Genomic DNA, 144,179 nt, shown 5'->3' with positions numbered 1-144,179 from the left:
AGTTTCAGCTCTTTGTTTATCTGTCCAGCTGCAACTAGTTCACTCTCACCGCTCTCATTGCATCTTTTTCAGCAAAAAGCTCTAAAAAAACTGACATGCATTGGTATGGCACTGACATTAGCAGCTGAAGAGACAGATATATCCCTCAAGGTACCAAAACCAAAATCAGAGCTAAAAGAGAGTAATATTGATCTTAAATTCATCAGGTGGCCAGAAAAAACAACTCCGATGAATGATAAGAGATGAACTCTGGGATCCTGATTCCCAAACTACAACTGTATCGAGGACTGGAGGGAACATACAGGGGCTCTGAATGGATTTGTCCTCCTGATTTCCTTCATACATACCTACTGTGGTTCCATCTACGCCCTCCCGAGGATCCCTGCTGGCTCTCAGACCACAGCTTGGGAAAGCCTGCCTCAGGCCAGTGGTCCTGCCTGACATCAGTGCAGCATGTTCGCCTCGCAGGCTAAACACTTCCATTGCTGACCGATGGACTGTGACCACCCAACACCCCCTCCACTTCCACCTCCCATACATACACTGTTACCAGGTGCTGAGCCCCCCACTGTCCCCTTGGCCCCGTCACCCCTCCTCTCCCCTCCGCCCCTTCAACCCTGTCCTTCAGACAGCATTGTCTGGACGAACAATGGAGTCATTGTTACCTCAAGGTGGTGTATTGTGAGGGGGTTTTCACAAGGGGCTGCAGAGGTGACCCTGACAGTGTAACTCAGCACCCATCTCACCTCCCCTTACACACACGCACGCACACACACACACACACACACACACACACACACACACACACACACACACACACACACACACACACACAGACTCACATGTGGTCTATGGTTCCCAAACTTTGCCGCCCTATTAGGGCTTCAGGTCACAGGGGACATCCAAGGTGGGGAGCAGCGTGCTTGTCTTGTACCCCAGTGTGTGTGTGTGTGTGTGTGTGTGTGTGTGTGGGGGGAGGGGGGGGGGGGGGGGGGGGGGGGGGAATATCTACTTCTACTTTTGCAGAAACATTTAAATATACATTCTGCAAGTTTTGGCTCTCTATCCAAACTACATCTTCTCACCACCAAAAATGTTGCTTTAAAAAATTGCTCACTGGAAGGAATATTCCAGAAACTATTACATGTAGTCTCAAGCAACCTTGTGCCTTCTTCTGACAACACTTGAAACCAAAAGCTCAGACCATATTGACTATATAGAATCACCAATTTCGCTGAAAGCATCCGTCGCTTTTAAGCCAAGGTAACCCCTCCCCGTGTTTCCCCTCATCCCGTGTCTTGCGCTCTCATTGGCTGTAGCTCCTCGACAGACACCCCGACATGTTCAGATATTTAGCATGCTAGATTGTATGTGTCTGCAATGCACCGGCAAGCCTCTGGGCTCACATCTTTCAACAGTGTACACATGTGGGAGCGCGGATCCAGCATAGATTTGCCTCTGATCTGGATCGGAAAGTGGGACATGTAGTGCTAAAGTCATGTAGTGTGAACTAGGCATTAACGGTGGAGCTCCACTCACCGGTGAAGCCTATTAAAAGAACCAGAAAGCCACTGAAACAATCCTAATTATTGAATAACTACTGACCGGCAACTGACCGCAAGTACTACTGAACTGAAGAATGAGTGCTGAACATTGAGCCATGTGAACAGTGATGCATTCATTTATAGTTTGTACATAGTGAAGTGCATTTGAATGGTGATGCCACTGCATAGATTTATAGTCATCTGTGACTAGAAATCTTTATACTGAACTGAGTGAAGTGATTTGAATTAGTCAAGGGCTTTGTGATTTCCACCTTTAGAACATTTCAGAAATTAGAGGAACAAAATGACTCATACAGGGACTTTGTGAAAAAGTCCCTCTAAAGAATTAGAGAGTTTCAAAAGCCAAGTGTTGATATGCTTCTTCTTCATAGGGAGACTTCAGGTAGTTCAGACCAAAATATGGACAGTAAAGTAGCACTGCACATAGAAGGTTGCTGTAAAGGTTGCTGTGAATGGCTACTGCAATGTCTTTACAACACTTTTATTACTCACTGAGGGTGGTGATTTCAATTTAACCAACTAGGAAAATGTTCACTTCTCACAGTCATTAGTGTCTTTCTGTCCACCAGCACCTTAAACGCAACATCTGAATGCAACATATGAATTCCACTTGACAAAAAGGCCATTTGGGATGTGTAGAAAATCATTTACTCAAATCAAGAGCCCACTTACTTTTGTTTTTTTTGTGCTGAATCTGTGTGTGAAGAGTTTTCAGTGGGAACTGCATACCAAAGAGCCAAGTGCCCTTGTTCCTGCTCATGTTTCTAGCATAAAATATTCTAGTTATCCCTGAGCTGCCGAGACTCTGTTCCACCATGGATTCTATCAGTAGTATAACCTTGAGTAAAAATCTGGATAATCAAGGAGCTCTCATAAACATGGTAGGAGCATTGCAAAGCAAAGCTCTCCAGGGGGATCTTCATGCACTCACATGCCAGCTAGGATATTTAATCACCCCAAGGTGTTGGTCTGCCCCTGGGTCTTCTCTCAGCTGAACGTGTGCAGAATAAATGCATAAATCCTGATCAATAGACCAAACTCCTTAAACCTGCCCATTTTAAAGACGGTGTAAGAGTAGCATCGCCCACATTAGGAAGGCCATGGCGCCTTCATGCAGCCAGGTGTGAGAGAGAAGTTTCCAGCTAAGCAATGGGACCGGGACATGGCTCAGCCCAGTCGCCACAGATTTTTTTTGCCATTGTACGTTTCTGCAAACCACAGATATGTTGAATGTGGACGTTTTTTTGCATTCCGTTGGAGCATGTGACATTATGCAGTGTCACGTAAGAAAGTCTGCTAATGCCATTTGTTATTTTTTTGTTTTTCACCTGAATCCAACCAATGATTCCTCAACATAAACTACTTGTCATTGTGCGTTTCTGCAAGCTTGAAACTAGACTGATATGAAACATATTTCAGAAATATGTTGTGTATTTATTTTTGTTTCAGAAATGTCCAAAAATTCAATGTTTCAAATCTACTATTCTACTATCTACTACTAAGTATTTCTCTTTCATAGTAACTATTTCTGACTAAATAAACAAGCCTCAGAGTTAAAAAACTAATTATTAGCATTACCAGTTTAACCTAAAACACTGAGCTGATCTTGTTATACTCTAATTGATGCATGAAAGGATGTATCACTTCCTTTTTCTAACGTAGCCTCCCCCCATCAAACCAGTGAGCAAAGCAAAGATAGAAAAAAACGCAAATACAGAAATCTGTCATGTAAAATAATTAGAATAGTAAGAATCTGATTGATTTCAGATACACTCAAAAGTAGCAGTTTCCTTTTAAGTTACTTTATCCACATTTTTAGGTTGATATCATTACCCCCCACTACATCCTCGGCCATAAAATCTCTTGACAGAGAAGTTGTATTTCATGAGAGTTATTCAGTCTTAATCCAACGTTTCCCCTCTGTCTGTGTCTCGGTCTGTAATGTCAGGGTGTAGATGGATGACCCATCGGTCCATCTCCTCTCACTGAATACCAGACTATCATCTTACATACACACAACTCATTGTCAGTCTGCCTCCATCTTCCTGTCTGATAGAGTATGAAGCTGGAAACAGACTCGCCTTTGTCAAGTTATATCTTGCTGGTTTGTGGGGTGGTGGGGTGGTGGGGTGCTTAAACTTACTTCCTTTGCCCAGACTCTGGAAAAACAAATGTTCATCACTCGCCAGTGATGCCGCACTATGTGCTGGCATTTGGCTTGAGAAAATGTTATTATGCTGCGTTCAGCTGTGTGGTTCCATGATTATTATTGTTTCAAGATGTATAAACCTGAGAAAACAAATGAACTGAAAAATCTGACACTAAATCAGAAATTCAATTAACCTGTGAGAAAGAGTCAAGGCCATGAGAGGGAAGGGATTCTTTTAAAAAAGACCCTTTTTAAAGTCCGTAGTAATGTCATGAATAAGAGAAAAATAATGGTTTGTTCTCCATGAGAAATTCCTTTCTCTTAAAATCGACTCTCTACTTCCTGTTATGGATGGTTGATATCTCTGACTTACTTTTGACCTCTTTACCAAATCATTCCAGGAACAGTTTCCAAATACCATTGCTGATGTTTATAGTTTGGAAAGTTTGCTGTCTACACCAAAAGGGAAAATAGAGATTCAATGTATTTACACTCAGTAATTACATCTTTATATAGTCATTTGCATATTTGGCAGCTGAGTCTGCCATTCCCACACTGGATTTAAGTTGTCCTCACATATCAGCCTCATTGTTTACTTTATAATTTCTTTATACTGTAGCAGAGCTGTGCTGTGAAATGGCTACGACCTTTTAAAGCACGGTGCACGTAAAGTTTTAAGATCACCACAAAAGCAATGTAATAAGAAGTTTAGGCAACAAAATCACTTAGGTTTAGGAAAAACATCATGGTTGGGCTTAACTACCTAAACATACTCATGTGGATGCGTTTAATTTGTGTGTCCACCATTCTGACGCATCATTTTAATTTTACATTTACATTACATGTCCACTACCACATAATGTGCTGTTAATAACAGGTCGTGGCCATTTCACATATTTCTGAGAGACAGAACATGGGGTGGCTTTTACTGTGAAGAAGCCACAGAAATACATTGTATTTGTCACTGCGGGATCAAGCTAACCGCCATTTAAAAAAATGTATTTCTAAATGCATTTGGCTGTGTGGGAGCAAGGCATGTATAGTCTATCCATACACTGTGATTTCTATAAGTGCACCCCATGACATCCTTTGAATGACAGCCCCCTCATTTGCATAATGAAGAAGAAGAAATGCATAAAGAAATGTGTAAACAAAATAACACAGAAATAAATAAGAAACTAAAAAGAGGGTGGAAATGCAAAGGAAAAAAAATACAGACACAAATAAATGCATACATTTCAAAGTTTAAAAAATAAATGAAAGGGAAAATTTAATTGGAAAGTAAATAAACAGGGAAGCTAAAGAAGAAGCAATTTAAAAACAGAAATATCAATTCATGTCGCATTTTACCATCCATTAATAATTTTTTATTTCATTCTTGGTACATTAAATGACATATTAATTCATATTTTTATATTTTATTTTTGCAGGTTCCATCCTCCATACTGTTCTTTGTACACTGTGGAAATGTTAAAGTTGGACACCAGTGACTGATGTTGTCTTACTTTAAGCCCACTTGTATTCAGAACACCCCCTCCCTTTTACTCTACTGTATGTCTATGTTCTTTCATGTATTGTAACATGCTTTGCTGGAAAACCAATTGCCTTCCGGGGACAAAACAGAGCTGAAGGTTGAAGATCTGTCGTCTTTCTGGATTCATGTTTGTTAGATGCTGATGTGGCCACATAAAGTGCAGCGGAAAACCCAAATACTGTATCGATGAGGTCAGAGAGATTGGTCACCAATCAGCGACATGCAAATAGTGAACGAGAGGAGAGTGATGATCACTGATGTCAACAGGCATGTGACCTCACCACCGGGGTCAGCGAGGTCAGGCTGGGTGTAAGGGGTGACGTGGGAGGAGACGAGGTCAACGGCTAATTAGAGCACTAAAACAGTGAGCAGGTCAGAGGGTCAGATGACATCACTGGGACACATCCGTGGATTGTAAAGAGACGGCTATTGAAGTGAGCTCCACTACAGTCCCTCTGACCTCTGACCCTTGACAAAACAGGTGATTAGTTAGTGTAGATCATGAATGTCTCACTACATCATGCTGTTGGTTTTTGATCTGCATCTGTGCTGCAGAGCCTCACTGCTGTGATGATTTTACTATTATTATATACGCTTAAAACCTTATTATTGTCCACTTTTATTCTTCATTAGAATTGCCTCTTAAGTGTAGACATGTATTATATATGTACATGCATTTTCTCTTTACATTTCTTTTTTTGTAGTCTCTTTCATGTGAAGCACTTTAAAATGATCTTAAGTTCTTTAAAAGAAGTTCTCATGTGGAGTTTGAAGTTCGAATCACTTAAACTTTATTGTTTTTCATTCTTTTATCATTCAAATGCTGTCAGAGTTTGTTTGCAGAGACACGTTACTACAGCTACAGCTGCTTTGAAAAACGTCCCTTTGCAAAGGGCGTTTGGCAAAGCAGCGCAGCGGGGATGCAACCAGGCGATCACATGTGGTCACTTTGACCTGAGGAAGACCCTCTGACCATCTGTCATGTCCACATTAAATAAATGCAGTTTGAGTTTTTTGTGTGTGCGTAATTTGGTCTTTACTTTTTTCAGATGCACACGGCTTGCATTCCATTTGAATATGTATATTTCTACAAAAAGCAGGTGTAGTAGTACTTTTTAAAGATGATATACTGTTCAGCACGGTTCCCTGATGTACTAAAATCAGACCAGTGTTCACAGCCGCAGCCCGCTGCACTTTGCGCTGTCAATTCTTTTGTAACTATTATCTGCTTCTAGCACAATTTATATTAACCTTCACATGTTGTGTCTAAAAACGCATGTAAAACGCCAGCCTTTCCGCTTTCATCCTCTCCTGCTGTGGCTTCAGTGCTGTTTTGAAGCTGTGGTAGCACAACTGAGTGCCAGCAGACATGGGAACAGCTACCTTTGCATAGCCAGACGACCATCTGACCATCTGCCTCTTAACTGATCATGAATGCATAAAATAGTAGACAAATAAAGTAGCTTGATGGTCTGATGCGAGATCAGCCGTGGACATCACGCATTCACGCACACGATCGGAAACTAAATCTCCTGGTGGAGATAATAAAAATAGTGTTGTAAGGTCAGTTTTTACATAGGTTTTACTCTGTCCTTTCTTTGACGCTTTCCGTCTTCCTCGCTGTCTCCAGATGATGACCTCATGGCTGTAAGAGTCTCACTATTAAACAGCCTCTCACCTCTTTTACAAGACCAGCCAGCCCTCAGCCGGGTTCACATGTTCCCAATCAGACTAAAAATAGAATTATACTCTCCACAACCCTTTTAACTCCTCTGTTCTGCTCCAAATATATTTCCGTTTCCTCCAGTCTGTATGGGAAAACACAAAGATGTGTTCAGTAACTTAACTTAAAAATAACTGGCCATCCAGCAGCAGATGTCAAGTATTTTAAAACAAAATGAACCTAGACAAAGAATAATTGGTCTGTATTTATATAAAGTTCAGCTTTAAGATAAAAGAATATATCACCTTTGTCACATAGTTTTATTACCAGCAGACAATATGATGACTTTGAGGCTGATTGTAGAGTTCATGACAAGATCCAGTCTGACTTTGAGGATAACTGATGATAAACAAGTTTCCATTTAAAAGATTGCTTTGAAAGACCTTTTTGCATTCTTATTTATGCATGAATCTATGGTGTTTAGTCTGCTCCAGACGCTATTTCACAGCGAAAGTGCTGTTATTATTAAAATGTTTAACTTTCCTTCAACCTGCCTCATTAACATAGGCTTCATCTAGAGCAGGGGTGTCAAACTCATTTTCACCCGGGGCCACATCAGCATCATGGTTGCCGTCAAAGGGCCGGTTGTAACTGTAAGACTGTATAAATCACTGGTGTCAAACTCAAGGCGGCCCGCGACGTCATTTTATGTGGCCCGCGAATCCACCAGCAAAAAAATAAATAAATTACAAAGTCGGAGCACACCTGCTCACATACCTTTAGCATACACTGCTTCAAAAATGCACCCATTTACCCATAGATTTCATCTGTTGTGAAGCCACGTTTAAAGTAGTCTTCAATGTATTCACAATCCATAAGTAAAATGTAGGGTAACCTACGAAGAGCTGCTTCTATGACTGTTGTGTTTATGTATCTTATAATTTCGACTTTATATCTCATCATTTTGACCATGGGGATATTTTTATTATCAAATCTAACTTTTGATATGTATATATATATATATATATTTATTTTTTTTTGCTGGCGGATACGCAGGCCACATAAAATGACACCTGTGATCTAGAGACTTCCTACAACTTTTAGATGGACAAAACTCCCCAAAAAGCTTCTAATCTGACAACATAGTAAAGGAGCAACTCTCTCAAAACCCACCTGTCTTGCAGAGGAAGCTGAGTCTCATAACTGCCTAGTTGTTGTTTTTTTCCCATGAGACACTAAGGTTTTGGTGCTCTCGGCTATGAAGTGAAAATGTCACAAGGCTGTCACACTATCAAAGAAAATAAATGGTCCACTGTAATCCTAGTTGCGGTGATAAAATGTCAATGTACTGCGGAGCGCTGTGCCTGGGTGCAGCTGCTGAGCTCCTGACAGCTCTGTCAGCAGAGGTGGAGATCACACCGGCCAGCAGCAGTCATTTTCATCCGTGCTTTGGGATCTGAATAGCTGAACTTGCAAACCCTCTGCAGCAGAGGAAGTGTTTTTTTTGTTGGTGGTGTTGGGAGAGCACAGGTTAGACCACACACACTTTTACAGCCAATGTCATGATTACGTCACGGTGTTAGCTGGAGGCAACACAAAGGAAAGACTGGAGGCAAAGATGAATCATCTCAGAGTAGTAGGCTAAAGTTAAGTTAAGTTTGTAAGAGAAAATGGTGCTAATAGTTTTGCTTAGCCTTCTACTAACCTCCACAGCCATCAAGGTTTCTGCTCCGTAGCAGACTAAACTATTGTAGAGATGAAGAGAAATGTTGCAGATAGACTAAACTATTAGAGAGATGAAGAGATAGCCCTGCTGTTGGTCTTATTTTCTGTAACAAGTGTTGCATGAAAGCATGTTGGAATTATCAAGATAACTAGAGGACGGCTGGCTTCTTAGCTTGCTTTCTAATTCTACCATCCTTAGAAGTGTGTGGAAAAAAGCATTAAGTTGTTAGCTATAGCTAATTCCACCATGCTTTCATGCTACGCTGGCGGCAGAAAATGAGCCCAACAGCCCTCTGGTGGTCTGTGTGTAAAGGTCCCTCTCCTTATTCCTTGCGGCTAGGAGACTACTTTACAGGAAGAAAGCAGTCAACAGTCATATTCTTTTCTAGCTAATAATGTCATTTTTAGCCTAACCTGGCAACACTGTTGAGTATCTATTAGGCTGCTTGGCCGGGCGGGTCAACCACCAGAGTCCGCCCGGCCAAGCAGCCTAATAGATACTCAACAGTGTTGCCAGGTTAGGCTAAAAATATCATTATTAGCTAGAAAAGAATATGACTATTGAAAAAAGAAGAAACATTCGTTCAATCTGGGAACATTTCTTTTGCGGAAAAAAAAATGTACGCCCCAGATCCAGTTATTTTCAGCATGCAATGTCGACCAATCAGTGGACAACAGCGGAAATCAGAAGAGTATGTCCTTCGGCACACAGACAAAGACTGTAGGCCACACTTTTTCATTAATCATCGCACGTTTCTATAATAATGTATGATTTATGTGAGAGTTACAACTGAAATGTATTCCCAGACAACGGCGGTGCCCTTAATGGACCACACGCCACTGATTATTTACATTTTGGACAGCATTGTTCAAATGGCGTATTTTGTCTTCCCTATTGAAATGATGCAATGAAGCCCACCATATATTTGGCAGAGCTGTAAACCAACTCATATGTTGCACAGCTCTAATAGTGTAACTATACTAAGGAAGTGTTTGCTGCCCCCAGTAGCCGACATTTGTGTCTTTTCTAAAAGAACTAATCTTGTCGGAAAAGACAAAAAAGCAGCACTTGGCCGTCCCTCACCACCACCCCTGAGGTGCGCTTTAGCACAGCTCTTAACCCCCCACCCTCACTTCTCCAGTGAAATTGCTCAGCTTCAGGTGGGATTATGTAACTCAGTCAACGTGAACAATGGAACTATCCCCTGGATAAATAAAGGATTGAAAAAAGTAACCACAGGTTATTCATTTAAATAGATGACAAATGTGTTTTTGCGCAATATACTGTCAAAGCCAAAGTTTTGTTGGAAGGCACAAGTGACACCAGCTTTTGTCTTCTGTCCAGTACATGCATGCACCGTTTCCTGTAAATCAAAGAAAAAACATTGATCACCTCTGCTGAAATGTAATGACTTATAATTACAGATTTCTACAGGTTTGCTACTAAATATGTAAAGTGCAGCCGTGTGATATTGCGTGTAATTTCTGTATTGAAGTGTACATGTTTGAAGATGCCTTGAATTTATATACCTCTTAACAGAGTGAATAGTTTGTGATTTATTTGCTGGTTGTTGTTTTTTTATGTCAGGGTGATGTTTACACATGTGTTCCTATCTTACGTGTTTTATTATGATGTCGGGTCTTGATGTAGAAATTTCTCTTTTTCAAAGACAATATTCTAATAATTACGTAACCTTTAACCTTCAATGTGTTTTAAAGGTAGATTGCTCCTAAAATGTTCACATTCACAAATAGAAATTGTCTGTTATGATGGTAGAAACCACAGGAATTCTTTGGTAACAGTGGATTTTAGCTCCAAGGACCAACTACGCTTCTCTCTCCCGATCAAACACACACATACACACACACATACAACAAAGAGAGCTGCAATGATTGGTATTGCAGTAAATGCTATTTGAGCAGTGGGGCTGTTTGACATAGCCGCTATGTGTAGGCTGTGGCCTTCGTACAATAGCCTCGCCCCCCTGGGGAATGTGGATCCCATCTTTAGTTCGGAGCTCATTAAGCCGATTATTCCCATAATCTCTCTGATGGCAGGCAGAATAAAAGAAACGCACACTAATAATTGCCTGCTTACATTTTGGTCTGTTTGACGCTGTTGACTGAAAGATACACTCTGTTCTCTGCTTGTGTGTGTTTGTGTATGTGTGTGCTTATATCTTTACCTTGAACAGATAAACTCTGTGTATGGATGAGGCGATTAGGACAAAACACATGTGGCAATGAGGAATATAATGAAAAGAATCCAACATGATGGAGCTTTATGTAAATCTTTCATCACATTATTGGTTTCACTTGTAGCTCTTTTCTGTACATCTCATTTTCTTTCTTTTTTCCCCTTTTCAATAAATCAATCCACCTCCCCTCACAACACACACACACACACACACACACACACACACACACACACACACACACACACACACACACACACACACTCCTTTGTCTGTCCCTTGTCAATGGGTTTGTGACATGACTGACAGCTCTGACACCACCAATCAGCTGCAGCTCAGCAAGGTCACCCACTGTTGCTTGGCTCTGATTGGCTGCTGTGCTTCTACCTGTCGTCCCTGTCTGCTTTGATCACTGCATGTTAGTGGCCATCTGTGTGTGTGTGGGTGTGTTTGTGTATGAGTGTTTTGGACAAGTGTGTTTGTGTGTGCGTGTGTGCGTATAGGTAGATATACTTTTGAATGTTCCTAGCTCTTCCCTAGGTAGGTTCCCTGGTGTGTGACCGTGTGTATGTGTGTGTGTGTGTGTGTGTGTGTGTGTGTGTGTGAGTGTGTGTGTCTGCATGGGTGCTGGTGTGTTTTCAAGTGGGAAATATAATGGGGTTAAGTTGGGATGGGAAGGTGGGCGGTGTAAATTTAAACTGAGACAGGTTGTTACCGAAGGTAATTAAATCACAGCAAAGTCAATTAAAAGTGTGTTTGTGTGTGTGTGTGTGTGTGTGTGTGTGTGTGTCTGAGAGGCAGAATAGATTTGGTGAGGCTAAGCGGTTGAACAGGGCGGAATCATTTTTAGCTTTACACTGTTTACACGACCGCCGACTGATGCCTCCAAATGAAAATGTCAATTAATATTTCAGCAAATGTAATTACTTATTGCCTCATCCAGCAATGTTGTGCTGTAGCTTAATGGAGGCCTAACACGTCAGCACATAGACAATTAAATGGGTGTGTTGCAACATGGTTTTCCAAAAAACAATCCCCGTGTTGGACCACAGTCACTGCAGAGTGCACAGTCCTCAAGTCAGAACCTCCAGTCTTGTTCAATGCCTGCAACAGGATTTTTTTTACCATCAGACAGTTTGACTTATGTTACTAATGACAGCAAGTCATAACAGTGCAACAGTGAGCCAGCATGCATAACACATCATCATCATCATTTATTTGATTGTTTACACCGGTGCTTCTGATTGGGAATAGCATTATGCGTCTGTCGAGGATTTCTCGGGGGAATCGATCGTTGAGTCCGTAGTTCATGACTTTCAGTTTAGATCAGGTGCTCGGCGCAGAGTCAACAGAAGTCTTCTGTACCACTTGTTCCATTTCTTTTCAGCAAAGTTTTTTTGCAGATCCTCCAGCTGGGCCTTCCTTGCTCCTTCCTTGCTCTCCGACTCCTGCTCTTTGTCCTGCAGCATCTGCTTGAGCTCCTCCGCGGCCTGAAAGAGGGACGACTTTTCCTCCTCCCACTCTTTCTGCTGGTTGAGCTGAGCCACACAGGAGGCTCTAGTCTCCTCCAGCGGTGAGGCTTTCTGCTGCTCCCACTGGAGACGGTCAGGTGCAAGTTTGTTGTTCTCCTTTTCCAGTTCTTCCAGGTGGGTCGACCTGGCTTTCTTACACAGTTCACGTTCAGTTTTCAGCTTCTTCCTGGTCTCCATCAGAGCAGTCTGGAGCTCGTAATTCTTCATCTTCTGCTGTTCAAGTTGAGTCTCACAGGAGGTTCTGCAGGATTTCATATTCGATATTTGAGGCGTCAATTATTCAACAACTTTATTCTTCCCAAAAGAAATTGTTGTGCTCCAGATGTTCTTATACATAGAAAAAATATTCTATACATAATATAAATAAAATGGAATAAAAAAAGTAAAATGTATGTATTTCAGTCTAAGGTCTTTAGTTCGGCTGTGTTTTACATTACATTACATTACAGTCATTTAGCAGATGCTTTTATCCAAAGCGACTCACAAAAAGTGTATTCAACATAGGTCATTCAACTACTAGTCACCAGAAGTCATAAGTGCATCTCCTTTTTTAAGCATCTAAGAGCATAAACCAGAGCATAAACCAGCGCAAAAAGTACAGTGCAAAAACAAATCAATACAATTGCAATAAGTGCAACAAACTAATACAATACAAGCGCTAAGTGGAAGGCTCAGAGTAGCACTTCCTGAAGAGGTGGGTTTTCAGCCTGTGCCGAAAGATGGGCAGCGACTCTGCTGTCCTGACGTCAGTGGGAAGTTCATTCCACTACTGTGGAACCAGGACAGAAAAAAGCATTGACCGGGTCGATCGGCCGCAGGGACCTCTGAGTGACGGGGCAACCAATCGCCCCGAGGCAGCAGAGCAAAGTGGTTGGGCGGGGGTGTAGGGCTTGACCATGGCCTGGAGATAGGAAGGAGCTGTTCCTTTCACTGCCCTGTAGGCTAGCACCAGAGTCTTAAACTGGATGCGAGCTCTTACAGGTAGCCAGTGTAGAGAACGGAGAAAGGAAGTTGTGTGGGAGAACTTGGGGTGATTGAACACCATGCGAGCTGCGGCTTTCTGGACAAGCTCCAGAGGTTTGATGGCCGACGCCGGGGCTCCGGCGAGTAGAGAGTTGCAGTAGTCCAGGCGGGAGATGACAAGAGCCTGGATGAGCACCTGCGCCGTCTCATCAGTGAGGAAGGGGCAAATCCTCCTGATGTTGTAGAGCAGGAATCTGCAGGAGCGTGTAACCGATGCAATGTTTGCTGAGAATGGGTCACACCCAGATTCCTCGCAGTCCGAGTTGGCATCACCACGGTATCGTCAATGGTGATGGACAGGTCTCGGTGCCGGGCAACCCTTCCCCGGGAGGAACAGTAGCTCGGTTTTGTCCAGGTTGAGCTTCAGGTGGTGTGTCGCCATCCACTTCGAGATGTCAGCCAAGCACACAGCGATGTGTGCCTCCACTTGAGTGTCACCAGGGGGGAATGACATGACCAGCTGGGTGTCATCGGCATAACAATGGTAGGAGAAGTCATGCGAGCGAATAAGAGAACCCAGAGATGTTGTGTAGAGCGAGAAGAGAAGGGGGCCCAGAACTGAACCTTGTGGAACCCCCGTAGTCAGCATGCGTGGTTCCGACACAGCCCCCCTCCATGTCACTTGGTAGGATCAACCTGTCAGGTAGGATGCAAACAGGGAGAGTGCAGAGCCTGAGACGCCCATCTCCTCGAGGCAGGAGAGGAGGATCTGGTGGTTCACCGTGTCAAACGCTGCAGATAGGTCCAGGAGAATCTGGACCGAGGAGAGAGGGTTCACTCTTGCGGCGTGAAGCGACTCTGTCACCGCAAGGAGGGCCGTCTCTGTCGAGTGACCCACTTTGAACCCAGACTGGTGGGGGTCCAAGAGGCTGTTCTGGTGGAGATAGGAAGACAGTTGGTTGAAGACAGCACGTTCAAGTGTTTTGGATAGAAAGGGTAGAAGAGAAACCGGTCTGAAGTTCTTGACATCAGAGGGGTCAAGTGATGGTTTCTTCAGAAGAGGGGTGACTCTGGCAGTCTTGAAAGCTGTGGTAAAGTATCCTAAAACAAGAGATGTGTTGATGAGGTGGGTGAGTAAAGGAAGGAGTTCAGTCGCAATTGACTGAAGAAAAGGGTAGGGGATCGTGTCAAGGGAGCACGTGGTGGGTTGGTTAGATGTAACAAGGTGGAGGACCTCGTTAGGGGAGCCAGATAGGGTAAGATGGGGTGTGGAGAGGGGAGGGAGAGCTGAGGGGGAAGAGCTGGAGAGGGTGGACAGGGAGAGGGGGGCTGAGAGAAGGAGGATCTGATATCGTTTGCGAAGTTGGCGAAATCATCAGGGAAAAGGGAGGAATTAGGAGGAGGGGGTGGGGGTTGGAGGAGTGAAGTGAAAGTTTCGAAGAGTTTTTTAGGATTGGAAGCAGAGGTTAGGATTTTAGAGTGGAAGAAAGCAGCTTTAGCAGTAGATAGAGAGGAGGAAAAAGTAGAGAGAAGAGATTGGAAGTTAAGAAGGTCTTCCGGGAGTTTGCCTTTTCTCCACTTACGCTCAGCCTCTCTTAGGCTCCGTCTATCAGTACGCACTGAGTCCGACAGCCATGGGGCAGGTGGAGTTGGCCGTGCAGGCCTGGAGGTGAAGGGACAGAGTTTGTCCAGAGAAGAGGAAAGGGTGCAGAGGAGAAGATCAGTAGCAGTATCAGGGGATAAGAGAGAGAAGGATTCAGGGTCAGGGAGAGCAGAGGTAACAGAAGAGGAAAGATCAGCGGGGGAAAGGGAGCAGAAGTGACTATGGGTAGAAACCATGTGGGTAGGTGGAGGAAGTGATGGGGGAGAGGAGAGCGGGAGGGAGTAGGACATGAAGTAGTGGTCAGAGAGCTGGAGGGGAGTGACGGAGAGGTTAGCAGAAGAACAGTGTCTAGTGAAGATAAGATCCAGCTGGTTGTCGACCTTGTGGGTTGGAGGAGAAGAGGAGTGGTAAAGGTCAAAGGAGGAGAGGAAGGAAAGAAGAGGTTCTAATTTATCAGTGTGGATGTTGAAGTCGCCGAGCATAATTAATCAACATTTTAATAGTTTGTTAATTATTAAAGTACATTTTTGTGAAGTTCAAGTATGAATACCACAATGTAGAAATGCTCTATTACAAGTAAAAGTCCTGCGTTTAAAATCTTACATACATGCTAGTGTAGAAGTAAGTATTCTTAAAGTATCAAAACTACTCGTTAATACTGAAGCATCATTTCACTGCTGCAGGTGAGGCTACTTTTTGAACTATCGACTCCTCTGGTTGTACAGAAGTCTATGAGAAAATGATTCTCACTTGATTTATTCCCTCAGTAAACATTGTAAACATGAGTTTATGGTCTCAATCTCTAGTTTCAAGCCTTCTTCAACACAGCATGATGTTCATTTAGTAAATTATGGTCCATTTAGAGTCAAATAGACCATAAAACAGAGTGTGCTTTAGGGCGGGGCTACCTTGTGATTGACAGAACCTTTAAAGTCATGGATCTATTAGTATTTCAGAATTAATAGAAGTCACTGACACAAGAGCAGAACTACTTCATTATTAATGACGAGTTTTAGCAAGTTCTGACAAATTGTGGGTTACATTCTAGTGAAAAAGCACAGAGGGGAGGCAAATGGTACTTCTGCCTCAATGAAGGGGGCGTGCCAGATCCCACGGGTCGGGTTCATGCTTGTTCTGTCGTTGCTCTTCTTCTACACTTCTCTTCTTCTTCTTAAATTTTGCTTTGACCGCAAAAAATGGAAGATTCTATATCTAAGCTTAAAAAATTCTCAAAAAAAAGGGAAATATGACCATATCAACAGCAATTCAACATCGGAAAAGTAAAGTAACCTTTTATGTGTTTGTTGTTCTCTTTATACATCCGTGGTTGTTACACAGATTATCGCGGGATCTCGCTATTTTCGTGGGTGGTGCCAAATATGTACTTTACCTATGTGTGTGTAAAGAATGCTGATATGAAATATGAAAAACAACCAGTAGTCAATATGCAAGCTGCCAATTGAATGGTGATTTAAGCTACTCTATTGGGTCGATATATTTGTAAATCTGACTCAGTGCCTCACCAGCCACGATCCTCACCGCATGTCACTGGGACACACTTACCTTTAAAATTATTTGTCAATTATTACCCATTATTCTATTCTTGTTACTCTTATTTCATACATTATACGTCAATATTATTGTCATCAAAACACCAGTTACCTTACTCCCTAGGGAAGTCTTAACTCCTGCCCAATGTAATAATGTGATTTTACATGATATATAGCTAACCATACATAGCATTATTAAGTGTTAGGAATTCATTAAATTATACTTTTGCAAATGTTCAGAGAGGAGTGATCTGTGCTGTACAACAGCATGCCAGAGAAGATAAAAAAGAAGCCTTTTCTTCCATAATTTTACCTGTCGCACATTCTAAGTTTCCTTTTCTGAGCAGATACACCCACCGCCTGTCTTGCATTACCCATCAGGCCTTGCAGGGCTGCCCACAGCCAGCGATGAACCCCCCGATGGACGACACTAATCACGTCTGGAAGCTGCAGAATCACCTGCCAGATTCTCTCTGTGCCCGACTACTGCCTTGACCTCTGTGACCCGGCTGGCTGGCCTTTGACCCCTCGCCACATGATAAGTGTCTCTGACCTCTGACCTGTTTGGATAATTAAAGAGGCGTGACCTCGGGGAGATTTCATTGGAGATCTGTCGTTGATGATTAGTGAGTTAGTATGAGGTAAGAGGGCACGGATGAAGGCATCGCCTATTTTTAGGAATGTTGATATGTTTCACAGTGCGAATGTGTGTTTTTAGCATTATGTGTTTCCTCATTTATTTCAGTCAGCCTCAGTCACTGGACAGTGGATGATTATTGTGAATCTCTACAGCCTTTTGTTACTTTAGTTTGTTTTTTTCATTTAAATTCTTCTTTTGCTGTACTCTACACTCCGGTGTTGTATATACGATTTTCATATTTATATGTGGTGTGAAACATGATCTGGATGTGTATTTTTTTTAGATCCAGAATGCATTGGAGAAATTAAATGGCACATCATCTATCATCTAATCCGGCTTGGGAACACCTCTGGATCCCTCAGGAGGAGCTGGAAAACGTTGCAGGGGAGAGGGACGTCTGTCACTGGCCTGCTTATTCTGCTGCCACTGGCACCCATGGGTTGGATTTTTGAGGCTAATAACGATATCGATTGAAGAATTGCAACTCAATATATGAACTGAGCAGAACATTTTACAATGGAAAAATAAACTTGTCAGTGCTCTTTGGTTGACAAACCGTTTCTAAATTATCATAGTGTCTGCAAATATTTACTATATATAAATATTTTGCATCAGCCAACATATGATGCTGAAACAAAAATTGGCTGATTAAAACAGCCATGTCCATAAAGTTGAGCTCAAAACATTTTCTTTCACTAAAATAAATCAGAAGATTGTGCACTGCTGGCAAATGTTAGAGCTCTTTGAGTGCTCTTTGTGCAATTAGACCTGTCCCACTGTCATGTAAACGGGGAGCCACAGGGATGCCTTCTGTCCCATTGCTCTTTTACCTCTTTACCAATAATTACAGATTGACATCAAACTACGATGGACGACTCCACAACTGTATGACTGATCTCGAAAGACAATACAGACGCCTGCAGGCTGGCGGTAGAGAAGTCAGTCAAGTGGGAAAATGACCTGAACTGACAACTGAAATGATCATCAACTTCAGAACAAAACAATCAATAAAAGCACCGATCCACATCAACAGACAACCAATTACAATAACAGACTGCTTCAAGTTCCCTGGCAATAAACTGAAATGGGACAGCAATGCCAAACATCTCAAAAAGCCCAGAGACTTTATTTCTTGAGGCAACCGGAGCTTTTCCCCAAAGCTGTGCAGTTGATAAATACACAAAAGTTGGTCAGTTGTATGTGATGTTGTGTCCTGTGTTTTGTTCTTTTAGCACGTATATTTGCACTGATGTTGTATGTGGTGACCCAGTGAGATTAATTCCACCAGCCTAGCCGTGTGGTTAGAAACTTGACTTGACTTAAAGGCAGCACTGGCAACGCTCACATTGCCGTGCTCATATGAACGTGGCCGATGGAACAGCTGAACAAAGGAGGCTGCAGCGAACAGAGCGCGGAGGGCTCATCAGAACAGACGAACAGCAGCGAGTCTCTCTGGCAGAGTGAATTGGCATTCCACACTTCCTCTACTGCACTTGGTTACTGTTGCTAAGGCTGGAAAACTTTATCCGGCACTAACAGAGGGACGCCAGTGTTCACGAGGTTTTTCCATCACGGCTTCAGTAGATTTGGAGTGTCTGGAGTCCCATCACTCAGTACAACAAAGGTTTTCAGCCCTAAAAATGCTCGTATTCTGGTCCCTTTATAGTCTGTAAGTGATCGTCTTTGTAGCACTTAAATTAAAAGGCAAAAAAACCCCAAAACGTGTCACTTACCTTGAGTGGTATCTATCAATGTAGATAGATTGGCGGTTATTGGTACAGGTTTTGAGATGTTGCTTTCAAAGGTTTCTGCCCCCATTTAAATACAATGGATGTCCCAATAAAAGCTGTTGACCGCATGTTCTGTGGCTTTTCCACAACCTAAACTATGTGCATGGCAAATGTCACAAGACGGAAGTGAGAAAATATGTGTTTTGTGGTTTGGGTGAGCAACCCTAACTCCTACAAAATTATGTGCCCATAGAACTAAACTGCATTTTAAATTACGTTTTGAGGGAGGCAATCGGCCAGGTTATGGCCGCACATGGTATCGTTGTGAATTGAAACAAAACTATGTTTAGGCAACACAAGTAGCACTAAGTGCTTCAGTACTTCAGATACTTCAGTATAGCACTTACATTCACCAAACTTTCCAGTTTCATACTTATCTATATTTTAAAGGTTTGTACAAAGGGGTTTGTTCATATATCATTCATAGCCTGATTTACAGAACAATTTATCCCTAAAAGCAATGCTGAAAATGGCTAAAAACATTATAATGGCTGTTGACAGTGTGTTGGGATTAATGGAGTGATAAAGAGAGATATCCAAAATTCCCTTTGTAAAAACATTTGACTCTAATACCTATTCACCTGTAGTGTCTCCCCTTCTGTCCACCGCTGGTCTGAACACAGCTTTACTGTACTCTTGTTTGTTTTCCATCCCTTGTAAAGTTGAGAATCACAAGTTTCTTACTCTGGACCTACAGACTTCCCCTCCTCAGGTAGTTGGAGGAGACAGATGATGGGGAGATGTGGTCGGGTGGTGGGGGGGATCGAAATGGGTGATGGTGACCGCGTGTCACCAGGTTCCCCTCAGTGAGCTGTAATTCACCTGACATTTTCACATGCACTTAATTGCCATTCATTCTATAATAGAGCACATTGTGCTCATAATGGCAGGAAATGTCAAGTCAGCTTTTAAAGGGGAGGATCCCTGCAAATTGCTTTCCTTTTAGATGAAAATATACACCTCCGGCCACAGACGAGGCTCGGAACGGCGCGATGGCACTGTTGACATGTGTGATTTTCTACCTGATTCATCACACCAGAGGTTGTGCTACTGTAGCTTTATTCATGGCATTTAACTTGACCCCCCCCGTCGGCTCAAAACACATAATTTACCACGCGCTCTTATTTAAAGGTGAGGGCTGCTGACACATCGAGTTAGATCGACTGAATTTTTTATTATTTTTCATGATGTTATTTTGTGTTTCGTGCTCCCGCTGTGCTTTGTGTCACCTTTGAGGTATTTTCCAAACTTTTTTGACACTTTGATTAACATGAGCGATGATGCTGAAGAAGGGAAAGGACAAAGAAATTATGATAATGAGCACTTGGAGAACTTGGGCTCAAGTACTGTATAAGATGTAATTAAAGACTGTCACTTTATGAATGTGTTTTGAGCGACTCTCGTCTGTGATAAAAGGTTCAACTTGTTAAAGTTTACTGTCTTTTTTATTCATCTGCAAAGAACTGCAGCACATTTAATTTTCACAGCCCACAGCCTCAGTATAAATGCTTTTCTTTCATCTTAAGATTCTCTTGCCAACGCCTTATTTCTTCTCTTCTCCATCCATCTTCACAAAAATAAAGAATACAATATGCCTGTGAGTAAATCGACCATTTACGGCTGTTGATGCAATCTCTTGTATTCATCAAAAATCCCTCACAAACAGCCGGAAAGTGTTCAAAGTCATTTTAAGATAACCGTGACAGTTGAGAAGCCACAAAAAGCGTGAAACACAAAAGGCATCATGAGGAAGGTGAGAGGAGGAAGGGGGAGAAGAGGAAGAAAAGAAGAGTGGGGGGGGTGATGAAGGAGGAGGAGGAGGAGGAGGAGGGAGAATAAATGACATTCGACTCTGAGGTCCACCTTGGCCACCTGATTGTTCCGAAATGAGAGCAATGCCCGACCCAAGAACGAAAAGAAAGAGAGAGAAAAATCAATACAGCGCAATTAAACACAAAGCATGGCTCTGTGGAGCTGAGGGGGATTTGTTATTTATTAAATTCACTCCACCTTCTTCGCCCCCAAACCCCATAACTCCTCAGTCTTTAATGCATGAGCTGCCCCTCTCGCTCCTGTCCTCTCTTCAGGTAGTCTGACCTTTGCGGTTCGGACAGGACTGAAACGATTGCGAGAGAAGACCGGGGGAAGTGAGGAGTGTGCTCGCGTATTGATCCGAGCCCCGTCAGCTTTGCAGCAGAAGACGAGTTGCTTTGGTTTTGGAGAGGAAGCGAGTCGCTCTGGAATATTTTGTACACCGCTGTGGCCACGCTGCAGGGCATAAAGGCCGTTTCTGATTTTTCTTTTCTCAGATCAGAGCTGCATTTTAAAACACTGTCACAAACATCTGCAGTGTTCTTTCACAGAGGTTCAGTCGTCATAATACCACAGCACAGTGGCCTTCTGCAGTAAATAACTGATACATTTGATGTGGTTGTGATATTTTCCAACTTTGCAGTTAACAAGGACAGCTTAAATACTTAAAGACACCAAATTTGAGCTAAACAAAAAGAAGGCCAAGAAGAAGTGAGGTGTTGGGGGGGGTTTCCTTTAGTCCCTGATCCGACAGAGCGGAGAAAGGCGAGGAGCAGAAAGCAACGCAAACACAGAAGCAGCGCCAAAATGCTTCACTCTCATTTAACACAATTACAGAAAGCTGCCCCAGGCTGCTAATACACGCCCTGTCGGATCAGGGCCTTAAAGGTCACCATTTCGCCAAGTCCATATCTTAAAAAGTCTTTCGAGAATTCATTATTTCAATTTTATTTTGCAAGTTTTCTAAAAAGAAAACGTAAAGAATATTTCTATTTGATGTGATTAGGGAGGCATACAAACACGTGTCTTGTGTCATACATATAAATACAAAGAACACCTATACACTTCATACTGTAGCAACAGACACAGAACAACACTGACATTCATTTAGCATTGGTCTCCTGAGGGAAATATCTGGCTCTTTAGCTGCTAAATGCTCTACTATGTTCATCAGCTAGCTGCTTACTTTGTCTGTCCGCAATTTGGTGCTGGTCAAGAACAATACAGCTGGTTTATCAGAGCTGAACTAGAACAGAAAATGAGCCAATATTAAAACAATGTTGAGGTTAATTGTTGAGTTGAGTAATAGTTATTTGTGGAGCTGTCACTATGAGCAACACCTTTCTCACTACACATAGTTATTTGACCCATTGTCTATCTAAAAATACTGATTATTGAGGTTTAAAAGGTACTTGAGGGAAAATGTAAGAAAAAGGGACGCGGTCTAACCTCAACCACTGCCCTGACAGTGTCCTTCGTCTTTGAGGCCGGCTTCATCTTGTTAGAGGTGGATTCAGCCTTAAGAGCAGGTTAATCTGACAGAATAAACTGCTGATGCCACGGTGACCTCTCACTCAGTGATGATCAATGCAGACCGCACAGCTGCTCCATATGTATCAAACAGTCTGGGGCAGTAAACTGAAGTATGAATTCTGCAGAAAGCAGGCTGCTCGGCTGACGCAGAGCTTATATTCAGTGCCTCCGTCACTCGCGAAGAAATGACAAAAAAATACAAACAGCTACATCTGTTTCTCTACAAGCCTTTTCGCATCAAGCACTTGAACACCTTTGCTGAATCTTCGGGATAAGGGATAAAACGTTTGGACGAACCTCGATTTCAGCAGATTCTTTTGCATGTTTGACCAATATAATGCTTTGTTCCAACCGGTAAATATATAATATCGCCATCATTCTGCATAATAATGAGCCATGTGCTTCTGCTTGTTGCAGAATACAAACACTGTTTGTTGTTGGAGGGTGTGAATTTTAGAACAAAGGGCCTTCGGAACAATGGACGTTTGGTTTTTTGGGCTAACGGACTGTTGGACAAAAGGGGCTTTTTTTTCGGTGCGATGGGACATTTATCATATTACTTCTCAACACACAATGATGCATGACACACACTGCGACGATATCTGGCTTGAGATCGCCAAGCAGCTGGGATACGATGAAGGTGATAATGTAACTGATATGCACTTGCAATAGGGTTAGCCACAACAGCTAACGTTTGCCTTCAATTTGGGTTTTGATTAGTTCATGTATTGTGTAGTAACGTTAACACCTTTGATATTCTCTGGGTAGGTTTTGGTTGTGTGAAAATGAAAGACAGCAACGCGGACAATCCACACCGTAACCGGAGTGAATATTGTAATTCCTGCACCGCATTTTAGCGTCGCTAAACAATATGAAATCAGAAGTGGAAACATACATAACTTTTCCAAGGTTTGAAATACTTTTATGTCAGAAGTTCTTTTAACTCTTTTAAGTCTAAGCGTTCAATCAATCTAGAAAAAAAAAAAAGGAATTGCCTTCCAAGCACAAGGACAAAAGTTATTTTAGTCTTTTATTTCCTTTATTCTTTTCTGATGAATGTGTGTGATTGACGACCTTGTGGGAGCATCTCTATACATTAACGCGCACACACACACACCTGACCTCCACAAGCACCATCTCCAGAGCCTCTGCTTCCCTCCCTCCTCCTACCAAAACCCAAAGGAAATTAGAGGCCTTGTGTCGTTGTTTTCAATGGACCTTGTTTCTTTTCTTTTCTTCTTCCTTCCCTCCCTCTCTTTCTCTCTCCCTCCGTCCGCCTCTGTTGGTGAATTTGATCCAGGGCCTGGGATGCTGAAGCAGGGTGAGTAAATGAAATATTGATCCGCTGCTCCGTGGCCTTGCCTTCACCTTGTCCTGCGTGCTGAGTTACCGACTCTTCCGTTCTGCTTGTAATAGGAATTATTACAGGAGGCCGGGGCGAGTAATTACTTGGCATGGCGGAGAGGGCGCAGAGGAGGGGCTGCTGTGTATTTCCTCTAAAGAAGTTATTTACCGCACTTGCTACCTTCAACCCAGCGCTGCCCCCCTCGCTCCCCTCTGACCGCCCCTCCTGCCGCAGCCATGTCTTTCTTAACCTTAATTCAATTCTTTTAACCATCATTAATCATACGCAGCGTCAAGGGAAGTTTATCAAACGCTGGCTGAACTAAGAGGCCGCGAGGCAAACTGAAGCAACACAAGGACTGTGTGTGCAGAAACGTGTGTGTGTGTGTGTGTGTGTGTGTGTGTGTGTGTGTGTGTGTGTGTGTGTGTGTGTGTGTGTGTGTGTGTGTGTGTGTGTGAGTACCATATCCGTCTTTACTTGTTTAACGGTACCTGTGTTGCTTATCAGTTGCCCACCACACTCTAACGTTTTGGAGTGTGTAGTAGCAAATGACAAAATTAGGTACATTTGAGAAATACCAGACTGCATGCTAAAATCTCTCGGCCAACAACACTGTTCCTATCCTGTTTGAAAATGAAAGGTAAAGTTGACTCACTTTAATTTAGGTCTGTAACTTAAATAATTAAAAAGATCAGATTCAATGTGATCTGTGCTGTTCACACACACACACACAAAAAACCATCTGTGTCGTATATGCGCCAAAATAAACCTGATTTTTGCCTGCTGTCGGAACATGAAGACTTGGTGGACATGAGTGTGACTAGATAGGGAGCACACAAAGAGAGGAGCTGATTAGCGGGAATGAGGGACAGGTGTGCAGGCAGGTATTGATGAGGTGACTGAGGAACACTGGGTAGAGCTCAGATCAGCTCACATTATCGTCTCATGAAGTTAATATGAAAAGAATTGTACATCTAGCAGTCACAGAACAACATTATCATTAATTTGAAGTGTGTCTGGCTTTCTGATGAATAAGTCAAGTATTCATTCTGTTTTATTCTCCATCCTGATGAATTTGTCTAAATTGATTTAAAACATAATTGATATGCTGGCAGGCTGATACATATGTTTATTTTAATTTTCATTATTGTCATTTAAAATCGCGGTGAACTGCAGTGAAATGTACCATTTAAAATAAAGTTTAAATATAACAGTAAATTATACCACCTCAGTACATATCATTTCCTTAATAACCATATTTGAGTGATACCTGACAAAAACATTTGTCATTGTATGTTGTGTGTTATAGAAAAATATCATTGTAATTTAAATACCGAAAAAGTACTTAAGTAAATTTACATCCGTTACTTGAATAACATAATAAACATACTCATTTTTAGCCAAACCATGATGTTTTACTAAACGTTTTGTAGCGTTTTTGTTTTGTTTAAAACATGTTTAGAATGGAAACCATAAGGAGAAAATACGTATCCTTGAATCATAATTGAGAATGCAGTTTGTTTGTAAGGGAATAATTTCAGGGTTTGATGTAAAACCCAACCATTACAATCTGACACTTTCGATCATGCTGTTTCAACCAATATGTGTTTGTTAAGGCTGGATTAGTTCTCTGCAGAATCCTTCTTGATGCAAAGATTTGAGTTATTTTACGGAAGCAGGCAGTACACGAGTACTGGCAGGCAGGACACTGGGCTATAGTCCATGTAACTGTAGGTGAGCAGGTTTCTAGACCTTCAGCTACATCCGGCAGTCATGAGGATTTTATGGAGTTGAAAGCATGGACACCAACACAATTCTAGAATTGAAAATTCAAGCTTGTGTCCTATAGCTTTAAGCAATAAGGCTTTTTTTCAGCATTGGTAAATTGTCAAATTGAATGAATGTAAAGGTTTTGTTCTTAAGTTTAAGTTTTAGGTTCAGAAAAATCTTGTCTTAGGTTTAAAATAAACTTTCCTACCAGCTGCAAACTTCATAAGTCTGAAATTAACCTTATCTTCACAATATTTTGGATTGCCAAGGTTTTGTTTCTGTGTGAGGTAAGAGTCGGTGGGCAGGACACCTGCAGCAGTGACCTGCTGCTGTGTTGGAGTTTGATGTATTCCTGCGTCGCTCCACGAGGAAGTGGCCGTTTGTTTGGGTGATAGATCCACGGCGGTTGCGTCCTTGCCTTAGCGGTGGCCTGTCTGGTTCTGCCAAACTGGGTGATATCCCACTGCATCAGAGTCCCGCTGAAGGTCACCACTGATGGGGCAGAGGAACTAGCAGCGATCCATCCTGGGACGGGACACTGGTTTAACAAGGCTACAGGGCTGAGGAGTGGGGGAGGAGAAGAATAAGTAACCTAAAGCTTTATTTTCTGGATGCTGTTGAACCGTCAAAGGGCATCTTCGTAGTCTGAACACGTCGGTTTAATCAAAAACCTTGAGAACTTTTTCTCCAATGTGTCAGGAATTCCTTTCAGGCTCAAGAATTCCTTTTGATAAATATATTCTGCAAATACTATTCAGCCATTGTGATGGATTTCCGTTGGTTACAGTAAGTTTGACCAAGGAATGTACTGTAGAAAATAATGAAAAATATTTACAGAATGTCCTCCAACCTAGCAGCTTTTAAAGACATTAATGCTCTACAGAAAAGTCCCATGTCATTTCAGTTTATATTCATATTTTCTCTGTAAATGAATGTACTAAGAATTAATACAATAATTGGGTCTAAATTGTTTAAATATGGAATATTTGGTGTGAATAGTGTACCGTAAGTGAGCAAATAAAGGTATGCATAAAGGTAGTTGTGCAACGCAAATGAAGATGTGAAGTATTTAATGATCAGAAGGTATCGTTGAGGCAATCCGGTCATCAGACATTTTCTAAACAACATGATGGACACAGAAAAGAAAGAGAAGAAGCAATCAAATTCAGATCTTACAAAAAGATGATTAAATGCTGAATTGAAAAGTCATTCCGGTGTGATGGGGTCCAACATGGTGAAAGTAATGAAGAGCTTAAAGGAAGTTGCAGAAGTAGAGGAGCGAGTAAGGTAAAAACATTGGCTGTGTCGGAATTCATTTATTAGTATAGAGTGAGTTTTCCCATTTTGTAGTGATGCCCACATGTATAATGGGAATTATTTTACCCTATATAGTTGACTCAAGGTATCTTACGATGCATCATGAAAAGTAATGTGCAACCGATGGTAACAAACCGAGCAATAAATACCATCATGCATTGCGTTGAAGGGAAAATGGCAGATAGACGAGAGGAGAGAGAGCAACACGATTGAAGCAAATCCATGAGTTATACTATTTAACTATTGTCACGATCTTGGTTTTGATTTAGTTTGTTTCTTGTTTTATTTTTTAATTCCATGCCTCCTGCATCCTGTGGTAGTTTGACTTCCTGTCTTTGTGGTTTTCCCTCCTTTTATTCTGCGATCATCTGTGTTGTGTTAGTCTCGTCAGCCTGACTCTGTTCCCTTGTGTTTCTTCCACCAATCAGCTGTCAGCTTGCCCTCACGTCTGCCCACCTGTGTCTTGTTGTCTGATTAGTTTCTTGTGTATTTATAGTCCTGTCTTTTGTCTCCTCTTTGTTGGTTCGTCTGCTATATTCCTGTTAATGGCCCTTGTGCACATGGCCGTTTACCTCGTCCTGTTTTGTGTCGTTTTTGGACTCACCTGCTGAGTAAATTTAGTTTTGGACATTTGCTTATTAAAATCACTGCGCATCATCATCCTTCTGCTCCTCTTGTCAATCTGCATTTGGGTCCTCCTGGGACCGAGACAACTATATAATATATTTAATGTGAGCAGAACAGCATATCACAACACAAATGGCCAGGATTGACTTATTACCACCACATTCACAATGGCAGCACATACCGCTTTTCTTCTCTTTTTACTTTTCACAATAAAAGTATACACTGCACCACTGCATACCAGGGGCAACTTAAATTCATTCAGAGTGTTCTCGCTAGGAGGCAACTCAACAAAGCAACAATGATCTGGTGCATTTTAATTGTGCGGAATCAGTGACGTAATTAACGGCAAGGAGACATTTTTTTTTCTTCTTTTTGCCAATGAGCACACTATATAGTTCTCATTGTAGTCCTCTACATAGAACTCCATGGAATGTGAGTAGGGAGTTGCAAATGAGTGAATGATTTTGGACGCAGACTTGGTCTTCCTTGAAAAACAACGTTTGCAACAGCAGTAAGCGAAGGGAGCAAACGGGCAGAACAATGGCTGGACCACCATGACTAGAAGCACATTAGACGATCTGGTGCATGAATGTGACTAGAGGGTATAAGCACATGGAGAGAGGAGCTGATTAAGGGGAATGAGCGGCTGGTGTGCAGGCAGGTATTGATGAGGTGACTGCAGGAACAATGGGGAGAGCTCAGATCAGCTCAACAGGAGAGGAATCAAAGGGTCAAAGCAGACGGTTGTTGGAACTGAAGACACAATATTGTCATTGATTACTACGTCTACATGCACTAAATATTCAGTATTTGTACCTCCATTCCAATAAATACAATATTCCTACTAAGTTGTTTACATGAATATTACTCTAATGTTCCCGTTTACATGCAGCATGCAAACACCAATTAGCTCCGTTTCGGTTTCCATCTACTCCTGAGGATAATGTTGGGTCATTGAAACATTTTTCTGAGTAGATTTAAAATGTTATTGATATGCTGGCATGTTTTTTTTATTTTCAATTAATATAATTTATAATCAAATAAATTCAAGCTGTTACATTTTGAATCCAACAGAACATTCTCCAGCCTCAGTACATATCAACTCCTTATTAAGCATATTTGAGCGATACAAAAACATTTGTCATTATGTGTTGTAAAAATGTATCACTGTAATTTTAACACTTAAAGTAGTAGTTTTTATTATAATATCTATGTTTGATCGTAATATATTTATAAAGAAAAGACCACAACCTCTTAACAGTGCATTACGGTTCAAATTCTGTGCCGAAACGACGGAAATTAAGTCAATGAAAAGTCAATTATGATTCTTTTTCGTGGTGGATACACATATTTCCAGGACTTTTACCCCTAAACCTAACCAAGTAGTTTTGTTGCCAAAGAGCCTTTACACAATTTTTTTTTTTTTTTGCGATTAATCCGCACATCAATATCATTTTTAGAACTTAATAATTTTTGTTATACACACTCAAAAAAACGACAATCTTTATTCGGAACAACGTTAACTTCTCTGTTTCCCACTGCAAATAAAGGCGTCCACCAATCCTGCTGTGCGGAAGGGGTTGAGTTGCGTCAATATTTACAAAACAACGAACAACTCAGAAGCTCCGTAGTCTGAACCACGGCAAACTTTATTACTCCTTTTAACCTTGACAAAGGCAGTGCATAGCAGAGCCCCTCCTTACATTCTTATCTTTCACAATAAAAGCCATAGACATATAATATTTGCAGACTAGCATTGTGCATTTTAGTCATCCTTTGGTGTGTAAATGACTTAAACCTAGCGTGAAATGGTTTCTGTGGTGTCGGCGGGTACTTTTAACACATTTCTGCCACCACCACGTAATGCACTGTTAAGAAGTTGTGATCATTTCATGCATTTCTGAAAGATCATGTTAGTTTCAATACCCTTGGATTCTTTTCCTTTGTCACCTGTTTGAAGAAGCTTAAACAGTTGGAAGTGTCAAACTTTTTGAGTTAACAAGGAGACTGAATGCTCCCAGCCTGAACTTGGAATGAAGTACTTGGTCTTTGAATACATCTTGGTGTGAAAGTCTTGAACAAAGCTTCCATCCAGACCGCTGATGCCTCAGGATCCCGACGGAGCCTTTCCAGGCCGGCCCTCTCTAACAAGATCAGACCCAGCCCTCATAGATTCTATTACCCAACCACTATATTACATTACATCTCCATTTACGAACCTTAAGCAGCTTCGAGCACGGCTGGGGCTTCGACCTTGTCAAAGAGGAGAAACTCTGACCAGATTGAGTAAGAGAGTGAGTGGGAGAGGAGAGAGAAGAGACGGAATAAAAAAAAACCTCAGAGAGACAGGCTGAACTGTAGGAAGAGTGTTTGAGAAGATGGAGAGAGCTGGAGGATGGGAGGGGGAGGAGGAGGGGGAGAAAGGGGAAAATAGAAAATCGATAAGCCGGGGGAGCAGGAGGATGAAGATTGAAGGATGATGTGGATGGGATTTGGGGGGGCAGGGGAGGAGGTGGCGTTTGAGAGATTGCGGTGTAGCTTTGGGCGCTGACGGTGATGAGCATCGCTGAAAACGTATCGATGGAGGCGACGTGAGACGGTGGTGACCAAAGGTGACCAGCTCTACTTCGGAGACGTTTGGGGGGGTCTCAGCTTTCCGACTTTACCGGTGAGACGGACAGAGTCTTCTTCTGTTATTGAGACATGTCCATTTTCTCCCTCAAAAAACATGTCTCGGGAACTCCAGCGATTGTGACACTCCATATGCTTCATCGTCCACAAGAAAGAGGCGGACGATCACTTTGTCAATGATTTATTTTTTTCAAGGTGATAGTCTGCTACAAAAAAAAAAAAAAAAAACTTGATCTGCCAGTCCTCCTCACTCAGTCTAGTGTCCTTGGCTATTGTGGTGATGTCACTTCCCCCAACAGACCAGAAAAAAAGCCATTTGTTCATCGTGAAAAAGCTGTGATTGATTCATTTTATTTAACCGCTTGTTACTGTTGAGGGTTGGATGGGTTTTTCACTTTTTAATCGAGGCTGGCGTCAAGGCTCTAGATGCCAAAATATGATAATTCAACACGATAGATAGAGCCTGGAAATTGTGTACGAACATTCATGTGTCATTCAGGATGACTTATTTTCCCTTGAGATTTTTATCTCGCACCATCAGGTCAAAGTTTTTATTTAATTTGTTGCCTAATGATCAAACACCTGCAAAACTGATTACACTCCCATCAGCCTCGGCTATACATTGTGTTTAGTGCAAATCAGCTACTGTTAGCATACTAATACGCTAAACTATGTTGGTGAACATTGTAGACATTATACTTGCTAAATATCAGCATATTAGCATGATGAGTGTGATTATGTTACCATGCTGATTGATGTTAGCATTTAGCTCACCATGCAGCCTCACAGAGTCGCCAGTGTGACTTAGTCTTGTTTGTACTCTGAATGTTACACATTGAGTTATGTCAATACGATGATGAGTGAGTAATCTTTCCACTTGGCAAAATCTGTGGAAATAATTGCAGCTGAAATGCATGACTAATTGCAAATTAACAATCAATCAAATAAATGAATTATTATAATATTGCTGTTGTTGAACCTGGAGTCCATTTACTTCAATTCACCAAGGATTGTTTATGGACTCTCTGCTCACCGTAGAGGCAAGAAAGACAAAGTTTTCTTCAACAATTCAAGGTAACACGCGGTGAGTAATTGATAAACAAATGGTCATTTTGAGAGTGAAGTAATCCTTTAACGTGGCCTTGGATGACTTTGTTGGCAGTTAACCACTTCTTATCTTCAGAGCCTCCATGTGTTTGGAAATAAAGCCTCACCCTCCACACAGGAGACTGAACCTAAACTGTTTTATCCACTGAATCACTGAGCCACCACCTAAACAAGGACAATTTTATAATGCCAAATAATCCGCTCCATCTATTTTGCTTTAAAAAAAAAAGTCACATAGATCCCTTTGGATGAAGAACAGCGGGGGGACTTGTAAATGATTCTCCATTTGTCAGAATGAGCGATTGTAAATCGCAGGCATCCATCGGTGATGGTGATGCATATCCCCTCTCTCGGTCCGCACAGTGATTATAACTCTCATTTGGTTCTCATATTACATCACTGGAAAGCCTGCCAGTGCTCAGGGCGTGCATTACTTACAAACTAATGTACCCGCCCAGCCCAGATATAGTACACTTCATGCCCTAATGTTGCCTGCTGCTTCATAATACGGCCATTATTTGCCAGCATACTGATGTTTTCTCATCATGTTTGGTAACTGAGGAATGTGCAGGGAGATAAACAGTCACATGTGGAGACACACAAACTCTTATTTCCTCTCCTTCTGTCTGTCTCTTCATCTCCCTCCTCTCCTCGTCTCTCTCAGCTTCTCTATTTCAGAGAACGGACCTAATGAATATTTCCCTTTGAGTGGGAGAGTGTAAAACAAACACAAGCCTGGATCTCCTTTCCCTTTTTTGTAGTTCCTTGGAGGGAAAATGTAAGCTGCATAAAAAAGAAGTGAGACTGAAGATCACATGCAGTATTTTGGCATCTGCACTGCCTCCTCTCCTCTCACCAAATCCTCTCAAGTCCTGAGATCATCTCCAACAACATGGCCAACGCTGATGAGAGAGAGTGAAGCTGTTGAAAAGAGGATGTCTGCCACCCAAACCAAGCTGCTTGATAACTCTGCAGATAACTAAAAAAAATGAACATAGGCGCACGATTTAGGAAAAGTGAGAATGCAATCATGTCTCAGAAGAAAAGCCTTTGCATTTTTCATCAGATATTCACTTGCACTTTTAAAAATCTGACCTCATGTTGTGTCAGTTGGGTTTACACACAGACAGGTTTTGGCTTTTCAGTCAAACGTGAAGAGGGTCATTTGAGGGTCAATTAAGCACTCTATGCCACCATCTGTGCAAACGTCATCATCCAAAATAGCATCTGATAAACTGATTCACTTCGTCTCCCAGCGCAAAGTCCTTTACAATAAAGAAGAATTTAATGAAGATTGTGGCAGACGCTTGCTGATCTAGCTTGGAATTGAGGATAGTTGCAAAACAAAGGATGTATGAATAATGAGACAGTATAGTGATTGTGCTCTAGGCAGCTAAATGATAGCTTCTTGCGAATGTCATTCATTAATTACTCCGTTTGGGCTGAGCGCCATCCTTTGCATCCACTCGGATATCCGCTGGCAATAACAAAGAAATATAGCCCCTTGACCCAAAAGGGCTAAATAGACATCAGACCGATAAGCGATGTGTTTAGAGTCTTGAAAATCCACGACTGTCATCTAGAAATGAGAAGCCTGCTTTTTTTTACTACTGTGAGAAATCAAAGAATAAAGAATACTGCAGATTTTGAGAGATAAAACTGCCCCTAGCTTCAACACAGTGCAGGAACAGAAAGTTTGAGAAGCGTAGGATCAGTAAATAAGAGTGATCCTTCAATTAGCAAATCATCATCTTAAGTGTTGTAATTTTGGGAAGGCATATCTCCTCCTCATAGTCACCTCACTGTGAGCCTTGCAGCAACAACATAGTGCCAGAGAACTTCGGTTGAAAAGCTCAAAGATGAACTCTCAGTTCATGATAGCTTCTTCTAAATTGGAAATAAATGAAGAGGCATTTATATGACTAGTTTTCATGCAGTGAGTATTATATAAAAGGTCTACGTCTCTCTTTTCAAACGTAATTATTTTTCAAATGTCTTAAATGTGCTGACCTGTGCTTTTATTCCGAGTTTGATAATAGCTCCACGTAAACTCAGCTCTTGTCGCTCTCTGTTAGCTCCAACCGGCTCGCTGGTTCTCCAGGGTGGCTGTTCAATGCAGCAGGCCTCCCCGTGGCCACGCCTGGTGTATCGACTCTGATCAAAGGGGCTCCGGCGGGAAGATTACCCGGAGAGTCGGGGTTTCCGCTGGGCACAGATGGCACACAGCGAGGCTGGAGGCCCGGGGCAGGAGCTGGTGAGGAAAATCAGAGGGATGTGGGCACGGTGCTAGGGCCGTCTTGGGAGAAGAGCCCCCTGGCCGCTGACAGTCCATCCAAATGGAGGCAATCTTACAACCCCTCAAGGGAATGGCTTGCAAATGTACCAGCAGGAAAGAGGGGGGGGGGGGGGGGGGGGAGAGAAAGGATGATGTGGTGGAGGAGAGGCAGGCAATCTCGGTGTGTCCTTTGAAGCTTGTCTTATGGCTTTTTCTGTCAGGTCTCTCTCCAGGGACACTCGGGGAATCTGGTTCTGGAAGGCATCCGTACTCTAAAAATCCGAGGCTGAGTTCAAGCATCCAGCCTGGAAAGTGTCTGCATACATTGAGGAGCCCCCAACGTAACCTGTGACATTCAGACTACCATTAGATCAGAGACAGCGACATGTGAACAAGGCACGGCAACGTTGAGTACACATGATGCAGTATGTGGCTAAAGTAAAAAATCGTATTTCTGTAGTTTTGTTTATGGCAGGAAGGAGGAGCGAGTGCAACCCCAGCTCGAGGTTCAGGACAAAAAACAACATTCAAAGGAAACGGGGGAGGTTGTCTACACAAAAAAAAGATTGATTTAACCTTTCGACCTACAAGGGCTTCACCAGGCTTTTGTCCATGAAATGATAACATTTTGGTGGCGGAGAATTCACTAAACAGCTTTACACCAACAGCCATGAAAGCAATCAACACAAGCCTCTATACCCTGTTCTTTCAACTCAATTCTGACTTTTCCACTGCACTGAAAAAGTCCTCATATTTAAAAAATGAAATGCGTTGTTTGTAACTGTCTTCCAGAATGACACATGTAAGCGTTTTCTGATCTGACATCCCTGATAGCACAACAACATCATTTGTCAGTGGCTTCATAAACTTACAAATCACTGTTGCGAAACTAAATCTGTTTTCTGATCGGTCACTGGTATGGTGAAGGTTTGGTTAGGTTTTCGTACAAAAGCGACTGGGTTAGGTTGAAGGAAAGATCACAGTTTAGGTTAAAAAAAAAACTACTAATACAATAAACAAACTACGTACATTTACCCTGTAGCTTTAAGGTGATTGACAAGTTCTCGTCTGGGCAGTTTAACTTCTCCGCCCTCTCATGTTTGACGCTGCAGTGACTCATCTCATCTCAAGGTTCAAGTGGGCTAACTGGTTAGCATGTTCATTTCAGTGGATATCTCTGCAACACAATACATAGACATCTTTGATGATGTTAGTTCATTTTTTGATGGTTTGAACAAAAGTTCTCACTTTGCAGCCTCCGCATTTTGGACTGTTGTCGAGACAGAACAAGCAATTTGAAGGCACCACCCTGGGATTAATTGAAATGAAATGATTATCATTTGCAGCAGTTGGCTTAGATAATTACACTTTAAAAAGTTCATGTTACCTGCACTTTATAAGATAAAGTTGTGAAGTCGCCATCTCAAAGTCTTTGTAATGTATTAAGCAACATGTTATTAGAATCACATGAATTAAAGCTTTGGGGTTTTTTTTAAAACCAGTTTTCCTCTGAGAAGACCTGCATGTGTTTGTGCCTGAGCTCCAGTCTTTTCTGCAGAGGTCTCCGGTCAAAAGCCTATCTTTAGCCTGCTGCGTGATTGTGGCAGAGCTCTGTAGGCCTTGTTTAGTCCCCTAGTGCAGAACTAATGTGCTTCAGATCAATAGTGCTCAGAGGCAGGGCTGAGATGAAGTCTGCACAACAGCAAGAGAATCATGACCACAGCGCTCTCACCATGCCACCCCGTCTCTCTCTCTCACACCAACAGAGACAAATGCTTCAGACTTCCCTTGTTTAATCTGAGTTTAAAAAGGTATAGAATGCTTTAAAAAAAAGAAAAAAGAAAAGTGCACTGTTGTTGCAGAAAGAAAAAGAAAAACACTGGGAATATGTGGTCTTTCTATTTGCTGGTATGGTTTTCAGCGTGACATATTTTCTCTCAAACGTCCACATTGATTGTCTTTTCTTCTTTCAATTTCGAGGCAATTCATGTCTGGCATTCTTCAAGCTTGGTCAGGACTAAATAGCCTTATCTGAGCCAGCCTCGTGTACAGCGTGTCAGAGACGATTGTTTTCGGAGGACATCACAGGCAGATAGACAGATACTGCCGTATGCCGGCTCCTTGTCAATTCTCTGAGCGGCAGCATGTGCGTTCACTCTGTGTTATCAGGTGGGAGATTGATTTCTGTGTCCATCTTGTTTGCCCTTCCCTTTGTGTTTCAAAGCTCAATTTAGAGAGGCCTATGATGTATTGACGCACGCACCGTGAATTACCCTGCCGAAAGATGCACGCGCACAAAACGTCCTGCAGAAACTGATGGGTTCCGTCCTTCCATTTGCGACAGCGGGTTGTTGCCGTTCAGGGCACGTCCTCGTTGTGAGGCGGCGTGTGATGCCTCGCAGAGATGAGGCTCATGTTTGGCAGCCAAATGTCTGACTGCAGCAGCACTAACTAGATCAAGACGCACTAAAATAGGATGTCAATGGTGACTAATATGAAGAAACTATTTGCCTCGTGGCCAAGCTTCTTTTTTTTTGGGGGGGGGGTGGGGGCTCTATTCGCCTTGCAAGCGCATTTATCACTCAGCAACACAATAAGCGAACAAACACCATCACTCCCTACAGCAGAAACCCGCCATCCCCCTACACACACACACACACACACACACACAGACACACACACACACAGACACACACACACACAGACACACACACATTCTCCCTCCATAAACCTGGGCCTTTACTTCATTACCTCGACAGGCCGTTTGTAGGCCTGAATGCTGCACATCTAATTAAGAAACTTGCTTAATTAAAAAAGAGGCAATAAGCCTTTAATGGTGACGGAAAATAACGACCATGTCACTGAGGGACACAATAATGACCAAATGAAATACTTGTGCTCGTACTTAGACGATCCTCAACCGTCCACCTCGACTGCAGCCGGACCTGCAAAACCCTCAGCCGGCCGCCATTGTTGTTTGGTCAGGAGGACAAATTAGATAGTTATTGGCTGTAATAGATGTGGCAGTAAAAGCTACCATGGTCATATTAGCTCTGCTCTCTCACCCATCAAGAGCCGTGCAGAATGTCGGCCACTAAAGGCCTTGAGGAGAGGAGGCACGTCTCCAGAATATAGAGGAGCATCCAGCTAAATGCCAATGGGCCACAGTCATTTATCTCCCCATAATGTTTCAGGACTATAATTATGCTCATTCCGTCTCCGTGATGTACAGATCGGAGAGTTCCGCGGCATCAGATGGTTGTAATATTGCAAAGTGTTGAGTTTTTGATGCTAATTGTCAAACGTTTGACCTTAAAGTCCTGTGAAAAAGACTCACGTGTTTAACGATTGGAGATTACAGTTAGTTCAGACGTCAGTCTCAAAAATGTTTGATAGATTCACAACTGATATAAGGCTGCATGATATCACACTGTACATACTGTGTACTCTGCTGTTCTTTGCACCGATTTTTTTGGTACCTCCTCACTTCACGTTGCAAGGTTGGATCAACCTCATCACGGTCAAACCAGCGGTAGTTTTTCATAAGGGCTACTCTGCTGGTATCACGAAACAGCGATACTGTTATGCTCGATACGTAGTAAGACAATCTACAATACATCCAAGGATTCAAGGATCATCAACACAAGAAAAACAAGACAAAAATAAAACAGTAGTGCTTTCCTGTAGTGCTTTTAAAAGAATCTGCTATACATACACACACATATATGTGGTAATAAAAGAGGTGAACGAAGAGAAATCTTGATTTGTTTTGGCGGGTGTTTTTTGGGAATGTGGATCTTTCAGATCAATTTGAGGAATGCTTATGGTTTACAATGCATCACATTTTATGGTACGTGTGTCATGCAGGGTGGGGCTCGCACTGGTCTGGCTTTTGTCTAGGTCTAGACTAGGTCTTGGTTCAGGTGGTCCTGACAACTGGGTAGAAGGATGAATTAACATTCATTGGAAATACTCAAGTACAAATACCTCAAAATTGTAATGAAATACAGTACTTGAGCACTTACTTACTTTCCACCACTGTCAGTTACAGAAAGAAGGGAAATGTACAAATACAAAGTTCATCGCTCGTCTTTTTCACACATAGCCAGAGAGGTATTTGGTGTATTGTCCCTTTAAGGAGAGCCATCATAACTTGTGATAATGCCATAACTTTTGCTGTGTGCAACGTGGGATATAAATACCAGCAGCCTGGCTTGTGAATGCATGTAAATACCTTCATGAATGCTAATGGCACATTTACAATGTAAAGCAGCGCGTTCAAGAAGGTGAAGGAACGCGAACGTAATGCGTTTGCTACATAACAGATGGTTGCATCCGGCTGTAAATTTCCTCACACAAGGCCAGCAACTCTGCCATGATGTGACCCTGCCGGCGAGCAGAGTGAGGAGGATGAAGTCAAGGATGAGCGTGCTCCTCGCTCGGTTTAGGCCGAGCTGTGATTGGTGGGCTCCAGTTGAGCGCCATTGTTTGTTGCCGCAGTGAAGCGATAATCAACGTGTGTCTATCAGCGTGAGGGGGGAGCATTTCTGAGGCCCAGTGGGGGTGGAAAGAGTTGTAAAGAGCAGTGGTCAGGGATAGTGTTCAGTGTGAAATGGCAGCAAAGGTCACGAGCTTTCATGCATGGGAAACAAGTCACAGTGCCTTTTTTAACCCGGACCTTGAAGTTGATGATGAAAGTCGACACAGCTTCCCGCGTCATGATTGCAGACATGAAAGAAGAAAAGAATTCACCTCGTTATTTGCTGCGAAACAGAACACACTCTACAGTCACACAAGGCGCCGTTTCTTATTTCATCCGAAGCCGCAACCGCAGCACTGCCACTTTATCGTGTTTCACTGTTTCCGAATTGATTCAATGGACTACAATGAGATGAGACACTTTTATTCCCGCAGGACAGGACAAAAGCTCTCCAGAGTGGAATCACTGACTGGAGCTTCAACAGAAGAAAAAGGAAAAGAAGAAAATCCTCATGCGTCTGGGTTTCTTCCCCCTGCTCAAGTAAAAATGGCTTGTCATTATTAAATCACATCAGATTGTGTTTCTATCTGGAGTTCTGGAAGAGTTTATTGAGAATTTGAAGTAGAAGTTTCGACTCATTTAATGAATTTGCCTTCAGTTTCACTTGTTGGTGTCACAGCTGGAAAAGCACCCAAGTAACTTTCATGTGAAAGTCTTACTTAAAATCAAAAAATCTTAAAAATCCATGTAGGTCTGACCCAGTAAAATTTCCATAACACTTTCAACTCAGCACAAGTCTGAATTTATTCATGTGGAAGCTGCAGCATCTCGAGGTTGAATATGCACACAGATAGCTTAAGGGGACACACGGGTGAATAGGGTAAAAATATATATATAATAGATATCACCATGAAACTTTCCCAGATGATTTCTTACATAAAGACATTTTTTCGGTCTTAAAGTTTTCAGTTTTCAATTTTAATACGCCAATGAAGCATTATCTTATTAATTGCATACATTTCCAGAAGATACATCTGAACACTGGATAAAGCCAGGTATAAAAAAATATATATATATTTTTACAGAAGGAACTTTGGATATCTCTGTGTATCACTCCATAAATCAGAAAATACTATTAACCACTATTAAAATTCTTTGCCATTTTCACCATGTTTTCAGGAATAAAACATTGAATGATATATGAACAAACTGTTAACACCTTCATGATAGGAATGAAACTGGCAGTTTGGTGTATGTGAGTGCTAATGAAGTGAAGATTTCATCATGAAACTTCCCCAGTTAATAACTTACATTACGACATTTATTTGCAAATGAGGCATTATCTTATGCTAACATTAGGCCAGTAATTTTAAATGGCCCAAAATCTCAAAATTGACCCGTGCATGAGAAACCATGTTTTCGTCTGTAGTGTCTCCACTTAAACAGACGAAGGTCGACGAACGTCACATATTCGACGTCCGAAAAGAGCTTTGGTTCCGTTCACCGCTCATTCCTATTCCACACAGCAGCACCATGTGACCTGCCTCCTCCTGTCCCCCTTCATGATAAACAGAGAGTTTCACACGGTGCCCTCAGTGTTTGAGCGTCTGATGAACGTGCGCACGGTGTAGCGTTAATGGGTTTGTGAGTGCTGTTTTAATTTCCCATGTGGAGGCCGGGGGAGCCCGTCCTCCTGACCCTGGCATGTGTCGGATAGCCCTTCCAGAGCTCAGCAGAGAAAAACGGCCTTATTAGCCCAGTTCATTAAAATCATTAATAGTCATGAAATGAGAGGCACCAGAGTCCAAAAGGCTTAATGCTCCATCCATATTAATTAGAGGCCCACAAATCTGAAGTGAGGGAAAGCGGGGCTGCTGCGGCACACACAAACACGCACACGCATACACACGTTTAAGCAACCTGCCTACTGTGGCGTAACCTCTCCGCACCCCTCCCCCATCCCCCAAGACTGTCACCGCCACTACCCTCCTCTTACTCCCGATTAAATTCCGTTTTAATTAAAACTGATCACATTAAGAAACTGATGTGGTTAATTAACTGGACTCTGGTGGAAGTGGCTTCCTCTACATCTGACGGCTGCATTGTAAAACACTTCCCGTCGAGGGGAGCGGCGCTGCATGAAATACCGCCACCACCGGCACCCCCGCTGTCTTCCACGCTCGCTCCCCCTCCTCATACAGCTGCTTTAAATTCGTTGCAAAACTCAACCGTCTTAACAAGTCGGTGGGACTTCAAGACTCTTAATTCAAGGAAAAATATCCTAACCGGCTTACTCCACGCGCTTCAATTTCTCTTGTTCGCGTGTCTTTAAAACTCACTATGGCTCTTTAGTAACGTCTAGTGGCAGCTACAGGAAACATCATTGTTAAACGCCTGCTCTCCTGCACAAACCTCTATTTTTTTTCCACTAAATTCTATGTTTGTTCCTCGTTACACTGATATTCAAACTTACTTATCTCAAGCGAACAACTGACTTTAAAAATAAAATAGGTTGTTTATTCGCCAAACTTATAAAATCCCAAATGTGCGTCAGTGTTCCAGTGTTCAGTAAGATTTTAACAAATGTGAAACAAGTGAAAATCATTCAGTGAGTAGTTCAGAGAGCCTGGGAATGTGGAGCTTTCCCAGCAAATACACAGAGCCTGTATGTAGTGTATACGGGACCTGGCTACATGAAGTTTTTCCAGTAAATACCCAGAGTACAGCATGTTTTCTACCTGTTTAGAAAGTTTAAATTCTCTGGAACCCTTGCAATGATCTACAGTAGACCGTAATGATATATGACGGTGCTCGTAAAATACTGCTCATTGTTCCTTTAAATGAAACAGAACAAGACTAATCCCTACGTGATAATCAGAAAATTATTGATTGATATCTTAGATTCTTTATGGGACTCAATAATAGTGTAAATAGCTGCTAAAATGATTTTTTTTCCCCCAGTGTTGGCTTAAAACATTTCTGCCTCCTTTTATTGGTCTTTTATAGACGCTTTTCATTTTTCATGCTCCATCCTTCTCACCTTCGACACACCCCTCTCCTTCTCTCTATTCCTCTCCTCTCTCTCTCTCTCTCTCTCTCTCCTTCTTTTCTTCCCTGTCCTTCCTTCTCTTTGTTCATCTCCCCCACTAGCCCACCCCCCCGTCACTGCCTCCATGTCTTCCTCGTCGGCCTCCGACCACACGGCGCTCTTGCTGGCCGTTAGAAGTTATAGTTTGTGGCTGGTGAGCTGACAGCACTACAGCAGAGGGCGAGATAAGGCTGCGACCTCTCTGGCCGGAGAGGATGAGATGAATACATTTACTCCCTGTGTGATGGGAGGCCGGGTTGAGGGGGGGTCCCTAGGTGCCTGCCCCCCCAACTAAATCTGCTGTATCTGTAACAAGGGCTTCAGACAGTGAGGAAGGGAGAGGTGGATGGAAGGGGTAGGAAGATGTAGGAGGAAGGGAGGGGTTGGGGTGTGTGTGTGTGTGTGTGTGTGTGTGTGTGTGTGTGTGTGTGTGTGTGTGTGTGTGTGTGTGTGTGTGTGTGTGTGTGTGTGTCGTCTTGTCTTTTCCCCAAGGCCTGATATTGGATGATGTCCCAAAATCAAGGCCTCCTGCCACAAGTCCACGATTCATCACCCTGAACAGAGTGTGTGTGTGTGTGTGTGTGTGTGTGTGTGTGTGTGTGTGTGTGTGCGGCACAGTACAATGTATGTGTGTGCATGCCGATGTCTTGATGTCTTTTACAGTCTGTCTACACCTCGTTTTGCATTTCTCTGTTTTCAGCTCACACATTTTAGAGTCTTCATTATTTGTCATAAAAACTAGAAATGAACTAGAACACTTTAAAAAAAGAAAAAACACTTAAAGGAAAAAAATGTGATCTTCACTTTTGTAACTTGTCATGTTTTCATATAATTTCCTGGATGTGAAGACGAGAGTAAACAGGTGATTGACAGGTTGACTGCATTATTTTTCCCATTAATTACAAACTGCATATACTTTACATTTCTGCTGAGCGTTTTTAAATGCATACCAGATGTGTTTCACTGATGTCAGTTCATTTTATCGCCCACTTAAAGTAGTAAAGAGACTTAAAACTTGCTCGAGATACAGTCGATAAACCGTCACATCCACAGTGATCAGGGAGCATTTCTCCTTAAAGGTGCATTCAATGACACTCTGATGTCAAAGCATTAAAAGTCAGCTGCCAAACGGGTTGCACTTATGATCTATGTTTGTGGAACAACGAAACCAAGAAGACTAACTTTTTAATCCAATTCATCACATTTGAAATTGTGTTTAAACTCGCTTGTATTTTTATCTTTTTTATTTATATCCGTGCACATAAATGTCTCAATGCTGGTATGTGTAAACTTCTACATATGTCTGTGTGAAGCACAAACATGTTTCAGTGCTACATACATGAAATAAACCCAAACTTAAACAAACAAGAGGAAAAATAATAAGATGAAAGTGTTCACTCTTGCATTATGAAAGGTTAATTTTTTTAAACAGTTGCTGCTAACAGCGTCATTGTAAATCAATGATGGCTGCCTGCTTTGAAATTGTTCAGTATTTAAACATGCAGAGTGGCCAGTATGTTGCTTAAAGTGTTAACTTTAAAATTTCAGAAAAGAACTCTACAACTCGTGTTTGTGTTCACCAATTTTTCAAGCTATAAAGTTTTGGATTTTTAGGGTGTTTCTACCGTAGCCACCAGTTTCCCAAGCCATTGGTTTCCATTAATTTGAGAACCTTTCTTTTTTTTACTTTATGAACCATTAAAAAGATTAGGCGAACAGTTCGGCCAAATCTTTTCGTTCCAATTTTTCTTTTGATTCTTAAAACTTTTAGAGGCATGAAGAGGCCTGAAGTTGTTCACAAGAAACACGTACAATTCAAAGAAAAGTCTCTTCTGCTCTTCTTTAAATCATCGAAAACCCCTCAGGCTCATCTTGTGACCCTTTGGAGGGGTCCCTTCCTCCAGGTTAGGAACTTGCTTGAACATGAAGTTTACATTCAATTCTGTGGTAATGCCGTGTGCTGATTGATTTTGAAAAGATTTTTTTTTTATATCAGATAAAAATGAATTATAAATCACCGGATACTTGAAAACGAAATCCGAATTTCTTAAACACAGCAGTGTTTTGCCAAAACGTTAAGTTGCAAATGTGTTTTGCCGTACATGCACTAAAACATGCACAACCGCTGGTACAGGATTTTGTGTTTGTCTTTGTACGAGTGCGTGTGATTGTGTTTCTCCTTTGAATTGAGCGTGTGTCCACCAAGGGCATCGTTTATCCAGCAGCCCAGAGGCAAAAACAACCTGCTGCCAGTATTGATGGTTCGTCCTGCAGCACCTGTGTGGATTGGGTTCAGAGGTCACCAGTCACAGGCAATCAGGAGTAAATGGAGCCTGTGTAACACTAGACAAACGACTAAGAGCTTCAGAACAAAGCCAAGGCTGCCGCCCTGTGTGTGTTGCTGTATATGTGTGTATTACTGCAATACTCAGCCTCCCTTATTTAGCCCAGCCTTTAGCTGCTGTAACAGGATTAATTCTTGTTTATTTCCAAGCTTCCGACCTTCCTGATGATCCCTTTATCCCTAATTCTCCTCCTGACTGCAAACCTCACCAAAAAAGGCCCATCATCTTTTTTTTTATTTTTAACTAAATAAAACGACTGCCGGGTGAGCCACTCAGCAGACAAAACACATCTCCAATCCTTTTATCCCTTTAGTGAGGTTTAACACTCTCAGCTCCTACAGTCCGCCTCGTCCCCTGTTCATCCGCAGACTAATCCAACACTGTTGTATTGTCTTATTGACTCTCTGAGCCTGAACGCCAAGAATCATAACAAGTTGTGGGAAGCGTCACGAAGGCAAGCCGGCGAATTAAGGCATCTCGGAGCGGGACGAGTCAGGGAGGGGGCCTTTGCTCGGGGAGGAATACGCAAATCAAAGAGGTATTAAAACGCACCGATCCGTCGTGCCTTAACTCACTCTTACATCATCATAAAACATCATCCAATTTACCAGCACTGTCAGAGAGGAACCATAACACATTTGCATAATGCAGCGTCTTCACTATGTTAATTCACCCTCAACTCAGCCATAGACTGACTCTTTTTTTGTGTTTAGACTTATTCTACCTCTCTATAGTGTGTGCATGAGTGCATTACGCTGTAGCACGTTGATGACTGTGAAAGATTATGGAGGTAAATGAGGCTCTCCAAAGCCCTCCAAGCTCTCCATGCAGCGGTTCAGCGATACCGCGGGGTATCTCAGGAAGAGCAATAGAAACACATTACTGACGAAATCACATTGCCACTGAGGGGTGTAAGTTACCGGGGAAGTGGATGGAGCACACGGGGGGGGGAGAGAGTCGGTGGTGGAGGTGAGGCTCATTGCCTCTCTACAATTTTCTTTGACACATGTGATCTCTTTTTAATTTTGCGGCTGTGAGAAATATGGAAGGTGACTTGATTAAATTCTGCCTCGGCTGGATGCTGATGCAAAGCAGCGCACACTGACCGGCTGTGAACCCCGGTCTGGTGCATTTGTAAGTTCAAGTTTGTCAAAGGGAGAAAAGCTCCTTCAGACCCTCTGACACTGTTTTATGTCGTCAATCTGTGGCTTTCGGTGACGAGCAGGAGACTTGTAGCCATGCTAGCGTAATGGCTCCTGTCCATCACTTTGGTCCAGACTGAAATATCTCAACAGCTACTGCAGAGACATTTTGAACTGACGTTCATGTTCCCCAGAGGATGACTCTAACTGACTTTGGTGATCTCAAGACTTTTCATCTAGCAGTGGGACCAAGAGGTTGCACTTTTGTGGTTTTGAGTGAAATGTTTTAAACAACTATTGGATGGATTGTTATGAAATTTGATTGACCAATTCACTTTCCCTTCAGGATGAATTGTAATAACTTTAATGATTATCTAGCTTTCCCTCTAAAGGCCCTTACACTCTGAGGGGGGTTTTTGTGGCTATTAATTTGCATGTCAATTAATTTTTTTAACTCCATTATTTCACGGTCTCCTCGAAGACAGCAAACTATATTTCTCCTTATAACAATTTCAAAGACAGCACCAATCTTAGCCACTCATCTCGTTTTTACCTTTCACAATAAAAGCCCTAGACATATACACTGTGTAATTGTTTACCAGAGGGAACTCAAACTCACTTGGAGCATTTTGCTAAAAGGAAACTTAATAAAATAGCTACAACAATTTACCTTTGACAGACTGCCAGACACTGCTCTGTGTCAAATGTTTCCTCGTATTGATCCTCAATATGTGGAAAATCTATTAGGACATTTTGTTGAAAAAAATGCGAATGTTCAGTGTTATAGGTATGAATAGTTTTGATGCATTTTTGTGTCGTTTGTTCATCACACAGTGAGTAAAGGCATTAATGCCGTCAGGTCAAAATTTCACAAAATGAATGACATGCATTAGTTTGAAGCCACAGCTGTACATTGAGTTAATTTCCAATTAGCAAATGTTAGCATGTTAACACCCTAAACTATAATTATTAGCATGTTAGCGTTGTCATTGTGATTCAAGTTCATGTTAGCATACTGACGTTAGCATTTAGCTTCACATATGGAATGGTGACGAGGAAACGTTTCGATCTTTTATACACACAGGCAGGTTTCACTTCACAGCAAACCAACATTCCCAAGATTCTCAAAGCTTCTCAAAGTTCTTCATGTTCTCATTTGCATCTGTAGTTAAAAACTGTTGTGTGATGTGCCCTGACAGGTGAAAACCCGATGGTGTGACGTGAACGCGTCATGCATCTATCAAGCTTTGCGTATTTGAATCCAAGTTTAGAAAACTTGAAGGATCCAGCTCCATTCTTGAAGACAGATGTCCCTTCCGGTATCGGTCGGTAACATTGCATTACTGCTCCATGGGTCTTGTAGCCAAAGACATCAGTGAAAAACAGGAAGTGGAATTGCTCATCTTTCTGTTCATTGGTTACAAAATGAGCTTGTATCAAAGCAAATATATGGCCAGTACTCTGCAGTACAAACAACCACACATTTTAAATCATATTAAATCCAGCCCATCATGTTGGACGATTCCTCGGCTCTTGATTTACATCAAATGTCAATTTTTATTGTGAATACTGGAGATAGTGAGGCAGAAACTACTGTAAGGGTGCAGAGGTGAAGAGATTGAATATATAATATGTAATGTGAATGGTGTCACAAGTAGCGACAGACCCAGAGACAATTATGAATTAGCAGATCCCCATAGCTCTACGGACTTAAAATGTCTTTCAGGTCATTGTTTGGTTTTTAACCGCCCCAAAACGATTTTGGTTCAGTCTCACCATTCTCATCAGGCTGGTTCACAGCAGCATCAGGCAGCTGCTTTCAGTGACAAGGCTCTGATAAATTTACTGTACTGAGCATTAAACTGCCCACTGATGAACATAGTGGAGCCTTCACCAGCTTAAGAGCCAGATGTTTGTTGAATATTAGACTTACATTCATCAGGTGGACACAAACACAACTCAAAATGAATGTTTATGTATCTGCTGGATGTATAAATAACAAGTTCACCATATAAAGTTTATAAGGTGACCCTGTCATATATTTGGTATTGAAAACTTAAAGATTTGGGCCAGAATTTGAAATAAAGTTCTGTGGATCGGTAAAGGTTTGTCCACCTTATCTGGGTTTGCAGAGACTGACCCCTGGTGGGTCAAGGAGGCTGTTTAAATAAACCACACAGTTTTGGGATGTACAACAACAGAGTGATCTCAGATTTGACAAAAATTGGTCTGATCTCAGCAGGCCGATCACTTCAACCTCTAATCCCATGTGGTCACCACTGTTATTAAAACTTGTGTTAATGAAATGTCCTTTAAGCTGCAGTACCAATAACGTCTACAGAAACATGTGACTGCATAAAAAAGTCCCAGCTTTTCTCTAGAAACACATTATACATATTTTTCTAATATAAGGTATCTTTGCCAGTACTTGATCTATTTTATTCTATGTTCTGTGACAATGAGGAGTGTTATAACGCATAACAGCAGACCATGAGAACAAGTGGAGGTGCTTCATCAGGACGTTAATGTTGGTGATGTTAAAGTGTCCCCTTAAATGTCTCTGACGAGTGGTCTTCTTGTACCAGCTATTGATTGAATGATCTTTAACAGTGACGCTTCTGAACTGAAACGGTCTTCATGTTTCTTTAAGGATTGTAGTGCCATCTGCTGGAAAATAAGGTTCATTACAGAAGCTGCAGATGAAGTTACTTTAAAGAACCACAATCATAATACTAGTTAAATAATATTAACCTCAGTCAAACTTCAGTTCAACATGGAAGATTTGGAGTCACAATAAAAATTTAATTTAATTAATGTATTATGTGGAGATTTTATTATACCTCCTATCAGCCACTGTGGTTCAGGTAAACACAGTATAACTGTGTGAATCAAACACTGTGTATAGCAGTGTTTTAAAAGAAAACATACACAATCCTCGTGCAAAAACTTAAAATTGTTGGTAATTTTACTGTTAAAGCTCTAAAGCTGTGGCACTGAAGGCTGGAATGTGTCCAATATAAATTGTTTTATTTTACACTGTGTATTTTTTTTTCCACAGCGCTACAGCTGTCAAACCAAACCGTCTAACCGAATGGTCAAAGTGCAGTTAAGTGCAAACAGATGCTAATAAAATAAGTGTGCACACCTTATAAAACAGCAATAATTGTAATTGTCAGATGAAACGGATGAGGGAAATTTACTAAGGCATTGGTCAGGAACAAGCTCACATTATCGCCAACAGGATGGCAGTCCGAACTGTAAAAAACATTGGCGAGTGAGTGACAGGTAAGCAGGTGGATGAGGGAGGGACAGGTGTACAAGTCTGAGGGCATCTGGTGGATGGATGGGGTAATGCGATGTCTGCAGAGTTCATAGGAAATGCATGACCAGCCTGGGGGAAGTAAAGTCAGGGACCGAGGGTCTGATGATCCTCCTGATCTAGACTGCTGATTGAAAACATGCTTCCGCTTTGATTTCAGGTGCCACGTCAGATTTACAACCAGGCCTCTCTGCTTAGGAAATGACATGTCTCTTTTGTTGCCATCTATGTTGGCTCTAACGTTGTTATTCCATGCTACTACTGCTACTACTACCACTATGCCATTTCCTAAAGAAATCTAATGTAATTGAGTAAATGTTCTTCTGATGGCCTAACATTCAGTTCAGAGTATTGAAGACCATTGACTTGGCATTGTTGGATACTTGATTTGCAATTACCGTGGATAAGTGGAGAGCAGGGCCGCCTTTCAATCAGAGAGTCGGAGGTTCGATCCCCTCCTACCTCTACTAGTCTCATGTCAATGTGTCCTTGAGCAAGACACATAACCCCAAAATTGCTCCCGTAGCTGCGTCTACGGTGTGTAGATAGATACTCAATTGTAAGTCGCTTTGGATAAAAGCGTCTGCTAAATGACTGTAGTGTAATGTAATTAGAGGAGCCAAGATTATTATGGCATTTAATTCAAATGTAGTAACTAAACATGAAGTATTTGAACTCTCCAGTAAAATAAAAGTACCTTTCAAGATCATGCTTTTTTGACCAAATTCATGCCCTACCTATGTTATGTAACCTTATTAAAGTTATTACAAGGAATGTTAATTTTTTGTTGATTTTAGTGGTCCTTGTGGATGAAAGTGGTAGTGTCTCCGAGCGCCAGAGTTTCTTTTGAAAACCTTTTATTTTACCGCAGCAGGGTCTGACACGTTCCTGGTTCTCGGTCTCCCATGTTTCCAGCGAGCCCAGAAATACGGCCTGGGCCTCTGGCAGCATGGTGTCGGTGTTAACTGAAATGATGTACGGAATTTGAGGTGTTCTATTATCTCAAATGGCTTGAAAAATAGTGCATATATAGCTGCAGTAAATAGGTAAACAAAATATCCCGGGAGTCGGGGGAGGCTCCTCATAAACTTTACTTTGTTGCAAATTGTACAGTAGCCTCAGTATGATGGATCAATCAGTTTCAGGCAACAGGTTACACGTTAATATTAAGACAGGCACTATTTCAGTCGCCTTATGACTTTAAACGTTGCCTTTTGTTATTCTACATATTCCTCCATTCTCTCTATATCTCGCTGGTCATTTGCTTCCTAATGGGACACAGTGCTGCTGTATGCTGCATATCATTAATAATCAGTGTTTGGTTTGTCCCTTTTGGGCCACAGTAGAAACATGGCTGTGCGACATGGTGGACTCCGTGAAGAGGACCCACTCCCTAGATATGAAGAGCTCATTCTAAGGTAACAAAAAAACACAACGATTCTTAGTTTTGAGTGATTACACACTAATGAAAATATAGATATGAATAATATTTTCCGTTTCTGCTAATAGATTTCCCCGAATAACGCTAATGATTTCACTGTGCAGCTGTAGAAAAATCCTCATCTGAGTCTTTATGTGAAGAAAGGATGAATAGAGAAGTAGAAGAACCCAAGTGCTTTATTTTGTAATGATGCAGAGATTTCAGACAGGATGATGAAGATGAGATTAGATCTGAACTAAATGAATCAAGATTTCTACAGCGGATTCCGTTATCTAATCAAGTGCTGCATGTCTCACACACACACACACACACACACACACACACACACACACACACACACACACACACACACAGTCCTAATAGCTCTAAATTCATTTGTTTCCTGTTTGTTGCTTCTGGCCCGTGTGATGCCCTGCAGAACTCTTACACTTTGGTAAACCTGTTTTATCTTTTTGTCAGTTTGCATACAGTGAAGATTGTTTGGTCAAACTACTGTGCAGGGCGAGGAAACAATAACATGAAGACCTGTGCAATGTAATACAATGCAAACAGTGTGAGCAACAGCACCCGGACCCTAGAACTTCAGAGGCCCCAAACCTCCAGCTTTACTGCGTAACAAAACTTTAAACTTTGTTGGGGAATATGACTGATAGGGACTTTAAAATGGACCCTGCTTCCTGCGGTAATAAAGAGCTCACATACAAAGAGTGTTTTGAGTTTTATAATCTCATTTGCAAATGGACACGGTCAACTTTCAACAATGTCTCAAGCTTAGAGAGTCCCTACTCCTTCTAACGGACAGATACTTACATACAAATAATGTGTGGTCACTGTGACATAGAATGTAATCCATCATCTCTAATCAAACTGGTGCATCTTAATACAGGAGGATATACATCAGTTCAAAGAAAAGACAGTTTTGCCTTCAAACTGTACTTTTGTACTGCACACAAAGTAAGAATTGTATTTCTCAGTACGGTCCCAGTGTCAAAATCTACTATTAAAGGAGATCTATTATGCTGATTTTCAGGTTCATGTTTGTATTATGGTGCACCTTTGCAAAGGTAGTTCCCAAGTCGTGGGTTGTCTTTTTTTCACAGTTTTTGGGTTGGTAGGCACTCCAGATACCCAAATGTATGTGCACAAGCAAGTTTTGTTCCAACATGTTCCCTTTAAGACAGTTCTGCTCTTATTTCTAAATATTATATTTCTAAATTGTCCATGTGTTCCAGCATGTTAAAACATACATATGCGGAGTAACAGGGGGTTAATGGAATCTTTTTGCCAAGTAGCAGGTTAAACCAAACACAGTCAAAGCTGTGGTTATTTTGTTGAGTACTGAATCACTGTAGTACCCCTTTAATGTTAAAATATGGATTAAGTATTAATTAATTTGTATTTTTACTGTTTGTAATCCTTGTTACTGTTGTTATTTATGAAACTTTTTAGTTGTTAAAGACTTTGTAATAACAGTATTAGTTATTTATATTGGTCATATTTCTGTTTGTTATCATTATTATTATTATTATTATTATTCCAAGTCTTGTAAACATTAGTGACGGTCGTTTCCCCTTTAATTTTTTTATTTTTTTTGGAAACGTCAACGTTGTTCTGTCCAGAGCTGTGAGGAGGGGAGGATGATAGCAGGAGAGGGGGAGATAACTCGGTAAGACAAACATTCACAGGCAGCAGAAACTCCGCAGCGGACACGCATCTTTTCAGCATGTAGAGGCAGACAGACACGCAGAACAACGCACTCAGCTTCATCTTCAAACTTGAAACCAGCATGTATCCTGAGCTGCTCTGATTGGAAACACCGACTGACGTATTCTCTGCAGAGATTTTTTTAAATGCAGGTAAGCTTGTCACCCAGCTTTAGTCTCCTAACACGGAGGTGAGAGATCGTATTTCTTTTCTGCATTAATTATTCACGCGCGACCCTGCGCCAAGGTGTTTTTGCGGGAACGATGAACTTTGGTCTCGTGGCGTCAGATTACATTGTCAGTTATGATGTTTTGTTTCGTGGATGGATTGAAAGAGTGGATTCCAGCGGTTCGCACGTCACGCAGCAGACTGTAAACAAACAGAGCAGACATGCGGCTGCCTTTCAGCACCAAGGACAGAGCACCGGAGGCAGCTGCGTAGTTTGATACCAGAAGCTTCTCCCAATGACACAGCATGCAGCTTTACTGTTTCCTCTGTGAATTAAACACGTGCTAATGTTAGTTTATCAACCGAGTGCATCGCCAGAGCTTCAGCTAAACTAATATCTGAATCTATGCACCAGTTTTTCCCCCCTTTTTCCCCAGACACCACAGGGTATGTGGGTGTCTTACTCTGTCCGACAGAATTACATGTTGTCATTCAGTACAAGAGAATAAGAATCACATCGTCAAAATGTCATATTTTCAAAAGAATAATTACTGGGTGCGAGGATGAGCTATTAAAGATGAGTCAGTCTTTTAATTTTGTGGCCCAGAATCTCAAAATTTGCCTCAAAGGGCTTCACAATCTGTGCAGCTTATAACATTTGTTATTCTTAGACACTTAAAAAAAACTCAAGAAGAGCACCAGATGAATGATCTTCATCTTTTCCAGAACAGACAGTCCAAATTAGGAAAAATGACAGTATGGAAATAAGGATGATAATGTTATAGATGCACACGTATATGACAAATATGGATCTGGGGAGACGTCAAACTGGTGAAAAGCTGTTAAATTGACCACAGTGGGGCTTCTGCATTCTTTACATCGACAGAAGTAGCTGCTCTCTTTCTTCTCCAGGAAGTAGGTCAGTCTTATCATGCAGAGAAAACATCAAATGGACAGTGTTTTAAAAAATCCTCGCTTACCAGTACCAGTAGCATCCAGATAGTTTTGGTTTTATGTATCTAGGTATTGTGATGTTTATGACTGATATTTCTCAGTATGGTGGAAGTAAATGTATTTTGGTATTGTGGCCTAAAAATCTAAAAACATTAATAAAAAAAAAATCTCTTTCCAGAATCAACTTTCTGCTTACTCCGGATAATCCACAGATCGCACCGCTAGGAGTCTTCATTCACTGTATGTCCAATAATTATGTAAACACTGGAGGCATACTCAGATATGTTTATGAATTTAGTGCCATTTCTTTCCTGCTTTGACTGAAAATGCTGATATAATTTATATAATGGTTTTAACATAGTCACATAGCTGCCTGGGACCAGTTAATCATTGAGTACCCAAAATATGAACAAAGTATGAATGTGAAAATTAGCATGATTTTTCTCCTTTAATACTAGACATAGACACTGGGACTGTACTGAAAAATACAATTCTAACTGTTTGGAGGCAGTTGCCGTCTAACATGTCTTAAATTAGCAGACTAGCTCTGACACTTCTACAAGGTCTTTAATTTGTATCTGTGCTTTACTTTACTTTTTGATTTCATATTTCTAATCTTTTTCTCTTCATTTTGCTTTAATTCTGCTCATTAAACCAAATTTTATTCCACTAGTTGATCGATGGATTGTGACACTGTTTTACAGGAGCAGAAAATGGCAGCCGCACACATGCTCTACTTCACTTTGTGGCTCACCTCAGTCTTCACTTATGGACTTGGATGCCCAGAGCTCTGTACCTGCTCCGATAAATACGGACGCCATTTTGCTGAATGCTCCTACAAAGACTTGGTGGAAGTCCCAGACGGTTTGCCTCCTAATGTGACGACTGTGAGTCTCTCCACTAACAAGATCACTTTGATACCAATGGGGAGCTTCTACAATGTCACCCGGGTGACGTCGCTGTGGATGTCCCACAATGAGATTGTCTCCATCGAAGAAGGGACCCTCACGCCTTTGGTTCATCTGCGTAACTTTGACATCAGCCACAATATGATTGTAGACTTTCCTTGGGAGGATCTGCAGAACCTCACGGGCCTGCAGCTGTTGAAGATGAACCACAACGAGATGGTCCACCTGCCGAAGGACGCCTTCTGCAACCTCAAAGACCTGAGGTCCCTCCGACTCAATAATAACAAATTCATAACTATAACTGAAGGGACGTTTGACAGTTTGGTGTCATTGTCTCACTTGCAGATTTATAAAAATCCTTTTGCATGCACCTGCTCCCTCGACTGGCTCAGAGACTGGATTTCAACAACTACTATCTCGGTCCCGGAGCAGAATCTGATCATCTGTGCAACTCCACAAAAACTGAGAGGGAAAGCGATCGTAAAATTACCTGAGTCAAAGTGCACAAGCACAAATGTGACGATACGAACCGAGCCAAATATTCACAACGCGACTTTCTATGAAGGGAGCGCATTGGTCTTGACTTGTGAATTCACAGGAAACCCAAAGCCTCTGGTAATGTGGAATATTCGCAGCAAAAGCCAGATGCAAGAGCTGGCTTTGTCCTTTACTGAGGATGACTCGGCAGAATCAAATGAGGACTCCTTACTGTCTTATAATCCCATCAAAGTCTTTAATAACGGGACTCTTATCATTTCACACCTCAGGAAGATAGACGGCGGCAACTACAGCTGCTCGGCCACAAATGAGTTTGGAAGAGCAGAGGATTCAGTGTCAGTGGAGGTGGTGGCTTCAACTAAACCAACACCCACCAAACAAAAGACCACAACACCTACTTACACTAAAACACACCCATATATACAGCAAACAACACACACAATATCTCTTTTGGACTCTGTGCGTCCCCCTGATTTAAAGAGAAAAGACATGATGAAAATTGGACCCACTTTTCCACCCGCTGCGGAGATCAAGTCTTCTGAGGAGGCAACAACGTATCCATCACGAGTGAGTACATGTGGCTTGACGGCAAACACCAGATACATTTCTAATCACGTCTTTAACGGGAGTTTGGATGATATCAAGCAATACACATTTGACTTTGGTGTCATTGCATTGGCGGTGTCCGAAACAGAGGCAACAGTCCGGCTGAATCCTCTTCTCATACCCAGGCACAACAGCGCCAATCGGGCCGCCGACGCCGCCACATCTGATGAGAGCTCCAACATTGACAGTGAAGAGCGTAACACCCTCTCAGACGTCTCTAAAATAGTCGATTCAAATGGCTTGTATCTGTGCATCACTGGCGACCGCAAACACTCAGCGGTGCAGTGGTCGAGGATCAAAGAGGGAGTCAACACGTATCTGTTCAGCGGTTTGCGCCCCAGCACTAACTACTCCCTGTGTCTGACCTACAGAGGGGAGGACTGCGAGGTCCAGGTGCTGTTCACCACCAGAAGGAGGGTACCTAATCTGTTCATCATCATCTCCGTCAGCATCTGCCTCCTGACCGTGTCCACTGTGCCTCTCCTCGGTGCAACGTGCTTCCACCTGGTGTACAAATACCGCAGCAAGACCTACAAGCTGATCCTGAAGGCCAAAGGCCAGTACCACATGGAGAGGAACCTCACCGCCAACTTCAACATCCGCGCACCTCACACCGAGTCCCGGAGGAAGATTAACGACAGCCAGCTGGACGAGGAGGAGGGGGAGACGGAGAGCGGAGACGGAGATAAAGAGGCGGATACAGAGGAGAGTATCATGACTGAGTCCTTCTCTTTGTCTCAGTGCAGGGGGAATTTAGACAACTGTGAGGTCGGATCGGAGTATAGTGATAGGTTACCTTTGGGAGCTGAAGCAGTGAATATTATAAGCAGCCACAAATATCCAAATCAGTAATTGTTGACATCATTTGCTGTTTACTTTTTGCATGTGGGTAAAGGGTAAAACTATAGACTTCATGAAAGACGTAGACGTCGACACAGGGAAGTCACATATCGGTTTGTGGATGACTGTTTTGAATCCTCGAGCTTGTCAGTTCGCCGGGAAACAACTTGTCAATCACAAGGTAGCCACGCCTTAAGCATATTCTGCTTAAGGCGTCAAAATTGATATCATGCTGTATTGAAGAAGACTTATCACTAGCGATTGAGACCATAAACTCATGTTTACCATGTTTACTGAGGGAATAAATCAAGTAAGAAGTAGTCTCTTTCTCAAAGACATTTATACAATCTGACTTCTTTTTGCAAACAGAGGTAACCCCCCCCCCCCCGCTGGTCATTTTAAATAATTTAAGTTTAAGGCCCTTACACATTGGCTTCACTCTTCAGACTTTAAGGCTACATCCACTTCTTTTAAACAGTCTATGGGTAAAACAGGATTTTTTTCATTTTGTACCAATGGTTTAGGTTCCCTTTAGCCCAGACATATTGCTTTGTTCCACCTTTATCAGACTCAAAATACACTGACTTGCTTTACTTGCAGAGCTGCATCATTCAGTCACTAGACAGGCTACCATAGCAGCAGCTAGGCGGTATCGATTGTCTGTGGATGTTTTCCAGATAAACGTTTCAATGAAAGCTGCAGGCCTGTCCATGTTAACCTTGTTACTCTATTAGATGAGAAAATAAATACAACTCTTACGTTTGGCAGCTACAGTCGGTTAGCTTAGCTTAGCACAAAGACTAGAAACAGGGGTAAACAGCTAGCTTATTTTAATGATAGAAGATGCAAAGACTTTTAAAAGTGTATCTCGATCCAGATCGGCACCAAAATTACACATAGTGATAGACAATCGTGGGACGCATGAACCAGATACAATATTAAGAAATCTCCTGGTCATGTTATTTGGTCCAGCTATCTACAGAATTTCACTAAACTTTGAAATATCCAGGCTTGGGGAGTAACAAAATACATCTAACGGCATTACATCGTCCATGTGCACAGGTTGATACTACACAAGTCTCACTCAGAGGCCACTTGTGAAGACATGCTTACACTGGCTGGAAATGTGGCCTTTATTTCTGTATTCAAAGCAGAAAAGGGGAACAACATAAAAGTACAGTGCAAGTTACCACAAAGCAAGACGGTTTGCACAAGATTATTCTTTTTAATGAGAGGCATCCCAGCGTGAAAATATGGTTCGTAGGAAATCAGCAAAACAATTTCAATTTCTGGTCTGCTAACATAATACAGGACAAACTGAGTTAATATAATTTAATTTACATGCATACTGCTGCTGCTCAAAGTTAAAATCTGGGGACACTATGTCACAAATGATTTGAATCCTGGGAAGATAATAGCATTTGCACAGCTGAAAGGCATAACTTGCACTTTTGTTGTTCCCCAGTTCTGCTTCAAATCCAAAATAATGGTGAAATTACATCTTTCGTGTTGAGGTAATCCAAAAGTAACGTAATCAAGATAATTTAACATTGTGATACTTGGATTTGGTATTTAGTAATTGTATCGAAATACATATTTGAAGTAATCCTCCCAACCCTGAAAATATCCAACTTAAATGAGTACAAAAAAAACAGAAACAGGGGAACATATAAAATCCTTGGCAGAGTTATAATGAAACTCAGTAAACATGAAGGCTTATTTGTTCATTTGAGCTTTTTGTCCGGTTTGTCAGTGAGATATCGATCGTACGGCTGCAAAATGTTGTAGAAACATTGAGTGAGATTAGCTGGCATGAATGAATTGAAGCCTGAAATAAACAATAAATTAGTTTATTGTTGTAGTAGTAGAAGTTTTCTGCCAGAAACCAATCATGTAAAAAGTATCACTGTACACATATTGCCTCTGTCTATTTATTAAGAGCATCTTTGTTAAAAACCTGTTCTTAATAAGAAGCTATTGAGTGAAAAGAAGAGTAAACTAAAAATGACCCTGATTTCTGCCAACTGGTGTCCAGATGAGGACTATCGAGGTTTGACAACAACAAAAGGACGCATAAAACTAAATGTAACAAAACTTGTGTCATGTGACATGCATTGCAAAATGATTAGGGCAAGTGACAACTAGATTTAGGCAGTATTCATGGACTAACTGTTGTCAATTATACTATAATCCTGCTTTGAACTACTTGCAGTAAACTTGTGCTGACGTATTAGGAGTAGAGTAGCTTGAAAATACAGAAACCTAATTCTCTCATACGACTTTAAATGTTTAGAACGAGTTGTTTCAAAGACAAAAACATATGGTGATAACTGTTTTCATGTTAAATAAATCTATACACTATATACTACACTATTTCTCGCTGGTAAAAATGTTAGTTCAGTATTATCCAGAGTCTACTGCATACTGTGTGTATCAGTACAAGCACCTCTGAGTATGTGAAGTTACTGCCTCGTTGTATCTGGGTCATGTGTCCATCCCGTTGTTTTCCCCAGAGTACTGTGTTAGAAAACCTGCATGCTGCCTGTTGTGAGCCGCAGTATGCTGTCTCATGTAAATATTGAATAATTGACTTAAAAAGTTACTTTTTTTCTGTTTTATACCCCTGTAATAAAGGAAGCAGTAGGTCTTTACCAAAGTGTCTAAATATCCTGACTAACTCTCCTTATCCTATGTGCCTCAATAAAGTTTTGACAAAATGATACTGAATAACTGCTCATGTTTCTTTTTCTCTCAACACCTTTAGATTCACAATAGTTGGTTGTTTACTTGGTTAGTTAGTTGGTTGTTAGTGTATAGTTATAGTATCACTATATATGTAACATCAAAAATATCACTTTTTTATCACTTTTTCTTTCAAAACATTGACCCAATTCAATGATAAAACTATAACCGCCTCATGGTTGTTGTACGCCTCCGCCAAGGATTCATGTTGCAGTTTACACCCATGTCTGTCCAAAGCGTCATTACTTCCTTATTTTATCTTACCATTTCAGTGAAATTGTGATAATAAGCATATGAAGTCTTATGGTGTGGCCAAAGAAGTGTATTGTGAGGTTGCAGTGACCTTTGACGACCAAATTCTCAAATCCTTGAGTCCAATTTTGCACAAAGAATTCCTGAGATATTATGTTTACGGGAATAACCGGTCAGACAAATGGCAGGACAGACAATCCAAAAACATAATGCCTTGTGCCACAGCTGTCGCTGTAGAGACATAAAAAACATAAACTATGTACCAATGTCCAGTACAGAACAGTTGCAAATATACTTATATGATATATGGCTATTTAGTAACTGAAAATGAATGCAACTCATGAACACTATTCAATAATAGAGCAATACACTTTGATGCATTTATACATTTTATTATAATTTTAAAATGGGATACGGATGAAGTGATGAATTTAACATAACTACTTTCTTGTCAAATGTTGTGAAAACAGTTTATTTGTAAATATCCATTAAAATAGCAGGTAGGAAATACATCATGTAGCAGAAAACTATATTCTGTATATATAATTGAAAATATGCAGAATGATCAATCTCAATTTCCCATCATATTATTCATCCCATAATAATTATGAAGCTGAAATACAAGTATAAACTTCTAACAAATATAATGAATATATTACATTAACAGTATTTAGTTGCTTTAATTCAAAGGTTACAATGGAGTATGTTGTTGTTCTTGTATGACATTTTTGTGACTCCAGTTTTGGAGATTTTCATTAAATGAGAAATTACATAGTTCTATCTTGGTTGGTCAATTTACAAACTCCCTGGAACATCATGGACAGCATGGTGAACTGAGAACACATTGAGAACCAGCATGCGTCGACATAACTGCATTAACCAGAGGCAGAAGTGGACCATGGCCTCTTATTGACTGCCTGCCATTGATCAGCACTGGCACTGTGCATGTCAATATGCGATTACTAAAAGGCCTCAACAGTCCCGCACAAGCAGAAAACAATGAAAGCTTGATTTTCATCATAGTCGTATTGTCATTGATATTATTGTCAGGGGGCTTCAGGGAGCTAATATTAGTAGTAACATTTAATTTGGTTTTGGGGAGTTGTGCCGCTGTTAGCTTCTACATCCTTGTCTTTTTTGGTGCCTTTGTGGATCAGAAGCAACGAGGCTCACCTTCTTTGTGGACATTTGAAGTTGATCACCAACATCTTTTTCTAATCTTGACCAAACGTTTTAGTTGATTGACTCTAACCATACTTTGAATGCATAGTCCAGTGTGTAGGATTTAGTAGTATCTAGTGGTGAGGTTACAGATTACAACCAACTGAAACTTCTCCTGAGTGCCAAGCGTGTGTGAGAACTATGGCGGCCGAAGCAAAAAAGCCCCCGTCTAGAGCCAGTGTTTGTTTGTCCTTTCTGAGCCGTGCTGTAGAAACATGGTGCTACGACATGAAGAGTTTCAAGTGATTATACTATAAAGAAAACAGTTTTTCACTTGTTCACCTCCCTTAATCCTACACACTGGACCTTTAACTGTAGTTTATGTGTCATTACCACAATATTTCCATAACCTGAACCATGAGGAATAGTTGCCGTGTGCAAATACCACAAATAAGCAAGAATTCCCCAAAAAAAAATTGCATTAGTTGTAAAAAATAAGGACCATGTTTTTGTTTATACACGTTCAAGAATAACTTTTATGCCATACTTGTTAAGTCAGATTTAGTTTGGAGTATACTGCCAACCACACTACAAACAGTATATTAGGGATCTCAATCAGTTTTGTCTTGGTTTGTCGGGGTCTCGGTGGGCTGGACTGGTACGGCGGCAGGCTTGACGGCCTCCTTCTTGCTGCCTTTCTTGGAGCTGCGTTTGGGGGTCCCGTTCAGGACGGTTTCCGAGGTCTGCTGTGTCTGGAAGTGCTTCCTGGAGCCCAGCAGGGACGGGTTGTTGACCAACGTGTACAGCAGCTGCCAGCGAGAGCGAATCCTCTGACGGCTGGTCGCCTTGTTTGGCCTATTCTCCTGAATCCCTGAAAGCATGGAGGAGCAGGCTGTCAGGGCAGAATGAGACACCAGACTGAAAATACTGCACGGCACTGTGTATGTACAGTATGTTTTGATACCCATAAAAACCCAGTGGAGGATTAAGGTGAAACAAACATTTTGGAGAAACAATCCTATTAACTAATTCATTGCAAGAGCACCACAAGCTTTTAAAACACTTTAAAGTGAATCTACACATGTAGAACGGATGGCGATTGGCTTTAAATATCTCAATATTGATTGAATAGATTGTCTTGAAATTTGATAAAGATATTCATGCTGACCAGTGGATGAACCCTAATAACTTAAGTGATCCTCTGATCTTTTACTAAACCCAACCAAGTAGTTTTGTTGCTTAAACCTAAACATAATTGACAATGCAGTTTCAAAACGGCTATAGCGCCATGAGTGGTTAAAACACGTTAATATAAACGTGTGTAGAAATGTTGATATGAAACGTATTTTCTTCATCTAGCACCACCAGCAGGTCCAATTTTTTACTCATCCAAGATTTCGACAAATTTTGGCACAAAGAGGTTCACACTTGGGGTTCGACAGCGGTTGCTGCTGTTATTGTCATACAATTTGGTGCAGACATTCATGTTTATAGTGAACTTAAATTAATTTGTATCTAGTGCCATCATCTGGTCTGTATTTTAAATTGTCCAATACTTCCTAAGTCTATCTCTCTGACAATCTGATTTTCTTTACAATAAGCTGTATAGCCTCAGGGGTGCATTACAGCGGCTCTAGATTTTATATTCACCACTGGAATTTAATACATTTGAATGAACTCTGTAAATGTTTAAATGTGAGGCTGGGCTACAAGTATGTGAAGATATTGTGTGTGTGTGTGTGTGTGTGTGTGTGTGTGTGTGTGTGTGTGTGTGTGTGTGTGTGTGTGTGTGTGTGTGTGTGTGTGTGTGTGTGTTTGCAGTTCAGTCTCTACCTTCCTCTGCGTCTCTTATTTTCTGCCCAGCTCTGCCGCCCTCGACCATCATGTCCAGCAGCAGCCCACAGAAAGCCTTCATCACTGGGTGTGACTGGCTGACCTCCACCTTCAGGGAGTGGGCGTAGTATCGGTAGGCTGGATGGGGTCAAAGGACACAGAGCGGCTATTGTCAGACAGAGACTTTTAATTAAAGTATCGTCAGTTGATGTTGGAGTTATTTAGTGTTTATATTATCAGCAACAAATTACTTCCAAAGTACAAAACTAGTGAATAAGTCACTTACAAGTATTGCCTGTTGACCTAACACTTGATATATAATATTCCTCAATGCCATAGTTTGCCTTTGTTGTCCAAAAACTATAAAAGATGATACCTGGATCGTAGGACTCTGCGGTGCGATGCAGCAGACTGATGTCAATACGACCAAGATGGACGATGTTGTACAGAGCTGTTATCACCATTCTCCATATTGCGACTATCAGTCCCACTACGGTGTTGATCAGGAACAGCAGGTACGTCAGGAGGAACAGACTCTCTCTGGAAAACACCATCAAATATTTCAGAAAAAATGAGGATGGTTGTCTTTGTTTTCTTTGTTGAGGTAAAGGAACATGCCCCTGATCAGTTTACTTGGCATGATTCGTACCACTCAGACTGCGAAAAGAAATTGTGTAACGTCTTTTGTGGTTTTGAAAGGAGCTGCGTCATGTCTGGGAACATGCCCCCTAGCCGGGGGAGGGGGATAATATTCTTGGAAAAAAACTTCTCTGTGATTAAAGTCACAAATTTACTAGAAAAACATAGTTTATTTTTATGTTAAGGAACCCCATCGCTTCACTTCACGTTGGATCAACCTCATCATACCACAGACGCCGCAGTTGAACACTGCAATAGTGTGATCAGTCAAGTGCAAAAATATTAAATATATTGTATATTATTGCCATAGACTGTATATAAGAAGATTATTGCTCTTGGCTGCTCACGTTACGGCAGTATACCTGCATCTTCTGTGACGTGATGAGGTTGCAATGTGGTTCCTTGAGTTTTTTTCTTTGAACATTATCCCCATATCCGAGCTTGGTAATTATTTTATTTTTTTTACCCCAGCCCCCAATTTGTTGGCGTAGCTTTCAAGCAGGGATAGGTGGAAGATGTGGGTATTTACCATACACAGGGGATCTAATAAAAGAAGATTTTTAGTTGCATTATGTAGTATTTTTGGAGCTTGACCCTATGGGGACTAAAAGTCAGGCTACCATGGCCAATTTATTTTGTAATATGTCCCTTGTGAGTTCTCCAACTTTAAAAATTCAATTAGGTACCTCTTTAACCGTTCAGTTGAGTTTGAAACACTTTAACGGTGTTTCAAAAATCTCACAAACTGCCAAGAATAAAATTCTGCAGTCTAAAAAAACATACAGGAGTCAGCCTAAAAAATACTCAGCAGTTTTTTTTATTGTAAAATCAAATTCACGCTAGGTTACTAAAGGACCTCCAAGTCCCTCATATTTGCAGAAAATAATACAGTAGATGTGACCTTAGTATCCTCAAAGGCAGACCCGGCCCCATGCAACACCCATGATCAACAATCAAAATGGATGGTACAATAGTTTCATCTCAAGAATTTAATCTTTTTCTGATCAGCAGGCTAAAAAAAAAAAAAAGAAATTGTAAGGTTTTCTTCCACTTCTTTGATTGCCTAATCAACACATTATTCACACTACATCAACCTCCATTCCAATAAATGAGCTTTACAAACCTGTTGTTCAAGTCTCTCGTACCGGCTTCCTTTTTAATGAAAGCAAACTTAGCAGTCACATGTTGAAGCATTGTAACCAGGGTCAGTGTGACCCAGCCCGGCCTGAGACATCACAAAGATGGAAAAAACAATTAAATATAATCTGTTAATAACTAAATAAAACAAAGAGGTAATGTACAGGAGAGGTTGCTGACTCACCATGCCTTCCCCACGATTGTGAAGGCGATGACATTACGACCGTAAAAAACAGGGATAATGATCAGAAACACCAGGAACAAGAAGCAGATGAAAAACACAACAGTCTGAATTGCCATTCCTGCAAAACACAACACAGAAAAAAGGCCATTTTTTAAAACACATTTACAAAAGGTTTTTTTTTTCAAAGCATTATTTAATGAAGCAGTTCATTAAAAACTACGTGACAAACTGAGGAATGGATTATTGTTCTTTACTCTTTAAATCTAGAATTAATCAAGGGATAAGGTTTTATATTTTTGATATATATCATCAACAAATCCCATTAAAAGATCATAGTCCGTCTCTGGATACTATCTACTTTGTTGTTCCTTGTTTCATTCAGCCCCAAATGTATTCCTTAAGATTAACATTTATAAAACAGATCATAAATATAGTTTGATAGCTTCATGAAACAGTTGGTCACACAACATAAACAGGGGGAAGTAGTGCATTTGTTCGGATTAATTCACATTGGTGATTCAGTGAGTTTTGGTGGCAGCAGGATGCTGTATATAACTACATACAGTGCATTCAGAGAGTATTCTCATTGTCTATGTTTACCTTGATTGGAGTCCACCTGTGGTGAATTAAATTGATTGATTTGAAGAGGCACACACACCTGTCTATATAAGGACTCACAGCTGACATCGGAGCCAAGGAGCAAGCCATGAGCTCTTTTTGGTTTGCTTTGGCATTACTGAGTGTAGCTTGATGAGGGAAAAATGTATTTAAACTATTTTTAGCATAAGGCTGAAATAAAGGTGAAGAATCTGAATACTGATCTGAAGTCTGAATACTTTCTAAATGCGCTGTACCTTGTATCCTTTAAATATTCCTCCTAACAACACTTGCTAGAAGGAATAATTTGTTGATGGTTTTAGTCTCTTTTTGAGATTTGTTGACAATAAGAAAAACATTGAATACAACCAGCATTTTCCTTCAATAAAGTAATAATCAGTGAAGGTTTTCTTGAGTATTTGAATTTTACCGACGCAGACGATCGCAGCCTGGTATCCGATCAAACCCATCCAACAGACAATACCAGGTTTAGATGGACGGATGGTCTTCTGGCTGTTATAAATGCTGTAAACATCTCCCTTATACAGTCCTCTCAGGTTTGACCTGAAACAAATTAAAAACAGTGATGCATGAGGTTCAAACAGGAAGGCGTGGGAATCTAATCTCAAGTGTACTAGTGACTCCTCAGTTGTACCTTCACATACAATAGGCCACATACAAAGCCTGTGTGAACAAAAAATGGTATGAACCTCTTTAGGTTTAATAGAAATGCATGATAAACAAAAGTCTGGTTTATTCGTCAAACAGATAGCGATGAACCTCAAGGTTTTAATGCACTTACCTGTGAAGTACCATGGACCTCATGAGCATGATGAGACTGACCAAACAAGACAGGGTCATCGCACAGAGGTAGCACACTGTGAAGCAACGTGGTGGAAAAGAAAAAAACAAAATGAGTCATTTATCTTATAACGATACACTCCCAGATTTCAAACACATTCTCAAACCCAACTTTTTAAATACCGACACTTGGCCAGTGCTCCTAAGCTTCAAACTATGACGCTTTATATACACTTCCAGCAGCAGTTTTGGACGCGTCAGGGACGGCTTGTCAAAAAGCGTCTTTTCGAAATATACTCCCATCTTCGCAGGTAGTTTAGGTTAAGTCAACAAAACCACTTAGTGAGAATTAGGAAAAGAGCGTTGTTGACGTCAACTTGATTGAGTAACGTCTTAAGTGACCAGCCAGTGCTAATGACTCACATAACTAATGAGCGGTGTGACTAAATGTCAACATTGACTTTTAGTTTCACACGTGACAATAGACTGTACATAAAAAGTGGATGTAGTCGTCATGACGTCGCACATTGGTTTGTGGACTGCTGTTTGGAAGCCTCGATTTTGCCATTTTGTCTGTCGCCGTCTTGGATTACGGCCGCCGCCATCTTGAAGTGAGAAGTAGGGTCATTTTCTCATACTTTCATACAATCGGTTTCCCTATTGCAGCCAGAGGAGTCGCCCCCTGATGGCCTTTAGAGAGAATGCAAGTTTAAGACACTTCGGCGTTGCCCTCACTCTTCAGAACCAGAAGTTTCCGACGGCACGGGACACAAACAGTCCTGTGTATCTTTGACCCACCACCCTACATGGACTTCTTTGCATTCTTTTATACTACATCAGCTGCTCTGACCGTCTAATAACAATGTGGATAGGTTTACATTGGAGTTTAAACCCCAGTGCGTCTCGTACAGATGCCAAATTGCGCTTCTGTGGATAAGTCACAGACACCAAGATGCACTCACAAAGAGTCTGTATTTAAGAAGTTAGGATTAAGAAGGGGTTGCAGATTTTTGTTGAAAGTTTTTTTTTTTTTTTTTTTTTAAATTAACCCACATACCCTCCAGCAGCCAAGTATAGAAGGTCACAATTTTGACGACCTCCATCCTGTCATCTGATAGAATGATCCCAAACCCCAGCAACAGGAAGGCGATGTTTTCATCGATACCAGCACGGACAATGTGGAGAATGGGGACCACCAGGACGACTAACAACAACGCCGTCTGAAATATGTACAAATTTCACATCATTTCACAAAGGCAAACAGGAGTAACTATATTATGTCTGATTTAAGAGGTCTACGGAAGACTTACATGATATATCGCCACAAGGGCAACAAATGCTGATACAGCCAGTTTTAGTGGAAAACGAAACACTGCAAGACAAAATAAGTCCCGGTCACTTCTGTCACAATGGACAGAATATTTCAGTCACAGCAATTTAGGATTCAACATAACTGCATCCCTTCAAAGCTTCTGCTTTGAATTTTTTTTATACAAACTGTCAGATTTCCACTGAATGTGACATGACTACAAAACAGCAGCTATTCAAAAAAAACAACTGCACACACCTTTTTCTGGTATATAAATATAACTCTTAGGCACCTCCAGTATCCTCTCTGCCAGCGTTGGTTTGTCTGTGTTTGAAGAGCTACAATAGAACATAGAGAACAAATGATGTTAGCCACATACAGCATGAATGCTCGTTCTTTGAATTTTAAGCAAGATGCCTTCTGTACCTTATTTATTTTACTATTTATCTTTTCAAAATAGTTTTTATTCATATATTTGCTTACAATTATATTACCATTATTGTTTGCCCTTTCTCTTTTTCTTATTTTTTCATTGTTTCATTTCGTGTCTTGATTCAGCTCAATGTGTAATAAAAGCATTGTCCATTTTAATGACCACATGGATGTCTGGTTTTCGGCATCTTCTGTGTGACATGTTCTCAAAAGGTTTTGGAGGAAAAAGAAACATAAATTCTCTGCCTTATCTCCATTTACCTGGCAGTTGAGGACTTTTTCTTGAGAAGCGACTTCACATATTTGGTGTAGTAGCTGCTGTCAAGGTCCTAGGAGCAATACAAATCTGAGTTATGATGAGTCACTATATGAGGATAGTAGTGGTAGAGGTTATTAGTAGAGGCTTATGTGTTTTGATTTCCCTGCTCTAAATAATTAGCAAAAACTGTAGACAGATTAAACCTGCTGTTAAAACAAAAACTCTGCTGTATTAATATGTTTGAAAGGGGAAAAAATATCACCTCCCTCGTCATAATCTCCTTGAGGATGCTGAGCTAAACCCACTTTGTTATGCACAAGCTGCTTACAGTAATCATGGTTATGTTTTACATAGTTGAAATTCATGTTTCTTACTTCAGTTGCAGCAGCGACAGCCTGTGATCAGTTAAAATGTTGGTATTTACACACATCATAAGGCAGAAAAATGAGTGAACATACTTTTCTCTTGGCTGAAGGTTAATGTTTGCGTATAGTCTGACTTTTCTCACCTCGTCAGTCTTTGGTCCTTTCACAAACAGCAAAATAAACTGGACACAGAGATATGCAAGGCAGGCCAACTGAGGCAGACTTGCAAGCAGAGCATAGTACTTATAGATCTGTGAGGAGGAAAATGTAAAGAAAAATGTTTTAAAGTATCAATTCAACTAAAATCAAAAAACAAATAAAAACGTGTTTTGAGATGTGGTTGTATGTGTCTCAGTTGAGGAGATTCAAATTTTGTATTTAGAGTGTAATGAGGTAATGTCCAGATCATCCGCTGCCAAATTTTAACCCAAAGATTAAGTTCCTTGTATTCTGTCGTCTCGATCGCCAGGTGATGTGATGGTTCACGTTTACACTGTGATCTGTAGGCTTTAGCTTCTACCTAGTTTTTGCGCCGAAGTAGTTTAACATCCTAGATATATCCTTAAAACACATATCATAGATCCTTCTGTCTGCTTCTCTATTCATTTTTTTTCTTCCTCCACTGCAGTTAGTGACAGTGTGGGCTCCTTGATAGCTCTGACAGCTTGATGTTGTAGCAGAGGGGGGCGGGGCTTAGCCACAGGTCAATTCTATTTGTCAATTTTGTAATAAAAAGCTACGTATACCACGATTAAAACATTAACATGCTGTTGGTGTCTTACCTCTGGAGTCTTTGGACAGTCAAACTTCTGCCACACCAGAACCGTGAAGTGACTGAAGGAGAGGAGCGTCCCGAACACATAACCTGCTTTGTGCTGCAGAGTGCAACAGACCAACAGAGGATAATACAGGACAGGATAGTAGAAGATGGCGATTATCTTCATGTACTCTGAAAAACAAGGGATTTAAGAAAATCATTATCAGTCACTGATGTGTGACCTCACATTGGATACGGATACATCTGGACCCCAAATATGTTTCATATTTAACGTGTCTACATATATGAATCAACTTTGTTGGTGTTTTAACTGCTCATGGTGCTTTTTCCCTATTTCAAACTGCATTATCATTTACGTTGAGGTTCATGCTACAAAACTAATTGGAAAGGTTAAATAAAAGACCATGTTTTTGGTTTAAAAAAAGGTAAGTTACTTTTGGTTTTACGCGGACAAACACCGGCCTTGTGGGGGAAAGTCCTGTGTGCGGACTCATGCAAGGTGATTAAATGTATTTGTGATACAACACATGCAAACGTCATCCAGGAGAAAAAATGTTTTCCCTCAAAACATAACTGACAATGCAGTTCTTCCCCATTTCCAAGCTAGCTTCTGTTCCACTTACCCATGTAACATGATTATCAAAAAATTACATTTATTCAGGGTCCCCTTAAATCACTTAAATTCATCTTTTTATGATACTACTACTTGGGGCTCCAAAATCGCAAATTAAACTCAAAGCGGCTTTAAGTCCAATGTTAAATACGTTTGTCCTTTATGTTCAGAACCATGAGTGTAATCACCAAAGCGCATAAAATCTCAACAACAAATCTAAACTAAATCGTATGGATGCAGCTTCAGTCATCATTACAAATTACCCGTATAAATGTTCACCTTTAAGGTTCGCTGGAGTGTCTTTGGAGAAAGGCAGAGGGTCTGGGGCGATCACCAGCATTGCTAGCTTGCTAAACACCAGTCCAAAAACAGCCATGACGAGGCCTTTTTTCTGAGTCTGGTCCAGGAAGTTGGCTGGACTGTGAGATCATGAACAGAAACGTTTATATGTTATGCAACAAACCGGCACTCTAAAGTCCTATTTATGTCTAGACTTCCCACCTGAAGATGCTGGAGGATCCTCTTGTAAATCCTTGGCAGAATTTGTTTTTCCTGGTGAGAACTGCCAGGATTAACACGACCACAAGCTACAGGGAAAGACGAAATTCATCAGGACGTCTGTTACGCCTCTTAAACACCACTTCCTCATTAGGGTTGTAACTGTACATCTGTGCACATATTGGACTGGAACATCCAATTTTTTTTTAGATTCAGTTGCTGCCTGAAAATGTTCAGAGATTTGTTCATATCATAACAAGGACAGACAGTGACGTGGTTCAAAGCTGTGGGATCAAAAGTTAGCAAGAAGACCTTGAATTAAATGTTCTATTTTGTCAAATTACATTCTCATCACATTAGTGTTATGTAAATAAGTTTCTGATTGTTTAAAATTGATTCACAACAAGCAGATTTTTGTCAGAAAAAATAGCATGGAAATTGCATGATTTAAGATTACCCAGCAGCTGGGATACGATGAAGACGGTAATGTAGCTGATATGCATTTGCTAAAATTGTCAGTTGGTTATAACGGAGCTAGCCACATGCTTGCTCTATGTATTGTGAAGTTGATGTGATCTCCTTAGACTTATTCTGTCTGGATGGGTTTTTGGTGTGTGAAGTGGACACGGGCACTATGTAAAATAAGAGTTTTGGGGTGTTTTTTGTGATGAAAATGGAACACAACAACGCTGAAAATTTGCACCGAACACGCTGTCCACAGTTATCGTGCTAAAAATGTGCATGCCACTTGTGAAAAATGACTTTAAATAAGGTTCTCTATTTAAACGTTTATCTTACAGCAAAACATGTGCTTAACTAAAATGCCTTGTAGCCTCTTACTTGAAACAAATATCTTAATTTGCTACTGGTAATTTTTGTCTGGCAAGTCACCAGCTGATTGGCAGATATCTGCTCAATAACTCGGGGCTTTAGAAAAACGTCCATGTGTCAATATCACAACCAGTTACAAAAATACTCTACTGTACCTCATTATGGCACAAGATGTCCAATTAATGCTATTCATAGTGTTTGGCAACAACAGTTTCACATTAAAACTGTACAACTTCATAAAATAACAAAGCAAAGCCACTTTGTAGATGCATTTTCAAGTTGGGATAGAGCGACTAATCAGACATGAGGTCGTTGAATAAAGAATCTCATTTTGCAGAGAACATCCTTCAGACTACAACATCTTGTTATTTCTGCAGTGACCCAGCTGTCACAGTTTAGTCCACATTATTTACTGAGCAGGGAAATTGGTCAATGTCCATTCTGTGTGTACAGTATGAAGAGTTCTCTGACCGAGGTAAAGCGGCTTTCCTTTGTAATTGGAAATGATGGCTGAAAATAATGGCTGCCTGAAGCAGCCGATGGATTCATAGAAAAAGGATTTGATGGAAGATGCAAAAACTTCAGAACAAAATCTTCACTCATGTTCCACCTATGGTCAAATTGCACATACAGACTCCTATTTTGGGCTTAGAGTAGATTCAACGTAATGGTTCATATATTTTAAGAAAAGTTGCTTTTCATTCTCTGTGCGTTTTTTTTCTACGACAGTAGTAAAACATTTAAATTCTCACTTGTTACATTAAATACAATCTTTTAAAAAAAAGTTCTATCTTAACAGGAAACTACTCAGTTTAGGCATAAATAACTACTTGGTTAGGTTTTGGAAAAAAATCAAGGAATACTTAATTAGATTTAGGTAAGAAATCTACTTAGTTATGTCTCTGAAAAGATCGTTGTTTGGGTTAAAATAACAACAAATTTGTCGCACTACATTACGCAAGTTAGCAAGTTACGTTACTAATAAATCAACATTGCCTTCTGGTCTCCTTGCTTAAAGATCGCTGGTTGTTAGACACATCAATCTATCTGTCTGTCTGTCAGTCAGTCAGTCAGTCAGTCAGTCAGTCAGTCTGTCTGTCTGTCTGTCTGTCTGTCTGTCTGTCTGTCTGTCTGTCTGTCTGTCTGTCTGTCTGTCTGTCTGTCTGTCTGTCTGTCTGTCTGTCTCTTTTGCTGTCTTTAAACTTCCTCATTCATGATTACGTCAATAACATTTTGTGGGATATCTACAAACTATGGCGCTTTATTTTTTTCTAGACTTAGCTACAAATGCTGGATGAGACCAGCCTGTTAGATCATAATTTTACAAGTTTGTATACATTGATTTTTTTTTGTTAAAACCGATGATAGTTTTATAGACCTGTCTAATAATTATTTTGCAACCTTTCCTGGACCTGAGCGTTCGCGATAATAAATTAAGGTTGATCGGTCTGTCACCATACCCCTTTAGTTCTCCCTCGATCAAGTGGATCAATGACCCAACACAGTGGCCAGATATTGCTTATCCGGACATTTGTACATGTTTGATTGAATCACCAGCAAATTGTATTGTCTGACCATTGATGTATAAAGAGAACTGCATACAGTGTTCGAGGCGGACCCCTCTTTATTCCTAAAAGTTGCTCAGTTGTGGTCAAAATGGTAATCCTAGATTTGCGAAAAACTTTCCAAAACTCCTGCAAGACTCAACTGCCCAACGACTTATCCTAACATTAACCTAACTTCAACCCGCAAGTTGTAATTCCACAATTTGGCCACTCCAAAATTGGCCTCTAATCTAAATCAACATCCAACACAATGTACAGTCCCTTTTTTTAACTTGTATATACTTACAGATACCGACAGCATGCATATGTGGAAGATCCTGTCGTCCGCTGTGGGGTCACATGGCAAAATAACTCTGTGACAAAAAGGCAACACACATTTAAATAAACAAAGCTCAGTTATTGGCAAAAGTTAGAACAGAAAAAAATAAAACAATAGACAGAGAAATGTTGTTAAAATTGTTTTCAAGAATGGCTTCTGCAAATATTTTGCAACAATTTTATGATTTGCACAGCTGATAACTCGGATTGCTATTTTATTAGTGATCCATATGATTTGATTAGTTATGTACTCGATTAATACTGATTTCAAGATTTTAAGATCCTCAAGTTAAATTTGCAGTAAACTCTTAACCAGAACTGCTTTCATCTCTGAGATTGTTCAAATAAAGCACAATAACAAATACAATCACCACCTTTCAGCTACTGTATCATAAATCACCAGAGATCGGCTAATTAATTCCCATACTGCAATTCAACTTATAATCAATACTTAACAATAATGAAAATAGTAATTAGAAATCAGCTTTTATTTTTACAAACACCCCTTTGACAAATTTAGTTCTCATGGTGAGGTTTTCTACTCACTCTTTGGGTGGTTTGGTGGGCTCTGCATTGTCCGTGTACCAGTCTGAATATTCATAGGAATATTCAAAAGGCTCAAATTCAGTCTTGGTGTGATTCATTGCAGCGGTTCAGTCGAGTCAAACGGGATGAAGCAAGTTGATCAAAGATCCAGAGGACTCCGGATCTTCCTCCTTCGAGTCGGGTGACTTTGCTCAGCAGTGACCTGCTGGTGCTGTAACGTGTCGGGACAGTTTGGCCCAAACACCCAAACACATTCCAGTTCAACTGAGAGCTCAACACAGCAGATTAACACCAGCACAGAGGGGAGTAAGAGGGGAGTAAGAGGGGAGTTAGAGAGAGAGAGAGAGAGAGAGACTGACTTTAAGTGACCTCTGCTGCTCCTCTAACTGATATCATTTCTCTTTGATGTTAAACTTGATCGTTAAACTTCTAAACCTGGTTTCATCATTTAACTTTATTATTATAATTCATTTAAGATGTGATTTAAATACAATTTGTTCAGTGATGGAATGTAACAAAGTACAGTTATACTATAATTATAAGTACTGTACAAATTTGAGGTACTTGTACGTGAGTATTTTCTTTTCACTCCCCTTTATACTTTTTGTTCCACCACATTTAATTGACTGCAACTTTACAATTTAAGAATTGTATCCATATTTTAAAGAAAGAGCTTATGAAATATGAAGCTTTGGTATTTTAAATTTGGTAACAGTTACTTGTTTATATAGATTTTCTTCATGCAATCACAATTATGTTGTCTGATACAGTTGAATGTCTCATGTTTGTTGTATTCATGTAGAAAATAAAAGCACTTTGTGTAACCCATAACCTGTTTGCCTCCCTCTGCCTGTTACTTAAGAGACTAATCTTATAATAAGATGAAAATCTCTCATTTTAAACAGGGACAACCTTTGTGTGAAAAGAGCTTAGGAAAGGCCAAAATGAGAATGTGGATCATTTGACACGTGGAGTAAGGCCTCAGTTTAAGATCACGTTATATTGCTATGATTATGAAAGTAAGAACTGAAGGAAAGTATAGTAAGAGTGGCGTAACAGCAGCAGAACATAGATCAAAAGCTTCAACTTTACCGAAGCATTAAGATGGACTCGGTGATCCAGTTAATTCTTCTCCTGTTCATTTTGTGCATCGTCAAGAATATTTAAAGCCTTGGACACTATTTTGCAACACACTTTTGCTGTGAAATCAGACGAATCTCTTTTGAGAGTTCAAAGTTTCTTAATCTGGATGTGTGAGCTCGCTCATAAGACAGAGGCCGCAGAGGGCCAGCTGATCAGGATTTTCTGACATGAGGGCCTCACAGAGGACACTCAGTGCTTTACTGCTGCTATTTCAACATAAAAAGACTGCCAATAATGTAAATAATGTAAAGACGAATGTGCTGGATGCTCCTCAAGCTCGAATAAATGAATGCACTAAAAGCTAAATTCCCACTTCCTAAAGTGTTTAATGTGTCCAGCTCTGCTCCTCTGATGTTGTTCATGTGTTTCAATCAGAAGGTAAAGTAATACTGAGTGACGTCGCTTATCAGACTGACATTTAGTGGAGGAAATTCAACACTTCACGTCACAACTGTCTGCTTCCACATCGCATTTCAACAATTTACTGTCACTATACAGGTGGAAGACTTACAACTTACAACTCAGTTAAGAAGACAAGAGACAGACAGTCCTTTACTTTGTGATGCTTTTGTTTAACTTAACTGTTTTTGCCTCTTCTTTCACAGCACAGTATTTTTAGTCTGTCAGTCCACCTCTGACTAGGATAAATCCTAATGACATTGGTAACATTTGAATTTGTCTAATACTCAAACTTATGACATTTTTAGTTTCTTGAATTACTCATGACTTTTAAAATGACAACATCTACACGTCTGTGGAATAAAAGAACAACATAATTTCTGTTTCTTATTCAACTCTCTTTCCCTGTATCCATCTCTTAACAAGAGCCTCTTTGAGCAGGTTTATTACCCAAAGACAAAACTTCTGTTTGTATCCAATAAAAACCTCTAACAGGCCCTTAAACTCAACATGTCTGTTCCATACAGTAATTGGAACATACATAACATGAAATTGGCCTTCTGCAAACTGAGCAGATTGTATCTGAACAACTGAGAAAAACTCCCATTGACAGTTTATACTTTGAGATTATGTTTAGGTTGTGTGTGTGTGTGTGTGTGTGTGTGTGTGTGTGTGTGTGTGTGTGTGTGTGTGTGTGTGTGTGTGTGTGTGTGTGCGTGTGTGTGTGTGTTTAGGGTTTTGTGTGATACACCAGACAGAAGAGGGCGCTGTAGGTTGATTCTCTGTGTCACAGAAGGTTCAGTTCTCAGTCAACTCAGTTTGTGTTGAAGCTGACACACATTATATCCCGTTTATTTTTTTCTTTTCTTTATACATTTCTATCTTTAAAGTCATGCATGAGGAACTATTTCCCCTTATTCGTGAAAGTCTAACACTAAAAAACAGATCAAAAACATTTTCAAGCATTTTTTTTACTTTATCAAGGCATGAAAACATGAATATAACAGTCACATTATTGACAGCAGGGATATACAGTCCATCTATCACCAAACAAATAAAGATCTGCTTTGTAAATGTCACAAAAAAACACAAAAACAATGAAACACTAAAGATGAAATGTGATCATCAGTGAGTTACTTCAGACACAAATCAAAATCTAAATATGATACAAATAGACAGCAAGCATGATGACAAGAACTGGATTGCATTTTCAGAATGACCTGATGTGGAAACAACAAAGAAATAATAAAGTGGCCTTTAGGAACAATAACAGCACGCAGAATCTCTGATATGTATACAGGAATACAAAGCAAAATCTGTCAAATATCATCCCTCCACACATGGAGGTTTTTGATGACTGCACAGGTTTTTAGTTTTTGAACATGTCACACAACAGTTTCTCCATGGGAGTGTTTCCAATGGTCCTGTGGAAGAACAGCAGCTCTATCCGCTCCGAATTCACAAAACGTAGAGAGGGAAGAAGAAGAAGCAGCTTTCCAAACCTGAATACACAAAAGAAACACAAAATAGAATCAACTCCTGTATACAGGAAAGACAGGCAATAGAAAAGCATGCATTCATGATTTATTGCTCATTATAATAATGTAATACACTTCAAACACACGTGTCAATAAGCAAAGTGCAAGTCAACATGCATGTCTTTCAGGTCTTAAAGTTTACAAGTTTTCATGATTTTGTTGCAGTGCCCCCAAATCCCAAACTATGAGTTCCAAAGTTCAGGGAGTTTTTCTTTAAACTGATAATTTACTTGGACAAATACTTTAAAATTAACAGGACTTTGTAATTTGCATTTTAAATTGCCTTTTATTCTGAATAGAAGACATTTATATTAAATCTTTTTGGAATATGTCCTTTTAAGATAAAAAAGTAAAACCTTTCAACAACCTTTAAGGGAGAAATTAATAGTGGAAGAGCGAACAGTTGAAGCAGGTGTACAGGAAGATTATTCACCTAAAAGTTCATTTCCAATCACAAATGAACTTTAGAGAAAATACACTTAGAATTGGATTTAACAGAGTATAAGTATTTAAAGTTGGACATTTTTAAAGTAGCAGCGCTGTGGCAGTGATGTTATCAGACAAGTAGCATACCTGGCTGGTTGACTGGGGTAGTGTGAGCGGATGTGTTGTCCCAGCATCACCTGAGACTGATCCTGCAGGTTCTCCCCTTGTTCTGGATCTTTCAAACCACGAGTCTCTGTAAGGGACAGCAAACACCAACGTGAGTCACACAAATTCAGAGAAATACTGTGAAAAAGATACTGAAAGAATATCTGTGTAATATGAGCTGGTGTCACACATAAGTACACCAATTGACAGCAGAATTATTCATATCGCAAAATGAATTAAACAGTTTAAAATCTTTTCATTCAATGTATCCTCATACAACGATTTGATTGATACCTTACGAAAAGTTTTTTTTTTTTTTTTCATGCTTTCTTCTATGAATGTCTAAGCAACACGAATCATTGTAGTGTTAAGTCAACAAAATTAATTGATTAGGTTTAGGAAAATATCGTAATTTGGGTTGAAATAACTATAGAAGTGATGTTACTTAAGTATGGAAATTCTGTAACAAATAATTCAACGTTTATGTTAAGACTTGGGACAAGAACAGCGGTTTCCAGGGTGAAAGTCCGGTGTGCCGACAATCTCGACCTCCTCCCTTCACACAGACTTTATTGTTTTTTATACTATGTCGACTGTCTTGGCTCATGATTAAGTCAATTACATACAAATTGATCACATGGATTCTATATGATCACACTGATTCTATACAGTGCATTACTTGTCGTTGGTAAAGCTACACACAGTGTATGAGAACAGCCTGTTTTATTGCAGGGCAACAATGAGATTGTTATAACATTAAACAGAAGCCTGAATGACTTCTGGATTCTTTATAGTGACAACCTTTCAGAATCCTGTTGGCCTCACCTGGCTTAAAGAGCACGATGGCCTTGAGGCAGGCAAACTCAGTGGGATCGACTGCGAGGGCCTTGAAGCGGCTGAAGACCTCCTGCAGGAGGCGCAGGTCCAGGCCGGTGTAGCTGGTCTTTACCTGCATGCCGGGGCAGAGGTCTGGCAGAGAGAGCAGCGGGCAGCTGTCCAGAGGCAGAGACCACTGGATGGCACAGAGCAGGAAGAGCTCGCTCCACGCCTCCTCCAGCAGGATCACCTGGTGGAACACGAGCAAGAGTCGTACAGTTACAACTACGAAGGAAATAAAGCTTGTGTTTAGCTTCACTGGTTAGGAACTGTAGGTACAAAGGGGGCTATATATAAAAAAAAGCCCATTGAAAAGTAACTTGTTGATAAATTAAAATATATAATTCTAATTCTAAAAATGTATATTTATTAAGCAGTAACAGTTATGGCTTATTTTCAAGACAACAGTATTTCAAAAATAATTAAATGAAAATGTTTATAGAATTAAGATTCTAAAATGTATTAAATTTAATTTATTAAAAAACTATGTTTTTAAAAGTAATTAATTCTTCTTGATCAACAAAGTCAAACGTTTTTAAGTTTGAAAATATATTTTTAAATCATTTATCATTTTTTCAACCGGTCCAAATGATATTGAATTAAAAAAGTAACATTTGAAAAAAATGAATATGACAAAATATATTTTAATATTGTGTAAAGATTTTTGTGAAATAAAAAGTAAATGATAAGGTGGAAAACCAATGAATGGACAAATTGAATAATTGCAAATGTTTTTAGTTGTTGTTTAATATATTAAAACAAACTAAATTCAGCAAGACTACGATTTGACTAATATATATATATATATATATATATATATATATATATATATATATATATATATATATATATATATATATATATATATATATATATATATATAGACTAAGTGTGATTACTGAATTATTGTGAAAGTATAAAAAAGTTTTCAATTCTCAGCATTTTTCTTTACATCTATTTTCTCTCAACACTGTATCTTGTCTTACTTTTACTTGCAAAATCAAAATAAACTCTGAAACTGAAAATGTAACAATAAAGTCTACAGTAGCCTATGTGTATGAATCTCACCTGGTCTCTGAAGGGCAGGTTGGAAAACACCGGCAGGTTCTTGGCCCACTTCACTGACATGAAGAGCAGCCTCGCCGAGGTCTCGTACACGTTTTCGGAGCTGGACGGGTACAGAGCCATGTGGTACTCCGAGGACGCTCGCTCCGGCTCGTTGCTCGTCACGTCGATGTTCTCGTCAACTGAAATCAGAGAAGACGAGGTCAGGCTCATGCAGAACTCAAACTAGTTCATGCATGCATGTTAACATTTTAACTTTGGTCCTTTTTAGCTTGTCAGCATTCTAACACTGGCTTGATACCTGCTGAATATCACACATGCAACATGGAAGCATGTTAATGTCTGGAGGACTGCAAAAAGTTGTAGTCAGTATATTATTTCATATTTTGAATGTATTTATTGGGTTTCATCATCAATTGCATAAATGATTGTTTTAGTGTATTTATCAAAACACTCAGACGCTCTAAACATGATAAAAATCCACTCCAAAACACAAAAACAACAATCATTTTGTGATTGAGACCCACAGTGAAATTAGCGTCCTATAAGCATCCTAAATCCTATAAGCATCCTAACTGCAGGAGGCGTGTTACAATTCAAATTGTATGCTTCATGCTAACACTGTTTGATTTTAGAACATTTTATATTACGTTTAATTTAATAAAAAACAGTTTTACCCCAATATACCCACTTTCATCCACAAATATATAAATGTATGGGGACAACATGCTCTGAAAATGCTGTTTTCCTGGGGCTTTAATTCACTTGCACCACAGGTTTGGATACAATAACTGTGGTGACGGACACAAGGTGAAATTGCACCATAAAATTAAAGCAACCCTGCTGTCTAATCTGAAGTCAAATCCCCAAACCCTCCTCACCATCTTCGGGCTCCAGCTTGGCGCAGGTCTCGGCCGTCATGAGGCTGGCCATGAAGCGGTGGTTGTTCTGTGGACTGATGCAGCGCTGGGGGGCCGCAGAGGAGGTGATGGCGATGGAGGAGGTGATGTGGGGCCACGTGATGACTGAGGAGGAGGAGGAGGAGGAGGAAGAGGAGGATGAGGAAGAGGAGGTGGGCTCCCGCGTGGTGGCCAGGTGTTCCTTGTCAGTGTCCACATCGATGGAGTCCAGGCGGACCTGAGCTGTGCTGCGGGGCTGCCGCTCGTTCTGTACTGCTGCTGAGGGGAAAAGGACAGGACGGGGAAGGAAAAGGATGAAATAATCATGAGATACATCTGTAGTTTTGTGACTGTGAATGCTTCTCGCGTTATCTGATTTTGCACGTTAAACACGCTCACCGTCCTTGTTCATGCCGGCCTGCAGGCACTTCTTCAGCCGACACGCCTGGCACTGGTTGCGATGAGCTTTGTCCACCGGACACATGCCTGTACCGGCCTGGCACCTGTTAACCCACAACAGAGACTTTAAAATGAAGAGTCCACTCAAAACAATCAGAGATACTTTCAGTAATAATTACAAAAATGCACATTTGTGTTGAAATGTATCTTCATACTACTTTTGAACCACAATGAAAGGCACCTGTTGAAACCATAACCGACACTTTAATCCTAACCTCAATTTAAAATACTTTTAAAGCATAACTTTGACCAAAATAACAAACTGCCAAATTACAAGACATAACGTATGATCCAAATATAAACAAACAAACTAATTCACTATCAAGACTCGAAAAAATAACACGTTTTTAATACTCACAATGACACACAACTGAGTCGTACTAAGTTATTAATGTTTTGTGGCACTTTAAAAGGTTTTTCTCCATTACATATGCTCAAGTAAATAAGCACATATTTTCAGTTAAAGAATACAAAATTTTAAAAGAAAATGTTGACATGGTCATCTCTTACCTGTAGATGAGCCTCCTCCTCACGCTGCGTTTGAAGAAGCCGCTGCAGCCGTTGCAGGCGTAGATGCCGTAGTGTTTCCCGCTGCTGGTGTCTCCGCACACTTTGCAGACCAGAGCCGGGCTCAGAGCTTTGCCCGGGGATGGACTCTTGGCTGTGGGTCAAAACACACAGTCGCACAGGGTCGGTCGGTTAGTGCCATTCATGTGGTCTGGTATTGTTTCACACATGTGCCTGCCATCTGTACTGTCAGCTCAGTCTACTGCAACAGCCGGTTAGGTCTGAAAATCTCATTTAGTGCATGATTATGAAATTGAAACAATAAAATGGCTGGAGGCAGATTAACAGCTAAAACAAATGATGCTAAGATACTGATATTAATCCAAATAAACCCATTAATTATAGATACATTGAGATAGCATTGCATACAGTTGCATAGTACTACTACTACTGATCAAATGTATTTGTATTTAGGAAATCCTTGGAGCTATCAAATAGTTTTACTTCATGCTTGTGTGTTAAAGAAAGTTTTGTTAAATTTAAGGTGCATTTTCAGTGAAACATTTAAACAGATAGAAGGAACAAAACAGTTTTGTCAAATCTGAGAAACTCAAACAGAAACTTGTAATTAAAAAAAACAAACATGATGAGTATCTAAGACTCCATAAGTCTACTTTTTCTTTTCCTGACTACAGGCCAAGTTTGTGTCCCATCTTTCAGGCTTCATGGACACCTGTTGCTCCCGGTGGTCATGTGAAACTCTTACCTCCTCTGCTGTCATCCGTCCCGCCGCTCCCAGAAGACTCACTGGGGGAAGAGGACGGCACCATGGGGATCTTCAACAGGTGATCCTCCATCATTATTTTTTTTGTCTTACTAAAAATGTCTCCTGGAGTGATGGCAAATGGAGATAAGAAACTTTGTTGCAAAACCGTTAGTCCTCTTCTCTGAAGTTTGTGAATTATCAAGAAAGCATACAATGTTCAAGTTCCTTCTGGGTTTGTTGCATCAAAAAATATGAATTATGTAGCTGTCCGGCCTCCAGCGGTCCCAGGTGGACAGATGGATCCTGTACTGTGTTGCAGCCTCTGATGTGGAGATGCAGATGGACTGAGGTCCTTTGTGGCAGATCAACAGGTTGCCGTCGGGGTCCGTCACTGTCTGTGGGTGCTTCCTCGGTGGCAGCGCCTCAAAAGGGAGCCCAGGGGGGAGGTGGGTGGGGGTGGAGGTGGTGGAGGGAGAGGATTAGCCCCACGCGCTGTGTAAGCAGCATGCCTATTTGTCATCCTCTTAATCTTTACTGTTCATCTACTGGATCAATCAATCACATTGACAGAACATTGGCGCTGCTCAGACTCGCATCTTCATCGTCTCTGCGAACAGAAAAAAATAAAGAAAAACAGCAACAGCGATGACTTCTTAAACTCTCTGTTGGAAGAGTTGTAACTTTAGACCGGTTCCCATGCGGCTCCGTCTCCTCGTGTCTCCTCTGTCCACGAGGGCATCCATCAGTCAACGCTCCTCTTCGGTATCTGCATTTAAAAGGGATGATTACATGAGGCGCACATTATTATATTTACCAGCCTCTTCAATTTGTTGTATTTCCCCTCCAAAATTCCAGCTCCATTTCCGCCTGCTGTATATTTGATCTGTGTGATTGCCTCCAATTCATAATGACCCCCAGTGTTTGCGGAGGAGCTGCTTATTAACTCCCATTTCACTCTTTTTTTGTACAAACTAGAGATCATCCGCTTCCCTCTGGCTGCCAGAAGAAAAAGGTCACAGAGGGAATAATAGAGTTTTGAATGGCTGATGTTTTAGCCGACTCTAATTTAGCTCATTCATGAGGGTCTCCCATTTATTATTAAGAAGCTAGAATTCATACATGTGACATTTACATAGGCAGCGGTGTTAAGCTGTAGTCAACAGGAGACTGAAGGACCAGAGCTGCCAACAACCAGAGAATATGAAACATGCAGCCTTGCAATCATCTTTAAATGAAATTGACTTGTTGTTTTACCAAAATGCCAGACAATTTGGGCCGAAATGAAAAGCACTGTACCATATTGCTGTGATTAAGACAAGAAAGGCAAAGACAAACAAGAAAAATACTCAATTGTGAAAATCAGATGTTTCAGTTCAATAATTCGAAGCAGGTGTCAAACAACACTTCTGTTGTTAATGACAGTATGTGATCGTCCTCTAACGCAACTTTCTGCTCATTTTCATCTTTTGTTTCTTCACACAAGCTGAGGACGCAAGCTGCCATGTTTCTGACATCTGTGCGCTGGCATCTGTACTGTTGTTTGTTTTTCTGTTCACTGTTTGTTCTGTGCTTGTTATTAACTGATCTTACATCCGACATATGAACGCTTTTAAGCTGCGTTAATTGAGTTTCCACTGAGGAACTAGCTCAAACCACAACATCTGACATGTCATCGGTTCATTAAGCTGCATCCAGCAGATATACAGCAACATTAACGTTTGTTTGGAATCATAATCAATCTCCTGTTAGGCCCTTTTTTTGTCTCCACCACTCCTGAGAAAAACCTCTGTGGTTTTGACAGCTAAATGTTCCACTTTCTTCACCAGACAGTCGATAACTGTATCTGTCTGCCGGTTGGTGCTGGGCAGGTGGTGAACAATGTTTGCTGAAAACAGCTGCCAGTTGCGGGTCAGAAAACCAATACAATGAGCAAAAAAAAAAAGCTCAGTAGAGCTGATGGGATCTGCACAGTTGATAATAACTCTCAGTCTTGTCTCATCAAGTAGCGTGTGACATTTCACACCATGGCAATAGACGCTAAGAGCAAGGGCTCTGAAAGTCAGGTGACGAAGAGCGAGAAAGTCCACGTAGGGAGGAGGTATGAGTGGATGAGTGGGTCAGACAAACATAACACTTTCACTCAAGAGGCCACCAAAGGTCAACGATTGTCTTATTCACATTGACTACTTAACTTACGTATATAAATTAAATAAAAAACTTGTTTTAAGCAAAATCATGATCTTTTCCAAAACCTAACCAAGTAGTTTTGTTTAAATTCACAGCGTTAACCATCACCAAAACAGAAAACTTAGGTTCAAAATTCTTGTTTCATTTTGTTGACATATTTGAGTCAAAGACAAGGGTTTTACATAGGAAATTTTCGATATCCCTTTTTATCACTCTATAAATCAGAATACAGAATTTTAGGAATAAAAGGTTCTATAAATCAGGCTGTGAATGATATACGAACAAAACACTCTGCCAAATCCTTCACAATATAGATATGAATGAAACTGGAGGGTTTGGTGTATGTAAGAGCTACTGAAGTGGAGATTTCCAGCTCAGGGTATACACCTTCTCATTAAGTCACGTTGGTTTGAGCAGGGCCACCATGGGGGAGTCATGTCCTTATTATTTTACACAACTAGACACAATCTTTTTTTTTTAAATGCATTCATATAAAATGTAACTGTGAATGATGTCAAAAAAGTGTAAATACATAAGAATAAAATATTTAGAAATTGGCAGATTTTTTTTTATGTTGACTTTTTTTATTTAAATCCTGTCTAAATCCTGACTTTGAGCACCGTATCACACTACTGATTAATCTGTATATTTAAAAAAAAACAAAAAACTGTCGTCACAGTCAGAACCGTTTCCAAGACGAAAATGTGCTCGGAGAGCAAAATTAATGTCGATGTCAGCGATTTCCAGCTCCACAATAACAAGGCTCCACCATAATTGGAAAAACAAAGTGGAAAGCAGTTAAGTAGATTAGCGTTTGACCACATTTTGTCTGCCTGGGCACCAGTCGCAGTCACCAGAAGACGGGGGGGAGAAGAAGCACAATTAGCTCAAAAGATTAAAAGAGCAGTAAAGACACACTTCTTGTGGGCATCTGCAGCCATATGGTGGCTACTCTCTTCATCCTTGGCCAACACACTGTTGACCTTTGTAAGATTTACCAGTTAATTAGTCTTCTGAGATCAGTGTTTCTGCAGGCTTTCTGGGTGGATTCACCCGATTACACACTGATTATTACTGATGCTTATAGAGTCATTCCCGTTTCCAAAAAGAGTCAGGAAACATGCTAGGTAGATTTACATCCACCTGATTTTATGCACATTTATCATGTGCAAAAAACAGTACTTTAAAAAAAGCAGTTACAACCTACAAAAGCGTAATGCATTCACTTGAGACGTAAACATTTGCCCTGTTTTTCTGAAATATTTAGATTTCTATCTCATGAAAAAAACAATCTGCATTGTTTTTATGGATAAACAAAATCCCAAGGGATTTATTTCTCTTATTTACTTAAGAGCTTGATTTTATAAAAATATGTCCTGCCTGTTAAATTTCAATCCAGCACAAAGAAACTTATAAATGACATGAGTGTAACTGAGGCACAGTTGCCCGATTGTCTTTTGAGTCACCACAAAGTCGACCTGAATGCATTTCAGATGCATCATCTTGTATCCGTGGAGACATATCGTTCAACTGATCCTGAAGAAACACCGTAATGTCTAGCAGATTAGAGTGGGATTTTTACATCCCTGCACAGAGTGGAGTGTAGTGTTGTGTAGTTATCTTGATATTATTTTGATTTCTTGCAGTGTAACGAGTTGAAAACAACACATTCACGCTTGTATTATTTTATATACGACCCACAACCCAAACATTTTGTAAACTTTTGTATTATACAGATGTTTTATTGCACCCATGAATTTACTGTACATTTACATTTTTAAATTAATAGTTTTATGATTTTGTTTTTCCGTGTCACCTTCTTATACCGTCCTGAGGAAACTATATGTCAGTTTCTACCTTATTTGTTCTAAGAACAAATGTTAAAAAGAAAGTACCCATAGTGTGTTCTATAGTTACAGTTTGTTTTCTCTCCATGCTTATAATGATAATATATTACAGTGGTTGCACAGGCTGCATTGCCACCCGACTGGAATTGTCTTCTTGTCAAAAAGTTAAATCAGAAACAGCATTTAGAGCAGAACCAACAAACTGACTCATCTCTTCTTCATGTATTATGCAGCTTTAATTTACTTATAATGTGCTGGTGGTGCCTTTTATTATCTTATGAGCAAAATGACCTCCTGAGTGAAAGCATTATTGCTTTATTATTTATTGAAATCACATGTATTATCCACTCAAATAATGTGAGGTATGCAAACGGGTAGAGGGTTTGCAAACTCTTAATTATAAACTTTGGTTGTAATTGCAAAAAAATAAATCAATAAATAAAGAAGAATGGCGGGTTATAAACATTTCTGGATATTTGTTATTCACATTCCTGCAGATGTTTTTCTTTACTAGTTACAAACAGCTGATCGATGTTCAACCTCAAGTGTTGATGATCAGTCTTCAGTTGGCTCAGACTCTCACTGCTCGTCTTGCTCACAATGTTTATTATTTATAACACAAAGAACTTGCCAGAACTGCTAAGCTGTCACAAGCTTCTGGAATTCTTATTTTTAGAAGCAAATGTGTTTTTATGGTTTAGGGCTTAAGATGTTAACATGACACAACTGCAACGTCCAATCCCTCCTCTCTCTCTCTGTTTTTATTTAGTCGCCTATGGATCTTCTCTTTGTGTCTGTAATAAAGTCATTATTATCATCATTAGACGGTGACGTTTCATACAACTGTACAACTCACAATTAATGTGAATACAAGTTTAAAATACATACATCATATGCAAACATACAAAAATGTTTTCAATCATTCTCCCCACACTATGCAATGTATATAAATAATCATTCATTCCTTTTCTCCCCCTTTTTTCACGTGGACATACATATTTGGGGAAAGTCTTTTGTTTGAGCAGTAGCACTTTCTGTAACGTCCATGTCTATAATGCATTATAAGCACACTTATGATGTGTTGAATCTGCTCATAGCATGTATAAATAAATAATTAGCTCTCAGAAAATATTATGAATGCTTTATGAGGATAATCATAACACATAATATGATAAATAATAATAAATCATTTATGATGATTTATAAGGTCAAGTATCCTAACACTTTATAATTAATGGCTTGTATTGTATTATAATATCCATTTTTTAAATCATTTTATAATGCATTATAATGTGATTATAAGTCTAAATCAGAGGTCTTCAACAGGGGGTCCACGACCCCTAGGTGGTCCGCGGAGGTACTGCAGGGGGTCTGCAAAGTTTTTGGTTGATTATACAATTTCTTTTTCTTTTCTTTTCCCCCCTAAACATGAATCTGTCCATTTTTTAATAGTTCAGTATTGTATGGAAGATAACAGGTATGTTTATGCATGGCAGTGGCACTAATAGGCCATCACTCATTTTCGTTTCCACATTTATGTTTAAAATAAAAACGTCAATTTGAATAGCTTGTATGCATGATTATCATACAAGGTATGTTTATAAATGTCAGTGGCACGGCCACCTTACTCACTGTACCTTTAAAATAAAAACATGAATATATGAACCTGTGTATTATTTGAAGAGCTTAGTATTGAATGCACAATGACAAGGTATGTTTATACATGGCACTAGGCCCAGTTTAATATAAAACACAATTTTAGTACGGGGTCCCTGCTCCATCTCTCTATCAGTTTGGGGGTCCTTAGCCTGAAAAACGTTGGAGACCCCTGCTCTAAATGGTCACTGTTTTCTTGAAGTGAAGTACAAAATAATTGGTAACACTTTATAATAACTACACACTATGAAGCATTAGTTAAGTATGAGTAAACACTTAATTCATCATTTATAAAGCATTGTTCCTACATTAACACTCATTAGTATGCAATTCATAACAGTTAGAAATGATTTATTCTTGATTAATAAGCTTGTCTATTATGTGTTTCATGATTGTGTTTTCATACTTTATAAATGATGGATTCCCATTTGTAAATTAAGTATTATATATATTACAAACCAATTAGGAGTTGTAGATGATTAATAACATCATTTATAAAGTGTAAGTAAATGATTAAGAACGTATTTAGATGTACATTATTCATGCATTTATATATATAATGATTTAGATATGCACTAATGGTTAGGAACTATGTTAATATATGCTTTATAAATGTGTATTAATACTGCAATTCATGATTAATTCAGGTAGTTACTAGTCATTTATTAAGTATTTTGTGTGACCTCATGTAAAGTGTGGACTATCTATGCCTTACAACGCATTTATAAAGGACATTGAAAAGCCGTCAGTGGCACAAAACCTACAAAAGTCTGTCTCGACAGAAAAGACAAAAAGACAAAACACAAAGTGATCAAGAACACATCAATATGTATTACAAGATGCAAACAATGTACTCGTATTAATACAAACCTCTCAGCCATTCATTCATGTATAACCCAAAACAAAGATTCTCCTTCAGAAGAACATGGCTGCGTATAAAACCTTTACATCCGCTCCACTCATATGAACAGATAAATGGTCATCAAACATTGTCCTTATCATATAACAGCTAGTTAGCAAACTGTCTCCTGTATCGCTCTATTTACAACGAAGGTAACGCCGTGGCGTGCGTCGTCTCAGGACCTCTAGTTAGTGACTTGCTAGCTGGAAGGCTAGCTACATACTCATCCTCCATCATGTGTAACGTTACGTGCCAGCTGACGGGCCTCCAATGCTTCATATGCTTCAATTCTGATAGAGAACATATGATTTTCTACAGTTTGCTGGCTGGATCACAATGGGATGATGTGAATGAGTGTAATAGTTAATCACTTTAATAGATTGATACTTGAATCAAGTCATGCGACGGAGTTTCCACCAGACAGCATGTGTCATTGAAAATACAATTATTAAATAACAGTGTATTTATAGGTCACTTTTATTGTTTAAAATAATGTCATATAGGTTAGAAGTGGGGATAGGTTAGAAGTGGGGATGGGGTGGAAGTGATGGGTGAGGAGCAGAGAGAGGATGTTGCTTCCCTCTCTTCTACTTCCTCTCCTTTTCTTTCTTCTCCCTCAACTCCTTTTCTTTCTTTTGTCCTTTCAGTTCCTCCTTTTCTCTTTTCTCATCTTCTTTCCTCTCTTTCTTCAGTCTTTTCAATTCCTCCTTTTCTCTCTTCTTGTTCTCCTTCTTCTCTTTCTTTTCCCTCTCCTCCTCCTCCTCCTCCTCCTCCTTCCTGTCCTTCTTCAGTGTCTTTTCCACCTCCTTTTTTGCCTTCTTCTCCTCCTTTTTAAACTGTGCCTTCTCCTTGTCAGTTTTTTGGGCAAGCTCCTGAAGGCTGAGGTTATGTACCTGGAGGTCAGCGTTTTGCTGTGTCAGGAGCTTGATCTCTTCCTCCATTTGGTTGCGCCGCTCCTCCTCTATCACTCTGCTCCATCTCTGCAGCTCCTGCTCTCTCTGGAAGCTCTCCTCCTTTGCTTGTCAAAGTTCTCTTGCTGAGCCTGTGTCCTGAGCTCTCTCTCTCTGAATGTAGATCCTTCATTATTTTTTGATTCTCCTGCTCCCAACTGAGTTCTTTGGCAGCCATTTGCTCCTTCAAGGCAGCATTTTCTGAAGCCAGCTCGTTGACTGCTTTTTGAGAGTACATTTGGGCTGTTCTCAGGTTCTGCACCTCTTCAGCTGGGCTGTCCTGGTTTGGACTTTGACTGAGAGAGCTGATGACTTCGTCCATCTCTATTTCTCGGATTTTCTTGTCCCCCTGAGCTCATTTCCTAAACTCTCTTTCTGACTATAGAGCCTTCATTATTTTTTGTTTCTCCTGCTCAGAACTGAGTTCTTTGGCGGCCATTTGCTCCTTCAAGGCAGCATTTTCTGATGCCAGTTGGTTGTCTGGTTTTTGAGAGTCAAGTTGAGCCGTTTTCTTGTCAGCCTGAGCTCGTTTCCTAAGCTCTCTCTCTGACTGTAGAGCCTTCATTATTTAGAGTTTTTCCTGCTCAAAACCAAGTTCTTTGGCAGCTATCTGCTCCTTCAAGGCAGCGATTTCTGAGAGAAGCTCGTTGAATGTTTTTTGAGAGTCCATTTGGGCTATTCTCAACATAATCACATTATAGCGTGATAATGTTATAACAGTGATTACAAAAAGATTGAAATGTATTACAACTATAATACACTATGATTTTTGCAAAAAAAAAGGCATGTCAATGAGTGACCAACAGTTATTATTTATTTATAGTACTATAAGCAGATTACAGCACATTATGAGATGTGTTTATAATGCGTTATAGAAATGGCCATCATACAGAGTGTTTCTGTTTGAGCTTCTGTTCTCCCATGAGCATTTATGATTTTGTCATCTGAATACATACTTTGTGTCACCTGTCCACCATCAAAAATGCCTTAAAAACAATATTTTAAGGAGAACAGTCTGTGAATCACCATCCGGTTCAAGATAGTCCTAAAAATACATGTCCTGATAAACAATCATGAGACACACAGCGCTGTAGCAGTTCATTAGAAAACAAGTTTTAAAAAATCTGTAGTCTCTAGTAATGTTATAGCTATATCTGTATATCTTGCTCACTTTTAGAACAACAAACATTTGTTCCCTTCATTAATGCGACCTGTGTTGTGTAAACGTGACATCTGCTGTAGGAGTGTGACGGTGTTGAGCTGCAGATCAGATCTGCTCTCTATGTTTAGAAGATGACTCCGCTGCGGAGATGACCGGTTGCAGCTTGCTGGCCGGGGCCAATCGCAGCATTATGACAGTTTACATAATAATAATAATAATAATAATAACAAGCTTCAGTACACTGTGACACCATCACGTTTTAGGCCAAGACTTGCTGACAAGAGCAGGCCATAGATTATGCCAACACAAATGGATTAGCATGGGGGCAGCCTTATATTAGGATTCAAAGAATGATTAGAGGAGCCGCGTTATGTAATGATGTTAATGCCGTGCTTCATACGAGTCCTTTGTAATCTCCATCAACAGGTCTACGTCTGAGAAAGCTGCAGCCTCTTCATGTATGTTTAAGGTTTGATTCAAAGTCTCAGATTTCTACCACCATTTCACAGGTGTGCAGGTTAATTAAGTACGTTCACTCACAAATATAACACGAAAATACTAGAAATAGAAAAAATACTATATATTTTCAGATGAACCAAACCTAATTTCAATATTCATATTATATATTCCATATATTCCATATTTTATTTTTTAATCAAATAGTTTTGTCTATTAATGTATACAAAAATTAATATTTCATGAAGGATCAGTTATTTCTTGATCATTATTTTCCTCTTAGCTAACTATATGGTTAATTGTATACCATCACCGTCATATGAAAACCGGGTATCTCTAAATGTCAACAGGTTATTCAGTGATTATTATTATTATTATTATTATTATTATTACTTTAAATTGTTTGTGGTATTATATTTTTAATTGTTTGTATTATTATTATTATTATTATTATTATGTATTTATTTTTCATTTAAATTTAGTTTTGAAATTATTTTTTATTTTTTCATTCATTTCCAATGCATATCTTGGACATAAATGAAAAAAAGTATGATTCTAAAAAAAATGACATAGTCCAAAAAAAAAGATTTTTTTTTTTTACAAATTACCAACATTAACACATAGTACAGCAACAATAACTATTAAGTAAGTATTAGTACAACAACCCCCAGATATTTTCAGGTGTAACAATTCTGTGTTTCTATTATCAGACGACTAAACAACGTGATTTGATATGAACATGTCGGCCATGTTTGTGTAGAGCACGCTTTTATCAGATCTGTTGTTCTCACCTTATAACACACCTGATTACATCACTGCCCTCACACTCAGTAACCTCGCCAGCCTGAGGAGGCCACACATATGAAAGAGGATAAAATAATACACACACACACACACACACACACACACAGGGGGAGAGTGTTACCATGGATCATGAAGGAAACTCAAGGAGGAGGGTGGAGATGAGGGCGGGGGCTGTTAAATCTGATCTGGCCAGTGCTGACGACGGCAGTGTGGCTGTGTCCTCACATCAGCCCTGCATCAATGTGTGTGTGTGTGTGTGTGTGTGTGTGTGTGTGTGTGTGTGTGTTATATAACAGAGTGATAAAGCTGCCTTTGGGATCTGATTGTGGCCGCTGAGCCTCTTACCTGTGTGTCAGGTGTGTCAGGTGGAAAGCCCTGACAGCAGTTCTTCATCTTCCACATCACTCGACTCTGTGGAGATGAACACACATTGGCCTCCTTGGCACATTTGTTTTCATTTGCAAATCACCGTTTCCCTGATCCATTCGTTCCCATCCACTCGTCCAAGCACGTAGAGAGCTAAACCTTCACCTTTGTGTTGCCATCAATGCTCAACGGAAGGTAGTACGGAAAGTGATGGCCTCCAGGAGGAGTTTGAGCTCTCAATTTCACATCTGTTACACACTGGAAATAGACTACAACTTTATTGCTTTAACGTTGACCTTCAACGTATCTGTGGTTTGCAGAAGCATACATTTTTTCCTGGAGACTGGAACACACATCATAGTTTTTTTATGGTTTTGATCATTTAAACCAGCGTTCCTAGCTGGTTGTAATGATCTTTTTAATACATTTACCACTATACAGTACGTACAATTTATTTTTGTATTGTTTGACTATAGTCATCTCATGTGTCATTTGCTTTAACGCATTGATATAACAGTAAAATATTGACTCTTAAATATCAACACCACCCCCCGGATCAATCAGGGACCCCTTTGGAGGCCGTGCAGTCTGTGTGTAAACTGTTGGCAGGAGTGCAGCCGGCCGTGTGTCCAGCTCTCTCTGTCCTGACCTAGATCTCTGACAGTAAACAGCTGCTTCCTAAAGCGACGTCGTGCTGCCATCAGCAGAACGGCCCAAAGAGATAAATGTCAGATTGGACCTCGGCTGAGCCTCTTGATGCAGCTCAGGGCCCCACGGTTTGTTTAGGAGATCCACAGACACTTAGCAGCCAACTGCTGCTGCTGCTGGCTTTGTTTTGGTTTTTTGTCTTGTTTTGATCAACACTGTTTGCATTCAAGGCTTACAAAAGACAACAAAAAAAATTACTTCAGGCTGCCTGAAGCGGAGGCCTTGTGTCGGGTCAGTGAGCATTAAATGTACAGTATTTGACTCACAGTAAAACAGTAAAACACTGAAGGTGGAATCTATGACCTGGTCTTTGAAATCATGTCCTCATTATGCACGAAACAAATATTTGAATGAGGGAAAATCCAGAACATTTTCCAACATTGTGCAAAATCAAACAAAGGCTATGTTTTCCACATATGATGGTGAAAGAAACTTCCCGTGTGAATTTCAGTACTCTCACTCTCATTGCCCTTTATGCCTCCTGGCATGTAGGGCAGCAACAAAAGTCCTCCACTCCCGTCTGTCCTGGGCGACTCGCTGGATGGTGCCCCATGAGTGCTTTAGGCTCTGCATCTCCTTCTCCACAGTTCATCTCCATGTGTTTCTTGGTCGGCCTCTTTTCCTTTTCCCTTCTGGTGTCCAATGTAAGGCTGTTCTTGTAATATCAGTAGGGTCTTTTCTCAACACATGTCCTATCCATCTCCATCTTCTTCTCATTAGGATGGTCTCCATGCATTCTTGTGGGCATTTGTCATATAGTTCTCCATTTGAAATGGTGTTTGGCCAGAAAATGTGCAGTATTCGTCTTAATTTCAGTACAGTATTCAACAAATCCTCCAAATTAAATGATAAAATACAACTTGGACAGGTTTTTTTCAACATAGTCAAGAATTTTGCGTCGTACAAACAGATAGGCGGCTCACAGACCAGGAACAGGTGCCTGTGAGTGTTCATCATGATGCCATAGCCGCAGAGCATGCAAGTAAGATAGCCACTGATCCATTTCACCCGGCTCTCTTCAGAACTGTGTTCAAAGAAGCCAATTTTTCAGACAAGTCTGGTCCGAGGACTAGGAGGCGGGGTTAAAGGAAACACTAGTGTGCATGCTGTATGGGCCCCATGGATGAGGAAGATTGTCAAAAGATCAGAGGGTATTTTCATTTGAGTTCTATACTCGTAATTCAAACTTTAAATGCTTCACCCTCCACTGAGAAATCTTCATGGAATGAGCGAGGTGTCGCACCTACACCTTAGCCAGTATTCTCTTCTATACATACATGGTGAACACTGACAAGCTGAGCACATCTGCAAGCCGAGCAGTCAGTCATGTCTGTCAGACATAAAAAAATACACATTCAGTAAGAAGGGGCCGTCATAATAGTGAGCACTGGGGCACTGTCTTCACCACCTTACAGAATATATGACAAAGAAAACTTGAAACTTGCAAAAAAACACCTGTCTGCAACAACAATCTGCACGTCAGATTATTTCAGGGTTTTGTCGAGTCACTTCATGTTTTATTGGGACTCACACAGTTCACACATCCTGTTTTCCTCCTGAATATCTTTAAACCTTAACAGAAATATAAGGAAGCCAGCTCTCATCTGTGCGACCAATATGCTTCTAGATAAGCATGACGTAACATGTCACTTTATGCTTTTGTTTAATATGTAAATATGTCCTTATTTGAATGTTTATTTTGTTACTGTATTGAGTATCTGCTCATGCAAAGTCTGATCTGATACAAGTATTTTCTTTGACAAGATATCCTGCATCACATCCGTCCTTTGGGAGGATCATTTTAATCTGCTGTTAATGCAAGAAGACATCTTTGATCGTTGTTGGACCCGCAGTAGAAATGTTTACACTAACCTTTAGATCAGATATGGGTTTGGAGTCACATAGCCTACATGGATCAAGTGCCAAATTTGGATGCCAACCCTGCAGACTCTGGACATCCCTGCTTAATACCCATTAAGTGCAACACACAGGTCTCACACACTCTGTACATGCAGTACTGACAGAAGGAGTAGTTGAGGTACTGCAGCTGTTCTATCAAACGTCATGAGTTGAAAATAACACGTTCATGTAGACGTCGCTGGTGTGTGTTGCTGTATATAGACTATTTGTCATCAAAGTTGCAATAATGTGTGAATATTATGTTCCGCTCCTTTCACCTCCCCCCCCCCCCCCCCCCCCCCCCCCCCCCCCCCCAAGTTGTATATTTGATGGATTTGGATTAACTTGGTGTCACATTACTGTATTTTATTGGGTTTTCAGCTAATGGAGGTGGTTAAATGATCAGTGGGTTTGTCATGAGGTACAATTTATGATGATGACAACACAGTTTAGTTCAACTGTGAACCGTCTTAAGAAGATTTGTATAATCCTCTTCAATGTCAACTGTTGTCAAAGAGTAGGATTAAACATTCCAGGTATTCTGTTATTTACCAGGTATAACTGCACCAAATAATGGAATTCAATCCACTAGGGGAATCCATTTGGAAAATCTTACTTCATTTTTATACCCAATTCACTTATTATTACAGAAATTCTATTCAAATCTTTTGAATATTATAATTTTTTTCCAGTTTTTTTATGCACAAAATTACTGTAAGTGTTTTTACTGAAACACACATAGTTGGTAACGACAGATAATTAGTTTTAATGACTTAATGATGACTACATAAATGTTTTTTGTAGTTTTACAAATCTTGGAGGAAGCAGATAAAAGTGACACCTTTAGTTTCAGCCTCTAGCTCCAGGTCCACTTCTCACCTTTCCACGTTTCATTTCATTAGTTGAGTAAAAACAACTAATTAGACGCACGTCTGGCAGATGGCTGTCAGTCAAAGGCCTAAACCTCGACCACTGCTGCTGCTGCTGCTGCGGTGGATTAGTTCACATGACTTTAGATTAGATTAGGGCCCCTGTGGAAACGCAGAGGAAGCAAGAAGATTAAAGCAAATGAGGTAACTAAAATTACCATTGTTACGCTTCTGTAAGGTACAATACAGTACGACTGCTTTGTATTAACAGATTTAATACAGTACCACTGCTTTGTATTAACAGATTTAATACAGTATCACTGCTTTATATTAACAGATTTAATACAGTATGACTGCTTTGTTTTAACAGATTTAATACAGTATCACTGCTTTATATTAACAGATTTAATACAGTATCACTGCTTTGTTTTAACAGATTTAATACAGTATGACTGCTTTATATTAACAGATTTAATACAGTATCACTGCTTTGTTTTAACAGATTTAATACAGTACCACTGCTTTATATTAACAGATTTAATACAGTATGACTGCTTTATATTAACAGATTTAATACAGTACCACTGCTTTGTTTTAACAGATTTAATACAGTATCACTGCTTTGTTTTAACAGATTTAATACAGTATCACTGCTTTGTTTTAACAGATTTAATACAGTATCACTGCTTTGTTTTAACAGATTTAATACAGTATCACTGCTTTATATTAACAGATTTAATACAGTATCACTGCTTTGTATTAACAGATTTAATACAGTATCACTGCTTTGTTTTAACAGATTTAATACAGTACCACTGCTTTATATTAACAGATTTAATACAGTACCACTGCTTTGTTTTAACAGATTTAGTACTGTATGACTGCTTTATATTAACAGATTTAATACAGTACCACTGCTTTATATTAACAGATTTAATACAGTATCACTGCTTTGTATTAACAGATTTAATACAGTGCCACTGCTTTATATTAACAGATTTAATACTGTATGACTGCTTTGTTTTAACAGATTTAATACAGTACCACTGCTTTATATTAACAGATTTAATACAGTATCACTGCTTTGTATTAACAGATTTAATACAGTGCCACTGCTTTATATTAACAGATTTAATACTGTATGACTGCTTTGTTTTAACAGATTTAATACAGTACCACTGCTTTATATTAACAGATTTAATACAGTACCACTGCTTTATATTAACAGATTTAATACAGTATCACTGCTTTGTTTTAACAGATTTAGTACAGTATCACTGCTTTGTTTTAACAGATTTAGTACAGTATCACTGCTTTATATTAACAGATTTAGTACAGTATCACTGCTTTATATTAACAGATTTAATACAGTACGACTGCTTTATATTAACAGATTTAATACAGTATCACTGCTTTATATTAACAGATTTAATACAGTATCACTGCTTTGTTTTAACAGATTTAGTACAGTATCACTGCTTTGTATTAACAGATTTAATACAGTACCACTGCTTTATATTAACAGATTTAATACAGTATCACTGCTTTGTTTTAACAGATTTAGTACTGTATGACTGCTTTATATTAACAGATTTAATACAGTATCACTGCTTTGTTTTAACAGATTTAATACAGTATGACTGCTTTGTTTTAACAGATTTAATACAGTATGACTGCTTTGTTTTAACAGATTTAATACAGTACCACTGCTTTATATTAACAGATTTAATACAGTATCACTGCTTTGTTTTAACAGATTTAATACAGTATGACTGCTTTGTTTTTACAGATGGAGTGATGTATTGTAATTTGAGGAGCGTCATACTTTCTAAATCGTCATTTGATAACTTTAAGCAAAATTTAAATTATCCTCAAACTTCTCCTGCGTTCTTGTGAGACAATTGTAGAAAATTTGGTAAATCAACCAATTGATTTGTTGTTTATCAAAAATGACTATCCAATAAATTAATAATTACAATTTGTATGTTTTGTTCAATTTGCTTCAATTTTTTATAAGTTAATATTTTCCATGCACATTGCAAAACTAACTATAAATAGTATACTTTTAAAATAAAACTTTTTCTTTGTCTTTGCATTATTTCTCTCATGGTAAACACAAATTAATGATTGTATAATTGTTTAAAGTACATTCTTTCAATAACAATAGAACCCAGCTTTAATGAGGCTCTAATACCCCACTCATCCCCTGACCCCCTCACCCCCTCACCCCCTCACACGTCCACACCCCCTCACCCTCTGGCTCATCTACTGACTGCTGACATAGCCATTACTCACCAGTTTAAAGCAGCTCTTTGGCCGCGCGGCTAAGCAGGTTCGTTAAGATTTCGGGGGGGGGGGGGGGGGGGGTCGCGTGTTGGTTGTGGAGGCGGTGGGGTCAGGCCAATGGGCAGCTGGGATTACCACCGACCCACCATCTGCCATCCAAATAATAATCAGGTTGAGGAAATCAATTGCCTGTGTAAATATCATAGGTATGTAAGATCTAAGACGGCAAACTTTGAGACTGTTTCACTGCTGACCTGAAGGAGCATGTTATCAGTCGTATCCTCTTCTTTACTATAAAGCATACGTCTCAAATATCAGTATCAGTAACTCACCAAAATCATGTGGTTTGTACAAGTTATTTGCTGCTCAACATTATGGTTCCTTACTCAGTAAGTTAGTTATATTGAAATTCTCAATCAACCTGAATAACTGAAAACACCTGTGTAGCTGTGCTAAGTATTTTTATTGTTGTTTTTTGGTAGAAACTTGAAACAATCCCGGCGAAACAGGATGTTAACAGGGTGTTTCAAAACATTTTAGTTTGTTTAAATGATACTTCAGAGTATTTCAACTCCATTCAATACAAATCAACATGTTCCAAGATCCTTTTGGAGCACGTTGTGTCAGGATGTCGACTCATCGAAAAGTGGAATTATCTCATCACATAATAAAAGTATTAAGATAAAAAAGTTTTCTTACAAACGTTTTAAATCTAAATTGGCTTTGTGAGATATTTATGACAAAGAAAATTAACATTATTAGATAGTTTTACCACATCAAAGCTTTGATATTCAACACCTCAAACTAAGCTCTCCAGGTGCTACAGATCCTGATAGACAATGTAATTGATTGTATTCAGACTGGCCTACATGAAACCTTGGTTGCGTCATGCATGGTGGCGCTAAACTGACCAATATGACCAATAATGATCAGATTTATCTTTGAAGAACACAGATGCTGCTCCATATGAGTAATGCAAATAACATGCAGAGCTTACAGCCACTAATTCAAACAGATGCCTCGCTTGGCACACACTTTCTTCCCGCCTTTTACTAATACATCATATTGTTATCTAATCCGCTCAGCCATGATTAAAATGATATCCACATCCTCTCTTTTCAACCATATTATCTTTGAATATTCAAATCTCCGACTGTTTTAATCCCGAAGAAAACAATTCATTTCCGTGGAGCAGCATGCATGTACATTATAGAGGAACCTCTTCTATGTTCCCTGGTATGCTATAAGATAATCGGCTAACATGCAGCAGCTCCTGTGTATTAATTCAAATTGTATAAAGAAACAATATGGCCTTAACACGAGGGGGGGGGGAATCCCTTCTGATGCAGCAGGGGCCTGTTGCCCTCTGAGGTCAGCGCAGTGGTCATTTATTGTTCTGTTGTGGAGTGTGATGCTGCAGAGAGGAGCGTCAGCGGAGGATTAGCGAGCGGTGGCACATGTCAGGGAGTGAGAGTGTGGACTAGACGGGGCGTCATGGGGCTCAGAGCTGCCGACACACGACCGAGCACGCTTCATGGCAGCACAGATACTGAGGCTGTGCATTAAGATGTCTGGTGATTCATCACACAAGCCTGCGGTTTCTCCACACGTGCAGACTCACCTGCAGACTGGCCATGGGCGGATTATGAGACAACGGGCCCCTAAACACGGACATGCTAAAGACCTCAACACCTCTTCTACTGTACATAGGAGCAAGACACACAGACTTTATAGATGTTTAGCCTCTTTTTGTTGATGTTTGGTCTCTTTGTGCAACTTTTTTGTCTCTTTGTAGTTGTTTTGGTGTATTTGTAGTTATTTTTCAGCTTGTTTTCCCCCTAATTCATAGTTGTTTTTCACTTTGTATTTGCTTTGGTCTTTTTGTAGATATTTTTTGTCTGTCAGTGTTTTGTCCCTTTTTTATAAAATGAACATGACATTTGAGGGCTGTGCAGAAAATAAATATTGTCTTGAATTTTGTAAAATTAAGTTTTAAAACGAGCCTACTGATTTCTTATGGTTACATTTACTTTGAAATTTCTAAAAGTATATTGAAACTAAAATTATATTCCAGAATAATGTCTCAATAATTGATAGTAAAATGTTAAAGAAATATTTAAATGATGTATGCAATACCATGATTTAATATCTAATACATCTATCTGATATGGCTGACTGCTTTGCCTCAAATGAAGAATGGACATTCATGGTGCCCAGGACATGAATTCAAATGAATTATGCCTACATTTCTACTGCAGAAGAAATATCAAAATAAAAGTTTCACACCTTTTTTATCAGTTTCCCTCGCTGGATGGACCTTTGCTCAGGTTGAAGCTGGCTGGTGTTATGATGGGAGTTACACTGTAGGTCCCCAAACCCAATGCTCCAATGAGAAAGATAGCTGTAAGTTGTTGCCGTTTAAAAGGTGCAAAACAACAGTGAAGGAGATCGAGCACAATCTGTAAACACGTAGAATAAGTGAAGCATGGATATGTAGTCTTTGATAACTTTAATGCACCAAGAAAAGCTACATGTCAGTATGGTGCGTGTTTACAGGATGCTTTCACTTCAAGCCTCACTGCTGGGAATTGGACCCTGGTCTCTGCAGCGTTGGGTCCGTGCATACAGTTTTACATCAAACCTGTTACACACCCTTGTTACCAACAGTTGATTTCCATACCATGGAAATGACCATGAAATCAATAGAGCTAATTTCACCTGCATGCTCTCTTTTGGTACTTCCACTGCGATGTAGTAAAAAAGTATTATACTCCATCTTGGATTTGTGCAACCAGCGTCCTCAGAGAGGTTTGCAGCCAGTCAGGCCGCTACCATGTAATCTGGACGGGAACTCGAGCCGTCCCTCACCAGGTCGCTGAGGCCCCACTCATTATCTTATCTCCCATTGTAACCCGCTGTAATTCACCCTCTCATGATTGATGATGTCGCTGTCTGATTACACCAAGACAAAACCCCCCTAAGATCACCTTTCGTTCCTGTGGCCAACTCCACGAGCTCCACGAGGTCCGCCGGAGAGGAAGACGGGGGGGTTGGTGGTCATGTTGAGCTGTTGTCACACGCACGTCAGGTGTGCATTATTTCTGAGCAAGAATCAGCACAAATAGCCTATTTTGTGCTTTATGACAAATAAAGCACAATATCAGTGATATTTTTTTTTTATGTTCGTGCTATTAATACAAGAAGTCCCACTTTCTTGGGGAAGAATAATAACATTGTGGTGGCTCATGTTTGGTTGATTTGGATCTTAATGTTCGAGATGTGACAAACAAGACAAAGTGTTTCTGATAAGGAGCTTCGTGTGGTGCAGCACAAACAGAAATAAGAAAGCCGGGCTATAAAACATTTAGGCTGAAGGCTCCTCTGCTTCAGATCATGTCCCTGGCCTGCCTTGGACAAATCAGATAGGTAACCTGTGCTCTTTTTAAGTGAGACAGTGAGCCTCGTCTCTCTATGCGGCAGGTGGAGACAGATGCCTCATTATCCATGCCACAGGGGACAAAACAAGCCCAGGACCTGATGGCACCCCCCCCCACCGGCATTCAGTTTCCTATGCACCAACACGGGGCAACCTTGGACCGACGCCGGGCCTTGCTCATCTCTGACCTCAGTGAGCGCAGGTCGCTCGCAGAGTCACATTAAACTTTCAGAGAACCCAAAGGTCCCCGTCAGGAGTGTTAACAGCAGCATTGTCCCGGCTCCCCCTGACTCAAAGGGCCAAGTGTAACAAGGCACCCCCTCCTGTGGTCAGGGCCGCCCCCCTGGGTCCACAGATACAGTGACACCCTTCAAATCTATCTACAGCTCCTTTGAGTCTCTGTGAGTCAGTAAGAGCGGCAGAAGTAGAAGATTCAGGAGCAAGTGGCTTATATTTTTTTGCAAAGTGTAAAAAGTCAGCGGCTGAACATCGTCTGTGCGACTCAGACTACAGCGAGAAATGTGTAGGTGAGTGTAGGTGTGGGATCAGGCTCAGATGATGGGATTGCCACTGAGACGGCTGATCACATTAAAGGTGCAGTCGTCCTGAACAGACTATCACACTCTACCTGCTAAGAGTGTCAAAAATAACCTTCAAATTTGATCGCTTTGAATTGTTTTGGGATGAAATTACGTGACATTTGAGGGCTGTGCAGAAATGAAATAATGCCAGAATAATGTCTCAATAATTGATAGTAAAATGTCTCCTAAAGATCATAAAGAAAACACTGAAAATAAACGAACGTGGGTCCTTTATTTTGTTGCAGTTTTTAAGATGTAATCTGAACGTCACAGTCGCCTCTGTTTGTGTGGCAGCTTTCATCAGATATTCGGTTCAACAAACTGGCAAAGAAATCAAACCAGTGACATCTGTTGAAGTTGTAGCCTGGTCCATATTAACTCTGTAATACCACTCACCCCCTACTGTTAAAATAAGATCATATTTATCCCGGATTGCTAATATTTCAAAAACAGAGTACTTTGTAGAAACAATGAAACCACCTGCTGCAGATTTTGTGACATCACTTCAACGCGCTGCAGATTAGCAACCGAGGTAGCAGAAAACTGTAAATAAATATGACAGAGAACAACTGAGACTGTGATTAACACCGGAGGATTTGTTTGTCCTCCACACAGTACGTCATTTGTTTTTCTGCACTGGTGATTTAATATTCGTTAATAAATATTGGCGTCGTTAGGAGTAATTACATCCTTTATTTAAGTAAAAGTATCAATATAACAATGTAAAAATACTCCATTACAAGTAAACATCTTGCATTTAAATAAAAGTACTTATTCAGCAGACAAATACCCTCAGTAACTGATACATCATTATAGATTGCACTATTAGATTATTATGCATTAATGCATGAGTAGCATTTTACTGTTGGTGGAGGTAGTTTAACTACTTTACAGGTAATCTAGTTCACTGGTTCCAAATCTAGAGTCACTTCAAAGAGTCACCAGATAAATTTGAAGTGAAATGAGATGACTAATGGGATAAGAACGAAGAAAAAACTAAGTTCTGCTACGCTGCCATCACTGTACTAAAGCGGCTGAAATATTCATACAATCTTCATTATATTCATTGACTGTATCAATTACCGAGATTTCTGCCACAGATTCAGAGCATTCAATGCAAAAGGAAGAATGAAATACTTCACTGCCTTTAGATGAATTAATGTACAAAAATAAAATCATTTTTTAAAAGATTTAATTAAAAACAATGACGAATAAGAAAATATACTTTCATTATAAATTTCTCTGATAAAACTATGTTCAATCAGCAGTGATTTGTTGTAATCACCTTAAATGATGTTTAATGAAATCTCAACAGCAACAAACTGATTTTTAAAGTGTAATTAATATAAATGTGAATGATGAACCCTGGAAAATGAAAGAACCATCTGGTAAAATGGAGGATTTGCTACCATCTAGTGGTTCAGTTCTGAATCTCCACCATGGATTAAAGGGCAACAACATCTGACTTATGAAGAGGTGGAAAGACTTGACCGTATCTCATCATGTAAATGACTGTGACAGGATGACTTAAGTACATGGAGAGGTGATTGTTCCTAAAAAAATCAAACATTGAATTTCCATCAACTCTTCTGGTTTGTGAACAAATTGGAGATGAAAAGAAGCTTTACAAAAACTGAGCGATTTCATTTCTGATGCTCGTCTGTCTTCCCGAGGGAACGCTGCAGCAGGTGCACAAACACAGCGATATTCACGACAAACTGGATTAAGCCTATGGAGGAAATGCCGTAGTTCAAATACAAGAAGCCGCCGACAGTCGGCCCGACCGTGCGAAGCAGAGATTGGACGGATGAACACAGTCCCATCATAGTGCCTGCGTTCAAGAACAAAGTAGGTTCAACAAACAATTTAATTAAAATAATTCAGCTTATCCTCAGTATCTAGTATAAGGTGAGCCTGTAGTCGTCTTTGCTCAGAGTAGCTTTGGACTTTTGTTTAAAGTATCTGTAATCTGATGCAGTCACGCATCATGTGATCAAAATGCAGCTTTGTGTAATTGGAGCCTGTGAAAGAGTACCTGCTGTTAAAGGGTTGTTGTGAATGTTGTGCAAGTAGAAAAGCAGGATGACGTCACCTGTGTCGGAGGACGGTACGCTCTTGGTGAGCATGCTGTCTGTGATGACATTAAACACACTGAGAGAAAACATCATCGGGACGACGGTGAGGCAGAACTGGAACACATTCTGCATGTAAGCCTGCAGAAATAAATACATATAAAATGATCTGCAGCTGAGGATTTTTTTCCATTATGACCAAATGAGCAGACATGAACCAAAAGAAAGACTAAAAACATTTAAAATATGTATTTTTATTGCAATGAAAAGGAGAAATGCAAGAAATGCTGAGATTTGAGAAGCTGTAACCAACACATATTTGCGCTAGCAGCATGGCACTACTCATTCCACCACTTCAGTCCAGACTGAAATATCGTGCAACTATTGGATTGAATGCCACACATTCATGCTCCCCAGAGGATGAAGCCTAACGACTATAGTGATTTCCTGACTTTTACTCTAGCGCCACCAGCAGGTTCACACTTGTGGCATGAAGTTAAATGTTTCAACAACTACAGTATTGAACGGTTGGCGAATAAATACAAAAAAGAAAAAAAAATAGGACAAGGAAAAAAACAGAAAGAACAGGTTGAATAAATAGTTTTACCGAGCTGTTTATCAGACATGTGCTTTAAATACTCCTCAGCTCTGGTGTGTACGTGTGTTTCTGTGTGTGTGTTTTTTTGTGTGTACCTGAGCCAGTCCCACCAAAGAAGAGACGCCGATGGACAGAAGCAGCAGCGAGTTCTCAGAGTATCTCGCTGTAAGCCGACCGACCACTCCTCCCTGAACAACCTGCGCAAACGTCCGGGGTGTTACTGACCTCGTCCTGCAGTCTAGAATTATCATGAACAACTGAAAATCTAAATCGGCTTGTCTTGTATTTCAATCTGTGTGACACTTACCATTGAGGCAATGCCAAAGTAAGCCATCAGATAGCCATTCTGCTCGGGTTTCAACTTGAAGAAGTCCAATGCAATGATGGAGAACATCACTTGAAAAATGCCTGAGGACGGAGAAAAGAACTTCTGTTTGATTTGTTGTAGACAGAACGTTATTAATTCAATTTAAAATTTTTTTAACATGCTCCAGCTGGATCGAAACAAGAGGCCTTTAAACACATAATCCATTGTCCAGAAAAGTGAATGCAGTGGGAGGCCACACATCATAATAGATGACTGATTGCCTATATTGTGCAACAGAAAGATTATGGGGAAACTATATACTTAATTCACACAGAATCTGTGTTTTCTGTTGCAAAGCAAGATAGTGACAGTATTTGTTCATTTACATTCGAAAAACTTGGGATGGAAAGCGATAAACGTATTGTGGTGAATACATTCGTGTGTGAAAACGAACCCTCTTCTCACCTGATGGCAAACCTGCAACTATCTTCACAACAAAAGTCCGCTTCACACCAGGAAACTTCAGCAGTCTGGTGATCTCTCCCACGTTGAATATTGACTTGCTTTTGTTCTCACCTGCAGCGAATTCAAGAATAAAAGCGTGCAAACAAAACACAAGTTTTAATAAACACAAGTCTTGTACCATCTCCAAAATCAAAACAATCCTCTCTCAGTCCTCTCTCACCCTGACCTGGAAAGAGTCATTCATGCATTCATCTTTTCAAGACTCGATTACTGTAACTACCTTCTCTGTGGCGTCAACCAAAAGTCACTCTCTCGCCTCCCTCCCTGTTTGTTTTAGAATTGATTTTAAGATTTTACTGATGACTTTTAAAGCACGTATGGGTCTGGCCCCAACATATATAGAGGGAATGTTGACCCCCTATGAGCCAGCTCGTAGCCTTAGATCCTCAGGTGGGGCCCTTCTGGGGCCTCCAAAGTCGGGGATGAAAACTAAAGGTGGCCGTGCTTTTTCCATCAGGGCCCCTCGGCTTAGGAACGACCTGCAGAATCAGTAATCTCTTTCAAATCACTTCTTAAAACACATTTTTACAGACTGGCTTTTATGTGATGTCGTCGCTTTTCTGTTTTATTTTTATTTGTTGATTTTACTAAATTATTATGTTTTTATTTCTTACTTTATTTTTATTGTATCAACTGTCTCACTGAGGTTGCTGTTGTTTTATTGCCTTGCTTTTTGCTGCTTTGTCTATCAAAGCACTTTGTTTTATAAAGGTGCTATGTAAATAAAGCTATTATTATTATTATCATTGTACATGTACAACGTGTGTTAGTAACATTTTAATTTAAAATGTTTAAAAATACGTAATTGTCTTACAAATATGTAATTATCTTACGAATGAAGGTACATAATGTAGGCTATCGGCTTCAACCATGCAGGTCACATTTACACTGTACCACAATCAAAATCACAATCACAAAGAACCGGATCCGTATCAAGTTACGTCAGTTTATTTGTATAATAAATGTCTCAATGGACAAAGACCCAGCAGCCTGAGCTCCGTTAAGTGTCCCTACACCTTCGATGTGCCTCCAGTCTTCAGCTGGTGCTTTGGGGACGTGGGAGGTGAGACTTGGTCAAGTAGGCCGCCCTGTTGCTCGATTGGCGGTGCCCCTTTTTTGATGTCTGGTAATTCCACCCCCAGTTTTTCACTCAGACCTATGTACATGCTCCTTTCTGCCGTTGCTGCCTTGAGCTTCTCTCTCTGGTCTCTGACCGTCTTCTGGCACAGCCGTAAACGCACCGCTACCTCTGCCCCTTTGTCCGTCAGCTCCTCACACCGCTTCTTTGTGTCCCTCAGCTCCTCAGTCCGGGCGAGCAGCTCTCTCTGTAAGGACTCGAGCTTCCGGAGAGGCACCTCTTGAATGGGTCTTTTGATCGTGTGACGTCTTTGTTGGATTATTAGTACTTCTTTCCCTATGCGATCCCCGATGACGCGAGACCTTTCGCTCTCTTCGAGCTTCACCTTCTGTGTGCAGAGCTCTTTTTCACACTTAAGGAGCGCCCGCCTCAAGTCCTCTGCGCCGCTTTCTATGACGCTCCTCTCCCTCTCAAGTTGCTGGGTCTCCAGCTTGAGGAGATGGATTTGCTTCACCTGCTCTTTGCACTGACCGTCCTTCTTGTTCACGATCAACAGCTGGTTGCTGATCTTGTCACGCAACTCCGAGCGTGCATTTCTGCAGCGCAGCAACTTGTCATTCAGGTCGTCTCTCTCTTTGATCTCCCGGTCCAGACATTCCTTCAGGTGCTGCTGCTCGGCCCTGTGGTTGACAGCGCGCTGCTTCAGTGACTGCTTCTCCTTCTTCACTGACTCCAGCTCCTCCTTGAGGGCCTCATTCTGCGTGCGCTCCCTCCTCAGCTCCTTTCCCTGGATCTCCATCTTCTTACCCAGCGCCGACAATTCATTTTTGCAGTGCAACAGTTGGTTCCTCTGGTGGTCTCCGTTTTCGATCATGTTGTGGATTCTTTGCCGCTCTCCCTTCAACTGCTCAGCATCAGTCATCAAAAGCTTAACTTTCTCCTTGAGGACCTCGTTTTCCATCTCAAGGGCCTTGTTTTTCTTCCTCGTGCAGAGAGATTTTGAACGTAAAGGTTTAGACTCTCTTGTCCCCTTGGCATTGGAAAGGCAATCCTATTATCATATCATAACATTCCAACAGAATGTTATGAATTAAATGTTATGAATTAAAGGCGCTATTGATAACATTGATGCGTTTCAGCCACTAGGTGTCGCACGCTCACTCCCCCGTTCAATTGTATTCACTTCACAACAAGTGGTTGCCAATGTATGCAGGAGTGAGCATCTTAACTTTTAGTACAGCTATGTTTTATGTCTGTATCCTATGTTGTGTGTTTGAAGACATTTTGTTCTTAATTTTAAAATAAAAAATACTTTCAAAATAAATCGTAAAAGACACTGACATTATTTTTGCTGCAAAATGTCAACATGTATAGTGATTCCCGGAGAACATTAGGTGAGGCAGACGGAAGTGTGTCTTACTGTCTTTGTTGGTTCCTGAAGCTTGAGATTTGGTCGTTTTTGGGATAAACTTTAAAACCAACAGTAAACTGAAGGCACTCCCCACAGCACCAAAACATGCAGTAAATGTCTCCCTGGGAATTAAAAGCAGGGTTAGGTGCACAAATACTTTGGCCATTTAAGGTGTACTATAGATATAATATATACAGTACATTTACAATTTTACCCACAAAAACACCATTTATATCATCATAATTTTCATTGCATTTCCATGTTTAGTTAAAGCTGTAAACACAACATTAACATTCTATCCCCTTATGAAGTGGTCAGAAAAAGAGTTGCTTATTCTCAAACCCAGCAGACATGGAGCAACATTAGCATTCATTTGGAGTCGTATTTGTGGCCACGTTGACTCTATTTTTAGCTCTGTTTTGGTCTCCACTGATTAAAATCTCTCGGCCCTTTAGCTGCTTTATGTTCCATTCTGCAGCACATCGCTCAGTGTAGACTCATTCTCCAACAACACACACATTCATTAATTAAATTCATATAAATAATAATAATAAATTCAAATAAAAATTAAATAAAAGAATTAAACTCACCCAAAGCGTGTGTTAAGATGGCCGCCCAATGTGGAGCCAGCTATCATGCCAATGCCAAAACACAGGCCTAGTTTGGACAAAGCATCTGCCCGTTTCTCAGGTGCTGAGAGGTCTGCAACGACCATCTGAGATGCTGCAGACAGGAGAGGGATGAAGAAATGAAAGCAAGTGACACGACATCTACTTTTAGGATAATCAAGAAACAATAAAATTAGGATAAAATGTTGTTTGATTTTTGGAGTCTAGGTCATACACTAGAGGGTAGTCTATTTAATATCACTAGATTTAACCACAGAAATTGTGTTAATAGTTGGAATGTTCTTATTACTAATTATTTGCTGATATCGAATCCCAATCAATACTTTCCTTCATACAGCACAACATTATGCTATAAAAATCCTAAGTTTTTTTAAGATTTTCATTCATTTCTTAGCAAGGTGTGACACTAATCACAGAAAACTCTTCATTTGAATGTGTATTTTTTACAACAAAGACATTGTTAGCAAAAACAACATTAGATTTTAATAATACATTCTAAATATTAAGAGAAAAAAAAGTTATAATATTTCAAGAATCAACAATATTCTTGAAAAAGAAACCACACCATAACTTTGATGCTTTTTTTCTGGTAGTGTTATGACTTTAATCTCAAAATCTCTGATGTTTCTGTCCTTAACACTGGCCCTAATACTCTTAACTGCAGACTTGGTTTAGCCACAAAGTCAGAAAAGCAAGAAAAGAATGAATAAATAACAATAAATGATTCATCTAAATCAAACAGTAATCTAGGTTTGAAGTTGAAAGGTGCGCAGTGCTTACCAGGCATAACATGCATGAAGACTGTGGGGAGTTTGTGGATGAACAGCATGGCAGGATTCTCTGCTATGGCCAGCAGCAGAAAGAAAACGACTGTGGAAGAACACGCCAGAGACAAAGCTGCTCGTGCTCCGAAAATATCTGCAAACCTGCAAACAACAACAAAACTCACATACCACATAAGTTTTCTCCTGGACAAAAACAGTTCACTGTTATGAGAACAGCAGCCTCTGATAAATGAATGACCTTCATGCACAACTATAAATATAGCTATAACTTTTTGGATTGTCTTATACTTACCTTCCAAACATAGGACCCCCAAGCAGCTGGATTACACCGACCGTGGTTTGCAAATAACCAAACCACAAGGTGTTGAAGCCAAGTTTCTTTGCCAAATACTACAGAGACACATAATGAAAATACATCTTCAAATTCACACAGTCGTATGTGGTAAGGTTTACATGCTTAGAGTAGCTATTATCTTGAAATCAGACCACCTCTACTAATCAACACATCCAAATTGTGACATTAATTGTGCATAAATTGTTTATTCACTTTTTTAAGGCAATGTTTTAGTTTGTAAGACATCTCAAAAGTATTAGCATCATAATATAAAAAGTACAAAGAGTAAAAGGTATGCATTGTGCAGAATAGCTCATTCGAAAAAAATATATTTCATTTTATTGAATTAGAATTACTGATGCATCAATATTTTTGTTTGTTTGATTTTTACCATATATAGGCTACAGCTGGGTTGTCAGTGAATTTCACCAAGGTATCAATAGGTCTTATCCTTTTTAGTAATAATGAATCGTACTTTATTCGTTGATTAGATTTTGTATTATTAATCAAAGTAACTAAGGTATCAAAAGATGTAGGCCTAAATAAAAAAAGTACAATATTTGCCTCCATAAAGTAGTGGAGTAGATAAAGTAGCAAAAAATGGAAATACTCAAGTAAAGTACAATTAAGTACAGTACTTGAGTAAATGTGCTTTGTTACAGAGTATGGTATTAGTACTTTTACCTAGTAAAGGATCTGAATACTTCCTCCACCACTTAAGATCATTACATAACATACAACGTAAGACCTATAACGATGACGTAAGTCAATCTATCTGCAACTAAAATGTATATTCAGTAAATGTAAGTGTATGTTGCTGATAATAGACCTAATAGCACATTTATAAATGCAGGGCTTTTGCTTGAAATTAAGTATTTTTACATTAACTAACTGCTTACAACTTGGGATGTCGGGCGATGCTGTGAAGTAATGCAATCGTAGCAAAAATAACCACTGTTAACATGCCATAACACACATGATCACTCGTACACTCATAATAAATAATACAGGCAATGTGTCATCATAAATAATAACAATGGGTAAAAGAAAATTATGTCCAGCGTTTCCGGAATTGTTTTCACATTCATGGCCGGTACGGAAATTTCAGCTTCGTACTCGTGACATAACAGAAACATACTCACAGGGGTGACAGAAAACTGTAAAAACATCCATGTGATATCCAAAGCAGCGATGATGTAAATGATGTGAATAACTTTCGTCCTCTTCTGTTGTTCTGTCACGTTATCCTGGGTGGGAAGTGGAGCCCTGGGGGACGTTTCCTTGGTTGTTTCTCCTCTTCCACTCATTTTGCTTCTTGCAGAAAAACACGCTTTATACGGTAAGTAACGTTAATGTCTAGCGTGCAAAACACTCGAATCAAACTGCGATCAAGGTGTCAATTGTCCGGTAAAATACCATTTGACCCGGTGAACTCTCACGTAAACTAGCTAACCTAACGTTTGTTGCACTTTGTAACCGAAAGGAGAGGCGGCATGGAGGCGTTACCAAAGTAGACGTAGCCTCCTTTTTTAACCCCTGTACCTGAACGTCTCTTAAGATCCCACCGAAGGTGTGGAAGTTAGTTTTCTACAGTGATGCATTCAAAAGCTCATACTTAGATCGTACTTTACAGTTTTCTTGCTCGTTTTAATGGTTTTGTGTGAAACACTGGTCAGAGAGGGGTGTACTTCTTCCTACTCAAAGTGTACTTCTTCTCACTCCTTTTCGGACATGTAATATGTATTTATTATGTTTATTGAGAATTTACTTTATTAAAATGCTGTTCATTTTATTGGTTATTGTTGTTTGGTTTTCTTATCATTAGTTACATGTTAATAAAAAACTATGGTCAACTGGTGTATTGCTGTATTGTGTGGTATGTATTTTATCGAATTGTATCTGTATTGTGGTTTCTCCGTTACTGAAAGCAGTACATTTTAATTACGCTGTGTGGCAGAGTTCAAAATAAACGTCAGTTTCATGCTGTCTGTCTGTCTGTCTGTCTGTCTAAAGAAGTTCTTAAATCGCATACTTAGGTAAAAGTTGCAATACAGCAATGGAAAATAAGTTCCGGTACTACAATTTAAATATGCAAAATAATTGTTTTACAAATAGGCTATGTAATAATAATTAAAAAAAAGTTAAAAGAAGTGAAAAAGTACTCAATCTGCAGCTGAGTGGCCCCTGCCAGTGTTAAATTATTATGAGTGCAATATTGGAATATTATTAGCGATGCATTAACACGTAAACTAAACTTTTGCCAGCGTAGAGTATTTTGTGTCTTTAAATAGTGTTAGCCTACGTATGAGTCTGCCTTAACTTGGTGTTATTTTGAGTTAAGGGATGAAGTAATATCAGGGTATATCTTCTAAACGGCAGTTTTCTAGGTAGTCTCTTAACGCTCTCTCATGGCTGAATCGGCTGAGGTCACTGACAATATGTTCCAATATTCATGAACAAAAACAGAAATTATGATCTATAATGTCTTTTTTAAATGTAGTCTTAGTTAAGGAACTTAGAGGAGATGGGTGGAGGATTACCATGAAAGGGAAGAGGAGCAAGGTGGAATTGGCGACAGTTTGAAATAATAATTTTGCTTCAACTATAGCCCCTGTTGATGAACACAGCTGACGTAACCCAAATCCATATGTGAATGCTTTTGAGCAGTGGTTCCCAACCTGGGTGACAGGACCCCTGAAGGTGAGTGAGATGAATACTAATATAGGAAATACTTTTATTTTTACAATTTAACCTCCTCAAGCAATGAAAAATAATCTGAGACAACATTAGAACCCATGTGGGGTTGTTTGCTTTGGAGACACTGACACTAAATCCCTAAAGGAGGATTCATTTTTCTTTTTTTATATTTTGTATAGATTTTATAGTAAGTTTTCAACACATAGTATAACAAATTAAAGATCGCAAAAAAACCATTACCAAAATAACAAATCTTTTAAAACTAAAATAACAATGTTTTTATTGTGTTTAAAAACACACTAGACATAACTTATTATTCGAAGCAGAATAACTTGTATACGTCTCTTAAAACATGTCTTGGAGGATCTTGTTAATAAGAGATCGTAGAAAAATATGAAAGCATAAAAGTATAACCATCACAAAACATATTTTGTTCACTTTTTATAACCATCACAATATATAACTTGTTTACACTTATTATAATTGAATTAACATAAACTGTTTTATTTCATATTAGATGTGATTTCACACAAACTGTTTTATTTCATATTAGATGTGATTTCACATAAACTTTTTATTTTCATGATAGAAGTGATAGAAACATATAGCCTGCTTAGACACTTGAGTTCACTCAAGGTCACTTGAGACTTGTATAGTGCTTCGGTTCTATCCGGACCAAACCAGTTACAACCAGTTACGTTCTGTGTCTGACTTAGAAAGAGGAGGACTCATGTGAGTGACGAATGAACCTGAAGGAGGTACTAGCCTCAGGGAGTAGCATAAAAGCAGCAGGAAGACTGAGTGAGTTTGGGCTTTTTTCCCCCCAACTGGACAGGGACATTACACCCTGAGAAGTGAGATTGAGCTTTTCCCCCCATCTCTAGAGACGGCACAGATTTCTTCACAAGAAGTTAGAGATCCCGGTTTAAAGGTAGATATTTTATTACACCCTTGAGAAGTGAGTTTGGGCTTTTTTCCCCCAACTGGACAGGGACATTACACCCTGAGAGCAGTGAGAAGTGAGTTTGGGCTTTTTTCCCCCCAACTGGACAGGGACATTACACCCTGAGAAGTGAGTTTGGGCTTTTTTCTCCCCCAGCTGGACAGGGACATTACACCCTGAGAGCAGTGAGAAGTGAGTTTGGGCTTTTTTCCCCCCAACTGGACAGGGACATTACACCCTGAGAAGTGAGTTTGGGCTTTTTTCTCCCCCAGCTGGACAGGGACATTACACCCTGAGAGCAGTGAGAAGTGAGTTTGGGCTTTTTTCCCCCCAACTGGACAGGGACATTACACCCTGAGAAGTGAGTTTGGGCTTTTTTCCCCCCAGCTGGACAGGGACATTACACCCTGAGAAGTGAGTTTGGGCTTTTTTCCCCCCAACTGGACAGGTACATTACACCCTGAGAGCAGTGAGAAGTGAGTTTGGGCTTTTTTCCCCCCAACTGGACAGGGACATTACACCCTGAGAAGTGAGTTTGGGCTTTTTTCCCCCCAGCTGGACAGGGACATTACACGCTGAGAGCAGTGAGAAGTGAGTTTGGGCTTTTTTCCCCCCAACTCAGGGACATTACACCCTGAGAGCAGTGAGAAGTGAGTTTGGGCTTTCCCCCCCCAACTGGACAGGGACATTACACCCTGAGAAGTGAGATTGAGCTTTTCCCCCCATCTCTAGAGATGGGACAGATTTCTTCACAAGAAGTTACTCTGACAGTCTCTGACAGAGAGCGAGAGAGAGAGAGAGAGAGAGAGAGAGAGAGAGAGAGAGAGAGAGAGAGAGAGCAGAAGAGGGGGAGATCCCAGGAGAGACCGGGATTACAGAGAAGTTTCATTGAATTTAAATTGTAGTATGTGATTTTTGTGTGAAAAGCTTTAATAAAATCACAGCCTTAACATTTGTAAGTAACTGGACCCAAACTAGAGACCCAAACTATATCTACTAAAGGTAGATATTTTATTACACCCTTGAGAAGTGAGTTTGGGCCCCCCCCCCCCCCCAACTGGACAGGGACATTACACCCTGAGAACAGTGAGAAGTGAGTTTAGGCTTTTTCCCCCCAACTGGACAGGGACATTACACCCTGAGAAGTGAGATTGAGCTTTTCCCCCCATCTCTAGAGACGGGACAGATTTCTTGACAAGAAGTTAAAGATCCCGGTTTAAAGGTAGATATTGTATTACACCCTTGAGAAATGAGTTTGGGTTTTTTACCCCCCCCCCCCCCCCCAACTCGACAGGGACATTACACCCTGAGAAATGAGTTTGGGTTTCTTTTCCCCAACTCGACAGGGACATTGAGTGGACAGGAAGACCTGGTTTTCTGTCTTACTCACTTATAGGGGGACAGAAGACCCTTCTGCTATCAGAGGGAAGCATGAAGAAGAAAATAAAAAGGGAAAGGAGAAAATAAAAAAAAACTCTCAGTGAGCGGACTGAGGAGAGCCTGTAAAACATGCAGTAAGAGAGCAGAGCAGTGAGAGAGAGAGAGAGAGAGAGAGAGAGAGAGAGAGAGAGAGAGAGAGAGAGAGAGAGAGAGAGAGAGAGAGAGAGAGAGAGAGAGAGCAGAAGAGGGGGAGATCCCAGGAGAGACCGGGATTACAGAGAAGTTTCATTGAATTTAAATTGTAGTGATTTTTGTGTGAAAAGCTTTAATAAAATCACAGCCTTAACATTTGTAAGTAACTGGACCCAAACTAGAGACTGTGGTTTTTTAGAACAATTTGACCCTCTTCCCTGTCCCTCATCCGTGTGATACAGAGGTGACGACCGACTCTACCAGAGGAGCTAAGGTAAGTTCCCTGAGTGAAGACTTGGCAGAATTAGTCATAAATGGTGAGAATGTTCACAATAGGCGATAGTAAAGTACAGACGTTCTACATAACTATCCATACTGGGTGCTAAGGTTGCATCCTAACGAGAACGCCTAGGGCGTAGCCGTACAAGATTCTCGTGAAGACAATTAATCCGAAATCCTAACGATTCAGCTACGGGGTGAGATAAAAGGCCGGAGGTATTGTTTTGACACGTCCGGGAGGAACGTATGTCCTCGCAGGTGGGACAGCCGACGGAGTTCCCACCGTGTTAGGTGCGCACGCCTGTCCCGCTTTCCCCGGGGCGGGGTCCGCTCACGCTTCAATCTTAAAACCTACCGTTTGAGGACTTTTATTTTGAAACTTAACAATTTACGTTTCTTATTTTGAAGTCCGTGAGCAACTTCCTGTTCTTCCCGGAAGCATGCTCCACCAGCTAGTGTGATAGCCCCTCTGTTGTGAGTGTGTGTGTGTGTGTGCGTGTGTTTGTGCGTGTGTTTGTGAGGGGGTTGGCAGACTGTCAGAGGGGGACTTCAGTTCATCCGTTAGAGGGACATTTCCCTCATTTTCATGGCATGTAGGTATCAGAAGACATAAAGACACGATGCAGATCCTCACTCCTCACGTGTACTGGGCTCAGCGGCACGGAGAGATTTATCTCCGGGTGGACCTGAGCGACGCAAAGGTAAGTTCCACATCACCCAACCGGCTAGCTTAAGCCCTGGTGTTCAGTTAGTTAGGCTAAGTTGACCTCTAGCGTTAGCTAAATCATGACCAAACCGCCTCCGTGAGCTCTGAATTAGTGCAGAATGCAGGCTGAACATGAGCTGGATGAGTTCTTTGTGTTATTATCAATTGTAAACAAATACTTCTGATATCATTATCAGAAGAAAGTACTCCAGAAACCCAGCCCAGCTCTGTACAAAAGACATCCAGGTGTTAATGATTAATTTATGTCAGCCCGTTAAAACAAACATTACTTGACTTCATTCTGCTGGCTTCATGTGTTTGCATTAGTAACATGGATTACAGGTTTTCGTCCTGCTCCTCCTCCAGTCCTCGTCCCGCATCTGTTGGACAAACGTCTGATAAAAGATGCATGACTTGTAATGGTTGTTCAGTATCCTGTTTAGCCTGCTAGCAGAAAGGCTTAATGATAACCGGAACAGGCTGACAGAAGAACACTTGGCACGTTCTACATGTTGGGCCCATTTATCAACGAGGAAAGACTAAACACAAGCACCTTCTCTCAGTTTAATGAAATACAATTCAGCAGCACGGCATTTAAGCCTCTAATATGCCTGTTAAGTGTATGATGTAGTACAGGGCTGTCAAACTAGACTGCAGTGCGTTTAGCCTGGTGTACCTAATACGCATTGTACTTATTGTAAAGGATAAATCTGGTAATAATCTACATTTTATTACCAAACCAAAACAAACAATGAATTAATCCCACTATCAAGGAGCCAAAGATTGTATTCATCTGTGTCATAGAGCTCCATCATTGTCCAAAAACCCACACACACCTTTTCATGGGATTTGTTGACAGTAAGACAAATATAATATGATATGAACCAGACTTGTTTTTTCATTGTGTGTGTGTGTGTGTGTCAGGTTGGTTGTGATGACTGCCTTTGTGTTTTTCAGAATCTCGACATCAGCTTGCAAGAAAACAACACACTTCAGTTCAGAGGTTGGTGTTTTTATTGCTGCATGTAAAGAGGAAAAATATCTTTCTAAGAACAATTCAGGAGAAGTTTTTGCACGATGACATTTTTTTAATGTGAAATATAAGTAAAATATTCCACAGACTTTATGATTATCTATGACGTCTGTTATCATGTAAATTTCTGTATGAAACGCATTATAAAGCTTAATGTTGTTATAGTACAAACATTGTAATCTTCTTCCACAGCACAGGGCCATGGAGCTAAAGGAGATAATGAATATGAGTTCAGTTTGGAGTTCTTGGAACCTGTTAGACCTGAGGTATTGAGCTTTTATCCATGTATTACTAATAACCAGTCAAATCAATTGTCATATTGAATTTTTTTTTTTTTTTTTTTTTTTTTTTTTGCATCATTGAAATATGATTCAGATGAAACACCAGAGTGCAGAAGGGCAGTTATTGATTCATTTCATTTCCCTACAGTGTCTGGTATTAAATATTTGGCACACTTGTAGCTTCCCTTTCCATTGTCTCTTGTTGTGTTGTCTTTCCGAGACATGTTAGTGATGTGTCACTTGGTACGATAGGTGTAAACGTCAATGTATGGGGCATTTAACTAAAAATGCAAGAAAGACCTACCAGATTATTTGACTCGTCAACATAGCCTCCTGCTAATACAACTGCACATTCCGTATAATTTTGTCTTGCTGTTCAGAAGGAAAAAAATCCAGTTTTTGTCACAACTGTAATACTTCACATGAACAACTGTGTGATAATGCGTCGTGCTGCTGATTGAGCAAGTGTACCCGCTAGAAATAACTGCCGTAAAGTCAGAGTGAACTGTGATTGGAGAGAGGCTTGATGAGCTGGTACTTCACAGCCTGGAATATTCCGTTTATTATGAATGAATTTATTCTGAGACGGAGCTGTTTTATTCCACCCCTCAACTAAAAGCATTTGTCTTTTATTGATCATCCGTAGCGGATAGACTGTGCTTACAGTGGGAGTCACAGTCTTCTTGTTTTTCTTTCTTGGATACACACACTACTCTTATTATGTCATTGCCTTCTGTGTCTCTCGGTTAAGATGCGTATAAATGATCTAATACGGTGTTCTCAGATCAACCATAAGTCCACCCAGCGTCAGGTGGACATCAAGATCAAGAAGCAGGAGGAGCGCTGGTGGGACCGGCTGACACTGCAGGGGAAGAAGCCTCTGTTTCTGGCTCCGGACTTTGACCGCTGGCTGGACGAGTCCGACGCAGAGATGGAGCTTCAAGCTAAGGTAGGAGCTGAGAAAAACACACAAATGAGAACAAATCCACTTTGATGAGCGAGTTCAATGTGATCCACCCTGGAAAGGCCTTTTGGCTGCTAATGCTGCTTCATGTTGTGAAGGGAAATGACTATATGTAGTCTTTATTGGTGCGAACCATTTTTAAGGACTTATTATAGCCTCGGTCAAGTTGGTGCAGCCATGAGGCCAGGGTGAAGCTTTTTTTTTTTTTTTTTTTTCTTTTTTTTTTTTTAGCCCCAGCTCAGCTCCTGGTGCTTAGCCTTGCAAAGCCAAACCACAAACATTTACATTGCTCATTGTGTTCTGGCAAAGCTTAACTTGGGAAAGGTGTGCATTCAAATCAGCTGCCTGACCGTTCTCTTCTTTGCTGGGATGTTACTATGAACCCCTTCTACGATTCAGAAATTTCCACTGATTCAGCTTCAAATCATATTTAGTTTTTTATATTCATTTTTTACACCCTAACATTTTTTTTTATCCTCAATTTACATAAGCTATTATTCAGAATAAACGAGTTAGTCTTTTTAAATTAAATCAACTGTAATGAATATAACAAGCGGGAGTACGACCACTTTTTGATCGCAGTAAAGAAAAGTGTTTTTAAAGGCTACACGCCAACAATTGAAGCGTAATATCATGTTAGATAAAAACATGTTTGGAATTTTGGAAATGATTACACCTATCTTTTTTCAATAAATGTTTCCTTTTGGACTTAACAACTCTCTAGACTCTATAGAGTGTTGGAACATTGTGAACTCTAGAGTTCACACGAGGAGACTGGAATCTAATTCTACTAATAGCGTGACACTAATAACGTTAGGGTAGCTTATCTGCAGCTGTGCAGAAACACTGGGTTTAAAAACAAAGAAAAGATTTGCAGCATTCAAATGCATTTAGAACTCAAAAGTAAAAGTTATGAATGAAGCTTGGAACTTCTGATTATTTTGCGAAACTGTAGATTCTTAAATTTTCTTTAATTTCTGAGTTTTTTTTTATTGTGCTTTTCTATTTCAAGTTGGTTGTCAAATAAAAACGTTTAGTTGTTCACACTGTAGATATATCTAACATTTCAGTGGGAATTTCAGTAGCTTGATATGAATTTACAATTTAGTCTTTTATTTGTAAAGGTACTCATCAAATCATCAAATAAAATACATAAGTCAGTGAACTTCTCTGGATCTAATGAGAACGTTGACATCATTACTCACAATCATTGTATTAAAACAAGTGAAGATGCCAGTGAATGTAAAACAACAATGTAGGTCATGTGGATCATTTGAGAGTGAGATCCTCATGGTGTGGTTTTCTTTCAGGAGGAGAAGATAAACAAGATAAGTGTGGAGTCAAGAGTTCGTAAAGACCGTGAGTCACACTGAGCTCTGCACCTGCAAACATCCAAAACTCAGAGAAATGTAATTAATGTGGACCTGTCCTATCCTGGAGGAGGAGCTTTTGCACCGCTAACCAGTTAATTTGAGGTGTTTTTCTTCTGTTTCCTCAGCCTACCTGGGGCTGAAGAAAGGATACTTGTTTATGTACAACCTGGTGCAGTTCTTGGGGTTTTCCTGGATCTTTGTCAACATGACGGTTCGACTCTTCATTCTTGGTCAAGGTTTGTATAAAAAAAAACAATAAAAAAACAACAGTGTCAGTTCATGAAGTGAAATGTGTGTCCAGGTCATCTGCCACAGGAAGGCACAGTCAGCAACAGAATAATTACTGCCAACAGTTACGTGTAACTGTACGATGTAGGACTGATTTCCCACCTTCTCGGCGGTTACTACTTTCAGATCAATGCAGTATGCCATAAACGGCTGCTTGCAGAGACATGAAACCTGCTTGAAGGGTAATCCATCAGTTTATTTTTAGTCCTCTTAATGTCAGTTGTTCTTGTGGTTTCTTCAGTTCATCACACGGATCTCTGTAAAAGTGAAAACAAAAGACACTCGGCGTGAAACAGTTGAGTAAGAGCAGCATCGGCAGACTGTGCAGATAAAAACAGGGATAAAACAAACTATTGTGGTCCCTAAGCGCTTTTGAATTTTATGGACCAAATAATTAATAAATAAAATAATTAGCAATTTTTGTGTGAGTGTTTATTGAATACAAAAAACGGACGGACATAATTAGCACCACTGTATAAAGAACATGAGGTCCAGAAAACACTGAGAGAGGTCTGTGTTTTTGTGTGTGAGGAGCTATTCACAGATGAGCTCATTTGAATTGAAACAGGAACACAGCTACACAGACGGGGTTTGTTTTGTAAATGATGAGGATTATGGATGGTGGGTCCGTGCAATGTGCTGTTTAATTATGTCTGGTTTTGTTTCTCTCGCCCTCCACAGATTCGTTCTACGATACCTTCCACACCACTGCGGATATGATGTATTTCTGTCAGATGATGGCCGTGCTCGAGGTCATTAACCCCTTGTTGGGTCTGGTTAAGACTGGATTTTTTCCTGCTATGATACAGGTAATGCAGGGGAGTCGGTCGGTCGCTTCTCATTTTACTGTGATTTCAAGCGTGATGAAGAAACTCCAGCAAAACCTTCAACCTTGAAGTCATCAAGAAACAAAGTGCATTTAATGTAAATGGTAATAATATGGAAAAATACATACAGTGCATGGCCAATAGTATGTGGACCCCTTTTGTCACATATTGTGAGGTTTTTTTTTTTGTTTTTTTTTCCCAAATTCTTTTAAATTCAACATCAGCTCCTTTAATAAGTCTATTATAAACCGTGATTCTGTACTGAAGTTGTTTAAGAGATTTAACTCAGTGAAAGTGGAAAATAATATTAATAGTTGGCAGTTGGAAGAACACTGTTGTCTAAAACATCATTAAGATGTGACTTACTTTGATCTGAGGTCTCTTCTTATTGTTTCTTGTGATGTTGCAGGTGGCAGGGAGGAACGTCATTCTGTTCGTAATCTTCGGCAGTCTGGAAGAGATGCAGAACAAACCTGTCGTCTTCTTCGTGTTCTACCTGTGGAGTACCATCGAGATCTTCAGGTCCGCTAATGTCCCCTTCCTCCTCCCCTCTCAGCTGAACATGTGATGTTGCCTGCCGTAACATCAGCTCTTCCTTCTCTACGTCAGGTACCCTTTCTACATGCTGGCCTGCATCAGCACCGAGTGGAAGCTGTTAACGTGGCTGAGATACAGCCTCTGGATCCCTCTGTACCCGCTGGGAGTTGTGGCTGAAGGTAAGCGACTAGTTTACTGGTGGCTTAACCCGTGTGCCTCGCTTTAACACAAGTTGCTCTGGTGTCCGAGGTGAGAAAAATGTCTGTGTCAAAAACTATCATAAAATTGTACATTAATATTATTTTCCACTTTCGCAAAGTTAAATCTTTAAGCCAACAGTCCTGGTCTAAACTACCAAATATTCATTCATTTTCAAAATTCAGAATCCCACTGCCGTGCATGCTATTATACATTCTATTATATCAGGCTTTCATTCTAGAGCCCTGGCTTCAAAATTGTATTTTTTTACTATTTTCCACGAGATTGAGACATTTTTTTGGCAAACGCGTGCTATTTTCCTGGTTTCCTGCACAAAAGATATCTAAAAGAAATTCATCAAAATCCGTGTTGTTGCTAATCATTGACATATTTCAGACTGAAAATAAAAATTGACCTCAGCATAGATATAGAAAACTATACATTTTTCGTGGGTTTTTATACATAAAAAACATTGGTAATACGTAAACAAAGCTTTTAAAAAGTAAAAAAATTATAAATATTTAGTAGTTATGATCAAGACTGAAGTTGGTTGAAAAATGTAAATGTAACTCAGTAAAAGCGGAAAATAATATGAATATATATCAGTTTTAAGCTAAAATATGGGAGTTTTATTGGGTTGGGTGTCAGTATTTTGTCTACACAATTTATGATAGACTTATTGTAGGAGGTGTTATGGTTACATCATGTCAGTTGTTGCTGACAGTGTGTCGTTTTGTGTTTCCAGCTGTGGCTGTGATCCAGTCCCTGCCCATCTTTGATGAGACGCGTCTGTTCAGCTTCCCCCTCCCTGCGCTCCTGGGACACTCTTTTAGCTTCTCCTACACTCTGCAGCTCTACCTGGTGCTCATGTTCTTGGGTGAGACGTCCGTTAACACATACTTGTTGATAAAAATCCGAAATACAAATGCAGATGTTTTTTTTCTTTGTTATGGTAGACGGTAGTTATCAAATATTTTTTGACTAAATTCAGGATGTTCATTGATGTAACATGCATGCAGGAAATGTTCCTGAATAGACAGCAATAGGGTTCAATCTAGTCTTGTTTTAGTCCACACTGATTTGAAAGATAAACGGAGACATGATGGTCACTGTGATGGATTACCAAACTCAAGCATCGATTGTCATCGTGTAATTAATTGAGTAGAAGCCGATGCTGCTGTATGAAAAGAACAATAATGAATCAGCTTTGGAAAATCTAACGTATGTGTTTCTTGGTAAATTCACTAGAAACAAGGCTATGCTATTTAGGTTTTAGTTTGTCAAATCATATAGAGAGATATAGTTAAATCTGACTGTATTGGGGATACTGTGACTTAATTGGATTTTCATCCAGGAATTAAGGCAACTTTATGATCGCGCTGTGCAAACGGGCCTTTTGGTGCCTTAGTCTACCGTGACAGAAAGATGACTGCTAGCCTATGAAGGTAATACTGACAGAGACCGTTTCTTCTCCTCTCCAGGACTCTTCATCAATTTCCGCCACCTGTACAAGCAGAGGAGGAGACGATACCGCTTGAGGAAAAGGAAAGTCCAGTAACTTGTCGGTTTATTTCTAACACACTCTGAACTGCCGTCCACTTAAAGATACAGCTGCTGTTTCTTTTTTATCTCTAATTGCCTTTCCTCATTTTCCTACACACACACACACACACACACACACACACACACACACACACACACACACACTCACTCACTGACCTGATGTTGGAGTACTGGTCACCTTATTCCTCCACTGAACTGTTAACCTTCTCCAGTCCAAATCCTGCACCAGTTCGACGACGGGGTTCACCTGAAAACACTGTGCCGGTTGATCCAGTGCTTTATTATTACCACGTTTATTCTCTTATCAATGTTCATATTTATCAACTTTTCTGTCCTTGTCTACAGTCACCATCTACGGTTTTGTTATATCAGAAATATTTTGTTGATTTTACTTTATGAACATCCGGGAGTAGTTAAGAGATTAAGTGGTTTAGGAAAACAATTTCTGTGTACAGATACACCGCAACAGATCCGCCATTTATTTTTCACATCACTACAAAATGAACGTCCTTGTTGGTTTGAAAATAATATTGTTACTCTCAAAACTGCTCTTCAAAATATATATATGGGTTTATTGTTCTTTTAGCCAACTAATTCAAAAATTGTAGATTATTCAGAGTCAATTTTAACTTATTATTTTCACAACCCGTTCTCACTCCCAACTCCTCAAATACGGCAGCTTGGTCAGTGGCCCGACCTGTCAAACTATGACGCTGGGTGCGAGTCCACATGGGAAGGAGGTCGGGGTGGATGGATGAGTCAAACTAACGCAGGACTTTAACCCAGGAGGCCGCTGTTCGTGATCCATGTGTTGATCAACGTGTTGACTTCTTTTAACTTGCATGAAGTAATTACTACTTAAGTTACGTAAGTTAAGCAACAAACATACTTATTTAAACTCAATCCCTGATCTTTTCTTGCACTTATCCAAATAGTTTAGTTTGAAAACGCACCCTTAACCACATGTCGAAGTCTATCAGACTACTCTACACAGTTTTGATACTGTCTCGGCGATCAATGATGCTTCCTCTATCTGTGAATTTAGAATAAACTGCATTATTATGAATGAAAGAAACAAGCAAATTTGTATGATTGTCCTCCTGATGTTGGAGATGTTTGCTTGTTTTCTTCAGGGATTTATTGTGTGAAAACAGCCTGGAAACAAAATGTTTTTTGTCAGACTGAATTTTCGAATATCGGAACGTACTGTATTCAGATTCACTGCGAGAGTTTGAAAACTGTTCCTGCTTGTAGACACAACAATCTCAAGCATGTTTCAAGTCTCTGCAAGTTGATTTCAAACAAGTAGATTCTTAGAAAATCCATCTGCAGTAATGTAATAACACGACTTTTATGGTTCTTGAATTAATGGAGATATTATTTCAAATGCTTTAGCATGAAAACACTGTCTCTTCACTATAGCCTTGTCAGTTTTGATAGTCGTTTTGATTCACAATACTGACACTTGGATGAAGCCGTCAGTCATTTATACTGCTGTGAATATTAGCAAAGCCATGCAAATTACTGTAGAAGGAAATATATATATATATATATACTGTACCTACAATGTTTTTTTTGTCCTGCGAAATATCATTCGTCTGAGATGTTTACAGCGGACAGGAAAGGGGCGATGGAGTTGGCTGAGGTTCAGACTTCACAACCCGCTCACTTATTTGAAAATGGGCAGAGATACTTTCGCTACCTGATGCAAATAGATCTCGATGCTTTCTACAAAACCAAATCTTACTATACCTTCATAAATATTATACACATTGTTGTTGTTTGGACCAGGGAAGTTTTGGTCTTGTGGTTTTTTTTCAATTTCAAAACTGTTCACTAAATGTCATCTTCTTTTCAATTAAACCAAAGTTAGGGGATACTAATCAAAAATGTGTGTTTTCCAAAACATCTCGTCATCATAGTTCTTTACTCTCAAATATTGATATCAACATCATAATATCCTGTATTGCTTTGGCTCAATTGTTTTTTAATTTTGTTTCTAACGAGCAGCAGCTTCTTACATTTGATGATTGGATTTGAGCTGTACTCTTGACGATGAACATTAACATTATTCAGGGGGATCTTGTGGCTAAATGAACAGATGTAACGGGAACATTTTAGAAGTCTATAATAACAAATGTTGTGTAAGTTTCATTATGAATCTTTAATTTGGTTTGTTCCATTTGGAGCCCGCAGGTCCTAACTGAACTGTTCCTGATGTAAACTCACTACTATAAATTATAAGTACTTGTGTACTCTGAAGATTTCACTTACTGTACACAAGTTCTTTGTTTTGTTTTTTGTCCTTTTTCCAAACTGTTCACCTTTTGAGCCTTTTGTTCTTTATATTTATTTGTGTTTACTGAAGTTTTTGATTTGAATTTATTTGTTTTAGATAGATTTTTCTAACGGTAATTATGGGAAGGATGTTCAGTGGACATACAGTTTGATTTAGACATTTTATTGCATTTCAAAAGTCTTTTTGGAAAAATTCAGACTTGATTGTAAGTCACAATTAGGGTTTCCTGACAAAATAAACATCAGAGTTACTATTTTGGAGGTGGGCTGCTTTTTTTACTCAGTTCCTGCTTATGAAATGTCAAAAATGTTGGAAAGATATGTATTTTATTTTTTTCAAACTAGGAACGATGCAATTATTTGTTATGCAAGATTGTATCGTGTAGCGTCTGAGTTTGTTTTTTTACCATAGCACATTTTAAAATCGGTTAGCATACTAATGGCATAATATGAGTTGGTATTTGTAGTTTAAAAAATAGTTTCTGTTGTTGGTGGGTAGAAGAAGAAACATACACACCTATTCTTGAAGTAGATGCAGTATCATAATGCAGGTTTTGTCTTCAAAACATCAGAAGGAGCATTTTTATTCTGAATCATATTGGACCTTTTTAAAGGGGACATTCATCCTCATTTTCAGCTTCATACTTCTATATATGTTCTGTTTCAACTAGAACATGTTCATTATGTTTAATATTCAAATAAAACAATGTACAGTCTGAAACGCTCCGTTTTAGTGCCTGTCTCTTTAAGCCCAATGTGCTCCGATTCGCCTGCAAAAAAATATTATACACCTTTGCAAAGGTAGTTCTGAAACCCTGGCTGGTAGTACTTAGATGGGGGGTGTGGTATTATTGATACATATCTAGAATTACAGTCAAAACTCTCTTCACTAACCCTAAACTAAGTGACCAAACTACCACATTAAAGGAGTAATGTGAAGGCTTTAGTGCCATCGAGCATTGAGGTTGCTCCGCTCACCCCTTTCCTTACGTATCAGAGAACCACAGTGGCCTTCATATAATGTTAGAAACAAGGCGAACGCCGTGAAGAGGACTTCCTATGTAGATATAAAAGCCTCATTGTAAGGTAACAAAAACAACAGTCTTAGTTTTAGGTTATTCTACACTAATGCAAACATAGTTATGACTATTTGATTCAATTGCTGCCAATGAATACCCCTAAATCCTACACACTGTTCCTTTAAATTTGAACTTAGGCATGAAATGTTTTCACACTAAATGTTGTCATACACCATGTAACGACATACAATGTGTGATTTTCAGTTTGCAAACGCTATAAATCATCACTGAGGCAAATATCTCCAGCTAAACCAAAAAGCTCTTGTTTTCCACGTGCATGTTCATGTTTTGATTTATTTATTTATTTTCAGAAAAAATTAAAAAAAAAATCTCCATTCCCCCAAAAACCCGGCTACACCTGTCCACACCCAAAATAACGAGCAAACTCCTCCTGTTTTCCTCTGAGCATCTTATTATTCTACATCGAGCAGGCACCGCGCTCAGAGCTGTCCACGAGGTTTCACCTCAGACTGGCAGCTGCGACCGGCACTTTGAATGTTGGCGTATTGATACAGTGTTATATGTGAAAGGGAAGGTGCGAGGTGTTCCGGCTCTTAATCCTCTTAGCAGCATTATGCTGAGCTTCGTTCCAGACCTGACATGCTATGCGCACTTGTAGCTCCCCAAAACCCGGAGTCAGCATCTCTGCGTCCGTTACGCACAGCTGGAGGGGCTGTCCGCAAGTCTGAGGGGGGCGAGGGGCCGAGCAGCCGGCGCTACAGGTAAGACCCGCACCGCCTCTCACTGCATACAGCGGCTTTTTGGATGCTGAAGGATTATCGATTATCTGCGCTGACCTCATTTACTCCACACTTAAGCCTCAACACGACCTTTTTCATCACAAATGTGATGGTTTTATTGACACGGAGAAATTAATGCACAGAGGGTATAGGGTTAATTCATGTTTCATCATTTATCTTTTTCTGCGAATTTCATCACGTCGTCTCTCCTCGCGAGCTCGCGCTTAATATAATCAAAGGTAATTTCGGATTTAATTGCTTTATTGTGAGGCAAGTCCGTTTTTTTTCTTCTTTCGTTTTAACACGTTCAACGTGTCTTCAATGCACTCCTGTTTTGTGGGAAGCCAAAGCCTGTGTGATTATGTAGCCATAGTAACAGGTGGCTGTCTGCATCCACCCCCCAACACACACACACACACACACACACACACACACACACACACACACACACACACACACACAGAGACACACAGAGACACTCCTCTTCAGTAGATCTTCCTCTGCAGCTATGCAAGCAAAGATGACATTACACGTACACATGTTCATGATGATGTGATTTTATCTGTTTCCAGTCTTTCTACATGTTGAAGCTGCCCGCTGTAAAAGATGAAACACACTCTGCGTACGTGTGTGCGTCTCCTCCCTGTTGGCGGTGTCTTCTCGCCACATAACGGAGCTGGAGCCATCAAGGAATAGCAATGCATATGACATAACTTCCTGTTTGGAGTCGAGACCACGAGGGCAATGAAGGTGCACTCGCCTCCGAGGAGGAGACTCAAGCGCAGTCGCATCCTCTTCCTCATCTCAGGTGTGCTGCTGTGTTTCGTCTACACGCTGACTCTGAAGGCCCGGCTGTCAGAGCCGCGAGCCTCCGCCCAGACGGATGACGCTCTCGGTGATGATGTTGTGGAGGTCAACATTCGGGAGGTGATTGCATCCAATGAGACGGAGGTGGAGGTTGTCTCACCTGAGATCACCAAACCTCCTTTGGTGATACTCGTCAACAGGACAGATATGGAACAGTGTCTCTACGTAGATCCTCAACCTCCCCCAACTCCACCGCCACCAACCACTACAGTCACCCCTCAACCCCCTCACAAGAAGGGCGATTACCCCGAGGACATCTTCTCAGTGGAGGAGCGACAGCAGGGCTGGGTGGCCCTGCACGTCCTAGGCATGATCTACATGTTTGTCGCCCTGGCCATTGTCTGTGACGAGTTCTTTGTTCCCGGGCTGGAGGTCATCACCATCAAGCTGGAGATCTCTGACGACGTGGCCGGGGCCACCTTCATGGCGGCCGGAGGCTCTGCCCCGGAGCTCTTCACCTCCCTGATCGGCGTCTTCATCTCCCACAGCAACGTGGGCATCGGCACCATCGTGGGCTCGGCCGTCTTCAACATCCTGTTTGTGATCGGCATGTGCGCCATCTTCTCCCGTGAGATGCTGCATCTGACCTGGTGGCCGCTCTTCAGAGACGTTACCTTCTACATCCTTGACCTCATCATGCTCATCATCTTCTTCCTGGACAACACGATCCTGTGGTGGGAGAGCTTGACGCTGTTGATGGGCTACATCAGCTACGTGAGCTTCATGAAGTTCAACAGGCAGATCGAGAATGTGGTCAAGACCCTGATCAACAGGCACATGAGTATCGTCAAGGTGTGGACTGCAGAGGAGCCGGAGAAGGTCAGTTGGTGATACATGTCTGGGGGAAAAGTGGCTTAAAGATGGATATCATGCAATTCACAACAATATAATCTGTATTCACACTGAGGTTGTAGAAAACATCCCTCTGCCTACCAGTCTGTGACCATCAAAGCTGATTTGATAGTTTACAGATTTCCTCAATGTCCAATCAGATATATGATTGAACAATCAGCTCTCCATTCAACACTGGCAGCTCTAAATAACTGATTACAGCCACAATTTGGCTCCTTCATTTGCAACATCAAATACATCAAATTCATGATGCACTGAAAATAACCCAGTGATAATAGCAATATAATTGTAATTTCTGATCAGTTATGTGCCTGTTAAGAGCAGAAATGACTCTGTAGCGTCATTCGGTTAAAAGTAGGAGACTTGATTAGACAATCAACAGAAACAATCGGCAATCAACAACAATTTTAAAAATACATTAAACTTTTAAGTCATTTTTAAAACAGAAACACCAAAAAAAATCATCAGTTCTAACTTTTTTGTTTTTGAGTAAAACAAGCAATTTAAATGTTCTTGCATTTATGCACCAAAGAACTTATTAATTGGGAAAATATTTGTTCATTGCCCTTTCCATCAATATCGCACAGAATATTTTCCTGATATTAATATTTAACACCACAATATGGCAAATTACTGCAAAATGAAATGTATTGTTCATTTGATGATCAGTGCAAGTTGTTCTGCAATATACCAATAAAAATAACTCTTACTTATTTAAAACATAAGTATAATAACTAATTATTTTAGTTTTATAATTGCAATTTTAAGTGTTGAATGAACTCTTAACAGGTGGTGATTTAAGACTATTTTGTTGTTGTGCAACCAACATCAAAAAAGAACAGCAGGAAGAACACAAAAGATGCAGACAACAAAGATGTCTCTGCAGAGCAGTTGTTACCAGATCGACTTCCATCTGTACACAGTATATTTTCTACCCTTTCATCTCCTCACAGTTGGAACTGCTGCCTGCTCAGATGCAATGAAAGAGGGACAGTGATTTTGTGGGTCTGAGCAGGTGATGCCCTGTATTTGTGTAAAATCCTTTGATGATGCTGAACAGAAAGGACTCCAGGTGTCACAGACAGCGTGTCACAGTAATGAAGTGATTGAAACGTCACTCTGTCTCTGCCACGGCCCTGAAATACCAGTGTGCAGAGATGTTACTTCATTTCGAATGAAAAACAAACAAAGGAATAGTGCATTTTTAAAGGGCTTTTTTTTCTGCACAATGCCTGGAGATTAAACGGCTTCCTGCTCCTCCCAGAAAGCAGTAAATGTCTGAGCCCGCAATTAACATGCAGAGCTGTGTTTCAGTATTTCAAGTACTGCCAGCACATTCTTCAATTAGCCTGAAGCACGTCTGCAGACAGTGTGTGCTCCCTCAGTTATAATACTGGACGTAATGACGCATGCAGCCACATTAATGAGTCAGAATTACTGGAAAACTAAAATATCCTCTTCCAGGAATTCCAGTATATGCATTGTCCAACACTCCTTAAGTATTTACAGCCGTGTCTCTTTAATCTGTTTAGAGAAGGATACCTGTTGAAAGTAGGACACAGGGAATTAAGGATCATGTTGCAGAGACAGAGGACTCAGAGGCAGGAATCACTTAAGAACAGATTAATTAGCACGAAGGAGAAATTTGATAGATTGTATTTTACTGTGTATCTGATTGAATAACAACCGAATAACAAAACTGAAATAAGTAATAAAGTAAAATAATGTACAGTCAAATTAATATTCTGTTTAGTCGCAAAACAATGTGATGTGCATAATGGTTTACTGGGAACAGATTTCATTTGGCTCTGCAGCTCATTCGGTTCAGTAGTTGTACCACTGCAACGACTCCCTCTGGGTCCTGATGGAGGTTGTTATCCAGAAGGAACACACGTCTCCTGTAATCACCTGTAATGTATCACGTCGTTCATCCCCGTCACTTTGACTGCCTCCTGTTTTAGCATCTAACTGCATGTCAAACCACTGCTGTTTTGTCACTACTAATGATGACAGCTGTCGGGATGTTTTTCATGTCCCTTTTTTAATTTGTTTTGATTTGCCCACAAATGGAGCTGACCTGGTGATGTTCATCATCAGGTTTGTGCAGTAAAGAGAGTTTAGGGAATCTGATTTACAGTATTCGTACCAGCATGCCTCACAGGAAAAAGTAAGGTTACGATGAGAATACGAAACTGTTCTTGCAAGAGACTCGATGTTTTGTGCCACATCTGCACTTGAGAGTGCGTCTGTGATTTGACCAACAGTTTACAAAATAAATAACCAGGTCAGTTCATTTCAAGTCTTTTGAACCAAGTACAAAGGCAAGTGAGACATAGATCCAGCATGCAGCATGTAAGCACAATATCAGCCGTCATAATGAAAGTGTTAAAACCATAGTTTTAAAACCACACAGGGCCTCAAGGTGGAGTAATAAAGCAGGATCAACTTTAATAAGGCTTAAGCTTTGTAATGTGATTTTTCCGCTGAAAGCAAGAAAATCATACATGCTATAGTGACTGGATTACTGTACAGTCTTTTGTCTGGTCTATTCAGGAACACTGTTGCACACCTGGGATTGAGAAGTCACCCCCCAGGAATTTCCCTTGCCGGTCTGCTGATTTGATATTGGTTTAGGCTGTGCTTAAGACCAAACTGTCAGGATTAAAGGTGCTGAATTCCAAATTAAGAGCACAAGATTGAGGGATTGCCTCCACAAGGAGACTGCTGAGCCGGCAACTCGTAGCTAACTGTGCAAACAGCCGTTTACAGGCTTCATTCTCTCTTCAGGTACACATTACTACACTGTATCTTTACAAAGCAAATAGTGTTTAGCTGCTATATTAATGCTCTGACTTTCTACTTTAGTACCTTTTAAATCAAGCATTTTAGATTTTTGGCAAAGGAAATCTGAACAACTAAATGTGTGATGTTGTTTTATTGTTTGACAATGAAACAAACAAATCTCTGTATATGTTCACAGGGAATCTGAATTACTGAGGTGCTGCTAACTGATTAAGTTGTCTCTAAAATTTACAGGAGAGTGAATCTCCACCAGCACCACATCCTCCTCCTCCTGCTGCTGCTCCCTCTGCTGCTGCTGCTGCTGCTGCTCCCTCTGCTGCTGCTGCTGCACCTCCTCCTGCTGTCCCAAAGGCTAAAGATAAATCCAAAAATGAACTTGAACCACCTCCGAGCTCCCCTCAATGCAACAAACCGCCACCAGATGATGACAAAGCACGACTCAAGGTACGAAAAACTAAATCTACTGTTGATGTGGACTGTAATTTATTAAATAGCTGTCAGTATTTGAGCTTCCAATTTATTGCACCTTATTTTCTATGGTCATTTTACTTATTCAGTGATTTGCTCAGTTGAAGTTGTTGATGCAGTGTGGTTTCTCACTTTGTGTCTGCTGGCCTGTAGACGCGTCCCACCCTGCAGCGAGGCGGCAGCTTTGCCTCCCTCCACAACACCTCACTGAGGAGCACCATCTTCCAGCTGATGATCCACACGCTGGACCCTCTGGGAGAAGGTAACGACCAGAACCAACCATAGTTTCTGCAGTAATGAGATCAAATGTGCAGCCTGTTGGTTGAGGAGCTTTTAAGGAGTTTATATTCGCCCCTTTTTTTTTTTTTGCATTTGATCCTTAAAGGTTTTTTAAAGGCAGATTTTCTCTACTGTGGTGTGGTATGCGAGAGAAAAAGTTTTCACAGATTTTCATAAATCTGCAGTGGCTTTGAGGTGCAAAATACAACAAAACAAATAAACCAAAAAGAAAATTACATTTAAGAGAACTTATAAAACAAACAAATACTGTGTCTGAATGCTCTTCAGTTTATATATATATATATATATATATATATATATACATACTATTTTGTCGTACAATACTAGTACCCTACAAATTTGAACTTGCCCTTTAATGTTGAGAATAAGGCAAAAACGATTCTTGCAAATTGTCAAAAAAATAAATACAAATCTTCACTTTTATACAGCATTTATATTATATTGATTAATTGCAACAATGGGTAACAATGGGTTGCATTCATAAATTGTATGACACCAGTCTTTCTGTACCTTCTGTAACTTGATACTGTAGTGTTATTTCTGCACCACATTGTAATAATATCCCACTGAACACTGTGCTGTTGGATGCAGAAGAGCTGTAGCTAATAACTCTTTTATTTAAAGCAGAATTGTTGACAATGATAAATGTGTCTTATTAATATCATATATGACATAAATGCAGAACATCTGAGAAGCTGGAGCTAGTGAACTTCTGCTAAAAACAATTACTGAAACGATTAATTTACTGTTGATGGACTAAATGTTCCAGCTCTAGGATGCAGTGACTTAACTCTGTCCTAGTCTGTCCTGGTCTGTCCCTTCCTGTCCCGTCCTGTAAGTCAGGGCAGAGTGGTGAACCACGGCGACCTTCAGCCCGTCCTCAAACTCCCTGGGCCGCTGTTCCCTCGCTCTCACAGCACTCGGCCACCACTGATCCTTAATCAGCTTTTCAATACAGGCTAATAAAAGCTGGATGAGAGCCAGTGTGCTAACAGACCAAGCTCTTTATCTCTGTGGAGCCAGTGTACAGTAGCAGCAGCTGAGGCCGGCTCCGTGTCATTACTGTGGTGAACTGTCAGCATCTTAGACGTGAACCTGAGGAGGTTTAGCTTCCTGATAACTAAACCAGTTTTCTGTGTTACATAAATACAGATGTGGAGGAAGTATTCAGATTATTTACTTTGATAAAAGTACCGTTAAAGGAAAGATCCTCTTCCTAAAATACTTAACATTGTTAAAGGGTCATTTTGGTATTTTTTAAACCTGGACCCTATATTTTCCAATGTTTTTGTGTTTATGTGACTAATAATGTTTTTCAATTAAACCGCCTGCAATGTAATCAGCAACTCCTCACCGTGAATTGAAGTCCACTAAAACTGCTTGTTTTTGCAGCCGACAGGCTCTGGTTGTTATTAGGACCCTACGGAGAAATAAAACGTTTTTCTTCCCCTTTTGCTTGATCCAGTCTGTTTGTTGTCGCCACATCAAGCAAAACGTAAAGAAAACCGTTATATTTCTCTGTATGGTCATATCCATGACAAAATGACAGACCACAAAAACACGCACTTTAGCAGCTGTAGTCTGTAGCGTTCTTCCAAAATACTCAACCAACTTAAAAAGTTATTGTCCCCATTAGTCACAAAAACATGGGGAAAAAGGGTTAGAAATGAATAAATCTGGGAAAAGATGGGGCTAATGTTTTTCTCCTGTTTTTATCACTTAAGATCAGGTAAACAAAAAGTGTGAAACAGGTGGGAAAAATAGTTTTTGTTCTAATACTCATTTCAACCACAACAGGCTGAGGTACACCACTGTGCTAAAGAGGAAAGCAGTCATGTTTAGTTCGAGGTTCACTCAAACAAAAGGTACATATGTTGGGGGTTAGCAAGTTATGTCAATTAAAACTCATCTGGAAGAAAACAGATATGCTGACCAAAAATATTTCACCTGTTTTTTGTTTTTTTTCACGTTTCATAGATGTTAGGAATAAATATAAAGAACTTAGAAATATTTTTCTCCTGTTAGTCATAAACACAGGAGAGAAAATACTTTAGCTCAGACTAAGAAAATTGATCACAGACATATTGTTTTCCTTGTTTCTCAGGGCTTCTGTAATGATTCCGCTGGTGATGCATTTCTGAGTTTATGTAAATGTTTGTGTTCCTGTAGATAACTGGTCAAACAAAGTCACATCACACGCAGATATTTTAGAAAGTTTGAAATGCGTTTGAAGGCACAGAACAGCTCAGTCAGGTGATTTCATCATATCGGTTTGAGTGGACACAGCGTGCAGTCACAGAGAAAATACGTAAATCTCAGACGGCCAAGAAGTTAAAATGGTTGCTGTGGGTTTCCATCCTTAGAGGTCGCCCTTAAAGGCGCCGTGAAAATCCCCGGCCAGAGGAAAGCCAGAAGAGGTAAGAGCGGCAACATGATGTCGCCTCGCTGTTGTTCCCTGTCATGTGTCTTGTTGTGGTTGTAGTTAGTGAGTACCTTCAGTAACTCAAACAAAAGACAACAGTGAACAAATCACAATCCTCTACCTCAGTATGGCAGCGTATTGCTGCCACACTAGAAAACGGATTCTAACGTTTCATGTTAGAATGTGAAAAATAATAACCTGAAAAGATGTTTTCAGGTTATTACGACGTACAAACTTATTACGTTATAACAAGAAACAACTATTATTATAACAAGAAACTATTCATCTTGTATAAGTTGTATAACATGAAAACTTGTTATATTGTGCAATTTATGTATATAGTTGCATGTGATTAAAGTGTCACATAGCTGGAAGAAACTGAAGATGTTCAGAATTTAGTTTAATGTGTGTCTCTGCCAATCAGAGACATCCTTTAATGGGGATGTCAGAGGGGAGGGGTCAGTACAGAGGAAAGGTAAGACATTTGTGTGCCCCATCTGTTGTTGTTGTTGTTGTTGTTGGTGTTGTGCTCAGTCGGATCTGCTTCTGTCCCAGAAATGTTTCTGAACTGGTTTTTGGATATCTTGGATGTTGTTGTATTAGATGGTCGTTTGTTTAAATTGGATGGTTGCATGTGTGTTTGTTTACATCCAGTTGTTTCTGTGTTGTTGTGAGGATCACTGACCTTTTTTCACACACTGGCTGTTTGGAAAACTAATAAATAAACTATATAATAATAATAGTAATAATAATAATAATAATCACAGGACTTTTACAGAATTTGAGTTTGTGCTCATTTAGTTTGAGCAATGTCTTTCATTTTCGTTAATGCCATTTAAGAAAAGTCTTAGTACTAAAGCAAAACAACTATTGTAAATAGTATGATACTTTTATTCTGTTGCTAAATTGACAGCCCATAGTATAGAAATATCTAAGAGTCAAGCGTATGAGGAGATGTACACTGTCCCACTACTATGTAACAAGATTTATTCTGCAGTAAAAAAAATATACCATTGAGCAGACTCTTCTCTGAGGAAAAGAATAGAAACATTGATCACCAGGAGGGATGTAGGTTTACATTTCATAGCTGTGGATATTTAACTCAAGTCCTTGGTTCAGTTTTTGATTCAGTTTTTTTAATTGGCCAGAGTGTATAAGGTCAAAGGCATGTTGACTTGGTTGCACAAAACTGCTCGTGGATGAAGTATCCCTCCGCCAATATTAAAAATAATGTTGTATATGAGCGATGATTTTCTTGATTGCAGCCATGAACAAAGTTAAGCCTCTGAACGTCCCGGTCTCGGGCAAATTACAGAGCAAGTCACATCACTGCCCCTCTGAAGGTGAGTTGTATGTTACAATCTGACGGTTTGATGAAAGCCAACAGTCAGGCAAGATATATGTCAATTTCATGAGATAAGTGTATTAGCCTAGCTTAGCAGAAAGACTGGAAGCAGGTGGAAACTCAAACTCAAACTATTGAAAGTTTGGTCTGTGTGTGGCGGCAGAATAAAAGACACATGCTGTGCGTCTTATGCTGTGTGGTTTGTTCTTGTATTGTGGCCATTTTCTTTGCAGCAGCACGTCAAATTCCAGATCAGGAGAAGACGTCCAACTCCAGCTTTAACCTCCCAAAAACTGCATCTAGAGTTGTTTTCTGTATTACTGACGTTCCTACTACTGGTACAGTTCGCATGATAGTGTTTCAAATAAGAATTAGTAATAACCATGTAATGGCCGCTAAAACCAGATGTATCTGTATCTTTATATTGTATTTAGTGACGTTTTGTTGGTATTTTTCAATTATATTTTGTCTTTATTTAGAAGTTTGTATGCTGTGTGCAGCACTCGTAGAATAGGTCGGTTGCTTGTCGGTGATCAGAGATGGTGTTAAGGGTTAAAGGAGGTTGTTCTCTACAATCAGCAGAGCCTTTCACTCAGTGTTTGTGCGTCACGGTACGGAGTAATGAGGTCCTTCAGAGTCTGAGGTGTAGAGCAAAGTGGGGCTGCAGGGAGTCTGGAGGGGCCTCAACAAGAATCCATCAGCCCGAAGATTAACATGCAGATGGGACCTTGTGTGTGTGTGTGTGTGTGTGTGTGTGTGGGTGGGAATCCCTTTTCCTCCATTACTAGAGCATGTTTATCTCTCAGCACTCCAATCACTGGCACAGCGTACCGGCCCACACAGCATACTAATTTTGTCAGCTTCAACGTAAAAAAATACGTTTTGTCTCGAAGTGTGAAATAAAAACCACCTCCTGTTAGACGAGTGCCAACACCTTCATAGGATTTTGTGTGTGTGTGTGTGTGTGTGTGTGTGTGTGTGTGTGTGTGTGTGTGTGTGTGTGTGTGTGTGTGTGTGTGAGCAGTTTTTGTCAGAGAAAAACAATGTTTACTGAATCATCTACTTGTGTTAAGTTAAGACAGACGGGACTTTTTGGAGTGATGACAGTGATAATAAAAGGATGACTGAACAACTTAATTGGAGTGTTGGAGTCTTCTATATACAGTATATCTGCTGATGTGCTGTGGGGAGATGCAGTATAACTATAATATATGTATAGATATCCCTGTCATTCTGCGTGTTGTTCTTCTTTCTCCAGATGATGATGATCCACAGCCGACTGAGCCAGCCAGTGCTGCTGCTGCTGCTGCTGCTGCTGCTGCCGGTGCACCAGGGAGCGCTGCAGCCGGGCCGTCCACCTCACAGCCTCAAAAGACAGAAGAGAAGAGCGTGAAGACGGCCGACCTGCCAAAGGTTCACACAGTTGATTTCAAAACAATGACTAGAATAGAACATGGACACTATTATTCACACAGACATGCTTTAAATTGAAATTTTTAAAATGATTTCGATCCTCCAGTTTCAAAGTAGTGACTTTTGGATGCTACTACCAACACATAATCTTTTCCATGTATTGTGTAAAACATGAACAACCACATCAAAGTAACATTTCCTGAGGTAAATAACAATCAGCCTCTCTACACTCCTGCCATACTCCATGTTTATTTGTTAATTGCAACTTGAGACAACTGGGAAATAAGAGGTATTGATGAACTTGTGAGCTATTAACACTTATTATTAATATTATCGTTAAAACCGAGAGCATTCGACTTAAAAACAGTCAAATGTTGTCAATTTGGATGATAGAAAAAATGAAGTCACATTACGAAACTTCCAGCTGCCGATGTGAAGTTTGATAGCAGACTCATCTTCATCCAGAGAAGTCCGTTGTCTCCTGTCTCATAAGCCGACCCCCCTGACTCACGAACCCTTGGTTTTTATGCTTTTTCGTGAGTCACTGCCTCTGAAGGCCGCTCTAAATTACAAGTACAAGTACCTCAAGTACAGATGTTGAGTAAATGTATTTAGCTACATTCCTCCACTGCAGCAGACACTTTTCAAACAAAGATATTAGAAATAGAATTATTAATAGCTGCATTAACTGGAAGTCAGCAATTATTGTAATTAGTTACAACTGTGCTTCTCCTGCTGTCAAGAGTCAAAGGTTTTCGTAGTGAAAAAGGTCAAGAGTGCTCACATATTAGCGACGCTATCAGGATTTAGGTTATTCAGAAAGTAAAATAAAATGTAAAGTCCTGGTGTTGCTTTCTCCTGCAGGTGGCAGTGGGTGGATCAGTGGAGGGCAGCGGTGGGGACGAGAGCGGCGGCGATGAAAGCGGCGAGTCCGGTGAGAGTGGGGGTGATGACGATGGTGGAAACGAGGAGGAGGAAGACGACAATGAACCGTTGTCTTTAAAGTGGCCTGAAACCACACGCAAGCAGGTCACCTACCTGTTCCTGCTGCCCATCGTGTTCCCGCTGTGGCTCACGCTGCCTGACGTCCGCAACCCGGTGAGTACAATCCCCATTTGAAGTACTTGTACTTGTACAGTGTGTGCTACTTCTTCTACTCCACTACATACTTATCACATATTTTTGTGACAACTTTAGTTACTTTCCAGTGAAAACGATGTATCTCCATCCTTCATTTCATCACAAACATTTAACATCAACACATCTGAAGTGTTTCTTTATGTGTTGAGAAAATTCTCCTACTTCTGAATCTAAATAGTCGATTTAAAAACCCTCTTTGATCAGCTGGAAAATGCATCATTACAAAGGCGTTCTTTTTTTTTAGCTGATAAAAAGTAGACTTTTTAGAGATACATGGTTCTCACAGGACATTGACGCTACAAACATAAGTTGTGTCATCTTAATACATTTCCTTAAAAAAATTAAAAAAAATTGTGGAAAAGGTGGGGAAAATGGTTTTAGCATGTGGATTTTTCATAAATTGATCATTTATATTAAAGCGATTTTTTTTTCTTTTTTAGAAGCACTCTTGAATTCTCTTGTCCTAAGTGTGTGAGTCTGTCCACAGCTAATCTCGCATACTACTGACCAATCAGCCTAATATTTTTGTGCATATTTATGACTCAAGGGACCTCTCATGATTGTGATGTGAAAGTCCTTGAATTTATTTTAGTTATGCCTGCGTTGACCCTGTATAATGTTTTTGTAAATAAATGTTAATAATAGATGTCACACACATGCAAATCAGTTTGACATGTTTTACTAAAGAGCACCATTTATTCATCTGGCTCAAAGTAAAAATGCTCTGTGGCTGTTTCTCTGAACTTGTTTCTTATTTTCCAGGAGTCCAGACGGTATTTTGCCATGTCGTTTATCGGCTCCATCATGTGGATCGGAGTTTTCTCCTACCTGATGGTGTGGTGGGCTCATCAGGTTGGTTGTCATGTTTACGGGAATTTAAAAACCACTGTCTTTCTGGAGTCCCTGCTTTTGTTTTGGCAAACTCAGAGTAAGCACGAAAATAAACGCCAAAGGATTCCTGGATTATTTATTTGTAATCTTCTTGGTCTTGTTTTACAGGTGGGGGAGACTATAGGTATCTCGGAGGAAATCATGGGCCTGACTATCCTGGCGGCCGGGACGTCGATCCCTGACCTGATCACCAGTGTGATCGTGGCCCGGAAAGGTCTGGGGGACATGGCCGTGTCCAGCTCAGTGGGCAGTAATATCTTCGACATCACTGTGGGGTGAGTACCAGCTGCAACGGAAAAAGAATTTCAAACTGGCTTGGTTTGGTTTTTATCTAATGGCAGCAGTAGAAAAAGTTCTCAGTTCCTTTACTGAAGCAAAAGTATCAATACAACAATGTAATGAATACTCTAAACAAGTAAAAAAGAAGAAAAGTGAAGTATTATCAGCAAGGTGTACTTAAAGTATCAAAAATGTGTGTGTGTGTGTGTGTGTGTGTGTGTGTGTGTGTGTGTGTGTGTGTGTGTGTGTATATATATATATATATATATATATATATATTAAAAATATTTATTTGAATCAAAGCAGTATTAAATAGAAATACAATAATTTATTTAATAACCATTTGAATTGTGTATTTCTATGCAAATCACCACTAAAGATGACAAAAACTATTTCCTATGTTTGATAGTTTGACGGGTCGGTTTAAATTATGGTGGGGCAAAAAGTTAGTCTGCAGCCTTTTATACCAGCTGCTATATCAAACAAACCATCAGTAACGACCGATATGTCATCGAAGATCAGCAATTGTATCGGAGGCCAGAGATCAGGATTGAAGTGATAGTCATAGCGAAATATCTCTGTGGTGGCACTGCTAACAACTCATAGACATGACAATTAAGGGGCACCAACCAGCTTTTTGAGAGGCGTAACAAGCTACAATGGTTTCTTTATTTGATATGCCAATTGCATGTTTTCAATGTAGATTCTTAATCTAGAAAGTGACTATAGCAGTAATGAAGTAGAAGTACAACATTTCTCTCTTAAATGTGTTGGAGTAGAAGTGTAAAGTAAGGTAGAATTACTTGGGTAATGTACAAGTATCTATCAAGTACATATAATTGCTAACTTTCCTCTGCTGTCTAGTGTTTCGATGTACCGGTCCGATAAAGTATGTTGACCGAAACCCGTCTGTCCTCTGGTTTTAGTCTGCCCGTCCCGTGGCTCATATACACCCTGTTACACAACGGCGAGCCTGTAACCGTCAGTTCCAACGGCCTGTTCTGCGCCATCGTGCTGCTCTTCCTCATGCTCCTCTTCGTCATCATCTCCATCGCCATCTGTCACTGGAAGATGAGCCGAAGGTTGGGCCTCACCATGTTCGGTCTGTACTTTGTGTTCCTCGTGCTCAGCGTCATGCTGGAGGATCGCATCCTCGTCTGCCCCGTTTCAATCTGAGCTGACAGGCAGAGAGAATGATCACCTCAAATGACTTAGGTACGTCCAGACAGGATCAATACCGTTACGTTGGATGTGTTAGATAGAACAACCAAACCTGATGTCAAAAGGCTGACCTGGTGCACAGTAGACACATGGTAGTAAAACAACCTAACTAGCAGTGATGTCAAAGGAAAAGTCCACCCTCAACATAGTTTTACCTTATTAACCTGTAATCTTTAACATTTTCTAGCCACTACTCTGTCCAAAATTAGTGTAGCGTTCATTCACTTTTTTCTGCTAAAAATCCCACAATGCAATGTCCAGCTTTTTATAGATCACTGTGCAACGTTACACCTGTCAGTGATGACACAGTGTCAGAAATACTGCTCTTAATATAGTGAAATATTGAGTGTAGCAACACACTCCAGCATTGGGAGACACGTCAAAACACCCGCACCTTTCTCTGTAAGCCCACGAATCGTTAACTAGGATATACTACTGGTATATTTTACAGCACTGACAAACGCTCCAGAAAAGCAGCACGGTTTCTGCTCACCTTTAGTGGTTTAACTTAACTTCTACAACTCCTTTCCATCGTCCGTTTTAGACGTCAGAGTCTCCCGTGTTACGTCGCGGTTAGGGAGGGGTGAGAGGATTCAGCTGAACCGAACCATCAAATCCAAGCCGACACATCCTAGCTAATGTTGACCATTTTTGATATGTCAAAAGAATCTATGTGTGAAATGCGCAAAGAAATCACTTAAATGAAACTTGTACCTACAGTGGATTTTCTTTTGTAGATTTTCCTGCACTTATGGGTGTAAAAAAATGTACAAAGCCCGGGAGGTGAATATTTATAAAGTGCACGCAGGCTTTCATAAGTCACACACGCGCGTGCTTTACTAGTTCTGGTAAACGGATCAACGGCATTTCAGTGGATTTTAATGTGTGTCTATTTGTGTTGTCACGGTACCGGGGCTTGGAGCGACCAAAAAGGACGAAAGACTTGCAAGCAATCATATCTCAAAAAACTAAAACTTTTGTTGAGAACTGCAATGGATTTCTGCTCAGAATGTTCCTGATTATGACCAAAAGTGGTTTAACTGTGCATTAATCGACAGGGAAAGTCATCTCAAAATGCATTGTAACACATTCATTATGTCCTCATAATTGAACTCTTGTAAAAAAAAAACAAAAAAACTCTTGTTTGCTTCAAATCAGAGGAAATTATCAATGTGTTATGATGCCGTTTTTCTCACATTCTTCTCTGGTGACGTCACATATTCAGTAAGACTTGTTTGATTTTTTATGTGTATTAGAATGTGAGAGACGATTGCTGAAATGTGAGTCTTTTTTTTTTGTTTTTCAACAAAATCCAAACGACTTGACCGCAGTTAACTGAGCACTGAAATGCTGTTGAGAAGTGGGACAGCATCGCCATTACTAAAGCGTGCGTAGGCTAAAACATTTCGTCCATGTCACCTCCCTGGGTCTGTAGCAATTACACCTTTTGTGCAATTCATTTCTTCTTTTAAGGCTATTGAATTTCGGTGCAAAATCTCAACTCGAGGAAGACACCGTCGCTTTTTGATTTGGTGTCAGTGACCTCTTGAAAACTGTTTTAGATTGCTGATACATTTTTTGCTACAGTATAAGACTCCTCTGTGGTTGCTGGATGTAACTGCACAATTATCTACCAACAAATACAAATGCACACAATAAAACTGTACTAGAAATGCAACAAGCACAGAACGTGATGTTCTGTTTTAGTTAACAATGTTAACAAAGTTTTCCTTTTAATATTTTGACCATAATGCTTAGGGTTCATCCCTGAGGTGACTTTAATGGATAAATGAATTAAATACATTACAGCAGTAAAGGTTTCAGATTCATTGTGCAGCACTTCAAAACTACTGGATGCAACTTCAGTTTCGTATGTTCAGTATTATCTCTAAAACTCTGTTCTGTATTCAACCAAACTATAGTGTTTGTTCAGTGTAGAACAATTTTTGTGTGAACAAATATTTTATTTTGTCAACATAACTGTGGTGGAGAAAAACAGTGATTGTGTCTGTGTGTCAGACTGTCTTAGCTGTGAGAAAATAAAACCTGAGACCGGTGTCATGTTGTCATGTTGTCAGACGTTACTGTCTTGTTAAATTGTTCAATTGAAGTGGATGCAAACGTGTATTATTGATAGGAAAACTATCAGTATTTCAAATAAAAATTCCATGCTGCAATAAATTATTTTTTTAACAGTGAACTGGAGCTGTGTGCCGTATGTGAAAATGATGAGGTACTTATCCAAAGTCAGTGTTTTACCTACAATTACTGTTTTTACTGTTAGTCCTTTGGCTTTTAAGAGAGCATAGATAACGGCTACAGTTCCCCTTCAGAGAGGGCTGTCTGATAACAAAAATCAGAACTCTACATTTGTTTAAAGATGAAATAATATACTATGACTTAATTGATATTTTTTAACGACGTACTGTACCGTGACTCTTTCATTAAAAAGTTGGTACAATAATTGTACCGACTTTTTTATGTCATGTTATACTGTTAGACTTTTTGGGAGCTTTTTATAGCATACTATACCACGACATTTTGTATGACTTTTTAATGCCATACTACATATTTTGTATGGCATACTATACCATGACATTTTTTATGACATTTATTTGGCCTACACATTTTTTTATGACAAAATATTATGACATTTTTTGTTTCGAAATGCTATACTATGACTTTTTAATGATAATATAGTATGTCAAAAAAAGTCATGAAAAAGTCATAGTATATTATGACTTCTTTCGACATGCTATACTTTGACTTTTTGACAGAATAGCATGTCAAAACAAGTCATAGTATGTTGACAAAAGTCATAGTATAGTTACTAGTAAGTCGAAAAAAAAGTCATAAAAAAGTAATTGTATTTAGCATTACTTTTTTCAACTTTTTTTTAGGACTTTTTTTCGACATAGTATGACACAAAGAAAAACCCAGCACCAACCGGGGAGGATGACGGCCTAATTATACCTGCTGCTAGAGAGTCTCATATGCAAGTCTCCATGGACTCCCGCTCGGGGTGAGACATGTTGTACAAAAGACTGGATGGTAATGGAGCACCAGGCAGCAGGTCAATGGCACAATCATAGGGTCGGTGCAGGGGTAGGGAGAGCCTGCTTCTTGCTGAAAGCTTCACTTAGATCCTGATACATAGAGGGAATCGCTGACAGATCAGGGGGATCAGCGTCAAGTGAGGGGGCAGCGCCCTCTGTAGGAGCTCTGGCAGATCTCAGGCATGATGAATGACAAAAAGAGCTCCAGCTCTGAACCTTATTCTTTGACCAATCAATATGGGGATTGTGGAGCCTTAACCAGGTCTGACCGAGAACCATGGGGGTGTGAGGGGAGGATATAGTATGGAATCGAATGGACTCATGGTGATTACCAGACAACACCAGGTGCAGTAGTTTTGTGATGGGGAAACAAGGTTGGCATCGATGAAGTTCTCATCCGCTCCAGAATCCACTAAAGCACGTAGGGGAAGGGATTGTTGGTTCCATATGAGGGTAGCCTCAAGCTGCATTCTGGTCTGTGGGACTGAAGAGGGAGTAGTTTGGCTCACCAGTATCCCACCTCTACTGATGAGACCCATCAGCGTACAACGAGGACGATGAGCGTCGTGTCGTCTGCAGACTTCAGGAGTTTAACAGACAAGTCTCCTGAGGGGCAGTCGTAGAGGAAGAAGAGCAGTGGCGAGAGACCACATCCCTGAGGGGTGCAGTACTGATGGTCCTGGTGCTAGGCCACATCCCTGAGGGATCCAGTACTGATGGTCCTGGGGCTAGACCACATCCTTGAGGGATCCAGTACTGATGGTCCTGGTGCTAGACCACATCCTTGAGGGGTCCAGTACTGGTGGTCCTGGTGCTGGATGTGGTTTTGTCCAGCCTCAGCTGTTACCTCCGGTCTGTCAGAAGGTTTGTGATCCACTGACAGGTAGAGGATGGGACAGTTAGGGTGAAAGTTAAATCTCTCAACAGGAAGTAGATCTGTATCTCTGGTTCACTGTTATTTTGATTCAGGAAGAACTAAATGGTATAAACTCAAATTCATCTTTATTTGTCACAAATCATAATAAAACATCACTAACATCATGAAAAAACATCGCAAACATCATGATAAAAGTACAACGTATGTATCAGTGTGGTTGTATTGAAATAATCAGAGACGTGTACTTCTGTTGATTATTTACACACACATAGATATATATGTATATATATATATATATATATCAATTTACTTACACTTCATAAATTATGTTATTAATCATCTACAACTCCTTAATAATTGGTTTGTAATATATATAATACTTAATTTTGATTTCAATTTTACAAATGGGGAATCCATCACGAAACACATAATAGACAAGCTTATTAATCAAGAATAAAACATTTATAACTGTTGTTATCAATTGCATACTAATGAGTGTTGATGTAGGAACAATGCTTTACAACATGAAACCTTCCTGCTGGCTTCATTTACAACTCTGGAGGTGAATTCATGTCCTCTTTTAAAGCCAATAACAGTGTTGGAGTGTTGATGTTGTCAGTGATGAGGAACTTTATGTTCTCAGGTTTGTTCCACTGTGGAAGATGCTGTGGGTTAAACTTTAACAAGTATCATATAAAGTCATGTAAACATGATACAGCTGACCTTTGAACTGAGTGCTGCAGGTTCACACTGATTTATTAAAGTGTTGGAGTGTGACAGCAGCCTGAAGACACTGAGGACTGATAAAGAAGAAGAAGAGAATTTAAATATTGATATGTTCTTGATCACTTTGTGTTGTGTCTATTTGCCTTTTCTGTTGAGAAGATAACTGAGACTTTTGTGGGTTTTGAGGCACTGATGGCCTTTCAATGTCATTTATAAATGTTTAGTAAGGCATAGATAGTTTTCACTTTAAAGGAGGTCACACAAAATATTTAACTAACGACTATTAACTACCTGAGTGAATCATGAATTGCAGTATTAATACGCGTTTATAAAGCATTTATTAACATAGTCCCCAACCATTAGTGCATATCTA

At 40.1% G+C, this 144,179-nt stretch overlaps 6 protein-coding genes across 10 annotated transcripts; 3 read left to right on the top strand and 3 right to left on the bottom strand.

Annotated features, from left to right (window-relative positions):
- Positions 1-50,774: 50,774 nt before the first annotated feature.
- On the top strand, positions 50,775-57,539 carry LOC137887854 (immunoglobulin superfamily containing leucine-rich repeat protein 2-like). Its single transcript, XM_068731091.1, has 2 exons — positions 50,775-50,997; positions 52,672-57,539. Exons 1-2 carry the CDS (start codon positions 50,992-50,994, stop codon positions 54,829-54,831), a joined length of 2,166 nt encoding a protein of 721 aa, XP_068587192.1. The 5' UTR covers positions 50,775-50,991; the 3' UTR covers positions 54,832-57,539.
- Positions 57,540-58,496: 957 nt separating this feature from the next.
- On the bottom strand, positions 58,497-71,812 carry LOC137887623 (receptor for retinol uptake stra6-like). The gene is made up of 17 exons (XM_068730731.1): positions 71,680-71,812; positions 71,102-71,168; positions 68,423-68,508; positions 68,201-68,340; positions 67,313-67,479; positions 66,674-66,781; positions 66,168-66,235; positions 65,733-65,812; positions 65,476-65,537; positions 65,223-65,385; positions 64,167-64,242; positions 63,795-63,928; positions 62,768-62,885; positions 62,570-62,671; positions 61,184-61,347; positions 60,808-60,945; positions 58,497-59,845 (listed from the first exon to the last, which is right to left on the bottom strand). The coding sequence occupies exons 1-17, from the start codon at positions 71,775-71,777 to the stop codon at positions 59,586-59,588; spliced, it is 2,031 nt and encodes a 676-aa protein (XP_068586832.1). The 5' UTR covers positions 71,778-71,812; the 3' UTR covers positions 58,497-59,585.
- A 2,778-nt stretch (positions 71,813-74,590) lies between these two features.
- LOC137887586 (photoreceptor-specific nuclear receptor-like) lies at positions 74,591-80,013 on the bottom strand. Its single transcript, XM_068730679.1, has 8 exons — positions 79,923-80,013; positions 79,160-79,310; positions 78,590-78,693; positions 78,173-78,466; positions 77,295-77,473; positions 76,176-76,416; positions 75,333-75,438; positions 74,591-74,723 (listed from the first exon to the last, which is right to left on the bottom strand). Exons 1-8 carry the CDS (start codon positions 80,011-80,013, stop codon positions 74,591-74,593), a joined length of 1,299 nt encoding a protein of 432 aa, XP_068586780.1.
- A 21,192-nt stretch (positions 80,014-101,205) lies between these two features.
- On the bottom strand, positions 101,206-109,262 carry slc22a18 (solute carrier family 22 member 18). Its single transcript, XM_068730788.1, has 10 exons — positions 108,912-109,262; positions 107,728-107,825; positions 107,431-107,576; positions 106,612-106,744; positions 106,031-106,143; positions 103,473-103,583; positions 103,008-103,108; positions 102,796-102,897; positions 102,123-102,243; positions 101,206-101,861 (listed from the first exon to the last, which is right to left on the bottom strand). The coding sequence occupies exons 1-10, from the start codon at positions 109,074-109,076 to the stop codon at positions 101,674-101,676; spliced, it is 1,278 nt and encodes a 425-aa protein (XP_068586889.1). The 5' UTR covers positions 109,077-109,262; the 3' UTR covers positions 101,206-101,673.
- A 2,034-nt stretch (positions 109,263-111,296) lies between these two features.
- On the top strand, positions 111,297-123,582 carry LOC137887417 (very-long-chain (3R)-3-hydroxyacyl-CoA dehydratase-like). 3 transcript variants are annotated; one of them, XM_068730390.1, is made up of 12 exons: positions 112,537-112,554; positions 113,224-113,961; positions 114,924-114,969; positions 115,192-115,265; positions 116,065-116,229; positions 117,555-117,603; positions 117,743-117,853; positions 118,587-118,714; positions 119,142-119,254; positions 119,342-119,448; positions 120,213-120,344; positions 120,949-123,582. In XM_068730390.1, the coding sequence occupies exons 2-12, from the start codon at positions 113,881-113,883 to the stop codon at positions 121,023-121,025; spliced, it is 1,083 nt and encodes a 360-aa protein (XP_068586491.1). In that variant the 5' UTR covers positions 112,537-112,554; positions 113,224-113,880; the 3' UTR covers positions 121,026-123,582. The 3 variants fall into 3 exon arrangements, with proteins under 3 accessions (XP_068586490.1, XP_068586491.1, XP_068586492.1); XM_068730389.1 differs by having other exon boundaries at positions 111,297-113,961; XM_068730391.1 differs by lacking the exon at positions 112,537-112,554 and having other exon boundaries at positions 113,220-113,255.
- Positions 123,583-125,010: 1,428 nt separating this feature from the next.
- On the top strand, positions 125,011-141,332 carry LOC137887795 (sodium/potassium/calcium exchanger 1-like). Of its 3 annotated transcripts, XM_068731004.1 has the most exons (12): positions 125,011-125,129; positions 125,720-126,833; positions 129,903-130,112; positions 130,290-130,398; positions 132,800-132,853; positions 133,283-133,333; positions 134,124-134,201; positions 135,462-135,616; positions 136,481-136,714; positions 137,519-137,608; positions 137,756-137,922; positions 138,853-141,332. In XM_068731004.1, exons 2-12 carry the CDS (start codon positions 125,892-125,894, stop codon positions 139,100-139,102), a joined length of 2,340 nt encoding a protein of 779 aa, XP_068587105.1. In that variant the 5' UTR covers positions 125,011-125,129; positions 125,720-125,891; the 3' UTR covers positions 139,103-141,332. The 3 variants fall into 3 exon arrangements, with proteins under 3 accessions (XP_068587105.1, XP_068587106.1, XP_068587107.1); XM_068731005.1 differs by lacking the exon at positions 133,283-133,333; XM_068731006.1 differs by lacking the exons at positions 132,800-132,853; positions 133,283-133,333; positions 134,124-134,201.
- Positions 141,333-144,179: the final 2,847 nt, after the last annotated feature.

The sequence above is a fragment of the Cebidichthys violaceus genome, unplaced genomic scaffold (genome assembly GCF_023349555.1).
Source record: "Cebidichthys violaceus isolate CVI_PGR_0920_01 unplaced genomic scaffold, fCebVio1.0.p SCAF_5, whole genome shotgun sequence".
Lineage (NCBI taxonomy): Eukaryota > Metazoa > Chordata > Actinopteri > Perciformes > Stichaeidae > Cebidichthys > Cebidichthys violaceus.
Note: the sequence above shows the minus strand (reverse complement) of the source record. Positions and strands in the feature narration are given on the sequence as shown.

Coding starts and splice junctions, on each gene's coding strand:
- LOC137887623 (XM_068730731.1), bottom strand. CDS start 71,777: ATGAATCACACCAAGACTGAATTTGAGCCTTTTGAATATTCCTATGAA. Junction 68,341..68,422: donor GGATCCTCCAGCATCTTCAG/GTGGGAAGTCTA, acceptor ATGATCTCACAG/TCCAGCCAACTTCCTGGACC. Junction 63,929..64,166: donor AGGTCCATGGTACTTCACAG/GTAAGTGCATTA, acceptor AATTTGTTTCAG/GTCAAACCTGAGAGGACTGT.
- LOC137887586 (XM_068730679.1), bottom strand. CDS start 80,013: ATGGAGGATCACCTGTTGAAGATCCCCATGGTGCCGTCCTCTTCCCCC. Junction 78,467..78,589: donor GGCCGGCATGAACAAGGACG/GTGAGCGTGTTT, acceptor TCCCCTCAGCAG/CAGTACAGAACGAGCGGCAG. Junction 76,417..77,294: donor ACCTGCCCTTCAGAGACCAG/GTGAGATTCATA, acceptor GTGTTCCACCAG/GTGATCCTGCTGGAGGAGGC.
- slc22a18 (XM_068730788.1), bottom strand. CDS start 109,076: ATGAGTGGAAGAGGAGAAACAACCAAGGAAACGTCCCCCAGGGCTCCA. Junction 106,745..107,430: donor CTTCATGCATGTTATGCCTG/GTAAGCACTGCG, acceptor TCCTGTCTGCAG/CATCTCAGATGGTCGTTGCA. Junction 102,898..103,007: donor ACTTTGGCATTGCCTCAATG/GTAAGTGTCACA, acceptor ACGTTTGCGCAG/GTTGTTCAGGGAGGAGTGGT.
- LOC137887417 (XM_068730389.1), top strand. CDS start 113,881: ATGCAGATCCTCACTCCTCACGTGTACTGGGCTCAGCGGCACGGAGAG. Junction 116,230..117,554: donor AGATGGAGCTTCAAGCTAAG/GTAGGAGCTGAG, acceptor GTTTTCTTTCAG/GAGGAGAAGATAAACAAGAT. Junction 117,854..118,586: donor ACTCTTCATTCTTGGTCAAG/GTTTGTATAAAA, acceptor CGCCCTCCACAG/ATTCGTTCTACGATACCTTC.
- LOC137887795 (XM_068731004.1), top strand. CDS start 125,892: ATGAAGGTGCACTCGCCTCCGAGGAGGAGACTCAAGCGCAGTCGCATC. Junction 130,113..130,289: donor ATGACAAAGCACGACTCAAG/GTACGAAAAACT, acceptor GCTGGCCTGTAG/ACGCGTCCCACCCTGCAGCG. Junction 134,202..135,461: donor ACATCACTGCCCCTCTGAAG/GTGAGTTGTATG, acceptor TTCTTTCTCCAG/ATGATGATGATCCACAGCCG.